The sequence below is a fragment of the Megalopta genalis genome, unplaced genomic scaffold (assembly GCF_051020955.1).
Source record: "Megalopta genalis isolate 19385.01 unplaced genomic scaffold, iyMegGena1_principal scaffold0119, whole genome shotgun sequence".
Taxonomy (NCBI): domain Eukaryota; kingdom Metazoa; phylum Arthropoda; class Insecta; order Hymenoptera; family Halictidae; genus Megalopta; species Megalopta genalis.
Genome location: NW_027476188.1, coordinates 407960 through 546639, shown reverse-complemented (window position 1 = coordinate 546639; position 138680 = coordinate 407960). Strand labels below are relative to the sequence as shown.

General features: G+C 35.4%; 5 protein-coding genes across 5 annotated transcripts; 2 read left to right on the top strand and 3 right to left on the bottom strand.

Moving 5' to 3' along the window:
- Nucleotides 1-27873: 27873 nt before the first annotated feature.
- LOC143262363 (uncharacterized) lies at nucleotides 27874-35010 on the top strand. Its single transcript, XM_076528193.1, has 3 exons — nucleotides 27874-27989; nucleotides 28921-29327; nucleotides 35000-35010. Exons 1-3 carry the CDS (start codon nucleotides 27982-27984, stop codon nucleotides 35008-35010), a joined length of 426 nt encoding a protein of 141 aa, XP_076384308.1. The 5' UTR covers nucleotides 27874-27981.
- A 4162-nt stretch (nucleotides 35011-39172) lies between these two features.
- Nucleotides 39173-53853, top strand: LOC143262362 (uncharacterized). Its single transcript, XM_076528192.1, has 3 exons — nucleotides 39173-39268; nucleotides 40376-41068; nucleotides 53790-53853. The coding sequence occupies exons 1-3, from the start codon at nucleotides 39261-39263 to the stop codon at nucleotides 53851-53853; spliced, it is 765 nt and encodes a 254-aa protein (XP_076384307.1). The 5' UTR covers nucleotides 39173-39260.
- A 118-nt stretch (nucleotides 53854-53971) lies between these two features.
- Nucleotides 53972-70060, bottom strand: LOC143262361 (uncharacterized). The gene is made up of 3 exons (XM_076528191.1): nucleotides 69965-70060; nucleotides 68165-68857; nucleotides 53972-54107 (listed from the first exon to the last, which is right to left on the bottom strand). Exons 1-3 carry the CDS (start codon nucleotides 69970-69972, stop codon nucleotides 53972-53974), a joined length of 837 nt encoding a protein of 278 aa, XP_076384306.1. The 5' UTR covers nucleotides 69973-70060.
- A 4162-nt stretch (nucleotides 70061-74222) lies between these two features.
- Nucleotides 74223-81094, bottom strand: LOC143262360 (uncharacterized). Its single transcript, XM_076528190.1, has 3 exons — nucleotides 80979-81094; nucleotides 79641-80047; nucleotides 74223-74233 (listed from the first exon to the last, which is right to left on the bottom strand). Exons 1-3 carry the CDS (start codon nucleotides 80984-80986, stop codon nucleotides 74223-74225), a joined length of 426 nt encoding a protein of 141 aa, XP_076384305.1. The 5' UTR covers nucleotides 80987-81094.
- A 13192-nt stretch (nucleotides 81095-94286) lies between these two features.
- LOC143262358 (uncharacterized) lies at nucleotides 94287-96123 on the bottom strand. The gene is made up of 2 exons (XM_076528188.1): nucleotides 95797-96123; nucleotides 94287-94984 (listed from the first exon to the last, which is right to left on the bottom strand). Exons 1-2 carry the CDS (start codon nucleotides 96106-96108, stop codon nucleotides 94430-94432), a joined length of 867 nt encoding a protein of 288 aa, XP_076384303.1. The 5' UTR covers nucleotides 96109-96123; the 3' UTR covers nucleotides 94287-94429.
- Nucleotides 96124-138680: the final 42557 nt, after the last annotated feature.

Here is a 138680-nt window from a genome sequence, read left to right as displayed (position 1 = left end):
CAACGTAATATTGGTTTAAGCAACAGCGTGAGGCAACGTAAAACAATGTAAGACAAGGTAAAACAACGTAACATAGCGTAAAGTAATGTAAAACAATATAAAACAACGTAAAAACAATGTACAACAACGTAGAACAACGTAATACGGTTTTGAACAACAACGTGAGACAGTGTAAAACAACGTACAGCAAGGTAAAACAACGTGAACCAACGTCAAAACAAAGCAAAACAACGTAAAAGAACGTAAATCATCTATGCGAAACAAAGTAAAACAACGTAACACGTAAAGTAATGTAAAACAGTATAAAACAATGTAAAAACAATGTACAGCAACGTAATACTGTTTTAAACCACAACGCGAAACAAAGCAAACTACGTAAAGCATCGTCAAACATTTTAAATCGTCAATGCAAAACAAAGTAAATCAACGTAACACAACGTAAAGCAATGTAAAACAATATAAAATAACGTAAAAACAATGTATAGAAACGTAAAACAACCTAATACTCTTTTAAACAACTACGTGAGACAACGGGAAACAACGTAAATCAAGGTAAAACAACACAAAACAACGTAAAAACAAAGTAATGCAACGTACAACAACGTAATGCGAAACATACGATTAAGAAACAACCCACGTGATCAAACGATCTAGTTTCAAAGCTATGCGAATTAGAATATTTATCTACAAATTTACGCAGAACACGTGATTTAGCTACAAATCAATGCGAAATATATGATGTAGCTTCAAATGCATACCAGACAAACGAATTTAACTTCAAATTGATGCGAAACACGTGATTTAGATTCAAATTCATGCAAAACACATGATTTAGCTTCAAATTCATGCGAAACCTGAAGATTTATCTTCAAATCTATGGAAAGAAACGATTAAGCTACAAATCCATGCGAAATAAACGATTTATCTACAAATCCATACGGACCAAACGATTAGCTTCAAATGCATGCGAAATAGAAGATTTATCTTCAAATTCATCCGAATAAACGATTTAGCTTCAAATGCATACAATATAAATGATATAGGTTCAAATCCATGCGAAACAAACGATCTAGGGTCAAATCTATGCGACATAGATATCTTCGCTTCAAACTCAGGCGACATACACGATTTAGCTTCAAATCTATGCAAAATAGAAAATTTTGCTTCAAATCTATGCGAAATAAAAGATTTCTCTTCAAATTGATGCGACACAAACGATTTAGTTTCAAATTCATGCGGAACATACGATTTAGCTACAAATCCATGCGAAATAGAAGATTTAGCTTCCAATCCATGCGAATCAAAAGATTAAGATTCAATTCCACGCAAAACACACGATATAGTTTCAAATTCATGCGAAACATACGATTTAGCTTCAAATCCATGCGAAACACATGATATAGCTTAAAATCCATGCGAAATACATGATGTAGCTTCAAATGCATACCAAACAAACGGTTTAACTTCAAATTGATACGAAACACGTGATTTAGATTCACATTTAAGCGAAACACATGATTTCTCTTCAAATTCATGCAAAACACATGATTTAGCTCAAAATCCATGCCAAATGGAAGGTTTAGATTCAAATCCATGCGAAATAGACGATTTAGCTGCAAATCCAAGCGAAACAAACGATCTACCTTCAAATCTTTGCGAAATAGATGACTTGGCTTCAAATTCATGCGACACAAACGATTTAGTTTCAAATTCATGCGGAACACATGATTAGCTTCAAACCCATGAGAAATAGAAGATTTATCTTCAAATTCATGAGAAATAAACGATTTAGCTTCAAATGCATACGCGATACAAACGATATAGGTTCAAATCCATGCGAAACAAACGATTTATCCATGCGAAATAGAATATTTAGTTTCAAATCTATGCGACACAAATGATTAAGCTACAAATCCATGCGAAACAAACGATCTAGCTTCAAATCTACGAGAAATAGAAGTTTGGCGGCGGTTCAAAGTGTCGTTGTCGTGGAAAGGAGAGGGGACACGTTTCGTCCGGGGCCCGCTAGAGGACTCATCAGTAAGGCTATCCTAGCGGGCCCTTGCCTTAGACGTAGGGGTAGGACGAAGTCTCTGTGTATATATAGGAATCGAGGCTGATCGGCTACTAGCGGGAAGAGGAGCCCTCTACTGGCGGGTCTGGAGGTAGCCGCCACAGAAGACTTGGCTTCAAATTCATGCGAAACAAACGATTTAAATTCAAATTCATTTGGAACACATGATTTAGCTTAAAATCCATGCGAAGTACATGATGTAGCTTCAAATGCATACCAAACAAACGATTTAACTTCAAATTGATACGAAACACGTGATTTAGATTCAAATTTAAACGAAACACATGTATGTCAAAACGACCCCGGTTGCAATTAACTCTTTGAAGGCTGCATTTATATACTTTTGAAAGACGGCTGACGAATTACATAACCCAAACGGAACCTTTAAAAATTCATAATGACCGGTGGGAGTTACGGGGGCGGTATATTTTCTGCTATTCTCATTAATGGGAACATGAAAAAATCCATTTCTGAGATCCAACGAACTAAATACTTTCGCGCCTTCTAATAAATCCAATTGATCCTCTATCAAAGGTAGGGGATATCTATCATTTACCATTTTTTTTTTATTAAGCTGTGTGTAGTCAACACAAATTCTAGTTGTGCCATCCTTCTTCTTTACTAGTACAATTGGACTTGCGTAATCTGAACAAGACTCTCGAATTATTTCATCTTTCAACCATGACGTTATTTGTTTATCAACTTCAGATTTATCGCGGTCTCTCGTACACTGGGATCTCGTCTTGCAGTATCAAGCTCATTTTAATCCCTACTTCTTTCGTTTTAGATGGTTTATCATTTGCAACACAATCTTCTATAACATTTCTGTGTTCAGGAACCGCAACGTGTGATAAATCTACATTGTCAACTATAGCCTCGACATTGACATTAAAAATTTCCGGCAAATCTATTTATTTAATAGAAATTTCTTCTCCTTTCATACTTAGTTCTACGGAATGTAAAAATTCTGTACTGATTATTAAACTATGGGACGACAAGTATTGGGTAGAACGTGTATATTTATTGGATATGTTATCTGATTTATTGCAATAGTTGTTGAAAATTCCCCTAATGTGTGGTTGTTCTCTGCTCCGACACCACGAAATTGCAAAATCTTATTATTCAATCAAGGAGCACCAATTTTAACATAATAATCCGCTCGCATCAAATTCAGATCGCTTCCAGAATCTATTAACGCTGTCAACTTACAATTTTCGACTTGCACCTCTTTAACTCGCTTCTTTCTCGACGCTTCAGACACACTACTCACAACCCTTGCTGGCCCATTCGCACCGTTACAGCTTGACGCAACATGCCCATAGCCTTGACACTTAAAACACTTGGGTCCTCTTTCTTTCGTCGGGCAGTTTGCAGCCGTATGGTATCGGTTTCCACACAAAAAATATCGCCTTAATTCTTGCCGTGCCACTTGCTGTGATTCACCTTGTGACGAGGTTCCATGGACGGTCGTCTTCTTCTTCTCCTCAGGTCGCCTGTTTTTCGTTCTTGATTTTTCCTTCATGTCTTCGTAAATTTTGAATGTTTCTTTCAACTCACGTATATTTCTAGCACCGTACAATATCGGTTTGTTTGTCTCGAAATCCTGAACTCCGTCAATAATATACTTAATAACTGTTGAGACTTCCACGTCTGCTTGCTTCGCAATCTCCAACATTTGATAAATGTATTCTTGATACGACTCGTTCGATCTTTTAATTTTACGTGACAACTCTTTATGTATCTTGTACGTATCTGCAGTTTTACCAAATTCGGACTCCAATGCTCGCTTCATCTCGACCCATTTGCGACAACATTTTTCACAGTCGACGGACAATCTCGCCGTTGCACGCAATAACCGCTTCGCATAAATAACTTTTTGTACTTCACTCCATTCACATAGCTCCGCCATGTCTTCAAACTCTTCGAGCCAACAACGAATGTTTGCTTTATCGTCTCCGCTAAATGTACGCATGGACTCCTCAACATCCCTGAATGTTAACGCCTGCATCCGACGCACGCATCGTCTCACATCGCTTCCTTCTTCTTCATCTTCACTGCCATCAATATCATCTTCTTCTTCGGCATGTTCGATTTGCAACATTATGGCTGCTTTAAGCCGATCTTGTAGTTGCTTTTTATTTCCCGACGTCCTCAGCTTGCGGCTCTTCAATTCTTCCTTTAAACCGGTTAACTTCATTGTTAGAATTTCCTCTAATTTGTCAGCAGATAGGCTTGCTTGTGATACTTCGACAACGGTATCGTTTCCTTCAGACATCTTGAAAGGTTTTTCAATGCACAACACAACAACTAAAGTTCAACTCTCAACTCCTACAGTCACAATATCATTGTTATCATTCAACGCTACCTTTTCCTCAAATCCCGGCTGAGCCCTCAAAATTATGTAGAAATTGTCTAATATTTAAACAATATAGAATCTGTATCGATTAGGAAAGGACAAAACGTGGTGAAGACAGAAAATATCGCGTACCGTACCTTCAACTAGGATTACAACTACTTCACTAAATTTTACAACTTGCAACACTCCTCACTCGACGACTCTCGTACACTCTCTGTCCACTCCAAACACGCTCCTCCGACACAATGCCTGCCTTTTCTAAAAACGTGCCAATCGCATCCGCCGGCACTCCGTCGCCAAGGGATTTTTTTCATCTGACCCGGCCTTCGCCAAAGTTTCTCTTCTATTGCCTACCATAATTACAAAGACTTAAAACTACGGTCCCCTAAGCCTAACACTCCTCCTCGTCCTAAACGCACCCACTAAATTACGATACTACAATAGTATAGAATTGTATAAAATAGTACAGAATTCGTTAAAAATCATTAAAATATCTTACAGTATATATCATCATTTACCCGCCGGAGCGGGAGGCGGTCGAGTGCTTCGAGCTCCAGGCCCGGGGATTAGCGCTCGCCAGATGGCATGCGGAGCTTTGCTCCCATGCCGGCGAGCGCGTCCCTGGGGCTCTCCTGCCACACTTCACCTCGTTGCGGGAGAGGCGGTTTGGCAGGCTCTCCTACCGTGCAACGCAGGTGTTCACCGGGCATGGCTGCTTCGGTGTTTACCTGTGTCGCATCGGTCGGGAAGCGACGAAGGGGTGCCACCACTGTGGCGCGGAGGAGGACTCGGCGCAGCATACACTGGAGGTATGCCCCGCCTTTTCAGTGCTGCGCCGAGTCCTAAGAAGGGAAGTTGGTCGCGACCTCGCTCTCTCCAGCTTAGTTGGGGCCATGCTGGAGAGCCCGACAAAATGGGCGGCAGCCATAGCCTTCTGCGAACAGGTAATGTTGCAGAAGGAGGCTGCCGAGCGGGGTCGCCGAGCAGCTGAGAATAGGCGGGCGGCGGGTGTACCAGATCTCTGGTTCAATTGCCCGCCGCCCGCCAACCGAGGATGTCCTTTTAGAAGTGGGGGCGACGAAAAGTCGTCGCCCCCGACGGCCGCCGGTGCGGCCGTCATGACGAGGCGGTGTGGAGTGCGGTCCCCCGCTCCGCCGAATCAAGATGATTCATGGGGGGAGGATTAATCTCCCCCCGGGATGCGGCCAGCCACCGCTCCATCCTGGTGGCCGGCCAGGCGAGGGGGAGCCGCGGTCGTGTTCTTGATAGTTCCCGTGGCTCCCCCGCTAATCGCCAGCGCCCTAGGCCGCCGTGGGGGTTTTAGCGGGTCGAACCCCGCACTACCCCCGCCCCGCCCTTCGGGCGGGACGGGGGTGTCTGACCAGCAGATTTCCCCCACGATAAATAAAAAAAAAAAAAAAGTATATATCATCATTTTCTTCATTTATTTTGACAATTATTCAAAACTATTTTCTACATTTATTTTGTAAATTGTGCAAAATTATTTTCTCCATTTTTTTCGACAATTGTAGAAAACTATTTTCGTCATTTATTTTAGAAATTATGTACAGAAATGTTCCCCATCTATTTGGGAACTTATTTACAGGTATATTCGAAAACAAGTTTCGAATGCTTTAAAAACTTAATTGCCTGATGAAAATTTGTTTTATGAAATTTTATACTTGATTGAAACCGGAGAAAGATTGGACACGTTTGTTTCATTGGAAGATTGATAGCGTCGACAGCACGGGAAAAGCGCAAGCATCAAGCTGTAACGGTTGCATAATTACCGTTACGTCGAATAATTATTTTAATGAGCTGAAGTGTAGCAAATTAGTTTCAAACACGTTTCGAGCGCACCGGCGCCTCTGTTACTACCCTCCTCCGTCCGTGTGTCCGCAATAACGAAATTTTCTCGAGGCTTTTAAATGCTGTGTACTTGCTGCAGAATAAAAGCAGTAATTAATTACCATCCACTGGAATGCCGCGTGCTCTCTGTGATTTAATTCGAGTCTCAAAAACGAAGAAAATTATTTCGATAAAAATTATTTCGATAAAATTGAAAGAATTCCTTTAGAAACAGCACTTAACAGACGACATCTTTTTTTTAATGTATTAGAAATCTCGGTTTTCAAACTTATTTAGTAATAGGATTTTAAAAAAATATAATAACTATCGAAGACAGAAATAATTGTTAAATATGCACCTAGAAAAATTCATCCAAATAATCTTCTAATACGTCCAGAAACTATTTCTGATTCTTCTGCAATTAAATAAAATGGAATTTGACTGAATTCGATTGATATACTGGTAATTAATGTTGAACAAATAGGTGAAGCTACTTTAAATATAAATTTCATCGATTTTCGATAATTTAAGAATTTTAGAAATAAATTTTTCTACTGATGTTATTAAATTAATAATAATTTTAATCAAAATTCTAAGTATGTAAATATGGAAAAATTGATCACAACATTTAAATGCAATATTAACATTATTATCGATATAAATAAGTAATAACCAAAACTAAGAAATTATTTATTTGATAATTTAATTAGATATATAGAATGTTGCAGATTAACAATATTAGAAACAATATTAACAGTATTATAAACATGAATAAATACAAATTCAAGCTACGAGATCTTTTATTACTGAGGACAATATTAACACTATTGCAGATATGGACAAATATCGATTGAAAATAGAAACTTCTGTGGCGGCTACCTCCAGACCCGCCAGCAGAGGGCTCTTCTTCCCGCTAGTAACCAAGCCGCCTCGATCCCTATATATACAGAGACTTCGTCCTACCCCCACGTGTAAGGCAAGGGCACGCTAGGATAGCCTTACTGATGAGTCCTCTAGCGGGCCCCGGACGAAACGTCTCCCCTCTCCTTTTCTCGACCAAACACACACAACGACCGTCGCCAAACTTCTTTATTAAATAATTTAATCATATCGCTAAAATGTCGCAAGTTAATAAATATTATAAATAATATCACATTATTATACATATTTTTAGCACACGTACTGCCGAATCAGCTACGACATTGTTACAAATATAAATAAGTAAAAATGAAAACTAGACAATTCTTTATTAAACAATTAAATCAAGTGTCTACAACGTTGCAAATTAATTTGCTATTCAGCTGACGAGCTAAATGAACCAATTCGTAGGAAACGCGTCAGAAGATCGTTCCTGGATCAACGATTCCAAGAAAATTAAGTTTCAAACGAAAATGTCCGATGGATGCCGCGATCGAGCGCGGGAAATTCAAAAGCTGCCGGCGATGAGAATCGAATTCAAACCACTGGCAGAGAGCAGTTTACATATTTAATGGCGTGTGATTAAAGAAACCGCGCACAGTGAAAATAAATGCGTAAAGCTTCCGGAAACTCGACGGTTCCCGTGGGATGGCGGCTGATTAGGCGAACAGCGTTGCTTGGCACTGCGTCGGAACTCTCGTACAACGTAATGGCGGTTAATATCTCTATCGATTGGAATTGAAAACGGCGAAATTCCTGATATCCGAGATCGCCGACGAGCATTTGTATAAATTCGTTATTAAAATGAAAATACTCCGGGCCGCCGTTTCGGTTTTACGTTCTCGCTCCGCCATGACCGGGAAGGTTCAAAGGATGATATTTCAGCTGCGCGAGAAATGAACTCGCGAGCTGCGGTCTCCGTTGCATTTTTTCGACCAACTGCAAAATTTTTTTTTGAAATTTTTGACGGCAAAAGTTATGTATATACACAAAAAATTGTGTAACAATATGATTATATACAAATTATGTTTCGTTGTTAAAATATTTTATATTTTTTAAAAAGTCCGAAAAGGGGATTGCGACAGGTTGCATGAATACAAAGAAAGAAAAACATTTTTTTTTATTGTGTAAAAAACAAAAGACCGAGTAAGTAATACATAGTTACTATAAGCTCTACATTACATATTTATGTATGGTATTTAATTATAATATAAAATCCGAACCAAAAATGTCATGCTTCAAATATGATAATTTTGTCATGTTCAACTTATTATTATACGATTATAATATTGTTGCGAAGTACACAATTTCTCTCGCGTCGCGGCATTTTATTTACAATAAAGGATATTAACTATAACACAATTCGATACAATAACAATTCAGGTCTTTTAGAAGTAGGATGTTGAGTTGTCCTTTCAGAATCCTTGTCGTAGACAGCTAGCGGTGCCATGGCGAACAACGCTGTCATTGTTTTTCCTCTTCTATATAAGCACGTTCGTTAATAGAACGATCTTCCATTTAATGGGCAAAAATGTCGGATTACGGAAGCAGGTGAAGTCGTATTTTTAAGTTAAAAAGCAAACCGGTCGCCGAAGCGCGCACAAAGTTTTTGTAATCTCGTTGTTCTTCCAGCGAGAGCGAGGGGGGGGGGGAGACTTAACGCCGTGCTTTCTTTCGATCTTGATCCTGATTTATCTGAACTTTGACGCTCCCATTTGTCCTTCTTTACGCCGCCAACACGCGGTTCCGGCTTCTTAAGCCGGTGGTCGCATTTCCGGCGTTGTCGTCCACGGTTACCATGTCGTGCGATCGATCTTCATTCAGCTGCAGTTGGTCAGGGGCTTCGGTAATTAATTCGCTGAATCTGGTCGCTACTTGCTTCCATTTCAGCAGGTCAGCTGGCTGCAATGGTAGACGATCGATCAATCCCCGGGAAAATCTATGTAATTTAGACCACGATTTGTTCTCCTTCGATTCGAGGAATCAGTCTTGCGAGCCCGTTAAATCGTGAGCGTTTCTACAACCCGACAAAGTATAATCCTCCCGGTCTCGAATATTAATTAACAAGAGCCCGGACTGATCGAATTCGGCAGCGATAAATAAAAATAGAATCTGCCCGACCTACATCCGTTCATTAACTTGCCCCGGAGAGCAACGCTCTGGGCCAGATGACATCAGCGAAAGAAATAGATCTGTTTCGAACAGTTTTGGTATGAAATCCCGAGATTTCCATTCGGATTTCACCGTTGGGCAATTTTTGTCTTTGGCTCTTTAACGACAAGAGGAAATTCAGTAGGAAATTCGTTAGGAATTTTACTAGAAAAAATAACTTGGTTGTATTTTACGTACAAATATCTAACAATTTTAATATGTTTTAGAATCTTCGGTATTAAGTACACCAGAAAATTGACTAGGAATATCACTAGAAAAAATTATTTGTTATGTTCAGATTTATGTATTTTATGTATAATTTTCCATCGATGTTTCCGTATTTTTTAAATTTTCGATATAAAGTTCTGTAGAAAAATCATGAGAAACTAACTAGGAGATATACTAAGAAATTTACTACATATGATTACTAGGTCTATTAAGCTTTATGTATTTTATGTATAAATTTCCATCAATGTTTAATCAGTTGAAAATCTTTGACGGATGATTTTTCTAGAAACTTCACTGGGAAAGTCACTAGAAAACTCGCTAGTAAATTCGCTAAGAAAAATTACATTTTTATACAGATTTTTATGTGTAATTTTTATATTTAAATGTCCATTAATGTCGATAAATTTTAAAATCGTAATAATACTGACGCGATAAATGTTTTTATATAATAGTAATATCTTGAATATTAGTAATTGTATGCAAGAGAACATTTGTGTATGTTTTATGCAAATTTCAGCTGAATGCTTACACATGTTATTAGACCAACTGGACTAATTCACTAACTGGACAATTCACTAAAAGGTACCGATCGAAAAGATATAGCGATGTTTTTGGAACCTCGTGTAGCACCTAGTCTGGAGTGATTAATGGATTCAGGTTGGTTACCTCGCTAGCGGACGACGAAAATAAGAAATTCCATTAACACTTAACCTGAATCGACCAAGCAGGGCTCCTGGGTTAAAAGAACAGATTCTTATAAAAAAGAGGATCCAGTAAAAGGGTTTCTTACTGGCTTAATTTAAAATGGCCTCTAGAAAGTCATACTGATAATAATAGAAGAATCTTCTGCAGTACCAAGACTGGAGTGATTAATGATGTTATACATAACCTAAACTCATTCACTAGAAATTTAGAAATAACAAAGACATTATTTATAGAAGAAGGCTATATACAAACTAAGATTTGTACATCTCACTAGAAGGAAAAGGTCACTAGAATGTGAGTAGAATAATCCTAATTCTAACCTAAACTCATTCAATAAAAATTTAGAAATAACGAAGAAATTATTTATAGAAGAGAGTTATATACTAAAGAACTAGATACAAATTAAGGTTTGTATATCTTACTAGAAGATAAAGGCCATTAGAAACTTAGCAGAAAGTCATATCATAGTAAATATTTGGAACCCTACAGGCATGCCAAAATTAAACTATTGAAGCCCTAGGAGAAGCAGTGTAAAATTAAAGAATAACACAATCTGAAAATTTAGCTCAACCCCATCTGGGGGTAAGATAATTTCGAAGCAACGTGTAACCTCCGTGGCCGTATTTCTGGGATTCTACGTCATCTGCTAGTTAAGTGAGTCAAAACTCAAATATTAAAGCCGTAGGGGGCTATTATAATGTGCTAGAATTAGGAAATAGCCCGAACAGAGTCGGTGGTACCGCGATCCAAATATTAAATCCTTAGTGGGACTATTGTATCGCAGAATTAGAGGATTCCGCAAGTGCAGAATTTACATGAAAAGGAAGATGATATAAAGCAATCTTTAACCTTTATGGTTATATTTCTGGGATTCTACCTCGTTCGCTGGTCAGGTACCATACCCCAAATGTTAAGCCCTTGGGGAGACCATTATATCATAGAAGTAGAGTATTCCACAAATGCAGAATTTATACTAAAAGGAAGATAATTTAAAGCAACCTTTAACCTTTACGGTTATATTTCTGGGATTCTAGATCGTTTGTGCTAGAGAGGGCTATTAAACCTGAAATATTAAATTCCCAGGGACGATATTATATCATAGAATTATTTATAGCTCAAATCGGGAGAAAATGATTTAAAGCAATCTAATCTGGATTCATAAATATAGGGAACAAAACTCTAATGTGGTAATGCAGTATCAATGGTACCAATATACGCACTGCCAAATTCTAGGATGTTAAAACCTAGAGTAATAAAATTTAGGATGACAAAGTCTATGCCCCTTAAAGCTAGTTTACCGACGCATTGAAACTAAGATCTAGGGGTGTTAAAGCTTAAGCTAGTATTCTAGAGTATTCTTTGGAAGTATATGTTTTCCTGGGGATTCACAAAAGAGAGACCCAAAATGTGGGATGTCACCTCATCTAAGGCCCCTAAATCTGGGATGCTACCATCTAGGGTCCCTATAACTGGAATGTCACTATCCAGGATCCCTAAAAATGAGATGTCACCGTCTAGGATGCTTAAAAACTGGGATGATATCGTCTAGGGTCTTTAAAACTGAGCTACCACCATCTACGGCCCCTAAATCTATGTTACTATGATGCAATGTTCAACAATCTATGTTACTATAATCTAGTGTTCCAAAATCTATGTTGCTATGATCTACTGTTCCATAATCTATGTTACTATGATCTAGTGCTCCAAAATCTATGTTGCTATAATCTAGTGTTCTGTAATCCATGTTACTATGATCTAGTATTCCAAAATCTATGTTACTATGATCCAGTGTTCCAAAATATATGTAACTATAGTCTAGTGTTCTGTAATCCATGTTACTATGATCAAGTATTCCAAAATCTATGTTAGTATGATTCAGTGTTCCAAAATCTATGTTACTATAATCAAGTGTTCCAAAAATGTTGCTATGATCTAGTGTTCCGTAATCTATGTTATTATGATCTAGTGTTCCAAAATCTATGTTGCTATGATCTAGTGTTCCGAAATCTATGTTACCATGATCTAGTGCTCCTAAATCTATGTTATTATGATCTAGTATTCTGTAATCCATGTTACTATGATCCAGTGTTCCAAAATCTATGTTACCATGATTTAGGCTCCCTAAATCAACGTTACTGTGGTCTAGTGTCCCAGAATCTATCACACCGTGATCTGCAACATCAAAACCTGCGATTGTGAAGTCTGAGGTACCAAAATCCATCATTCTTAAACAACGTGGCGCGAAAACGATCTATTCGCGCACAGGATTAGTCCAGGATTGAAGAGTGAGACAGTCGGGGGGAATTTCGGGTTGTGTCAAAGGCAGATATTCGGATAGGGGAACGTTTAAGCTTCGCGGTCATAGAACAGGAATGGGTGAGGTTAAGTCCCGGGGCTTACCGTTAAAGTGAAAAAGACAGAGCAGCGCTATCGGAAGCAGCGAACCGCGTAGTTCCGATCTCTCGGTCGGGGATGTCTTGGTAAATCAAGAAGCTTGCCCAGCAGCTCTCCGTGACGGCCGCCGACGTCCTGCCGTATTAAGCCCAGGGCGTCCCTCACAATCACATCGGCGGTCACCCCCGGATTGTCAGCTGGTCGATGCGAAATTACCATTTAATCACCGCTCTTACGATTCTTGGCCCCCCGCCGGTAGTTATAGTCGTGCGGGGACGGATGGCGTCGGATTTATGGTAACCATTGGCCTGCGCTGCGTGCGCTACTTTCCTAGTTGATCGTGCTAAATGCTATTGAGGTTAGGTTAGTGGAACTTATCCGTTGTCGATGGTGATGATGTTCCGAGCTAATAAGGGGAACTTTGACTTTGGAACGACTCGATATACAATTGCGACCGTTAGTGCAACATGGCGGATGGTTGGGTTATGGTGCCAATGTCTAGTTATTTTTTGGTGATTTAACTAGTAGCGTTAGTTTTTGATTGTTCTGTTTAGAACGTTTTTGTAAATGCCTGTAGAAAATTGTATTTATGCAATTGTTTCGATGTAACATTGTTCTTTGAAATTGTTATTGCTATAGAATTGTTTGAAAAGCTGTTAAAGAACGCTTTGGAGGTTAGGTGTGTGACACTTGTCCGTTCTTGATGATTTTGTAAGTCAATAAGGGAAATTTGACTTTGGAACTATTCGATATTCAGTTTTCTGACGACTGCTGACTCAATTGGGACCGTTTGTGCAACATGGCGGACAGTTAGGTTATGGTGCCAATGTCTAGTTATTTTTTGGAGATTTAATTAGTAGTGTTTCAATATGGAATTATTTTTTAACTTTGTTGTTGCTGTAGGATTATTTAAACAATGGTTAAAGTGGAGAACTTTCTACATGAAAATAAGAAATGCTGAAATATTATTGCTTAAAGCGATTTTTCAAATAAAATTGTTTTGTAGGCAGAAATGAAATGTAAAATCTGAAAAACTTGGTTTTTGTTCGATTTAAAGGGTGCAATTTTTTCTGAGCAGATATAATGTAGGAGAATTTGCAAAAAAACAATCGAAAGGAAGGTACACCATGCGTCGAATTGGAAATTATTGGGTCTCAGCGTTCATTGATTCGAGTTTATAAATGACAAAAACGAGGAAATGCTACTTTATTTATGGAAGTCGATATTTATATTGCAGATAGGGACAGGCAGCGTAAAACGATTAATTAGCTGCGACGGAAATTGATGACTTACGTTAACAAATAACGGTACAAATGTGCGAAAGTTTCTGTGAACGACTGCTGTTCGTTTACTTTCCTCGACCAGTGCTATCAACAAATTAAAAAACCAAATTCCCAATCCTGTCCAGTTCGAGGACTGGATGCTTTCGTGATGAATATGGAGTGCCAGAAATAAGTAAATTGACAAATTAGTAAATTAAGAAGTTGAATAAACAAAATCAGGATTGATGAAATAAATAAATTAGGAAGTCAAAGATATGTGAAATAAGGGAGATAGGACATGACAGAATAAACGAAATAAGAGATGGCAAAATAAATAAATAAATGAAGAGAAACAAGAAATTGGTGGAAACCAGAATGAACAATTGAAGAAACACATAAATTAACAAATTACAAGCATTGAATAAACAAAGTCTGGAATGAGGATACAAAACAATTCAGAAATTGATGAAATGATGAATTAAATAAATTAAGAAATAATGGCAAAAAAAATTAAATGATTCACAAACTGACGAAAACAAAAATTAACCTATTAAGAAATGAAAAACTGGAGAAACGACGTGATAAATGAAGCAACGAAGAAACAAACAAATTAAGGAATACGGAAATTAACTGAAATTACTATAATACTTTCTGAAGCAACATTGAGAATGGCGTTTGAAAAATGTCGCAAAATCGATCTCGGGTGCGTGAATTTGATTCAAAAGTACCAATGCAGCGTCGGACCCTATTTTAATTACTCTTCGTTAGCATGGAGCTTGCAAGGATTTTTTCCAAAAGCGGTGCGCATCAAAGAACACGTCGAAGTACGAAAATGAAATTTTACAAACTGTCTGACACAGCGTGACCCCTTTTAATTATCGGGCACCGTTTCGAATCAACGATTGAGCAACATGGCGGAATTATTGCTTAACTCAGCGTTCGTCGTTTACTTGTTCATTTCATCAGCGTGCGCGTGCAATCGAAAAGAATGCGTTGTTATCCTCGCGAACGACCGAATTAAAAACACGTTAACACTTTTCCGGCAACCTCGCGTTGTTCCGCGTTCCCGTCAACTTTGATTCGCCATTCAGTTAAATGCGCAGACTTGCAGCAATGAATTTCTTTAGTCGTTGCGAATTCATTCGATTCAAATCTTGTTAAACAAAATATAAAAACGAAGATTTGTATATGTCTTTATATATTTATATTATATATTTTATATTTTATACTTTTTTATATTATAAATTTTATATTTTATACTTTTTTATATTATATATTTTATATTTTATACTTTTTTATATTATATATTTTATATTTTATACGTTTTTATATTATACATTTCATATTTTATACTTTTTTATATTATACGCTTTGATAATAAACGCAGGCCATTTTCTATCGAATCGAATTTCTATCAAAAGGTGAAAAATTCATTTCGACAAAGTGAAATGTTGCAGAAGAAAATTAGGGGAGGGGTGCATATATTATTTAAATTATGCATATTGACTGTGTGTGTATTGACTGTATTTTATTATACTTTATAATAATATTATCGATAAGAATTCTCGAAACATTTTTCTCAAAAATATATGTACATATACGATTTAACAAATGCAATAAAATTAATATTTTTCCTTAAACATGTATTTGCAACCAGTGCAAGTGAAATAATGTGTACGCGTGTACATACAGGGTGCTCCATATAAAAGAAACCTTAAACTTATCTCCTTCATTCTATTTTTTTACCATAATAGTATGACCATTAAAGCATCTTTAGTTATATTGTTTTTCATTAGCATGAAGCGTATATTGGATAAAATTTAATGTTCCAGAAATATTTCTTACATGGCAGCTAGGAAGGTTAATAGAATGGTCTGTTTTAGGTGCGACAATAATAATATTATTCTTGTGAATAATGAACTACATTCTTCTGAGAAATATATGTGAAATTATTAAGAATAATATTGTTAGTATTAGCAATATTGGAATATAGGAATAAAGAAATAGAAACAAATACTAAAAATTGCTAATTAGAAAATGAAATTGAAAGTAACAAATAGGACAAAAAATACCGTAATTAGCATAATATTATGAAAAATAACTTATACGTGCCATTAAAATTAATAATATTAGAAAATGAAAATACCAAATGGAAACTAGACATAAATATTGCCTATTAAAAAATAAAAATGAACGTAGCAAGTGATAAACAAAAATATAAATTGCTACCTAGAAAATAGAAATGAAAAATATCAAATGATAATTAAAACAAAAGATTGTCAATTTGAAAGTAAAAATAAAAGTATGAAGCAGTAAATAAAATAAGAACAAAATAAAAAGTGACTAATTAGAAAATAAAAATGAAAGTAATAACTAGAAGCTGAAATGAAAAATTGCTGAACAGAGTATAAAAATCGAAACTAATAGTAAATACCAAATTGAAAAATTACCAAATGAAAAAATAAAAATTGGAATAACAAATACAACATAATATACAAAACTGTCTACCAGAAAATAGAAATGAAAGTTCTGAGTAAAAACTGAAATTAAAAATTGCCAAATAGATTATAGAAATTAAAACTCCGAGTGGAAGCTTACATAAAAAATTGCCAAACAGATAGCAGAAATTGAAATGCCAAATATTATAGAAAATGAAAGTAAAAATTGTCAATTAGAAAATATAAAAATGAAAGTACTGATTTGGAAACTGAAATTAAAAATTGTCAAATAGAATACAGACATTAAAACATCTAGTGGAATCTAACATGAAAAATTGCCAAATAGATACTACAAATTAAAATATCAAATAAGAAATAAAAGTAAAAATTGCCAATTAAAAAATAAAAATGGAAGTACTGGTGCGTGTGTGTGTAGAAACGGAAATTAAATATTGCCAAATAAAATATAAAAATGGAAACTGATAAATTACAGTAACACGAACTGAAATGAAAAAATGCCGAATGGAAAATAGAAATAAAAACTTTCGTTAGTATTTGCACAAAGTAGAGAACTGATTCTGAGAATTGTCAACTAAAAAATATAAATGAGAGCACCAAAGGTGAACAGAGAATATGACTCAAGATATGAAACGAAATAACAATTGCCAATTAGGGAGGAAAATTGAAAGTAGAGAAGGTAGGAAATAAAAATGGTGGACTTAGCATAAAATAATAATCTGTCTGTTCTGACCCACAACTTTTTTGCTATTTCATTAACATTGGATAGCGAAATCTAAACTTGTATTTTAAAAAATTGGAGTTTGAATAGTTTTCTAATTGTGGTTTAAGATGGAGACCTAACTTCCGGTTACTTTAGAATTTACCAAATCTAGCTTAAACCCTAGAAAACGCCATTTATATTTTCTAGTCGGATCTTCCTTCGGATACTTAATTTTGAAAATAAATTACAAAAGGACTGTGGAAAATGCCTCCCTCTCTTTAAGAATTATTTAAACATGTTTAAATGTTCGTAATATTGTAAAACAGTGTATCGTCGTAATCAGGAGAATCTGTAGAATTATTCTACGCAAATATCATGCGTGTGGCATTCACGGTTAAAGAAAAATGAAAAATTTTCAATTAAGAAGCTAAAAGAAGTTGTAGTCGACAGTTTGACGTTTCGTTTTAAAATGAATTTTTATAATCTAAAACAAATTTTAGATTATAATGATTTCTAAATTTGTGGTAAAATCGTAAAAATCGTTACGTACGCTCCTTGAGGAAGATTATGGTCTCCCTGACCGACTGCAGCGATTTCTTCGATATTATATCGTCGTCTGCGTCCTGTCTGCCAAGAAACATATCAGAAACTGAATTTCACAAAATTACAAAATTTTTTGATTTTTGATAGCCAAACATTACAATGACCTTTGAAAAAATATGTGTAAATATGCACAAAATAGCGATGATCTTCAATACTTGGAAGAAAATGATCTCGAAAGAAAAGAAGAACATCAATCGTAATATTCTTAGCTCTGAACTAAAGAAAGTTGGCACATATTTTTGATATCAGCAAAAATACGAAAATATTTTATTATACAGGGTAAAATAATATAAACTAACTAAAATAACGAAATATTTAATTTCTCACTGATTTTAACCAAATAAATCGTACAACAATAAACCTAAATACATTTGACGATTTCTTTGAGTTTTATTAATTAGTCTATTTGGACATAAATACAAGTGATATTTGTTAGAATTTTATAAAATAACAAGAAATCCAGTAAAATCGAATGTAGTACTTCAGAACAGTCAATAATTTCATTCAACCGATCACAATAAATTTCATCGGGGAGCACATAATTATAAAATTCCAATGAAACTAATACAATAAATTTCATTAAAGTCCGCGTGTCCGCGATCAAATGAGGAACCCGGCGGAAGCTGAGAACCGGGTAGATCCGTGGCCATAAATAACGCAAAATAATATTCAGCCGGGTTAATTAAAAATAATATTTCATTGTGGACGCGGTGCACGGCGCGGATCTCCATTATCCTCCGCCATTTTTAAAAACACGATAGGACCGACCGACTCGTTTCCATTCCGAATTCCGTCAGGTAGTTTATTAAAAAGAAAAAATGAAACGCATAAAACAACGGAAAGAAATCAAAGCGTTCGGGCTAAGAAAAAACAATCAAGAGCGTGTTCGTGTCACGTTCGCTTTAACTGATTCATGCTAGCGATAATTAAACGCAAGCTCGGCCGCGTCGGCCGACTTGTTAGTCCCGAGATAATTATTGTTCGGCAGGCAATTATAATTCTTACTTTACTGTGTTGCCGGGCGTGTGATCGCCGATCTTAATGATCCTAATTGCACCGATAACCTTTCGCAGCGCGTTGATTTTGTAATTAAATCCGCGCAGATCGACGAGCTAGTCGCGAGCCATTTTTATCCGCTGATAAAACCGGAATACATTTATGAAATGTTACAGAATTATTTCTTCATTTATGAGGTTCTTGAGAATTAATTTATGAGAATTCGTGGATCGTATCGAGAAAAAATTTTAATAAAATAAATGATAGTACGTAATATGTAGTAAGAAGATTATGTTAGCAAACAAACTAATTTATTCAATAGATTTTAAACAATTTTAGATCAGTCTTCCATTTTAAACAATTTTAAATTAGCCTTTGATCACAAACAATATTAAATCAGTTTTCCATTTTAAGGAATTTTAAATTAGCCTTTGATCATAAACAATTTTAAGTCAGTCTGCGATTTTAGACAATTTTAAATCAGTCTTCAATTTTAAACGATTTTACACATTTTGTAGTCAAACCGTTAACCGTGGCGCAGGTAATAAGACTGGGGAAAAAGTGGGTAATTGGGTAATTGGTGTTGTGCAGAAGGTAAGGGGAATACGTGACGGTGAGAGAATTTTGGCGACCAGATGTAGGCAGCGTTGAAGGAAATTTTACAGGCAGGAAATAACGGCTTTTCGGTATAATTAGATACTATTATTACGGTCGCTTATTTGTTTGTGGAAAGACGCTTGCAGTACAGATAGAGTCGTTTGGTAATTTTCGGAATCTATTGTATGGTAGGGACGGTGTTGGATCGAGCGGTCGAGCCACGTATGCTTTATTAATTAATAGATAGCTTCTATAATACTTTTAACGCGGAACAATTGCAGTTTCTAAGTTGATGGTTTTTTCGAGCCGTCTTCTTTCCGGCAATAAAGTCATTTCTGCATTTTCGAGTAATGCACGCCTCATCGGCAGCATTTTTTATAATAGGGTCATTAGCACGCACCGCTTCGGTCGCCCGTCCAGGGTTTCTTGCTACCTGCGGCACTGCGTGCTACGTCACTTTTACATCCCCTTTCATCGCGTCACTGGTCAATCAATTTCTATTCTTCGTTTCTTGTGTCATTGTGTCATTGAACAAAAAGTCTTAGTGGACATGGGGCGAAGAAAGATAGAATTACAATTGGCTTATGTGCAAATGCGTTAGGCACACATAGGATTATGCCTATTGTAATTTATAAATATAAAAACCTAAGAGCTTTGAAACATGTACTTTCATTACCTGTAATTTTTAAATCGCAGTCAAATGCACGGATGAGTAGAACGTTATTTTCAGATTGATTTGAAAACCATTTCGAACCATCAGTAAAACAATATCAGGAGGAAAACAAATATCGGAGAAAGTAAAATGATGTTAAATGATTGCGAAGCCTACAAAATTTCGCTACAAGAAGAGGAACATTTTAAAATTATATATTTACCACCTAATACAGCATTTGTTCTGGAACCAATGGATCAAGGGATCATAGGAAAAACAAAAAGAATTTTCCGGCACAAGCTTTTGCAAATTGTTTTAACATATGATCAAGGAATAAATGAATTTTATGACGATTACACATTAAAAACCTGTATTGACATTTTATCGGATTCGTGGTTCAAAGTTACAACAAAGAACATAAAAAATGCATGGAATAAACTGCTACATAATAGTAATCCTGCTGGCCCTCCAATTCAATCACACATGGGAGAGTTTGAACCTGATTGGCCAGAGATAATGAGTGCAATTACAGGAGAGCAATGCACCCTGATACATGCCACACAATTTTTATTAGACTGTGAGGAGGAAGAAAGAAGGAACGAAAACGAAAATACAGAACTGCAAAATGAACCAAACAACCACAATAAATTACATGCGGCCCTTAAGTTATTGACATCTTACAGTAAACATCATACGTATTCATATACAATGGTAAAAATTTGCAGCCAATTTGAATATGAATTATTTACAAATTAATGTTTTTTTTTACATTATTTGTTATGAGAAAATAGAGGAAAAACACCACCTTGTTATAACGACGTATTTTATTTATTACGTAATTTGCTAAAATAAAATGAATTACAGATTAAGTATCAAGTAAATAAATGTTGTTCAGTCTCATTGCAAGGCTGGAAATCTATTTCGGTTTCTTTCCGTATCCAGGAAGAAGATCCGAAAGAACGAAATTATTTTATTGTGAAAAGGTGAAAGTTTTAGTATTTAAGGTGTACCCGGTGACTATGCGACGCATTCCGATTGCCATAGCCAGGGTGGTACCAGCGATCGCGAACTCTCTGACCACCCTTCGTACCTGCGAAAACTGTGACAGCAGCGCACTAATTTGCATCTGATCGATTGTACCAAACCATCGGAAAATAGCATTTAAGGCTACAAATTTGAATTTTTTGGGAGAATCAAATAAACATCATTGCCTAAACTTTTCACCATCGCACACCACGTGCATCTTGGCAGCGCATTACGCACAACGTCTATCGTCTTTGATTCTATTGGCAACACAAATATCTGTCCAAACTATATCACGTTTGGTCTCATTTGAATCAGAAATCCATCAGCAATATGTTAAAAAAAAATCAGTATTAAAATGTTAAAATTAAAAAAAATCTATGTCATTGTATTATGAGTTGTCTTCCGGGAATTCGAGTCAAAGGAGCCGGGGCGCGTGCCGCAGCACACGTGTTCACCGACTCGCATAGCGAGAAAATCGATAAATTACAGGGTCGCGCAATATCTCGGTGTCAGAAGTGGCATACTTAAGTCGCGCCAGGAAGAGAGACACTACTATACATGTATATACGGTCTAAGGACGTAACGCCCACGCGACACAATCTCTCAATAAGAGCGCGGTCCCTAGATCGAGACGTTCGATCTCAATCCATAAAACCGCGGTGCCACCAGTCTGGCTCATAATGCGTCACGGCTGTCTGGCCTCGGAAAGCGACGGAGAGGCTCTTCGGAATCGAGCAGATAGCACCGTAGGACCGCTGTCAGCCGGCAAAGACCGAGCACCCGGCGATCTATCATCCGCGATCCTCTCCCGGGAACGATTGTTAAAGAGTTTCGAATGGCGGCCGGCCATTTGCGATCGATGGCCCATCCACGCGCGAGCGCGATATCGGTTTTTCCACCTAGAATTAGTATCTGGCTACGTTCAACCCCCCGTTTGACTCGGCAGCCGTTCCTCCCCGCCCCTCTCCATAAGAGACGAGAAGAATCCCGGGGGTTATAGGAAGAGGATTCTCGAGGTTCGAATCTCCTGATGATCGGTCAGCTTAGCTTTTTACGGGGGCCGTATGAAAAATCTATCAGGGTTAAAGCGTCGCTGAATCATTGATCGCTTATGCACACCGGCGCGGCTTTATCGGATGGATTCTCCTGTGAGGAACCGTTTCCGAGCGGCGCGCTGCTTTGAAAAATTCAGCCGCGTACCGGGCACTAATAGAGGACTTTTTGCAAGTTGACGAGCCATCCGAACCGGGCGCGCCCGTTAATTATTTTATGACGCGTCGTCCACGGGATTCGCGGCGATGCTGGGGGAGGACTTAGGCTGTCTTCCCACTTGGAACCGTTTTATAACCAATTTCAATCGACCGATTTCAATGAAATTTTCAGCGTGTACAGGGTGTTCCACGTAACCGTTGCCACGATTTTTTCCAGCATCTCCGGCGGTCTAACAAATAAACGTTTCGAACAAATGTTACTCGGTTTTTAGCCGGCTACGGATTGCGATATAAAAAGCTTCAGAAAGAAATAATTTACGTGAAGAAATCAAGGTCACTTTCATTTTTTTTTAAGTTGCACAAGACGAATTCGATGACCTGTTATACCACGACCTTCGGATGACCTTGACGTAACACAGTTTTCAATGACAACATATCACTTCGTTGATCGCATTTTTTGTGCGTCAAGGTTGTCCGTAGGACATGATGTAACATATCGTTGGATTCGTCTTGGCACAAGCTACAATGATATGAAGTAAAAGATATAAGATGCAATTTAAGAAAATGAAGGTGACCTTAATTTTTTGGAATAAAACACTTATTTCTGAAACTTTTTATACCGCATTATTCCGACTATTTTTTATTCAAATTAACATTAGATTTACGGAACCCGTTAAAATGGCGTGTCACCAATTTTTTAATTTACGATTACGGCAAATGTTACAATAACACTTGTTGAGAATCAGAATAAACGTCTTATTGTTACTTTTATAAACTCATTTAAAACAGCTGTTTTTTGTCTAAAAATCTAGTATTAAATAAATATTCCAAAATGTATAATCTTATCTACAAACATCAATTCATCGAACAGTAGTATAAATATTCAACAATAACATTTTTAATCGTCGTAAAATCGATGATAATATTATACCCTCTGAAAAGCGTTCCGTAATAGGTACAGTAAATTCTCCTTAATTGATGCTCAGCTTAGAAACAAAAATGGACAATTTGGGAAGAAGAGATACAATTATTCGAGCTTTGCGGCTCGTTTTTATAGTTAACGATCGTCACCAGCTATAAAAGCGAGCCGCAAGGACACGAAAGCATTCTTTTTGGAAGAAAATTGCTGCTATATTTTTAGACATAATCATTTCAAATTTATATTTATTTATATGTAAAATAAAATTTGTATTCTAAAGATTTCTATGGAATTTTCAATGAAATAATCATCAATTATTAATGAATTGAAAATGAAATAAAAATTGAGACCATCTTCAACGAAAAATTTTAATTCTGACCAACGATGCCCTAAAATATTGGTAGCGGTACGGTAAATTTTGTTGGCGCCTCGGAGTCGCCATTCGAGTGCAAAGGGTTAGTTTTTATAATCAATCGTACGTCAGCGGTGTCTGGCATTCTTCGAGCGTCATTTAAAAATGTTTATTGCTCCATGATATAGTAAAAAAATATACGGTTACGATCGCGAGAGTCTACAGAATCGTTCTACGAAAAATTCGTGCCTCTAGCGTCACAAGTTACACCGGGAAAAATTCTCAAACGCGATAATTTGTCTGCTGAAAAAGAAACTCATCTCCCAGCAATTCGAGTTTCAAACTGAAATCTTCGAAGAACCGACAACGAGATCGAGAAAAGATCGTCTCGCGACGTGTAAATGAAATCGGAATCTACGAGATAAAATTCATCGTCGGTTATCATCACGGCCGGAAGCGTGACCGCGGCCTAATAAGTGTCCTCGAGCGGGTGGTTTCGCTCACCTCTTGGAGCTCTGCGCGCCCATCGCGGCGATCACGGCCGATTGGCGGGAAATTCGAACGGGGTTCCAGCGCGTCCGCGGTGCGGCAACAGCAATCAACCGAATAATTTAAGGGTCCATCGAGATAACGGTAGGTTACGACGCGGGTCGCGTCTGTATTTCCGGCATCGATGCGAACCTATTCGCTTAACGACGAGATTTCCCACGATGCGCAGCACGCACGCGTGCACAAATCGAGAGGACCGTTCGATACAGTCTTTTGTCCCACTGTCGCTGTTAAAATAACGTGATTCCGCGAAAGACACCGGGACAGGAGCGTAATAGAAACACTGATACCGAACCGGCCGCGGCCGGCCGATCGTCACCGATTTTACGATTTCCCGCTAGCTCCCATGGACCCCCGTGGACCCCCATGAAACCAATATGGCCGCCGGGAAATAATGGGACAGTAGGGCAGCTCTCTCGCGATACCCTGTGCGCATTTTATGCGAAATCAACTTTAAATTCATCGCGCCCCGCCAGCCGAGAATCATTCTCCCCGACGTGAAACAATTCGCTCGATTCCATTCGAAACGAGATTAGTTTTTTGGTTGATGCGCGCACCGGGACGAACATGAATTCTTCTGGAAATTTGGCGGTACGTCATGCGGCCAGAATATGCCGTGAAATATGATCGCCACGTATCTTTCTTTTAGAAAATTTTAACGTTTTCGTAGAATTTTTAGTCCGTTCTTCGATTTCCCAGGTTTTATTCGTCGATTGTTGTTTATGTATTTAATGTTGTTTTTATGTTGTATGGTTTTTAGTACGGTTTTTTGATGCAGCAATGGCTCGACGAGCATCACGGGTGATCAATTTTATAATTGCATGAAGTGATTGTTTAAACAATTTTTTATCTGGAGCGAGCGTATTTTTACGTTTGCAAGAAAATATTAATATTTCTTGTCCACGACAACATTGAGCTTAATACTAATTTTTAAGCAATTTTTAAGAATTTTTTGGAAAAAAACACGAGACTCTGACCTTTTTTTATAGAAAAATTTTTCGAGTTGGAGTAACTTACTAAAAATTGTTCCGGGTATTCAATTTTATAATCATTAATATCTGATGTTTGTTTAAACTGTTTAATTCTAGGAAAATACGTAGCAAAATATATTTAATGATAATAACAACCTTGAGGAAAACACTAATTTTTTAAAGATTTTCGAAACAACATGAGAAGTTGACGATTTTTTAAATTAGCAACTAAAGCATTCGAATAATTTTCTTTAATTAAATGATTTAATTTTCAATAATAATAATAATTATATAACTATAAACAATTTTCGTTAATTTAATTCAATAATTTTGTTAAATACAATTTAATTTTGTCCAATAAGTGTTAATAAATTATTTAAAAAATGGCATTTTAGAAATCGTTTTCGGTAAAATTATTATATTATTATATTTCATTTTATTATAAATTCCATTTTATTATTATAATTAACTTAACGTCCGACTTTGTTTCACGGGCCTGTCAAAGGGGAAATTTAGAAAATTTTTAAGATTTTGTGAAATATGTTCGAAGTCGCTAGAAGCTACAACGTAGTCACATTTAAACAAAATCCGAAACAGTACTCCGAACGGTGTCCGTTTTCGCGTGAGTAGACCCGAATTTATGGTTGCGTCTGATCGTTACATCGAAAATATCTGCGGATGCCAAGGATTAACCGTAGCAGGTAATAAATCAGAAAAGCGTTTTGTCTCGTAGGAAGCAGAAAGAAATGAGGGACTCGACGAAAACTCGCCACCGACTCTACTTTTGGCAAACGACTGCGGGCGATATATAATACTGTAAAATACTAAAATGTATAAGGGAGAATAACGTTTTCACGAAAATACTGCTTCCCACGGATAGATCGATATTGTCTACAATTCATCATCGGGAGGACAAGCGCAATACAAATTGAATCATTCGGAAATCTTAATCGTTTCTCAATGGTTAATTTTGAAAATAGTGTTTTTTTTATTTTGAAAAATTTAATTTATTATTTATATAACATTAATAATTATAATTATACATTTATTATTTAGATAATGATAAGTTATGTACATGTTAAAAATTTCACTGAAATCGGTTGACCTTCGTACGAGCTGTAAATAATTAATGATCGCAAAAATCGCAGTTTTGTTCCGACCTTTTACACTTTTGATCAATAAGTATGAGAAATTTGCAATTTTTACAATCTTTTAACGCTTGTAACTTACCATTGCGTTAAACGATTTCAATGAAATTTTCAGCATGCGTATAACTTACCGAGATCTACAAGACGCATTTTTTACATTTTCGTTAGATTTCATAATATAAACATCCTTTTTTATTATTAAATAATTAACTTTCATATTTCAAAAGAAGTATTCGAAATTTATAGATTTTGTCATTATTAATAAATATAATTAACTAATGATATATATTGAAATTATTAATAAATATTTTATTAAACATTCATTAATTAAATATCTCGAAGTTCGAAAAATCGGCAAAATTAGCCCAAAAGTGATCAAAAATAGATTCCTCAGATAAGAAAGTTAAACAACGAGAGTTTTTTACTTCGTTTTGTCATTCCAAGTATGTAATAGCAAAATTGTAACATTATCTATTATACAGGTCCCTCTATGATCTAAAAAAAAATTCAAATCGTCTACTCTAATTTTAAAAAAGTTAAAATAGCACCTTGAAAAGTGTTCGAATATCAGTGGGAGTCACTGTATACATATAGCTGATGGCCGGCCTCGGCGACCAAGGGTTGTATTCGCGAGGCATTTTCATGCCCGGCATCTTTTTCGCCGGCATTGTTCGTCCTTGACGAATACGAGGTTCTCTGTTCTTCAGCAAGGGCGAAATGAACAGTCCTCTGAAGCATTGGCGGATTAATGCGTACTGGTGCCCGAGGCGCGATACAAAATTGAGATCCCCAATACGCTATGACACGCTATGACAAATAGAGCGATTATTAAAAAAAGTTTTATTTGAAAATAAAAACTTTATTTATGGCATTGAGAAATTAATTTCAATAACAGCTTTTCGGGACTTTTGCTAGTGCACAGTCGAATGCATGTGTAGATTTCAGCTAGCGACTTGCGTTCATTTGTCGCATATGCATTGCATTTATATCATTTTACCACATGAAATAATATCACGTCGTTCGTTTCAACAGACAGCTGTTATATTATGTACAAAAAAAACAAAATACTACTAATTTATCAATAAGTAATTTAATCAAAATAATACATGTTTGCTGGCTTTAAATGGACTTACATCATTTTCATAATTAGTCAATTGTAATAATCATTTAATTTCAGTTATGAAATTTTAAATATCATTTGAAATATATTTTCTATTAATCCATATAATTTTGTTTATTAATAATAACAATAAATAAAATAGGAGTCTCGTTTCTTATTTTGAACGTCAAACATATTTATACATTGTTAAACTTAAAATAAGATATTGTTTTATTTATTTACCGTAAATAACCAGACCCTGTTTAGTCCCGGTAGGTTCTGCTTTCCCTTGCAAATCATAATTTTCATCAAGGCTCGGTGCGAGCCTGTTTACAATGGTTCCTTCATTGACTCAATTGCACTGGCTCGGCCTAATCCGCCGCTTCTCTTTTTTTTTTTAATTTAACCGAACGAGCCAATCCTTGCAAAATCCGTATGACACGACCGGTCATCGCAGGTACATGTGCTTACCTGATAGCCGGCAGCGGTGGCTAATGGTTTTCCACGGGAGACGTTTTCATACCTGGCGCATCTTTTCCGGTAGTATCCTTTTGTCATTGTTCGTCCTTGCTGATTAGGACGTTCTGTCCTTTAGCAAGGACAGTATAAATAGCCTGCCGATGTCAACGGAAACACTCATTCTGTGATCAGTGCAGCAACAATCAGCAATCAGCAAACAGCAGTGATCAGTGCGAAGACTTCGGCGAATTTTCTCAGTTAATTTTCCCAGTGAAGCATAGTGACAATTTCTTAGTGAACTAAAATGGCATGGTACGTACATTTTTGCTATATTTTTCCGCGAACATTCTTCAGTCACTTGTTTTGACTAATGTTTTCCGTGTGTCGGGTATAAGAAAGAACAATTTATTTTTACGAATTTACATATTTATAAATAAAATATATTTTTCATCGAGACACGAATCAACCTCTAGTTTGGCCGGATACGGAGAATTCTCCCTAATTGATGCTCGGATAGTGCACGAAGATGGACAAGTCGGGAAGAGGAGATACGATTATTCAAATTTTTGTAAATTGAAATCTTGAAAATTAGAACATTTAAATACTTGATAATTTAAAAAATGTACATTTAGAAATCGGAGAACTTAAAAATCGCGAATTTGTAAATCAAAGAATTTAGAGATTGAAATCTTAAAAATTAGATCATATAGAAATCAGCTAACTTCGAAATTGTAAATTTATAAATCAGAGAATTTAAAAACCGTCAATTTGAAAATCGGACGATTCAGAAATTGGAATCTTAAAAATCAGAAAGTACAGAAACCAGATAATTTCGAAATTATGAATTTAGAAGTATGCGCATTGAAACATCGTGCCATTCGAAACGGTTGGATCGAGAAATTGCAAGTTTCTCGGAACGGAAAAGTGTGTTTAATCCTGGCGTATAAATATTTCCAATTTATTCGCTTATAAAAACGAGTCGTCTACAAAGTTGTCGATTCACCGATAACTATAAAAACGAGCAGCGAGGCTCGAGTAATCGTGTCTCCTCTTCCCAGATTGTCCATTTCTGTGCGTAATCCGAGCGTCAGTTAGGGAGACATTACTGTATCTCCAAACGTTTCTGCAAACTTGATTCGATTAAAGCTTCCGTCGTTTAATATACCGTTTAATATTACTATACCACACGCCATCAGAAGCTGCAAGATACGTGCATACTAATTAATTGTTTCTTTTCGTTCAGTTCCAGAACTACAACTGAATCCTGCATTCAGTGGGGCTCCATAAATGGTGGAGAAATCGAGTTCGAGTCTCTGACGGAGAATACTTTGGAGGGAGCATTAGAAGTAATAAGGAAAAGCTTTTTCCCCAACGAGAGCATCTGCAAAGGCATAAATCTGTTATCGGATCCTTGTAGCGTCAAAGCGCTCGAGGAGGTGTGTTTGGCAGTTACTAGAGACGGTGTCAGCCTTGTCGCAATCGAAGTCAAGACTCAGAAAGTTGTTGGTGTCGTTCTCAATAAAATTAAGAAAATAAAAAGAGATGAAATTGACCCGCGGTGGTTGTGGGGGCAACCACCGTACGATCGACTTCCCCCGATCATCAGGCATCCTCCTGAAATGACTTGGCTTGAGAGCTTCAGAGAAGATTGTGAACATCACACGGCCAATGCCTACCTAGATTTGATGATTGCTATAAACGACCAGATAAATTTATTCGAATATTATGATGTTGATTGTATTATGGAGTGTATGTTCCTGGCTACGCTGCCGGAGATGCAGCAGCAAAATATTGGCGAGAGCTTAGTGTGCTTGTCCGTGGATGTTGCCAATGCGCTGGGTAGTGGAGAAGATGTGAAAGTACCATTAGCCGATACTGGAGGTGATAGTATAATCCGTCATTACCTGGGCGTACCGAAGTTAGTGACTGCCGTCATGACTTGCAATTACGCGCAGATCATCGCGAGGAGGTGCCGCTTTAAGGTCTTTAAAAGGATCAATTACAGGAACTTTGGCTGGGATAACGTACCGTTCCGCGAGAGAATCGGGGATGAGCATCGTGACTTCACTGTAGTAGTCAAGAAAATAAAGAACTTGTACGATTCTTAAACAAGATATCGCGATATCAAGAAAATTATATTTTATTTAGTATTTACGTGTGTTTAGCACGATTACGATAATATAATTTTGACCGAAGTTGTGAATTATTATCCTCGAAATTATCTTTGGAATTATTAATTTTGAACTTATCATCTTCGAAATTGTTATCTTCGACATTGTGATCATCTTCGACATTATTATCTTCGAAATTATTATCTTCGAAGTGATCCTAGAAATAATTATCTTTGAAATTGTTATCCTAGAAATTATTATCTTTGAAATTGTTATTCTATAAAGTGTTATCTCCGAAATTGTTATCTTTGGAAATATAGATCTCGAAATTATTATCCTTGAAATTATTATCCTTGAAATTATTATCCTTGAAATTATTATCCTTCAAATTATTATCTTTAGAATTATCATCGAAATGATTAAAATAACACCAATTGACCAAAATATATTCGCTATGCATTGCTATTGGAATCTCGTCGATTTATCAATCGACTTATCAATGAAAAGTGTAGAAATAAAACAATGAAATTTATACTTTTCTGCCTGGTTACTCGTCGTTTAAGCCACTTCATGAAGGAACGGAGATCAGGCACTCGCGCATTTGCATCAACATTTGCATTGTTGCGGCGCAACGCCGACGTAAAATAAATAAAGCAAATCGCCGAGAATTCCGGAATTCATAAAGTTCGCACGGAATCGCAATTATTCTTTTCTGATTATTATTCATGGTCGTGATGAATAAGTCGCGTCCGTTCCTTCGGAACCAACATCTTTTTCTGTGAAATATCAGCGGAACGATGCCGCCGTAGAAACAAATTGGAAATATTTATACGCCGGGATTAAACACATTCTTCCTTTCCGAGAAACTTGCAGTTTCTCGATCCAGCCGTTTTGAAAGGTACGATGTTTCAATGCGCATACTTCTAAATTCACAATTTCGAAATTATCTGGTTTCTGTAGTTTCCGATTTTTAAGATTTCAATTTCTGAATTGTCCGATTTATAAATTCACGATTTTTAAGTCTTCTGATATCTAAATTAACAACTTTGAAATAATTTGGTTTCTAAATTTCCTGATTTTTAAGATTTCAATTTATAAATTCTTCGATTTTTATGTTATTTGATTTTTAAGATTGCAATTTATAAATTCTTTGATTTTTAAATTCACGATTTTTATGTCATTTGATTTTTAAATTTAGAATTTTGAAGTCATCTGATTCCTAAATGTTTTAATTTTTGAGATTCCGATTTCTAAATTCTTCGATTTTCGAATTTGTAATTTTTAATTTTTCAGATTATGGTACCTAAATGTTTCGATTTTTGAAATGCGATATCTTGATTGTTATTTCGGAACAGTTTGTATTCCAATCGGCGATCTATGGATTATTGTAGAGTGGTTTAAACGACGCCGTTATTAACACTGTCTGGAGGTTTGTCGTTTTCACGTTCGAACTAGCCAGCGGTTAATCGAACCTTGGTAATGTCCCGCGTACACGCGGAATTAGAAACGTATAATTCCAATCCAATTCGCCTGCCACGTTGAATTTCATTTACACCGGCGCGACGGCGGTTTTGGTGCGTCCGATTTGATTAGCAGTAACAATTCGGTTGACTGCAGTTTGTTTAGACGATTTAGATTCAATGGATTCAATCCGCGAAGCCGCTCCAAAGGGAAACCGAACGGTTCGCACGATTAGCACTTTTCTTTTCGTTATTAGCTATTGTTATTATCTTGTGTTATTATCCACAGCTTGGTTGTGTTAAATACAAATTGTCTACGTCGATCGCGACATACAAATACAATACTCTATAATATGACCGAATTTGGCTTCCGATGATTCCACCATTTTGCATTTGAATAATGATGTTTCGTCATAAATTTATAAAATTCTATTGCCATTATTAACAATTGATCTTACTTTTCGTAGATTATTATTAAAAGAACAGGATTTGGAACGACTTTATCGCCTAATAAATGCTCTGTGACGAAAGCTAACCCAAAATCGACAATTACTGTTTAGCAACGTACGCTTTCAAAATATGCAAATATCATAATTATACAAAGTTCTCGCTATTAATAATTGTGGCTTGTTAACAATTGTTGTTGTGATAAAATTGTTCGTAATTCATTGTAAATATATTGTCAACAATTGTTGCTGTAATAAAATTGTTCATAATTCATTGTAAATATAATGTTAATAATTTGTATCATTTGTCGTAGACAAATGTATACAAATTCTTGAGCAATTAATAAATTCTCAGTCTGCTTCATTGATAACAAATTTTGCAGTATGTTTTCGATTTCTTTAAAAATAAATATTGACGCAACGATAAAGAAATGTTCAGAATTTTATGAATATAATACGATGATAAATAAAAAGGGAAGTTTGTAAATACGGATATGTAGTTACAATAGAGGAATAATCAAAGTGGTGCACACATCCGATTGACTGCTGCGTTCTCACTGTAATTTCCGATCCGCGTCGCGATCTAATGGATTAACAGAAGCTTGCGGTCTCGTGTTAAAACGGATATTAACAGACTGCAACTAAAATAATCAATTAAACCCCTTTAACAGAATTGCATGCAGACGTGAATCCTATTAGCGGCTTTGCTCAGCCTCTAATACATTCGTTATGTAACAGAGTTGCAATCATTGTAGAGAGGATAGCGAATTACATGTTTTTGAAAATCCATTGCTTGAATTTTGAATAATTTCCGTACACAGAAAATGGCATCAAATGGTATAAAATAGCATAAAATTGCCTAAAATTGCATAAAATGGGATAAAGTAGCATAAAATGGTGTAAAATGGCAGAAAATGGCAAGGAAAGCTAGTAGATCACTGTTTTTGGTCCCAATGGAAAGAGGAGACTTCATTCTATCAGATCATAGTCATTTCAATCGCTATGAAAAGTTTAAATTATGAGAGAAATGTGAATTTGAAAATAACCAAAAAATTACCATCTCTACTTAGAATGGGGGGTCTTAAAGATACAAAGGCACTAATACTGAATAATCCAAACGGCGCGAAAGCTAAGATTTCACCCTTTGAAATGTATCTAAGGACACCATTTTATAGTTTTTTTTGTTAACAAAGTTACGATATTTTGAATTTCAGGATTTCATTCGGAAGAGAATCCAAGGTGCTATACGATGGCAAACAAAAATCATAGATCAATATTTTCGGGCTCATTCGAAAGGGGAGACTTCGTTCGTTAAAATAATTGTGAACTAAACAATTTTTTGAACCACTCAGACGTATGCGAATATGAGAAATCGTCAAGACGGAAACATTTGTATTTACAGTGCAGGGTATTAACGAAATAAAATTTATTAAACAGAAGAATTAAGATGCTACGAAACTGGAAACTTGGACTTTTAAAATGAGTCGAAGAACACCACCCTAAAAAATGTTCGCCTAGAATTCCACGACCTCAGAAATCACACTAACCTTGGACACTTTTTTTCAAAACTGCCATGAATTGGCAACAAAATATCGCAGATCAATGTTCTTGGACTCGTTGGAAAGGGAATACTTCGTTCCACAGAATCACGGTGATTTCGTACGCCGGAGAAACGTTTCGAACATATTAGAAGCACGTGAATTTGAAAAACGACCAACAATGTTCCATTTTCGCTTATCGCTCGAGTTCCATCGAACCATTTTTCGTTTCGTGCGATTTATGGTGTAGTGCCGGCAGTGCACAGAGCCAAAAATATACGCGCCGAATCGGAAATGTGATTATCATGTTCGCGCGACCCCCAGCCGCCGAAATTCAATTGGTCCAGCAAGTTTCGGTTGATCCAGCAAATCAGAACTTGGTGAAATATCGTTGGCGCACTTGTAACAATGACACGGAGTCACTAGAGCTTCAGATGATAGCGATTAGGGCAAATTTCGCAGGAGTTAGACGATTACGCTAGTTCTGGCTTGTCGTCGACGGATAATAAAACGGATAATAAGAGCACGCGTCGCGACGGATAATTTACGATTTTTCGATGATTTTTAGCGCTGGTTGACAAGAATCGCCGGTACGAATGTCGGACAATTTTATTTCATAATTTTAATTGCTCCTGGACAAAATATTCTCCTTTTTATTTTCTGCACTGTGAAACTGCCCCTTTAACAACGACATCCTGATGTTATTCTATTTTCTTGTATATTCATCAAATTTATCAGATATTAAAATAATGTGTATAATAAAACGTGAACTCTTTATCCCCTTTTCCTATTTTCTTTTAGAGCGGAACAGCCCTTTTTTAATTGCGATATGTAGATGTTACCTTATTTTTTTACATGTTTAAAAAAAATGATATTAAATTATATGTTATTAAGGAATTTTCAATAAAAGCAAAATGTCGAAGAATTTTCAGAGTTGTTCAATACTGTTGATAATCAAATTTCATCAATTTATTTTGTCAATTGATTATACAAAAACTTGAAATATACAAGCGAATATTTACGCTAATTTTACGCAGAAAATTCTCGACATATGTAAATAACAATCTCAATCGCCTCTCACTTCTCATTCATCATCCGATCATTGAATACATTGATCACGCATCATTCGTTTCCGCATTTATACTAATTATACAATTTTAATAAAAATAATCCCGAAAATATTAAATAAATAATTAAAAATTATTTCAATTATTTTTTTCATTCTTAACACACTCAATACATAGCTTTCTTATTATTAAATAAATGAATTTCCTTATATATCAGGTATGGAATTGTTATGTGTACAGTAAATTCTCCCTAATTGATGCTCAGCTTAGAAACAAAAATGGATAATTTGGGAAGAGAAGATACGATTAATCGAGCCTTGCAACTGGTTTTTATAGTTGCTGACAATCGGTATCTATAAAAAGGAGCTGCAAGGCTCGAATAACCGTATCTCCTTTTTCCAAATTGCCCATTTTTCTTTAGAAGCCGAAAGAAAATTGGGAAGAATTTAATATACAATGTACTATGAATGTATATGGAAACGTGGAAATATCTAAAAAATATGGGTGATACGAACAATGTTTTAAAACGAATATTATAAGATATCGATGATCAGATTCGATGCTTTGTACATGCTATTCAACAAAACTATTTGTTTATACTATTCGTTATTTCTCGATATAATCATCGATTTTTCAAGTTCCATCGTATAGATATTAATCAGTGAGGTATGTAAACACTTTTACAATACAATTCGAAAAGTCGTCGACTAGAACAACCGTGCCTGGGTTAAAGATTCGTTCTCGATGATCGCAAAGGATCGCATCTTAATGTCGATATTTACATCGATTTTTAAGTGAAAAAGAAAGAACTTTTATCATTAAATATATATATATAATAATATAATGCGTGCCATAAACTCGAGGACCGGTCGTAAAAGTATCAAAGTCGAGATCCTGGGTCTGGCCCCTTGAAAGTCCTTATAATTTTACAACCGGTCCTAAGAACCGACCGTTCATGTCACGTATTTGGGTATGCTAGAATTTCTGATTTTAATTTCTGCTTGCCCCCTCCCCCATCGGACAATGTTCTGCCCATCATCAGCACGGCATTCTAGTCTATTGATTACGGGTGAATAATGGTGGGGGAGATTAACCAAGAAATTCTTATTTGTATTCTCTTCGATCGTGAATGGACGTAACGGTACCTTAAGGGGTGAACGTTTCCTCTGCCCAATCCGCTGGAAGGTCCGCGGACTGTACGCATTCTTGTAAATGAACAAGAAAACAATGTACGCAACAATCTACGTTTTCTTGGCTAATGACCGTGCCCGGCCGCTCGGTCTCCCGTGCAATTTACCGTACGGTGCAGTAAATCCACCCTAATTGACGCTCAGATTGTGCACGAATTCTGTTTACACAGCTATACATATATCGATTTACCAGTGAAATTCATGATGTTCGAAATAAAAATCGAGCCGTCGAAAAACTTTCGGTGTTGTTAATTATAATTGTTCAATATTGTTGATAATCATATTTTATCGATTTATAATAGTAAATACTATAAATTATAACAATAGTAAATTCTAGCCGGACTACATAGCTTATGTGTTAATTTTATAGTAATTAATACGAATGTTAATTTCAGCAATGCTAATGCGAAAATTGACAGCAATTTCAATTTCGATGATATTAAATAATATGTTATTAAGGAATTTTCAATAAAAACAAAATGTCGAAGAAATTTCAGAATTGTTGTATACTGTTGATAATCAAATTTCATAAATTTATATTGTCAATGGTTATACAAAAGATTAAAATATACACGCGAATATTTACGCTAATTTCACGCTCAAAATTCTATATATGTAAATAACAATTTCAATCGCCTCTCACTTCTCATTCATCATCCGATCATCGAATACATTGATTTTCACTGCTCACGCATCATTCGATTCCGCAGTTATACCAATTATACAATTTTAATAATAATAACCCCGAAAATATTAAATAAATAATTAAAAATTATTTCAATTATTTTTTTCATTCTTGATACATTAAATACATAGCTTTCTTATTATTAAATAAATGAATTTCCTTATATATCAAGTATGGAATTGTTATGTGTACAGTAAATTCTCCCTAATTGATGCTCAGCCTTAGAAACAAAAATGGACAATTTGGGAAGAGGAGATACAATTATTCGAGCTTTGCGGTTCGTTTTTATAGTTAACGATTGCCACCAACTATAAAAACGAGCCGCGAGGCAACGAAAGCATTCTTTTTGAAAGAAAATTGCTGCTATATTTTTAGACATAATCATTTCAAATTTATATTTATTTATATGTAAAATAAAATTTGTATTCTAAAGATTTCTATGGAATTTCCAATGAAATAATCATCAATTATTAATTAATTGATAATGAAACAAAAATTGAGACAATCTTCAACGAAAAATTTTAATTCTGACCAACGATGCCCTAAAATATTGGTAGCGAAATATATTTCTTGAAATGAGGGACTCGACGAAAACTCGCCTGCGACTAGACTTTTGGTGAACAGATGCGGACGATATATAATACTGTAAAATACTAAAATGTATAAGGGAGAGTAACGTTTTCACAAAAATACTGCTTCGCACGGATAGATCGATATTGTCTACAATTCATCATCGGGAGGACAAGCGCAATACAAATTGAATCATTCGGAAATCTTAATCGTTTCTCATTGGTTTATTTTGAAAATGGTGTTTTTTTTATTTTAAAAGATTTAATTTATTATTTGTATAATATTAATAATTATAATTATACATTTATTATTTAGATAACGATAAGTTATGTACATGCTAAAAATTTCACTGAAATCGGTTGACCTTCGTACGAGCTGTAAATAATTAATGATCGCAAAAATCGCACTTTTTATCAAGAAGTGTGAGAAATTTGCAATTTTTACAATCTTTTAACGTTTGTAACTTACCATTGCGTTAAACGATTTCAATGAAATTTTCAGCATGCGTATAACTTACCGAGATCAACAAGACGCATTTTTTACATTTTCGTTAGATTTCATAATATAAACATCCTTTTTTATTTTTAAATAATTAACCTTCATATTTCAAAAGAAGTATTCGAAATTTATAGATTTTATCATTATTAATAAATATAATTAACTAATGATATATATTGAAATTATTTATAAATATTTTATTAAACATTCATTAGTTAAATATCTCGAAGTTCGAAAAATCGGCAAAATCGGCAAAATTAGCCTAAAAGTGATCAAAAATAGCTTCCTCAGATAAGAAAGTTAAACAACGAGAGACTTTTACTTTCTTTTGTCATTCCAAGCATGTAATAGCAAAATTGAAACATTGTCTATTATACAGGTCCCTCTATGATCTAAAAAAAAATTCAAATCGTCTACTCTAATTTTAAAAAAGTTAAAATTGCGCCTTGAGAAGTGTTCGAATGTCAGTGGGACTCACTGTATACATATAGCTGATGGCCGGTCTCGGCGACCAAGGGTTGTATTCGCGAGGCATTTTCACGCCCGGCATCTTTTTCGCCGGCATTGTTCGTCCTTGACGAATACGAGTTCTCTGTTCTTCAGCAAGGGCGAAATAAAGAGCCCTCCCAAGCATTGGCGGATTAATGCGTACTGGTGCCCGAGGCGCGATACAAAATTGAAATCCCAAATACGCTATGACACGCTATGACAAATAGAGCGATTATTAAAAAAAGTTTTATTTGAAAATAAAAACTTTATTTATGGCATTGAGAAATTAATTTCAATAACAGCTTTTCTGGACTTTTGCTAGTGCACAGTTGAATGCATGTGTAGATTTCAGCTAGCGACTTGCGTTCATTTGTCGCATATGCATTGCATTTATATCATTTTACTACATGAAATAATATCACGTTGTTCGTTTCAACAGACAGCTGTTATATTATGTATAAAAAAATAAAATACTACTAATTTATCAATATGTAATTTAACCAAAGTAATACATGTTTGCTGGCTTTAAATGGACTTACATCATTTTCATAATTAATCAATTGTAATAATCATTTAATTTCAATTATGAAATTTTAAATATCATTCGAAATATATTTTCTATTAATCCATATAATTTTGTTTATTAATAATTACAATAAATAAAATAGGAGTCTCGTTTCTTATTTTGAACGTTAAATATATTTATATATTGTTAAACTTAAAATAAGATATTGTTATTATTTATTTACTCTCTTTATGTGGCGGTGTTTTGAAATAGTCATGATGCACAGGCGTTACATAATGTAATAACTGTTTCATATCCTTATATTTTTCGTATGTAACAGATCTCTCGGCATCGCTATACAAAGATGACATTTGAAAACATTAATTCCACTTGGATATCTCCCGCATCACTATACCTGCAGGAAAATTCTTCATACCATCGAATGCCCCCTTTCATGCTAAACAACTTTTGTAGGAACATGTTTTCGATAACTTCACCCTGTAAATATATCCAATAACAAAGGTACTGTAAATAACCAGGCCCTAATTAGTCCCCGTAGGTTCTGCTTTCCCTTGCAAATCATAATTTTCATCAAGGCTCGGTGCGAGCCTGTTTACGATGGTTCCTTCAATTGACTCATTTCCACTAGCTCGGCCTAATCCGCCGCTTTTCTTTTTCTTTTAATTTAACCGAACGAACCGATCCTTGTAAAATCCGTATGACACGACCGGTCATCGCAGGTACACGTGCTTACCTGATAGCCGGCCGCGGTGGCTAATGGTTTTCCACGGGAGACGTTTTCATACCTGGCGCATTTTTTTTCGGGTAGTATCCTTTTGTCATTGTTCGTCTTTGCTGATTAGGACGTTCTGTCCTTTAGCAAGGACAGTATAAATACCCTGCCGATGTCAACGGAAACACTCATTCTGTGATCAGTGCAGCAGTGATCAGTGCGAAGACCTCGGCGAATTTTCTCAGTTAATTTTCCCAGTGAAGTATAGTGAGAATTTCTTAGTGAACTAAAATGGAATGGTACGTACATTTTTGCTATATTCTTCCGCGAACATTCTTCAGTCACTTGTTTTGACTAATGTTTTCCGTGTGTCGGGTATAAGAAAGACAATTTATTTTTACGAATTTAAATATTTATAAATAAAATATATTTTTCATCGAGATATGAGTCAACCTCTATTTTGGCCGGATACGGAGAATTCTCCCTAATTGACGCTCGGATAGTGCACGAAGATGGACAAGTCGGGAAGAGGAGATACGATTATTCAAATTTGTAAATTGAAATCTTGAAAATTAGAAAATTTAAATACTAGATAATTTAAAAAATGTACATTTATATATATAGAAATCGGAGAACTTAAAAATCGTGAATTTGTAAATCAAAGAATTTAGAAATTAAAATGATAAGATTTAGAAAATTTGGGAAGCAGATGATTTAAAAATTTGTAAATTTAAGAGTCGGAAATCTTAAAAAGCGTAAATGCAGAAATCAAACAATTCAGAAATCGAAACGGTAAGAACTAGAACATTTAGAAACCAGTTGATAACAATTAAAATTTCAGAAAACTGAAAAATCGTGAATTTATAAATCAAAGAATTTAGAAATTGAAATCTTAAAAATTTGATCATATAGAAATCAGCTGACTTCGAAATTGTAAATTTATAAATCAGAGAATTTAAAAACCGTCAATTTGATTTGAATTGGAATTGGAATCTTAAAAATCAGAAACTACAGAAACCAGATAATTTCGAAATTATGAATTTAGAAGTATGCGCATTGAAACATCGTGCCATTCGAAACGGATGGATCGAGAAATTGCAAGTTTTTCGGAACGGAAAAATGTGTTTAATCCTGGCGTATAGATATTTCCAATCTATTCGCTTATAAAAACGAGTCGTCTACAAAGTTGTCGATTCACCGATAACTATAAAAACGAGCCGCGAGGCTCGAGTAATCGTGTCTCCTCTTCCCAGATTGTCCATTTCTGTGCGTAATCCGAGCGTCAGTTAGGGAGACATTACTGTATCTCCAAACGTTTCTGGAAACTTGATTCGATTAAAGCTTCCGTCGTTTAATATACCGTTTAATATTACGTGCATACTAATTAATTGTTTCTTTTCGTTCAGTTCCAGAACTAATACTGAATCCTGCATTGAGTGGGGCTCCATAGAAGGTGGAGAAATCGAGTTCGAGTCTCTGACGGAGGATACTTTGGAGGGAGCATTACAAGTAATAAGGAAAAGCTTTTTCCCCAACGAGAGCATCTGCAAAGCCGTAAATCTGATATCGGCGCCTTGTAGCGTCAGAGCGCTCGAGGAGCTCTGTGTGGAAATTGCTAAAGACGGTGTCAGCATTGTTGCAGTCGACGTCAAGACTGGGGAAGTTGTTGGTGTTGTTCTCAATAAAATTAAGATATTGAGAGATCATCCGATGCCGAGAGATCCTGTAACTAACCCGCGACGTCCGTGTGGGCGCCCACCGTTTCGTCGACATCGCCCGGTCCTCTGGCGACCTTGCCAAAAGAGTTGGCTTGAAAGATTCAAGGATAATTGCGTACATCACCGGGCCAGGGGCTACGTAGATTTTCTGATTGCTATACACAGCAAGATAAATTTATTCAAATATTATAATATTGATTGTATTATGGAGTTGATGTTCCTGGCTACGCTGCCGGAGATGCAGCAGCGAAAAATTGGCGAGGGCTTAGTGTCCGTGTCCGTGGAGGTTGCCAATGCGCTGAATAATGGACAGCAAGTGAAAGTACCGATATCTGACACTGGAATTAATAGCGTGATCCATAATTTTCTGAGCATACCGAAGTTAGTGACTGCAATCATGACTTCCAATTACGCGCAGATCATCGCGAGGAGGTGCCGCTTAAAGGTCTTGGAAAGGATTAATTACAGGGGCTTTCGTTATAGTGACGTATCGTTCCGCAAGAGAATAGGGAAGGAGCATCGTGACTTCACTGTTGTAGCCAAGAAAATAAAGAACTAATCGACGGTTCAGAAGATATCGCAATGTCAAGAAAATTATATTTTATTTAGTATTTGCTTGTATTTAACAGGATTTCTATAATTTCGACCGAAATTGTCAATTATTATCTTCGAAATTATCATCTTTGAAATTATTAATTCTGAAATTATCATTTTCGAAATTGTTATCTTCAAAATTGTTATCTTCGACATTGATATCTTCGAAATCATTATCTTCGAAATTACTATCTTCGAAATTATTACCTTCGAAATTATCCCAGAAATTATTCTAGAAATTATTATTTTTGAAATTGTTATCCTAGAAATTACTATCTTTGTAATTGTTATTCTAGAAAGTGTTGTCTCCGAAATTGTTGTCTTTGGAAATATAATTCTCGAAATTATTATCTTTGAAATTATTATCCTTGAAATTATTGTCATTAAAATTATCATCGAAATGATTGAAATAACACCAATTGGCTAAAATATATTCGCTATGCAATCTCGTCGATGTAACACTTATCAATGAAAAGTGTAGAAACAAAACAATGAAATTTATACTTTTCTGCCAGGTTTCTCGTCGTTTCAGCCACTTCATGAAGGAACGGAGATCAGGCACTCGCGATCGGGCACTAATACTAAATAATCCAAACGGCGCGAAAGCGAAGATTTCACCCTTTGAAATGTATCTAAGAACACCATTCTACAGTTTTTTTTGTTAACAAAGTTACGGTATTTTGAATTTCAGAATTTCATTCGGAAGAGAATCCAAGGTGCTATACGATGGCAAACAAAAATCATAGATCAATACTTTCGGGCTCATTCGAAAGGGGAGACTTCGTTCGTTAAAATAATTGTGATTGCGTTTGCCAAACAATTTTTTGAACCACTCAGATCTATGCGAATATGAGAAATCGACAGGACGGAACCATTTTTATTTACAGTGCAGGGTATTAACGAAATAAAATTTATAAAACAGGAGAATTAAGATGCTACGAAACTGGGAAATTGGACTTCTAAAATGAGTAGAAAAACACCACCCTACGATATTTTTTAACGAAGTTATGGTATTCTGAATTTCGAAAAATGTTCGCCTAGAATTCCACGACCTCAGAAATCACATTAATCTTGTATACTTTTTTTCAAAACTGCTATAAATTTGCAACAAAGTATCGCAGATCAACGTTCTTGGATTCGTTGGAAAGGGAATACTTCGTTCCACAGAATCACGGTGATTTCATACGCCGGAGAAACATTTCGAACTTATCAGAAGCACGCGAATTTGAAAAATGACCAACAAAGTTTCATTTTCGCTTATCGCTCGAGTTCCATCGAACCATTTTTCGTTTCGTGCGATTTATGGTGTAGTGCCGGCCGTGCGTAGAGCCAAAAATATTCGCGCTGAGTCGGAAATGTGATTATCATGTTCGCGCGACCTTTACGAAGGCGGCTGGCCACCCCCGGCCGCCGAAATTCAATTGGTCCAGCAAGTTTCGGTTGATCCAGCGAATCAGAATTTGGTGAAATATCGTTGGCGCACTTGTAACAATGACACGGAGTCACTACAGCTTCAGATGATCGCGATTAGGGCAAATTTCGCAGGAGTTAAACGATTACGCTGATTCTGGCTCGTGAGCACGCGTCGCGACGGATAATTTACGATTTTTCGATGATTTTTATGTCGAAATTATGAATGTCGGACAATTTTATTTCATAATTTTAATTGCTCCTGAACAAAAAATTTTCATCCCCTTTTTATTTTCTGCACGGTGAAACTGCCCCTTTAACAACGACATCCTGATGTTATCCCATTTTCTTGTATATTTTGCAAATTTATCAGGTATTAAAATAATGCGTATAATAAAATTTGAACTTTTTATCCCCTTTACCTATTTTATTTTAGAGCGGAACAGCCCCTTTTTAATTGCGATATGTAGATGTTACCCTATTTTTGTATATGTTATCAAAATTCTCATGACATTAAAAAGCTGTTTATAACATAAATTAAATTTTTCATGCCTTCCTTACTTTCTTCAGGGTGAAACTACCGCCTTAATAACGATATCTAGATATTACCTATCTCCATGTTTATTTCTAAAATTTTACCGTATATTAATAAAATATTTGCAGTGAAAATTAAATGTTTCATCCCTTTTTATTTTTCGTAGTACGAAACTACCCCCTGAATGAATGTGGTATCTTGTAGATGTTTCCCTCTCTGCATAATTATTTCTACAATTTTATTGGATATTAAGAAATTACTTCCAGCGAAAATTAGATTTTGCACCCCTTTTTATTTTCTTTGAGATAGAACTTCCATATTTTTAAAATTGCACCAGATATTAAAAAAATTTAAGATAAAAATTTAAAGATATTAAAAAATTGAATTTCTTTCCTTCGTTTATATTTTTAAGGGTAAAACTATCCCCTCCTTGCTCGAATGATATATATTCGATATGTACTAAATGTTCAAAAATATGTTACAATAAAAATTGAATATGTTGTCATTTAAAACAATGCAGTCATATAATGTAACAAATATAAATTTTCTGTCTCGTGTAGAATTTATTAACGACAGAGTATGCTAATCAACATGACAATGAAAGAAATCGTATTTCAAGGGGTTAATTACGTCGGAGAATCTGTAAAATTTTTTCTCCGAGGAATTTATAAATAGCCCGAGGCTATACGAATATTAAAAACTTTATAATGAAGGGATCGGAATAGTTGAATTTTGTGGAAGGGTAATTATTCCTCAGACGAAGTTTGGTTGTTGACAGGAACAGCGATTCTTCGAACGAAATTTAAAATAAAAATTGAAATATCATAAGAATTTTATATTGTTCAACATTGTTGATAATCATATTTTATCAATTTATAATGGTAAATAATATAAATTATAACAATAGTAAGTTCTAGCCAGACCACATAGCTTATGTTAATTTTATAGCAATTACAATTTGAACGACACCAGTTAATGTTAGATTAATACGAATTTTAATTTCAGCAATGCTAATGCGAAAATTTACAGCAATTTGAATTTCGATGATATTAAATGATATGTTATTAAGGAATTTCAATAAAAGCAAAATGTCGAAGAATTTTCAGAGTTGTTGTATACTGTTGATAATCAAATTTCATCAATTTATATTGTCAATTGATTGTACAAAAAATTAAAATATACACGCGAATATTTACGCTAATTTCACGCACTATATTCTCGACATATGTAAATAACAATCTCAATCGCCTCTCACTTCTCAATCATCAGCCGATCATTGAATACATTGATTTTCACTTCTCTCGCATCATTCGATTCCGCAGTTATATCAATTATACAATTTTAATAAAAATAATCCCGAAAATATTATATAACTAATTAAAAATTGTTTCAATTATTGTTTTCATTCGTGATACACTAAATACGTAGCTTTCTCGTTATTAAATAAATGAATTTCCTTGTATATCAATTATGGAATTTATATACATCCATATTTCGGTTTCGTGAAATACTAAATAGAATTGATTCTCATATTATACAATAATTGAATTTTCGAACGTGATAATTATGGCATGGAACTCTTCGGAATTATAGCTGTGTTTGATTATTGAAGCACATTAGCGAGCCGAGAGATGACCAAGCAATATTAATTATGATTTCGAAAGTTTTCTTTTCGAAAGAAAATTACTGCTATATTTTTAGACACAATTTTTTTAACTTTATATTTATGTATATATGTACAAGAAAACTTTAATTCTGAAGATTTCTACTTAATTACCAATGAAATAATTATCAATTATGAATGATTTGAAAATTAAATAAACATTGAGACAATCTTTAACAAAAATGTACGTGTACATATCCATTTATTAGTAATGATTTTATTCTCCACGATCTTCATGAAACTTCTTTGAAAATAGGTTTTAATAATTATTTCATATAAGTTCGTAACTAAAATAAATATTATAATTAAAATAAATATATTTATTTATGGAAAATGTTTTCTGTTCTTGATTTTCACGTAACTTCAACCAATGTAATATTTAATTATCATTACACATAAATTCAATTTATATGAATGTTGAAATAATCGTAAGAATAATACGCGGTTGTATTTGTTTATAGAAGGTGATTTTCTCTCGTTAATTTTCATCGAACTGCAGAGGAAATAATAATAATTATTATTATTATTATGAACAAATTTCATTAAAATGGTTCCCAATTATTAAAAGGAGAATACGTTCGATAATGAATTTCTCCTGACGAATTGCACAGAGATTATTACAACAACAAATGTATATTTTATATAGACATGTAAAATCAGTGGCCTAATCGAAGCTTATCAAACATTCACGAAACCAGTACGAAATAATCCTTGCGCTGATAGCTGGCTCATTATCAATCCATCAAATCCATAATCCCCTATGCAACAAATACGACGTGAACTCGAAAGTCGATCATTCTCTTTCTCGTCGATCAATACCGTTGAGAGTTTCGCAAAATTTTCCGCGAAAATCTCGCATCAAACATAATTCCGCTATTCGAGTTTAGTTAAATGTGAATTCGAGCCGAATGATTTCGCACGATCCATCAAATGATAAATGTCGTCGACTGTAGAAATACTATACATTAAAAAATCACAGCAGAAGCTCAATGATTGTAAGAATCGTTGTAATACATGGAAGAATTCCGATACATGCAAAATACAATTAAGAAGAAAATGATAGAAATATTAGAAACTTGACGAAATACAATAATCAAATATAAAGATAGTAAAATGTAGAAACTATATAAATTCAGTAATCAAATGTAGATATATTCAAATATGGATACTATTTATTATATATTACTATATATATTATATTTATTATATTATTATATTATAATATAGATTATTAATATACAACAAATATAAAATTTACTGAATTTTTGAATTCATGTAGCTTCTACATTTTAGTATTTTTATATTTGGCTATATGTATAAACAATATAAATAGAGTATACATAATAAATAAAGAAATATTAAAAATATAAAAACTGCACGAATGTAATAATCAAATATAGAAATACTAAAGCCATAGAAACCACTAAAATGCAACTGGCGAATATAGAAACACTAAAATATAGAAACTACGTAAATGGAATAGTCAAATACACAAGAACTAAAAATTTAAAAATTATGAAAGATGCAAAATAGGGGAAAACTATAAAAAAAGACCGGTGTAAGTTGTGATTACGAAAAATATAGAGTCTACAGAAAATGCAATAGTCAAATATACAAGTACTAGAAATTTAAAAATTGTAAGATATGTAAACTGGGGGAAAACTATAAAAAATACCCGCTGTAAATCGTGGTAGTACTAATATAAATAACAAATAAAATTAATAACTAATTACCAATGATCAAATATAGAAATACCAAAAATTTTAGAAAGTGTAGAAGATATAAAATAGGCGGGGAATATAACAAACAATATTATAAATGATAAAATTATCGTTATCATCATTTTACACTTTTAAGCATTACACGAAGCAAAATTGTGTAACTTAACAAAAAAAAAATTATTGTGTGTGTATTATACTATTTTCTATATTTAATATACATATAATTGGGTTGATGGTTTTAATCAATCATCTTCTCCTAATAGCATGTAATTACAGTTGCATTACAATATTCATCATACTCCAATCACAATCACAAATGGCGAGTTCTAATTACATTACAGCCAATATCGTATAATATTATATGTACATAGTCACCTTGTCACCGTCCACTCACCACAAACCACATCCAGTCTCTCACGAAATCAATATTAGCTTATAAGAAATTTATATTTCGACAACAGGAAACAATAATACCTCTCATCATATTAGTTTATGTCAATTTAACAGCAATTTGAATTTTAACGACACTAATTAATGTTAGGATAATATGAATTTTAAGTTCGAGAATATAATATTTTAATATATATAATAACATATATAATAATAATTTAATAATATTTTTTGTACAGAACTTCAACTCTCATGCTATTAAATAATATTTTTTGTTCAGGTATTAAAGCTCCAATAATATTGAACGGAATTATAATGACATCGATACGAATTTTATATTAAATTTATGGGATATATGATGCTCAATGTTATATTTTCATATGATATTGTTTAAAATTGTCTCATATTGTTCTTTTTAACTAAACCATTCTTATTAGGTTAATGCATAATTTAATACGGTAATAATGTATTAAATGCTGCAGCAATAAAAAAATATAAAAAATGTAAATTTGATAATATTATTAATTATATATATTTTATATATAAATATATATATATAATTAATAAAATATTATTAAATTAACATTTTTTATATTTTATAATATATAATTATAATTATGTATATATATATTATACTGTATATTATACTAAATTATTATATCGTGTATTATATAGTATAATTAAATACATTTATACTGTATATCATACTAAAAACTGTACATTATATATAATATAATTACATTAAATACTATTTCTAGTATTTTACATAATTGCCAAAAGCTGAGTAATTAAATTATGTTACGTTCGCTATCAGCATAGTTATATTTATTGTATTTATTGCATTAAATACATTGTATCATCTTACGCGACATGATGAAAATGCCGCCAAAGTGAAGGCATCAATTCTCTAAATATCATGCTATGTGCTATAATTTTAAATAATTATATTCAGAACATTAATATGACGTTCTTTATGCTGCGGGCGAACGTGTTAAGCAATGATCCAAACGCCACGGGTTGAAATGACCTCGACGGTCCATAAACCAAAAATAATATTCTTCGTAATTGATCGCATTTTTTAATTCGAATCTTAACCGTTAGAAGCGATACGCAATTTCAATGCGTTCCTTTTAACGCTGCCAAAAACCTGTTCCCAGTCACGTCCCACCAAAATTGATATTCCCCGCCGTCGCCACAAATTTCCAATAAACTCGCCGCACCAACAGCGCCGCCGAAACCGAAGAAGGAAAACTCGATCGACACTCGCGTGTTTCCCGGTAACGAATCGTCGCTTTCGCCACTCCAACCACGAGTGCAAACACTACGTGGCTGCATCACCGACACCTTTAGGTGCTGGATCGGGGTGGGGTGGGGGGTCGTCGTTGGTGTTCGCTAAAGGTTGCCTCTGTGTTGTAAATAAACGGCGCGACCCGATCGTACTGAAGATAGAAGCCAATCATCCAGCAGGATTTCTGGTTTCCTTTAGTTCCGTCCCCCTCCACCGCTTTCTTCCGTACCTTATGGAGCATAGCAGTACTATCCCCCCCCCAAAAAAAAAATTTGCCGGAGAACGATATTCGGAGTACGTATAGACTAACGGTCGTAAGACGTTGCCCGCGACCATCGAAACCGTCTTCCGACGGTTAATCCGATACATGGAGTTGCGAAATTTCAGCGACACGGTTGTTTTTATGTTTCTGGTCTCCTGACTTCTGCGAACGGCGGATTACGATCGCCGGATATCCATCTCGGTGGACGTAGAATAAAGCAGACCCGATTTTCTGAAGCTTCGCAGATTATGGTATTCGGAAATAAAAGAATTTCGTAGCTTGCTTTCAAGAGCCTTTTAGAGTGTAACGTACGGAGAATCTTCCCACGAATTTTTTATATTCCCTCCTGAAGGCATACGCCAGGCTGGCGCCAGCCAGCCGGGGATTCATTTGTATATCGCGAGTCGAGTACCTCCGAGAGAGTACGACGACGAACATTTCTGGAGTCGGACCACATAGGATCATCCCCACTACCATTTTTCCACAGAAAAACTGACTATATAAAGGGCCCAAACGCGACCGGGAATTGGGCTAGTTTCGAGTCATTCGTCGACGCGGAAACATTAGTAACATCGAGTTTCAATTCTTCTTCCGCGAAAACTTACTTACAGTTGTAAAACCCAACGCGTAATAATTTAGTTTTTACCAGTTTTCTTTGGTTTCAAGTTTAATCATTTCCACCTCCTGTTTCAAACCAGTAGTTGGTATAACCCACCAAGATATATCTTAACCGCTCGAGGTATATCTTTATTTCTTTTCTAACCCTAATATCAATTTCTCCAAACACCTTATCCTAATTTTAAAGGTAGCTACCCGTGTCGAAATAAACATCGGCTGGTCTACGCACCTCATCCAAAAATTCCAATTACATGCAACCTCCGGCCACCCAAACTGCCTGGCCCTCGGCTCGTAACAAGAGCATGATAAGACGAGTAGTATTGTGGTCATTTAATCCTGAGATAGTAGCGTCTGAAAGCAGAGGAACTTAAATATTTTTGATAAATTATTTTCGTTTAATTTTAAATAGAATCGTACGTGTTTTGATGAAGGGCGAAGAAACGAATCCAACAAGTATAATGATTGAATACTTTCGATTGTTTAACCTCGATATGTTTGCGTTTGAAAGTTGATTACTTAATGTTTCGGACACGATATTGTTACAAGAATTATATCTCTTTTTTAATGTTTATGATAATATTGTTACGGCGACTTGTCCAAATCAAGTGGCTGTAATGTGAAACAGCCCTGTTGTGAACACCTCCTTAAAGAATAATAGAAGAGAGGGGTTGCCACGGAGGTGTGTTATCAACGGACAATCGAAGAGTCGGGATCGGACCGTCGAGCGGTCCAAAGATCTCAAACATAATTGAATTGAGTTGTATTATAGTTTATGTACTTTATTGTAAATAAAATGCCGCGACGCGAAAGAAATGCAGTAATTCGCAACAATATTATTGAATCAATTGTTTTCTCATATAATAAAGCACTCCTTAAAGTAAGTAGAAACATAAATTTTGTTTATTTATTGCACATGTCCTTTTGTATAATAAGCGATAAACAAGATAGTGACGAAATTTAACGTCACAAAAATAATCGGACAGTCCGTAGGTATAGGTGAACTAGTTTTTATCGATGGTATTATGGATAAAATGAAATATTTGGACATTTTTTAAAGAAAATTTAATTACAAGTGTTATAAATATGGGTGTACGTACAGTTTTAAGTTTTATTAGGACAGTGATCCTAAACACAAGGTCAGAATTGTACAGGAATATTTGTTAAACAATTGTCCAAAAGTACTGCATCCTTCTCCTCAATCGCCTGATTTAAATCCAATTAAAAATTTATGGGATCAACTGGACCACAAAATTCGTACAATACTTACAAAGACAACAACAAAGATAAAACAACGTTTGTTAGACGAATGGAAACGAATTTCGTCGGATTATTTAAATAAAGTCATCTGTAACATGCCCAAGCGATTACATGAAGTAATAAAACAAAAGGGTCAACCGACAAAATATTAATATTATGATAACGTGATTAAAAAGATTTTCATTTTATATAAAATTAATGTAATTCATTCACTGTCCGAATATTTTTGTGACGTTAAATTTCCTCACAATCTTGTTCATCGCTTATTATACAAAAGAACATGTGCAATAAATAAACAAAATTTATGTTTCTACTTACTTTGTATGAGAAAACAATTGATTCAATAATACTATCATAAACAATAAAAAGGAGCAATTGTTCTTGTATCAATATCGTGTCCGAATATTAATGCGAGTCACTGTATATATTCATTATACTCGTTGCATTTGTCTTTCGATGCTCTACAAGAATATCGGTAACAATATACAGAGTGTTGTATAAAAGTGTGCTGGAAACAGGAGTAGTCCTCAGGAGTAGTATCTTTTTTTCAGATACAAATATCAAGCGGATTACGAAAAAAAAACGAAAAAATGGACGTCGGATCTGTTGTACATACGAAAACCACACAATGGAGCGATAGAAAAAGACATATCCCTAGTTAACAATACATATGTAACAATAATTTAAACAATATTTATAATTGATTATGTTTTTCTTATTACATTGTCTATAATCATATTGTTCATAACTGATAATATTCTTTATTACTACTTTAGACAATATATTTGTACTACGTGACCTATAATATTATTTAAAAAAAATTGGTTAAGTAAACATTTTTATCACAATTAAATACAAAAATTACTTAACACGAAGATCGTCGTATGAAATTTTATATTCCAATCATATAATTGTAGTCAAAAATCGTAGGCAAATATTGTAGCTAAAATAGAAAAATATTGACATCCACAAAAAATAAGTACTTGGTCAATGAAAATATATAAAGTAAAATGTACAACTAAAATGTTTAGATTAAATGTTCAAACAAACTGTTCGATAAACATGCTTAAAATAAAATGTTCAACTAAAATGTGTAAAATAAAGTATTCACAACCAATATGTTTAAAATGAAGTGTTCAAAATAAAATGTTCAACTAAAATTAACATCTACGAAAAATAAGTTCGAAACAATGCTTGTGTACCTCGATAGCGTCTGGTGTCGCATTTCGTATCGACAGCGCATTCAAATTCAGGAAACCTCGAAAACATGAAAACACCGATTTTCATAAAAGTCGCACGAAGTTGTGGATTGTGGCCAACTCTTTGAGCGAAAAGTGCGACGTGTGGCGTCGGGTGTCATCTGTCGAAGGAACGTGCAAACGTCGGAATACAAAAATTCTCCCCTCCACACTCTCGCCGATCCCATCGCACACTCTAACCGCCATTTCTGGCGCGGCTCCTATCGGGTCCCTTATTTCGTCGACGAAAAAATGGGGAGGTGGGTGAACTGGAAGAATGCAGTCTCAAGCCTCCGCGACCTAACCCAGTGAAATGAATTGGAGGATCGTGCCCCGACCGTGAAAATCGACGCCAGAAAAATATTTTCCTGGCCTTCGTGCTCCGGGCAACGAACGATGCCGATCTTTTGCGTAAGCCGCTTCCAGATATCTCGCAGAGTCGCTGAGATCGCTCGGTCCCCGAAAAATTCCGTTGGAAAAGTCGTTCGCCCATCGATAGCAAAGATTTCTCGCAGACGGAAGTGGTCACGATTTTTTTTCTTGCGGATTTTAGGGTCGAAGGTTTAGGTTAGGTGGACGGGTTTTTATGGAGCTTGGTGGATGGCGTATGAAATGGAGGGTTCGGGGTGTAGTGAAAAAAAAAGATTGCAAATTGAATTGATATTTTATATTGCTAGTAATAATAAAATTTTTTATTTCATTAAAAAATCATTCAAATAATTCGACAAATTATTTATTTATTATTGCAAATGATAAAAAAAATATTTATTATGCAAATAAAATGTTATTTTTCATTTGGGTTTTAGAGAGGGACGAAAAGATTTAGAATACTATTTGCGCTGATATACATATGTATACTTAGTGAATAAATTTAGGATAATGTAAATTAAAGGGTTGGAACTTGAGTTCCAATATATCAATTACTAAAGAATTGAATTTGTATTACAAAGTTTCAATTATTTAAATCTCAAAATTTTAATTTTTTTAATTTTAATTTAAATATTAAGTTACACTTCTGCTTATGTCTACATGCTCCTATGTATTCAATAAATAGATTTTGGCTAGATTTTCTTTCTAATGTAAATTAAGGGTTGTTGACCAAGGTGATAATTACTGAAGGGGTGAATTCGGAGTGCATAGTTAATATTTAAAATAATTTCGAAATATTGATGAGTATTGATTTATTTTTGTCAATAGATTTAAGCTAGAACTCCATTTCCTTATAAATTTAAAGGTCCAGGGTTAATGACTGACGTGTATTAGTTACTGCTGAAGTAAATTTGGGGTGTAAGGTGAGTATTTTAAATTACTGTGAAATATTCACGAATGCTGATTTCAGTCAATAAAGGTCCGGCTTCCCTTTTCGATGTGAATGGAATGGTCGAGGGTTAATGACCGATTGATCGTGGGCAAAGTGAACATTTACAATCATTCCGGAATATTTCTGCATGCCGACGTATTTTTATAAAATCGACTTAGACCAGGTTTGCTAATACATTTCTATTAAATACGTTAAATAAATTTAAGTTAGCTTTCCTTTATTTTCTGAATCAGGGCGCCGAGGCTTGATGATAAAGATATCAACTATTGAAAGGGTGATTTTGAGGTGCAAAATTGACAGTTAAGATTATTCTAAGACACTCCCTGCGCTCTGATAATATTTTCTTGTCTACACGTATTCTGTAAGCAAGGGTTCGAGGTTCCCCTCTTGTACACAAGTTACCCAAAGGGGTGAGTTTGGGGTGCAAAGTTGGCAGTTTGTATTATTTTGGAAAGTTTGTTGATACTAATATTATTTATGTCATGTAAATTTCGGCTGGGTTCTCCTCTTTTTAATGTAAATCAGCTGGTTGCGGGGCGGTGTTGTACATCTAATTTACAGTAGGGACGAATTTTGGGGTGGAAAATTCACATAATTTTCGGAAGCTCGCAGATACTTACATATCTTTATTATGTAAGTTCATGTTGTACTTCCCTTTTAATATAAATCGGGGGATTGAGGGTTGAAGCTTCAAATGTTGATTGCCGAAAGGGTGAATTAGGGGTAGAAAGACTACGGTCTAAACTATTCCAAGATATTTCTTCGTTCTTAGAAAAATTAATTGACTAAATGTGTCGTAAATTAGCTTCCCAATATGCGTGCAAGGGTTGAGTGCGGTATGTTTAAGGCATCAGTTACTAGAAGGGTGAATTTAGGGTGCGAGGGTTTACGTAGTTTCCGAGGAGGTCGTAGACTCTATTTTTATGCGGGTACGTTTATGTGGTAGCCAGTAATTTTCATGACGTTGTAATGACCAGAACTATAATTCTAGGCAATCATAGGTCTGTTGAAGCTGGTGATACTTCTGATTCTAACCGCATTCCTGTTCTCTCTCGCTGCCGTAACACGGTTGATGGAGCTGACTGTCATCGTAATGTATCCGGTGCCCATTTTCGTGCTCAGACTATTTTCGAGAGTAGTCGTGAGTACATGTATAAAGGCAAATCTTACTTTCTGAAACATTCGCTCTTCCCATAAATCATCTTAATATTATGCTAATTTCTTAACATAACATTGGCTATTAACTTTTTAGTTTATCTAACAAGTAACTTACGTGGTCAGCATTAGTAAAATTAAGAAATTATTAATCACTGTCTCGAAACCATTTTTATGCAAAATAATCGAATATTCTTGGTAGTTGATTGTGATAATTTTTCAGCATTTTGCTAGTGGTTTTTCGGTTGATTTAGTAACTTCTGCGGTCGTCGTTAAAAAATTTAATATAAATTATATTATTCATAATCACTAAACCATTTTTATGCAAACTTCTGGTCAAAATATTTTAAAAGTTGATGGACAATTTTGTCGTGCCTCGCTAGTGACTTTTCAGTTTACCTAGTAACTTCTGTGATCGACGTTAATAAAGTAAATAATAAAATGAATTGCACACTACGAACGTGGTCCAAAAGTATCAATAACGTCGGGGTAATTATACATACTCGATCAGCAACAAGCGGTCCGAAAGCGTTCGTTGCTCGCTTTTTATTTAAACATTCGCGCTGGTGTCGACCCCGTGTATTTTCTCGCGGCATAAGCGCCCAGGAAAATGGAAAACTGTCATCGTGACTGAGGGAAGTCTGGTGAAATATTAGGTTATTACGCGATTTGGTAATCCCATATCGTCCCAGAATCCGTCGCGCGAGTAATTCGGTGAAATTAGATCAGCCATTATGCCGATCCGCAAAATTCCATCTTAAGAGAGATATTTCGGGCATTCGAAGGGATCATTAAACTCTCTAATTGTAAGTCGGCTTCATCAAAAACATCACTGACTTCTAATTTTTCTGAAATTTTAATTTCTATAATATTTTCAGACGCGTTTATAAATTCATTTCAAAAGGACATTCTATTTAAGCGTTTCAAATAAAATGTTTCACTAAAATGTTTAACTAAAATGATCATCTAAAATAATCACACACACACACACACACACACACACACAACTAAAATGTTTACAATTAAATGTTTGAAATGAATCATTCGTCTAAAATGTTTGAAATGTCTTTCTACCCCTAATTCACCCTTTCGGCAATCAACATTTGAAGCTTCAACCCTCAATCCCCCGATTTATATTAAAAGGGAAGTACAACATGAACTTACATAATAAAGATATGTAAGTATCTGCGAGCTTCCGAAAATTATGTGAATTTTCCACCCCAAAATTCGTCCCTACTGTAAATTAGATGTACAACACCGCCCCGCAACCAGCTGATTTACATTAAAAAGAGGAGAACCCAGCCGAAATTTACATGACATAAATAATATTAGTATCAACAAACTTTCCAAAATAATACAAACTGCCAACTTTGCACCCCAAACTCACCCCTTTGGGTAACTTGTGTACAAGAGGGGAACCTCGAACCCTTGCTTACAGAATACGTGTAGACAAGAAAATATTATCAGAGCGCAGGGAGTGTCTTAGAATAATCTTAACTGTCAATTTTGCACCTCAAAATCACCCTTTCAATAGTTGATATCTTTATCATCAAGCCTCGGCGCCCTGATTCAGAAAATAAAGGAAAGCTAACTTAAATTTATTTAACGTATTTAATAGAAATGTATTAGCAAACCTGGTCTAAGTCGATTTTATAAAAATACGTCGGCATGCAGAAATATTCCGGAATGATTGTAAATGTTCACTTTGCCCACGATCAATCGGTCATTAACCCTCGACCATTCCATTCACATCGAAAAGGGAAGCCGGACCTTTATTGACTGAAATCAGCATTCGTGAATATTTCACAGTAATTTAAAATACTCACCTTACACCCCAAATTTACTTCAGCAGTAACTAATACACGTCAGTCATTAACCCTGGACCTTTAAATTTATAAGGAAATGGAGTTCTAGCTTAAATCTATTGACAAAAATAAATCAATACTTATCAATATTTCGAAATTATTTTAAATATTAACTATGCACTCCGAATTCACCCCTTCAGTAATTATCACCTTGGTCAACAACCCTTAATTTACATTAGAAAGAAAATCTAGCCAAAATCTATTTATTGAATACATAGGAGCATGTAGACATAAGCAGAAGTGTAACTTAATATTTAAATTAAAATTAAAAAAATTAAAATTTTGAGATTTAAATAATTGAAACTTTGTAATACAAATTCAATTCTTTAGTAATTGATATATTGGAACTCAAGTTCCAACCCTTTAATTTACATTATCCTAAATTTATTCACTAAGTATACATATGTATATCAGCGCAAATAGTATTCTAAATCTTTTCGTCCCTCTCTAAAACCCAAATGAAAAATAACATTTTATTTGCATAATAAATATTTTTTTTATCATTTGCAATAATAAATAAATAATTTGTCGAATTATTTGAATGATTTTTTAATGAAATAAAAAATTTTATTATTACTAGCAATATAAAATATCAATTCAATTTGCAATCTTTTTTTTTCACTACACCCCGAACCCTCCATTTCATACGCCATCCACCAAGCTCCATAAAAACCCGTCCACCTAACCTAAACCTTCGACCCTAAAATCCGCAAGAAAAAAAATCGTGACCACTTCCGTCTGCGAGAAATCTTTGCTATCGATGGGCGAACGACTTTTCCAACGGAATTTTTCGGGGACCGAGCGATCTCAGCGACTCTGCGAGATATCTGGAAGCGGCTTACGCAAAAGATCGGCATCGTTCGTTGCCCGGAGCACGAAGGCCAGGAAAATATTTTTCTGGCGTCGATTTTCACGGTCGGGGCACGATCCTCCAATTCATTTCACTGGGTTAGGTCGCGGAGGCTTGAGACTGCATTCTTCCAGTTCACCCACCTCCCCATTTTTTCGTCGACGAAATAAGGGACCCGATAGGAGCCGCGCCAGAAATGGCGGTTAGAGTGTGCGATGGGATCGGCGAGAGTGTGGAGGGGAGAATTTTTGTATTCCGACGTTTGCACGTTCCTTCGACAGATGACACCCGACGCCACACGTCGCACTTTTCGCTCAAAGAGTTGGCCACAATCCACAACTTCGTGCGACTTTTATGAAAATCGGTGTTTTCATGTTTTCGAGGTTTCCTGAATTTGAATGCGCTGTCGATACGAAATGCGACACCAGACGCTATCGACGTACACAAGCATTGTTTCGAACTTATTTTTCGTAGATGTTAATTTTAGTTGAACATTTTATTTTGAACACTTCATTTTAAACATATTGGTTGTGAATACTTTATTTTACACATTTTAGTTGAACATTTTATTTTAAGCATGTTTATCGAACAGTTTGTTTGAACATTTAATCTAAACATTTTAGTTGTACATTTTACTTTATATATTTTCATTGACCAAGTACTTATTTTTTGTGGATGTCAATATTTTTCTATTTTAGCTACAATATTTGCCTACGATTTTTGACTACAATTATATGATTGGAATATAAAATTTCATACGACGATCTTCGTGTTAAGTAATTTTTGTATTTAATTGTGATAAAAATGTTTACTTAACCAATTTTTTTTAAATAATATTATAGGTCACGTAGTACAAATATATTGTCTAAAGTAGTAATAAAGAATATTATCAGTTATGAACAATATGATTATAGACAATGTAATAAGAAAAACATAATCAATTATAAATATTGTTTAAATTATTGTTACATATGTATTGTTAACTAGGGATATGTCTTTTTCTATCGCTCCATTGTGTGGTTTTCGTATGTACAACAGATCCGACGTCCATTTTTTCGTTTTTTTTTCGTAATCCGCTTGATATTTGTATCTGAAAAAAAGATACTACTCCTGAGGACTACTCCTGTTTCCAGCACACTTTTATACAACACTCTGTATATTGTTACCGATATTCTTGTAGAGCATCGAAAGACAAATGCAACGAGTATAATGAATATATACAGTGACTCGCATTAATATTCGGACACGATATTGATACAAGAACAATTGCTCCTTTTTATTGTTTATGATAGTATTATTGAATCAATTGTTTTCTCATACAAAGTAAGTAGAAACATAAATTTTGTTTATTTATTGCACATGTTCTTTTGTATAATAAGCGATGAACAAGATTGTGAGGAAATTTAACGTCACAAAAATATTCGGACAGTGAATGAATTACATTAATTTTATATAAAATGAAAATCTTTTTAATCACGTTATCATAATATTAATATTTTGTCGGTTGACCCTTTTGTTTTATTACTTCATGTAATCGCTTGGGCATGTTACAGATGACTTTATTTAAATAATCCGACGAAATTCGTTTCCATTCGTCTAACAAACGTTGTTTTATCTTTGTTGTTGTCTTTGTAAGTATTGTACGAATTTTGTGGTCCAGTTGATCCCATAAATTTTTAATTGGATTTAAATCAGGCGATTGAGGAGAAGGATGCAGTACTTTTGGACAATTGTTTAACAAATATTCCTGTACAATTCTGACCTTGTGTTTAGGATCACTGTCCTAATAAAACTTAAAACTGTACGTACACCCATATTTATAACACTTGTAATTAAATTTTCTTTAAAAAATGTCCAAATATTTCATTTTATCCATAATACCATCGATAAAAACTAGTTCACCTATACCTACGGACTGTCCGATTATTTTTGTGACGTTAAATTTCGTCACTATCTTGTTTATCGCTTATTATACAAAAGGACATGTGCAATAAATAAACAAAATTTATGTTTCTACTTACTTTAAGGAGTGCTTTATTATATGAGAAAACAATTGATTCAATAATATTGTTGCGAATTACTGCATTTCTTTCGCGTCGCGGCATTTTATTTACAATAAAGTACATAAACTATAATACAACTCAATTCAATTATGTTTGAGATCTTTGGACCGCTCGACGGTCCGATCCCGACTCTTCGATTGTCCGTTGATAACACACCTCCGTGGCAACCCCTCTCTTCTATTATTCTTTAAGGAGGTGTTCACAACAGGGCTGTTTCACATTACAGCCACTTGATTTGGACAAGTCGCCGTAACAATATTATCATAAACATTAAAAAAGAGATATAATTCTTGTAACAATATCGTGTCCGAAACATTAAGTAATCAACTTTCAAACGCAAACATATCGAGGTTAAACAATCGAAAGTATTCAATCATTATACTTGTTGGATTCGTTTCTTCGCCCTTCATCAAAACACGTACGATTCTATTTAAAATTAAACGAAAATAATTTATCAAAAATATTTAAGTTCCTCTGCTTTCAGACGCTACTATCTCAGGATTAAATGACCACAATACTACTCGTCTTATCATGCTCTTGTTACGAGCCGAGGGCCAGGCAGTTTGGGTGGCCGGAGGTTGCATGTAATTGGAATTTTTGGATGAGGTGCGTAGACCAGCCGATGTTTATTTCGACACGGGTAGCTACCTTTAAAATTAGGATAAGGTGTTTGGAGAAATTGATATTAGGGTTAGAAAAGAAATAAAGATATACCTCGAGCGGTTAAGATATATCTTGGTGGGTTATACCAACTACTGGTTTGAAACAGGAGGTGGAAATGATTAAACTTGAAACCAAAGAAAACTGGTAAAAACTAAATTATTACGCGTTGGGTTTTACAACTGTAAGTAAGTTTTCGCGGAAGAAGAATTGAAACTCGATGTTACTAATGTTTCCGCGTCGACGAATGACTCGAAACTAGCCCAATTCCCGGTCGCGTTTGGGCCCTTTATATAGTCAGTTTTTCTGTGGAAAAATGGTAGTGGGGATGATCCTATGTGGTCCGACTCCAGAAATGTTCGTCGTCGTACTCTCTCGGAGGTACTCGACTCGCGATATACAAATGAATCCCCGGCTGGCTGGCGCCAGCCTGGCGTATGCCTTCAGGAGGGAATATAAAAAATTCGTGGGAAGATTCTCCGTACGTTACACTCTAAAAGGCTCTTGAAAGCAAGCTACGAAATTCTTTTATTTCCGAATACCATAATCTGCGAAGCTTCAGAAAATCGGGTCTGCTTTATTCTACGTCCACCGAGATGGATATCCGGCGATCGTAATCCGCCGTTCGCAGAAGTCAGGAGACCAGAAACATAAAAACAACCGTGTCGCTGAAATTTCGCAACTCCATGTATCGGATTAACCGTCGGAAGACGGTTTCGATGGTCGCGGGCAACGTCTTACGACCGTTAGTCTATACGTACTCCGAATATCGTTTTCCGGCAAATTTTTTTTTGGGGGGGGGGATAGTACTGCTATGCTCCATAAGGTACGGAAGAAAGCGGTGGAGGGGGACGGAACTAAAGGAAACCAGAAATCCTGCTGGATGATTGGCTTCTATCTTCAGTACGATCGGGTCGCGCCGTTTATTTACAACACAGAGGCAACCTTTAGCGAACACCAACGACGACCCCCCACCCCACCCCGATCCAGCACCTAAAGGTGTCGGTGATGCAGCCACGTAGTGTTTGCACTCGTGGTTGGAGTGGCGAAAGCGACGATTCGTTACCGGGAAACACGCGAGTGTCGATCGAGTTTTCCTTCTTCGGTTTCGGCGGCGCTGTTGGTGCGGCGAGTTTATTGGAAATTTGTGGCGACGGCGGGGAATATCAATTTTGGTGGGACGTGACTGGGAACAGGTTTTTGGCAGCGTTAAAAGGAACGCATTGAAATTGCGTATCGCTTCTAACGGTTAAGATTCGAATTAAAAAATGCGATCAATTACGAAGAATATTATTTTTGGTTTATGGACCGTCGAGGTCATTTCAACCCGTGGCGTTTGGATCATTGCTTAACACGTTCGCCCGCAGCATAAAGAACGTCATATTAATGTTCTGAATATAATTATTTAAAATTATAGCACATAGCATGATATTTAGAGAATTGATGCCTTCACTTTGGCGGCATTTTCATCATGTCGCGTAAGATGATACAATGTATTTAATGCAATAAATACAATAAATATAACTATGCTGATAGCGAACGTAACATAATTTAATTACTCAGCTTTTGGCAATTATGTAAAATACTAGAAATAGTATTTAATGTATTACATTATATTATATATAATGTACAGTTTTTAGTATGATATACAGTATAAATGTATTTAATTATACTATATAATACACGATATAATAATTTAGTATAATATACAGTATAATATATATATATATTTATATACCATATATATATTATACTGTATATTATACTAAATTATTATATTGTATATTATATAGTATAATTATATATATATATATACATAATTATAATTATATATTATAAAATATAAAAAATGTTAATTTAATAATATTTTATTAATTATATATATATATTTATATATAAAATATATATAATTAATAATATTATCAAATTTACATTTTTTATATTTTTTTATTGCTGCAGCATTTAATACATTATTACCGTATTAAATTATGCATTAACCTAATAAGAATGGTTTAGTACGATTACATTGTGTATAATGTTATTGATCCTGGAATTCCTAATAAATTAAACATTATTTAAAATCATGGAAATTTGAGTTCCTCGTTGTATTATTCAAATATTTTAATGATGCAACAATCTAGTTATCGTTATTTATGCGATAGTAATTATTGATATCTAAATTCCTCATAAATGTGATATCAATAAATAATCATTGTACGTCATATAACAAACATTGTTAAAAAGAACAATATGAGACAATTTTAAACAATATCATATGAAAATATAACATTGAGCATCATATATCCCATAAATTTAATATAAAATTCGTATCGATGTCATTATAATTCCGTTCAATATTATTGGAGCTTTAATACCTGAACAAAAAATATTATTTAATAGCATGAGAGTTGAAGTTCTGTACAAAAAATATTATTAAATTATTATTATATATGTTATTATATATATTAAAATATTATATTCTCGAACTTAAAATTCATATTATCCTAACATTAATTAGTGTCGTTAAAATTCAAATTGCTGTTAAATTGACATAAACTAATATGATGAGAGGTATTATTGTTTCCTGTTGTCGAAATATAAATTTCTTATAAGCTAATATTGATTTCGTGAGAGACTGGATGTGGTTTGTGGTGAGTGGACGGTGACAAGGTGACTATGTACATATAATATTATACGATATTGGCTGTAATGTAATTAGAACTCGCCATTTGTGATTGTGATTGGAGTATGATGAATATTGTAATGCAACTGTAATTACATGCTATTAGGAGAAGATGATTGATTAAAACCATCAACCCAATTATATGTATATTAAATATAGAAAATAGTATAATACACACACAATAATTTTTTTTTTGTTAAGTTACACAATTTTGCTTCGTGTAATGCTTAAAAGTGTAAAATGATGATAACGATAATTTTATCATTTATAATATTGTTTGTTATATTCCCCGCCTATTTTATATCTTCTACACTTTCTAAAATTTTTGGTATTTCTATATTTGATCATTGGTAATTAGTTATTAATTTTATTTGTTATTTATATTAGTACTACCACGATTTACAGCGGGTATTTTTTATAGTTTTCCCCCAGTTTACATATCTTACAATTTTTAAATTTCTAGTACTTGTATATTTGACTATTGCATTTTCTGTAGACTCTATATTTTTCGTAATCACAACTTACACCGGTCTTTTTTTATAGTTTTCCCCTATTTTGCATCTTTCATAATTTTTAAATTTTTAGTTCTTGTGTATTTGACTATTCCATTTACGTAGTTTCTATATTTTAGTGTTTCTATATTCGCCAGTTGCATTTTAGTGGTTTCTATGGCTTTAGTATTTCTATATTTGATTATTACATTCGTGCAGTTTTTATATTTTTAATATTTCTTTATTTATTATGTATACTCTATTTATATTGTTTATACATATAGCCAAATATAAAAATACTAAAATGTAGAAGCTACATGAATTCAAAAATTCAGTAAATTTTATATTTGTTGTATATTAATAATCTATATTATAATATAATAATATAATAAATATAATATATATAGTAATATATAATAAATAGTATCCATATTTGAATATATCTACATTTGATTACTGAATTTATATAGTTTCTACATTTTACTATCTTTATACTTGATTATTGTATTTCGTCAAGTTTCTAATATTTCTATCATTTTCTTCTTAATTGTATTTTGCATGTATCGGAATTCTTCCATGTATTACAACGATTCTTACAATCATTGAGCTTCTGCTGTGATTTTTTAATGTATAGTATTTCTACAGTCGACGACATTTATCATTTGATGGATCGTGCGAAATCATTCGGCTCGAATTCACATTTAACTAAACTCGAATAGCGGAATTATGTTTGATGCGAGATTTTCGCGGAAAATTTTGCGAAACTCTCAACGGTATTGATCGACGAGAAAGAGAATGATCGACTTTCGAGTTCACGTCGTATTTGTTGCATAGGGGATTATGGATTTGATGGATTGATAATGAGCCAGCTATCAGCGCAAGGATTATTTCGTACTGGTTTCGTGAATGTTTGATAAGCTTCGATTAGGCCACTGATTTTACATGTCTATATAAAATATACATTTGTTGTTGTAATAATCTCTGTGCAATTCGTCAGGAGAAATTCATTATCGAACGTATTCTCCTTTTAATAATTGGGAACCATTTTAATGAAATTTGTTCATAATAATTATTATTATTATTATTATTTCCTCTGCAGTTCGATGAAAATTAACGAGAGAAAATCACCTTCTATAAACAAATACAACCGCGTATTATTCTTACGATTATTTCAACATTCATTTAAATTGAATTTATGTGTAATGATAATTAAATATTACATTGGTTGAAGTTACGTGAAAATCAAGAACAGAAAACATTTTCCATAAATAAATATATTTATTTTAATTATAATATTTATTTTAGTTACGAACTTATATGAAATAATTATTAAAACCTATTTTCAAAGAAGTTTCATGAAGATCGTGGAGAATAAAATCATTAGTAATAAATGGATATGTACACGTACATTTTTGTTAAAGATTGTCTCAATGTTTATTTAATTTTCAAATCATTCATAATTGATAATTATTTCATTGGTAATTCAGTAGAAATCTTCAGAATTAAAGTTTTCTTGTACATATATACATAAATATAAAGTTAAAAAAATTGTGTCTAAAAATATAGCAGTAATTTTCTTTCGAAAAGAAAACTTTCGAAATTATAATTAATATTGCTTGGTCATCTCTCGGCTCGCTAATGTGCTTCAATAATCAAACACAGCTATAATTCCCAAGAGTTCCATGCCATAATTATCACGTTCGAAAATTCAATTATTGTATAATATGAGAATCAATTCTATTTAGTATTTCACGAAACCGAAATATGGATGTATATAAATTCCATAATTGATATACAAGGAAATTCATTTATTTAATAACGAGAAAGCTACGTATTTAGTGTATCACGAATGAAAACAATAATTGAAACAATTTTTAATTAGTTATATAATATTTTCGGGATTATTTTTATTAAAATTGTATAATTGATATAACTGCGGAATCGAATGATGCGAGAGAAGTGAAAATCAATGTATTCAATGATCGGCTGATGATTGAGAAGTGAGAGGCGATTGAGATTGTTATTTACATATGTCGAGAATATAGTGCGTGAAATTAGCGTAAATATTCGCGTGTATATTTTAATTTTTTGTACAATCAATTGACAATATAAATTGATGAAATTTGATTATCAACAGTATACAACAACTCTGAAAATTCTTCGACATTTTGCTTTTATTGAAATTCCTTAATAACATATCATTTAATATCATCGAAATTCAAATTGCTGTAAATTTTCGCATTAGCATTGCTGAAATTAAAATTCGTATTAATCTAACATTAACTGGTGTCGTTCAAATTGTAATTGCTATAAAATTAACATAAGCTATGTGGTCTGGCTAGAACTTACTATTGTTATAATTTATATTATTTACCATTATAAATTGATAAAATATGATTATCAACAATGTTGAACAATATAAAATTCTTATGATATTTCAATTTTTATTTTAAATTTCGTTCGAAGAATCGCTGTTCCTGTCAACAACCAAACTTCGTCTGAGGAATAATTACCCTTCCACAAAATTCAACTATTCCGATCCCTTCATTATAAAGTTTTTAATATTCGTATAGCCTCGGGCTATTTATAAATTCCTCGGAGAAAAAATTTTACAGATTCTCCGACGTAATTAACCCCTTGAAATACGATTTCTTTCATTGTCATGTTGATTAGCATACTCTGTCGTTAATAAATTCTACACGAGACAGAAAATTTATATTTGTTACATTATATGACTGCATTGTTTTAAATGACAACATATTCAATTTTTATTGTAACATATTTTTGAATATTTAGTACATATCGAATATATATCATTCGAGCAAGGAGGGGATAGTTTTACCCTTAAAAATATAAACGAAGGAAAGAAATTCAATTTTTTAATATCTTTAAATTTTTATCTTAAATTTTTTTAATATCTGGTGCAATTTTAAAAATATGGAAGTTCTATCTCAAAGAAAATAAAAAGGGGTGCAAAATCTAATTTTCGCTGGAAGTAATTTCTTAATATCCAATAAAATTGTAGAAATAATTATGCAGAGAGGGAAACATCTACAAGATACCACATTCATTCAGGGGGTAGTTTCGTACTACGAAAAATAAAAAGGGATGAAACATTTAATTTTCACTGCAAATATTTTATTAATATACGGTAAAATTTTAGAAATAAACATGGAGATAGGTAATATCTAGACATCGTTATTAAGGCGGTAGTTTCACCCTGAAGAAAGTAAGGAAGGCATGAAAAATTTAATTTATGTTATAAACAGCTTTTTAATGTCATGAGAATTTTGATAACATATACAAAAATAGGGTAACATCTACATATCGCAATTAAAAAGGGGCTGTTCCGCTCTAAAAAAAAATAGGTAAAGGGGATAAAAAGTTCAAATTTTATTATACGCATTATTTTAATACCTGATAAATTTGCAAAATATACAAGAAAATGGGATAACATCAGGATGTCGTTGTTAAAGGGGCAGTTTCACCGTGCAGAAAATAAAAAGGGGATGAAAATTTTTTGTTCAGGAGCAATTAAAATTATGAAATAAAATTGTCCGACATTCATAATTTCGACATAAAAATCATCGAAAAATCGTAAATTATCCGTCGCGACGCGTGCTCACGAGCCAGAATCAGCGTAATCGTTTAACTCCTGCGAAATTTGCCCTAATCGCGATCATCTGAAGCTGTAGTGACTCCGTGTCATTGTTACAAGTGCGCCAACGATATTTCACCAAATTCTGATTCGCTGGATCAACCGAAACTTGCTGGACCAATTGAATTTCGGCGGCCGGGGGTGGCCAGCCGCCTTCGTAAAGGTCGCGCGAACATGATAATCACATTTCCGACTCAGCGCGAATATTTTTGGCTCTACGCACGGCCGGCACTACACCATAAATCGCACGAAACGAAAAATGGTTCGATGGAACTCGAGCGATAAGCGAAAATGAAACTTTGTTGGTCATTTTTCAAATTCGCGTGCTTCTGATAAGTTCGAAACGTTTCTCCGGCGTATGAAATCACCGTGATTCTGTGGAACGAAGTATTCCCTTTCCAACGAATCCAAGAACGTTGATCTGCGATACTTTGTTGCAAATTTATAGCAGTTTTGAAAAAAAGTATACAAGATTAATGTGATTTCTGAGGTCGTGGAATTCTAGGCGAACATTTTTCGAAATTCAGAATACCATAACTTCGTTAAAAAATATCGTAGGGTGGTGTTTTTCTACTCATTTTAGAAGTCCAATTTCCCAGTTTCGTAGCATCTTAATTCTCCTGTTTTATAAATTTTATTTCGTTAATACCCTGCACTGTAAATAAAAATGGTTCCGTCCTGTCGATTTCTCATATTCGCATAGATCTGAGTGGTTCAAAAAATTGTTTGGCAAACGCAATCACAATTATTTTAACGAACGAAGTCTCCCCTTTCGAATGAGCCCGAAAGTATTGATCTATGATTTTTGTTTGCCATCGTATAGCACCTTGGATTCTCTTCCGAATGAAATTCTGAAATTCAAAATACCGTAACTTTGTTAACAAAAAAAACTGTAGAATGGTGTTCTTAGATACATTTCAAAGGGTGAAATCTTCGCTTTCGCGCCGTTTGGATTATTTAGTATTAGTGCCCGATCGCGAGTGCCTGATCTCCGTTCCTTCATGAAGTGGCTGAAACGACGAGAAACGTGGCAGAAAAGTATAAATTTCATTGTTTTGTTTCTACACTTTTCATTGATAAGTGTTACATCGACGAGATTGCATAGCGAATATATTTTAGCCAATTGGTGTTATTTCAATCATTTCGATGATAATTTTAATGACAATAATTTCAAGGATAATAATTTCAAAGATAATAATTTCGAGAATTATATTTCCAAAGACAACAATTTCGGAGACAACACTTTCTAGAATAACAATTACAAAGATAGTAATTTCTAGGATAACAATTTCAAAAATAATAATTTCTAGAATAATTTCTGGGATAATTTCGAAGGTAATAATTTCGAAGATAGTAATTTCGAAGATAATGATTTCGAAGATATCAATGTCGAAGATAACAATTTTGAAGATAACAATTTCGAAAATGATAATTTCAGAATTAATAATTTCAAAGATGATAATTTCGAAGATAATAATTGACAATTTCGGTCGAAATTATAGAAATCCTGTTAAATACAAGCAAATACTAAATAAAATATAATTTTCTTGACATTGCGATATCTTCTGAACCGTCGATTAGTTCTTTATTTTCTTGGCTACAACAGTGAAGTCACGATGCTCCTTCCCTATTCTCTTGCGGAACGATACGTCACTATAACGAAAGCCCCTGTAATTAATCCTTTCCAAGACCTTTAAGCGGCACCTCCTCGCGATGATCTGCGCGTAATTGGAAGTCATGATTGCAGTCACTAACTTCGGTATGCTCAGAAAATTATGGATCACGCTATTAATTCCAGTGTCAGATATCGGTACTTTCACTTGCTGTCCATTATTCAGCGCATTGGCAACCTCCACGGACACGGACACTAAGCCCTCGCCAATTTTTCGCTGCTGCATCTCCGGCAGCGTAGCCAGGAACATCAACTCCATAATACAATCAATATTATAATATTTGAATAAATTTATCTTGCTGTGTATAGCAATCAGAAAATCTACGTAGCCCCTGGCCCGGTGATGTACGCAATTATCCTTGAATCTTTCAAGCCAACTCTTTTGGCAAGGTCGCCAGAGGACCGGGCGATGTCGACGAAACGGTGGGCGCCCACACGGACGTCGCGGGTTAGTTACAGGATCTCTCGGCATCGGATGATCTCTCAATATCTTAATTTTATTGAGAACAACACCAACAACTTCCCCAGTCTTGACGTCGACTGCAACAATGCTGACACCGTCTTTAGCAATTTCCACACAGAGCTCCTCGAGCGCTCTGACGCTACAAGGCGCCGATATCAGATTTACGGCTTTGCAGATGCTCTCGTTGGGGAAAAAGCTTTTCCTTATTACTTGTAATGCTCCCTCCAAAGTATCCTCCGTCAGAGACTCGAACTCGATTTCTCCACCTTCTATGGAGCCCCACTCAATGCAGGATTCAGTATTAGTTCTGGAACTGAACGAAAAGAAACAATTAATTAGTATGCACGTAATATTAAACGGTATATTAAACGACGGAAGCTTTAATCGAATCAAGTTTCCAGAAACGTTTGGAGATACAGTAATGTCTTCCTAACTGACGCTCGGATTACGCACAGAAATGGACAATCTGGGAAGAGGAGACACGATTACTCGAGCCTCGCGGCTCGTTTTTATAGTTATCGGTGAATCGACAACTTTGTAGACGACTCGTTTTTATAAGCGAATAGATTGGAAATATCTATACGCCAGGATTAAACACATTTTTCCGTTCCGAAAAACTTGCAATTTCTCGATCCATCCGTTTCGAATGGCACGATGTTTCAATGCGCATACTTCTAAATTCATAATTTCGAAATTATCTGGTTTCTGTAGTTTCTGATTTTTAAGATTCCAATTCCAATTCAAATCAAATTGACGGTTTTTAAATTCTCTGATTTATAAATTTACAATTTCGAAGTCAGCTGATTTCTATATGATCAAATTTTTAAGATTTCAATTTCTAAATTCTTTGATTTATAAATTCACGATTTTTCAGTTTTCTGAAATTTTAATTGTTATCAACTGGTTTCTAAATGTTCTAGTTCTTACCGTTTCAATTTCTGAATTGTTTGATTTCTGCATTTACGCTTTTTAAGATTTCCGACTCTTAAATTTACAAATTTTTAAATCATCTGCTTCCCAAATTTTCTAAATCTTATCATTTTAATTTCTAAATTCTTTGATTTACAAATTCACGATTTTTAAGTTCTCCGATTTCTATATATATAAATGTACATTTTTTAAATTATCTAGTATTTAAATTTTCTAATTTTCAAGATTTCAATTTACAAATTTGAATAATCGTATCTCCTCTTCCCAACTTGTCCATCTTCGTGCACTATCCGAGCGTCAATTAGGGAGAATTCTCCGTATCCGGCCAAAATAGAGGTTGACTCATATCTCGATGAAAAATATATTTTATTTATAAATATTTAAATTCGTAAAAATAAATTGTCTTTCTTATACCCGACACACGGAAAACATTAGTCAAAACAAGTGACTGAAGAATGTTCGCGGAAGAATATAGCAAAAATGTACGTACCATTCCATTTTAGTTCACTAAGAAATTCTCACTATACTTCACTGGGAAAATTAACTGAGAAAATTCGCCGAGGTCTTCGCACTGATCACTGCTGCACTGATCACAGAATGAGTGTTTCCGTTGACATCGGCAGGGTATTTATACTGTCCTTGCTAAAGGACAGAACGTCCTAATCAGCAAAGACGAACAATGACAAAAGGATACTACCCGAAAAAAAATGCGCCAGGTATGAAAACGTCTCCCGTGGAAAACCATTAGCCACCGCGGCCGGCTATCAGGTAAGCACGTGTACCTGCGATGACCGGTCGTGTCATACGGATTTTACAAGGATCGGTTCGTTCGGTTAAATTAAAAGAAAAAGAAAAGCGGCGGATTAGGCCGAGCTAGTGGAAATGAGTCAATTGAAGGAACCATCGTAAACAGGCTCGCACCGAGCCTTGATGAAAATTATGATTTGCAAGGGAAAGCAGAACCTACGGGGACTAATTAGGGCCTGGTTATTTACAGTACCTTTGTTATTGGATATATTTACAGGGTGAAGTTATCGAAAACATGTTCCTACAAAAGTTGTTTAGCATGAAAGGGGGCATTCGATGGTATGAAGAATTTTCCTGCAGGTATAGTGATGCGGGAGATATCCAAGTGGAATTAATGTTTTCAAATGTCATCTTTGTATAGCGATGCCGAGAGATCTGTTACATACGAAAAATATAAGGATATGAAACAGTTATTACATTATGTAACGCCTGTGCATCATGACTATTTCAAAACACCGCCACATAAAGAGAGTAAATAAATAATAACAATATCTTATTTTAAGTTTAACAATATATAAATATATTTAACGTTCAAAATAAGAAACGAGACTCCTATTTTATTTATTGTAATTATTAATAAACAAAATTATATGGATTAATAGAAAATATATTTCGAATGATATTTAAAATTTCATAATTGAAATTAAATGATTATTACAATTGATTAATTATGAAAATGATGTAAGTCCATTTAAAGCCAGCAAACATGTATTACTTTGGTTAAATTACATATTGATAAATTAGTAGTATTTTATTTTTTTATACATAATATAACAGCTGTCTGTTGAAACGAACAACGTGATATTATTTCATGTAGTAAAATGATATAAATGCAATGCATATGCGACAAATGAACGCAAGTCGCTAGCTGAAATCTACACATGCATTCAACTGTGCACTAGCAAAAGTCCAGAAAAGCTGTTATTGAAATTAATTTCTCAATGCCATAAATAAAGTTTTTATTTTCAAATAAAACTTTTTTTAATAATCGCTCTATTTGTCATAGCGTGTCATAGCGTATTAGGGATTTCAATTTTGTATCGCGCCTCGGGCACCAGTACGCATTAATCCGCCAATGCTTGGGAGGGCTCTTTATTTCGCCCTTGCTGAAGAACAGAGAACTCGTATTCGTCAAGGACGAACAATGCCGGCGAAAAAGATGCCGGGCGTGAAAATGCCTCGCGAATACAACCCTTGGTCGCCGAGACCGGCCATCAGCTATATGTATACAGTGAGTCCCACTGACATTCGAACACTTCTCAAGGCGCAATTTTAACTTTTTTAAAATTAGAGTAGACGATTTGAATTTTTTTTTAGATCATAGAGGGACCTGTATAATAGACAATGTTTCAATTTTGCTATTACATGCTTGGAATGACAAAAGAAAGTAAAAGTCTCTCGTTGTTTAACTTTCTTATCTGAGGAAGCTATTTTTGATCACTTTTAGGCTAATTTTGCCGATTTTGCCGATTTTTCGAACTTCGAGATATTTAACTAATGAATGTTTAATAAAATATTTATAAATAATTTCAATATATATCATTAGTTAATTATATTTATTAATAATGATAAAATCTATAAATTTCGAATACTTCTTTTGAAATATGAAGGTTAATTATTTAAAAATAAAAAAGGATGTTTATATTATGAAATCTAACGAAAATGTAAAAAATGCGTCTTGTTGATCTCGGTAAGTTATACGCATGCTGAAAATTTCATTGAAATCGTTTAACGCAATGGTAAGTTACAAACGTTAAAAGATTGTAAAAATTGCAAATTTCTCACACTTCTTGATAAAAAGTGCGATTTTTGCGATCATTAATTATTTACAGCTCGTACGAAGGTCAACCGATTTCAGTGAAATTTTTAGCATGTACATAACTTATCGTTATCTAAATAATAAATGTATAATTATAATTATTAATATTATACAAATAATAAATTAAATCTTTTAAAATAAAAAAAACACCATTTTCAAAATAAACCAATGAGAAACGATTAAGATTTCCGAATGATTCAATTTGTATTGCGCTTGTCCTCCCGATGATGAATTGTAGACAATATCGATCTATCCGTGCGAAGCAGTATTTTTGTGAAAACGTTACTCTCCCTTATACATTTTAGTATTTTACAGTATTATATATCGTCCGCATCTGTTCACCAAAAGTCTAGTCGCAGGCGAGTTTTCGTCGAGTCCCTCATTTCAAGAAATATATTTCGCTACCAATATTTTAGGGCATCGTTGGTCAGAATTAAAATTTTTCGTTGAAGATTGTCTCAATTTTTGTTTCATTATCAATTAATTAATAATTGATGATTATTTCATTGGAAATTCCATAGAAATCTTTAGAATACAAATTTTATTTTACATATAAATAAATATAAATTTGAAATGATTATGTCTAAAAATATAGCAGCAATTTTCTTTCAAAAAGAATGCTTTCGTTGCCTCGCGGCTCGTTTTTATAGTTGGTGGCAATCGTTAACTATAAAAACGAACCGCAAAGCTCGAATAATTGTATCTCCTCTTCCCAAATTGTCCATTTTTGTTTCTAAGGCTGAGCATCAATTAGGGAGAATTTACTGTACACATAACAATTCCATACTTGATATATAAGGAAATTCATTTATTTAATAATAAGAAAGCTATGTATTTAATGTATCAAGAATGAAAAAAATAATTGAAATAATTTTTAATTATTTATTTAATATTTTCGGGGTTATTATTATTAAAATTGTATAATTGGTATAACTGCGGAATCGAATGATGCGTGAGCAGTGAAAATCAATGTATTCGATGATCGGATGATGAATGAGAAGTGAGAGGCGATTGAAATTGTTATTTACATATAGAGAATTTTGAGCGTGAAATTAGCGTAAATATTCGCGTGTATATTTTAATCTTTTGTATAACCATTGACAATATAAATTTATGAAATTTGATTATCAACAGTATACAACAATTCTGAAATTTCTTCGACATTTTGTTTTTATTGAAAATTCCTTAATAACATATTATTTAATATCATCGAAATTGAAATTGCTGTCAATTTTCGCATTAGCATTGCTGAAATTAACATTCGTATTAATTACTATAAAATTAACACATAAGCTATGTAGTCCGGCTAGAATTTACTATTGTTATAATTTATAGTATTTACTATTATAAATCGATAAAATATGATTATCAACAATATTGAACAATTATAATTAACAACACCGAAAGTTTTTCGACGGCTCGATTTTTATTTCGAACATCATGAATTTCACTGGTAAATCGATATATGTATAGCTGTGTAAACAGAATTCGTGCACAATCTGAGCGTCAATTAGGGTGGATTTACTGCACCGTACGGTAAATTGCACGGGAGACCGAGCGGCCGGGCACGGTCATTAGCCAAGAAAACGTAGATTGTTGCGTACATTGTTTTCTTGTTCATTTACAAGAATGCGTACAGTCCGCGGACCTTCCAGCGGATTGGGCAGAGGAAACGTTCACCCCTTAAGGTACCGTTACGTCCATTCACGATCGAAGAGAATACAAATAAGAATTTCTTGGTTAATCTCCCCCACCATTATTCACCCGTAATCAATAGACTAGAATGCCGTGCTGATGATGGGCAGAACATTGTCCGATGGGGGAGGGGGCAAGCAGAAATTAAAATCAGAAATTCTAGCATACCCAAATACGTGACATGAACGGTCGGTTCTTAGGACCGGTTGTAAAATTATAAGGACTTTCAAGGGGCCAGACCCAGGATCTCGACTTTGATACTTTTACGACCGGTCCTCGAGTTTATGGCACGCATTATATTATTATATATATATATTTAATGATAAAAGTTCTTTCTTTTTCACTTAAAAATCGATGTAAATATCGACATTAAGATGCGATCCTTTGCGATCATCGAGAACGAATCTTTAACCCAGGCACGGTTGTTCTAGTCGACGACTTTTCGAATTGTATTGTAAAAGTGTTTACATACCTCACTGATTAATATCTATACGATGGAACTTGAAAAATCGATGATTATATCGAGAAATAACGAATAGTATAAACAAATAGTTTTGTTGAATAGCATGTACAAAGCATCGAATCTGATCATCGATATCTTATAATATTCGTTTTAAAACATTGTTCGTATCACCCATATTTTTTAGATATTTCCACGTTTCCATATACATTCATAGTACATTGTATATTAAATTCTTCCCAATTTTCTTTCGGCTTCTAAAGAAAAATGGGCAATTTGGAAAAAGGAGATACGGTTATTCGAGCCTTGCAGCTCCTTTTTATAGATACCGATTGTCAGCAACTATAAAAACCAGTTGCAAGGCTCGATTAATCGTATCTTCTCTTCCCAAATTATCCATTTTTGTTTCTAAGCTGAGCATCAATTAGGGAGAATTTACTGTACACATAACAATTCCATACCTGATATATAAGGAAATTCATTTATTTAATAATAAGAAAGCTATGTATTGAGTGTGTTAAGAATGAAAAAAATAATTGAAATAATTTTTAATTATTTATTTAATATTTTCGGGATTATTTTTATTAAAATTGTATAATTAGTATAAATGCGGAAACGAATGATGCGTGATCAATGTATTCAATGATCGGATGATGAATGAGAAGTGAGAGGCGATTGAGATTGTTATTTACATATGTCGAGAATTTTCTGCGTAAAATTAGCGTAAATATTCGCTTGTATATTTCAAGTTTTTGTATAATCAATTGACAAAATAAATTGATGAAATTTGATTATCAACAGTATTGAACAACTCTGAAAATTCTTCGACATTTTGCTTTTATTGAAAATTCCTTAATAACATATAATTTAATATTATTTTTTTTAAAACATATAAAAAAATAAGGTAACATCTACATATCGCAATTAAAAAAGGGCTGTTCCGCTCTAAAAGAAAATAGGAAAAGGGGATAAAGAGTTCACGTTTTATTATACACATTATTTTAATATCTGATAAATTTGATGAATATACAAGAAAATAGAATAACATCAGGAGGTCGTTGTTAAAGGGGCAGTTTCACAGTGCAGAAAATAAAAAGGAGAATATTTTGTCCAGGAGCAATTAAAATTATGAAATAAAATTGTCCGACATTCGTCGGCACCGACACCGCGAACATGATAATCACATTTCCGATTCGGCGCGTATATTTTTGGCTCTGTGCACTGCCGGCACTACACCATAAATCGCACGAAACGAAAAATGGTTCGATGGAACTCGAGCGATAAGCGAAAATGGAACATTGTTGGTCGTTTTTCAAATTCACGTGCTTCTAATATGTTCGAAACGTTTCTCCGGCGTACGAAATCACCGTGATTCTGTGGAACGAAGTATTCCCTTTCCAACGAGTCCAAGAACATTGATCTGCGATATTTTGTTGCCAATTCATGGCAGTTTTGAAAAAAAGTGTCCAAGGTTAGTGTGATTTCTGAGGTCGTGGAATTCTAGGCGAACATTTTTTAGGGTGGTGTTCTTCGACTCATTTTAAAAGTCCAAGTTTCCAGTTTCGTAGCATCTTAATTCTTCTGTTTAATAAATTTTATTTCGTTAATACCCTGCACTGTAAATACAAATGTTTCCGTCTTGACGATTTCTCATATTCGCATACGTCTGAGTGGTTCAAAAAATTGTTTAGTTCACAATTATTTTAACGAACGAAGTCTCCCCTTTCGAATGAGCCCGAAAATATTGATCTATGATTTTTGTTTGCCATCGTATAGCACCTTGGATTCTCTTCCGAATGAAATCCTGAAATTCAAAATATCGTAACTTTGTTAACAAAAAAAACTATAAAATGGTGTCCTTAGATACATTTCAAAGGGTGAAATCTTAGCTTTCGCGCCGTTTGGATTATTCAGTATTAGTGCCTTTGTATCTTTAAGACCCCCCATTCTAAGTAGAGATGGTAATTTTTTGGTTATTTTCAAATTCACATTTCTCTCATAATTTAAACTTTTCATAGCGATTGAAATGACTATGATCTGATAGAATGAAGTCTCCTCTTTCCATTGGGACCAAAAACAGTGATCTACTAGCTTTCCTTGCCATTTTCTGCCATTTTACACCATTTTATGCTACTTTATCCCATTTTATGCAATTTTAGGCAATTTTATGCTATTTTATACCATTTGATGCCATTTTCTGTGTACGGAAATTATTCAAAATTCAAGCAATGGATTTTCAAAAACATGTAATTCGCTATCCTCTCTACAATGATTGCAACTCTGTTACATAACGAATGTATTAGAGGCTGAGCAAAGCCGCTAATAGGATTCACGTCTGCATGCAATTCTGTTAAAGGGGTTTAATTGATTATTTTAGTTGCAGTCTGTTAATATCCGTTTTAACACGAGACCGCAAGCTTCTGTTAATCCATTAGATCGCGACGCGGATCGGAAATTACAGTGAGAACGCAGCAGTCAATCGGATGTGTGCACCACTTTGATTATTCCTCTATTGTAACTACATATCCGTATTTACAAACTTCCCTTTTTATTTATCATCGTATTATATTCATAAAATTCTGAACATTTCTTTATCGTTGCGTCAATATTTATTTTTAAAGAAATCGAAAACATACTGCAAAATTTGTTATCAATGAAGCAGACTGAGAATTTATTAATTGCTCAAGAATTTGTATACATTTGTCTACGACAAATGATACAAATTATTAACATTATATTTACAATGAATTATGAACAATTTTATTACAGCAACAATTGTTGACAATATATTTACAATGAATTACGAACAATTTTATCACAACAACAATTGTTAACAAGCCACAATTATTAATAGCGAGAACTTTGTATAATTATGATATTTGCATATTTTGAAAGCGTACGTTGCTAAACAGTAATTGTCGATTTTGGGTTAGCTTTCGTCACAGAGCATTTATTAGGCGATAAAGTCGTTCCAAATCCTGTTCTTTTAATAATAATCTACGAAAAGTAAGATCAATTGTTAATAATGGCAATAGAATTTTATAAATTTATGACGAAACATCATTATTCAAATGCAAAATGGTGGAATCATCGGAAGCCAAATTCGGTCATATTATAGAGTATTGTATTTGTATGTCGCGATCGACGTAGACAATTTGTATTTAACACAACCAAGCTGTGGATAATAACACAAGATAATAACAATAGCTAATAACGAAAAGAAAAGTGCTAATCGTGCGAACCGTTCGGTTTCCCTTTGGAGCGGCTTCGCGGATTGAATCCATTGAATCTAAATCGTCTAAACAAACTGCAGTCAACCGAATTGTTACTGCTAATCAAATCGGACGCACCAAAACCGCCGTCGCGCCGGTGTAAATGAAATTCAACGTGGCAGGCGAATTGGATTGGAATTATACGTTTCTAATTCCGCGTGTACGCGGGACATTACCAAGGTTCGATTAACCGCTGGCTAGTTCGAACGTGAAAACGACAAACCTCCAGACAGTGTTAATAACGGCGTCGTTTAAACCACTCTACAATAATCCATAGATCGCCGATTGGAATACAAACTGTTCCGAAATAACAATCAAGATATCGCATTTCAAAAATCGAAACATTTAGGTACCATAATCTGAAAAATTAAAAATTACAAATTCGAAAATCGAAGAATTTAGAAATCGGAATCTCAAAAATTAAAACATTTAGGAATCAGATGACTTCAAAATTCTAAATTTAAAAATCAAATGACATAAAAATCGTGAATTTAAAAATCAAAGAATTTATAAATTGCAATCTTAAAAATCAAATAACATAAAAATCGAAGAATTTATAAATTGAAATCTTAAAAATCAGGAAATTTAGAAACCAAATTATTTCAAAGTTGTTAATTTAGATATCAGAAGACTTAAAAATCGTGAATTTATAAATCGGACAATTCAGAAATTGAAATCTTAAAAATCGGAAACTACAGAAACCAGATAATTTCGAAATTGTGAATTTAGAAGTATGCGCATTGAAACATCGTACCTTTCAAAACGGCTGGATCGAGAAACTGCAAGTTTCTCGGAAAGGAAGAATGTGTTTAATCCCGGCGTATAAATATTTCCAATTTGTTTCTACGGCGGCATCGTTCCGCTGATATTTCACAGAAAAAGATGTTGGTTCCGAAGGAACGGACGCGACTTATTCATCACGACCATGAATAATAATCAGAAAAGAATAACTGCGATTCCGTGCGAACTTTATGAATTCCGGAATTCTCGGCGATTTGCTTTATTTATTTTACGTCGGCGTTGCGCCGCAACAATGCAAATGTTGATGCAAATGCGCGAGTGCCTGATCTCCGTTCCTTCATGAAGTGGCTTAAACGACGAGTAACCAGGCAGAAAAGTATAAATTTCATTGTTTTATTTCTACACTTTTCATTGATAAGTCGATTGATAAATCGACGAGATTCCAATAGCAATGCATAGCGAATATATTTTGGTCAATTGGTGTTATTTTAATCATTTCGATGATAATTCTAAAGATAATAATTTGAAGGATAATAATTTCAAGGATAATAATTTCAAGGATAATAATTTCAAGGATAATAATTTCGAGATCTATATTTCCAAAGATAACAATTTCGGAGATAACACTTTATAGAATAACAATTTCAAAGATAATAATTTCTAGGATAACAATTTCAAAGATAATTATTTCTAGGATCACTTCGAAGATAATAATTTCGAAGATAATAATGTCGAAGATGATCACAATGTCGAAGATAACAATTTCGAAGATGATAAGTTCAAAATTAATAATTCCAAAGATAATTTCGAGGATAATAATTCACAACTTCGGTCAAAATTATATTATCGTAATCGTGCTAAACACACGTAAATACTAAATAAAATATAATTTTCTTGATATCGCGATATCTTGTTTAAGAATCGTACAAGTTCTTTATTTTCTTGACTACTACAGTGAAGTCACGATGCTCATCCCCGATTCTCTCGCGGAACGGTACGTTATCCCAGCCAAAGTTCCTGTAATTGATCCTTTTAAAGACCTTAAAGCGGCACCTCCTCGCGATGATCTGCGCGTAATTGCAAGTCATGACGGCAGTCACTAACTTCGGTACGCCCAGGTAATGACGGATTATACTATCACCTCCAGTATCGGCTAATGGTACTTTCACATCTTCTCCACTACCCAGCGCATTGGCAACATCCACGGACAAGCACACTAAGCTCTCGCCAATATTTTGCTGCTGCATCTCCGGCAGCGTAGCCAGGAACATACACTCCATAATACAATCAACATCATAATATTCGAATAAATTTATCTGGTCGTTTATAGCAATCATCAAATCTAGGTAGGCATTGGCCGTGTGATGTTCACAATCTTCTCTGAAGCTCTCAAGCCAAGTCATTTCAGGAGGATGCCTGATGATCGGGGGAAGTCGATCGTACGGTGGTTGCCCCCACAACCACCGCGGGTCAATTTCATCTCTTTTTATTTTCTTAATTTTATTGAGAACGACACCAACAACTTTCTGAGTCTTGACTTCGATTGCGACAAGGCTGACACCGTCTCTAGTAACTGCCAAACACACCTCCTCGAGCGCTTTGACGCTACAAGGATCCGATAACAGATTTATGCCTTTGCAGATGCTCTCGTTGGGGAAAAAGCTTTTCCTTATTACTTCTAATGCTCCCTCCAAAGTATTCTCCGTCAGAGACTCGAACTCGATTTCTCCACCATTTATGGAGCCCCACTGAATGCAGGATTCAGTTGTAGTTCTGGAACTGAACGAAAAGAAACAATTAATTAGTATGCACGTATCTTGCAGCTTCTGATGGCGTGTGGTATAGTAATATTAAACGGTATATTAAACGACGGAAGCTTTAATCGAATCAATTTTGCAGAAACGTTTGGAGATACAGTAATGTCTCCCTAACTGACGCTCGGATTACGCACAGAAATGGACAATCTGGGAAGAGGAGACACGATTACTCGAGCCTCGCTGCTCGTTTTTATAGTTATCGGTGAATCGACAACTTTGTAGACGACTCGTTTTTATAAGCGAATAAATTGGAAATATTTATACGCCAGGATTAAACACACTTTTCCGTTCCGAGAAACTTGCAATTTCTCGATCCAACCGTTTCGAATGGCACGATGTTTCAATGCGCATACTTCTAAATTCATAATTTCGAAATTATCTGGTTTCTGTACTTTCTGATTTTTAAGATTCCAATTTCTGAATCGTCCGATTTTCAAATTGACGGTTTTTAAATTCTCTGATTTATAAATTTACAATTTCGAAGTTAGCTGATTTCTATATGATCTAATTTTTAAGATTTCAATCTCTAAATTCTTTGATTTACAAATTCGCGATTTTTAAGTTCTCCGATTTCTAAATGTACATTTTTTAAATTATCAAGTATTTAAATGTTCTAATTTTCAAGATTTCAATTTACAAAAATTTGAATAATCGTATCTCCTCTTCCCGACTTGTCCATCTTCGTGCACTATCCGAGCATCAATTAGGGAGAATTCTCCGTATCCGGCCAAACTAGAGGTTGATTCGTGTCTCGATGAAAAATATATTTTATTTATAAATATGTAAATTCGTAAAAATAAATTGTTCTTTCTTATACCCGACACACGGAAAACATTAGTCAAAACAAGTGACTGAAGAATGTTCGCGGAAAAATATAGCAAAAATGTACGTACCATGCCATTTTAGTTCACTAAGAAATTGTCACTATGCTTCACTGGGAAAATTAACTGAGAAAATTCGCCGAAGTCTTCGCACTGATCACTGCTGTTTGCTGATTGCTGATTGTTGCTGCACTGATCACAGAATGAGTGTTTCCGTTGACATCGGCAGGCTATTTATACTGTCCTTGCTAAAGGACAGAACGTCCTAATCAGCAAGGACGAACAATGACAAAAGGATACTACCGGAAAAGATGCGCCAGGTATGAAAACGTCTCCCGTGGAAAACCATTAGCCACCGCTGCCGGCTATCAGGTAAGCACATGTACCTGCGATGACCGGTCGTGTCATACGGATTTTGCAAGGATTGGCTCGTTCGGTTAAATTAAAAAAAAAAAGAGAAGCGGCGGATTAGGCCGAGCCAGTGCAAATGAGTCAATGAAGGAACCATTGTAAACAGGCTCGCACCGAGCCTTGATGAAAATTATGATTTGCAAGGGAAAGCAGAACCTACCGGGACTAAACAGGGTCTGGTTATTTACGGTAAATAAATAAAACAATATCTTATTTTAAGTTTAACAATGTATAAATATGTTTGACGTTCAAAATAAGAAACGAGACTCCTATTTTATTTATTGTTATTATTAATAAACAAAATTATATGGATTAATAGAAAATATATTTCAAATGATATTTAAAATTTCATAACTGAAATTAAATGATTATTACAATTGACTAATTATGAAAATGATGTAAGTCCATTTAAAGCCAGCAAACATGTATTATTTTGATTAAATTACATATTGATAAATTAGTAGTATTTTGTTTTTTTTGTACATAATATAACAGCTGTCTGTTGAAACGAACGACGTGATATTATTTCATGTGGTAAAATGATATAAATGCAATGCATATGCGACAAATGAACGCAAGTCGCTAGCTGAAATCTACACATGCATTCGACTGTGCACTAGCAAAAGTCCCGAAAAGCTGTTATTGAAATTAATTTCTCAATGCCATAAATAAAGTTTTTATTTTCAAATAAAACTTTTTTTAATAATCGCTCTATTTGTCATAGCGTGTCATAGCGTATTGGGGATCTCAATTTTGTATCGCGCCTCGGGCACCAGTACGCATTAATCCGCCAATGCTTCAGAGGACTGTTCATTTCGCCCTTGCTGAAGAACAGAGAACCTCGTATTCGTCAAGGACGAACAATGCCGGCGAAAAAGATGCCGGGCATGAAAATGCCTCGCGAATACAACCCTTGGTCGCCGAGGCCGGCCATCAGCTATATGTATACAGTGACTCCCACTGATATTCGAACACTTTTCAAGGTGCTATTTTAACTTTTTTAAAATTAGAGTAGACGATTTGAATTTTTTTTTAGATCATAGAGGGACCTGTATAATAGATAATGTTACAATTTTGCTATTACATACTTGGAATGACAAAACGAAGTAAAAAACTCTCGTTGTTTAACTTTCTTATCTGAGGAATCTATTTTTGATCACTTTTGGGCTAATTTTGCCGATTTTTCGAACTTCGAGATATTTAATTAATGAATGTTTAATAAAATATTTATTAATAATTTCAATATATATCATTAGTTAATTATATTTATTAATAATGACAAAATCTATAAATTTCGAATACTTCTTTTGAAATATGAAAGTTAATTATTTAATAATAAAAAAGGATGTTTATATTATGAAATCTAACGAAAATGTAAAAAATGCGTCTTGTAGATCTCGGTAAGTTATACGCATGCTGAAAATTTCATTGAAATCGTTTAACGCAATGGTAAGTTACAAGCGTTAAAAGATTGTAAAAATTGCAAATTTCTCATACTTATTGATCAAAAGTGTAAAAGGTCGGAACAAAACTGCGATTTTTGCGATCATTAATTATTTACAGCTCGTACGAAGGTCAACCGATTTCAGTGAAATTTTTAACATGTACATAACTTATCATTATCTAAATAATAAATGTATAATTATAATTATTAATGTTATATAAATAATAAATTAAATTTTTCAAAATAAAAAAAACACTATTTTCAAAATTAACCATTGAGAAACGATTAAGATTTCCGAATGATTCAATTTGTATTGCGCTTGTCCTCCCGATGATGAATTGTAGACAATATCGATCTATCCGTGGGAAGCAGTATTTTCGTGAAAACGTTATTCTCCCTTATACATTTTAGTATTTTACAGTATTATATATCGCCCGCAGTCGTTTGCCAAAAGTAGAGTCGGTGGCGAGTTTTCGTCGAGTCCCTCATTTCTTTCTGCTTCCTACGAGACAAAACGCTTTTCTGATTTATTACCTGCTACGGTTAATCCTTGGCATCCGCAGATATTTTCGATGTAACGATCAGACGCAACCATAAATTCGGGTCTACTCACGCGAAAACGGACACCGTTCGGAGTACTGTTTCGGATTTTGTTTAAATGTGACTACGTTGTAGCTTCTAGCGACTTCGAACATATTTCACAAAATCTTAAAAATTTTCTAAATTTCCCCTTTGACAGGCCCGTGAAACAAAGTCGGACGTTAAGTTAATTATAATAATAAAATGGAATTTATAATAAAATGAAATATAATAATATAATAATTTTACCGAAAACGATTTCTAAAATGCCATTTTTTAAATAATTTATTAACACTTATTGGACAAAATTAAATTGTATTTAACAAAATTATTGAATTAAATTAACGAAAATTGTTTATAGTTATATAATTATTATTATTATTGAAAATTAAATCATTTAATTAAAGAAAATTATTCGAATGCTTTAGTTGCTAATTTAAAAAATCGTCAACTTCTCATGTTGTTTCGAAAATCTTTAAAAAATTAGTGTTTTCCTCAAGGTTGTTATTATCATTAAATATATTTTGCTACGTATTTTCCTAGAATTAAACAGTTTAAACAAACATCAGATATTAATGATTATAAAATTGAATACCCGGAACAATTTTTAGTAAGTTACTCCAACTCGAAAAATTTTTCTATAAAAAAAGGTCAGAGTCTCGTGTTTTTTTCCAAAAAATTCTTAAAAATTGCTTAAAAATTAGTATTAAGCTCAATGTTGTCGTGGACAAGAAATATTAATATTTTCTTGCAAACGTAAAAATACGCTCGCTCCAGATAAAAAATTGTTTAAACAATCACTTCATGCAATTATAAAATTGATCACCCGTGATGCTCGTCGAGCCATTGCTGCATCAAAAAACCGTACTAAAAACCATACAACATAAAAACAACATTAAATACATAAACAACAATCGACGAATAAAACCTGGGAAATCGAAGAACGGACTAAAAATTCTACGAAAACGTTAAAATTTTCTAAAAGAAAGATACGTGGCGATCATATTTCACGGCATATTCTGGCCGCATGACGTACCGCCAAATTTCCAGAAGAATTCATGTTCGTCCCGGTGCGCGCATCAACCAAAAAACTAATCTCGTTTCGAATGGAATCGAGCGAATTGTTTCACGTCGGGGAGAATGATTCTCGGCTGGCGGGGCGCGATGAATTTAAAGTTGATTTCGCATAAAATGCGCACAGGGTATCGCGAGAGAGCTGCCCTACTGTCCCATTATTTCCCGGCGGCCATATTGGTTTCATGGGGGTCCACGGGGGTCCATGGGAGCTAGCGGGAAATCGTAAAATCGGTGACGATCGGCCGGCCGCGGCCGGTTCGGTATCAGTGTTTCTATTACGCTCCTGTCCCGGTGTCTTTCGCGGAATCACGTTATTTTAACAGCGACAGTGGGACAAAAGACTGTATCGAACGGTCCTCTCGATTTGTGCACGCGTGCGTGCTGCGCATCGTGGGAAATCTCGTCGTTAAGCGAATAGGTTCGCATCGATGCCGGAAATACAGACGCGACCCGCGTCGTAACCTACCGTTATCTCGATGGACCCTTAAATTATTCGGTTGATTGCTGTTGCCGCACCGCGGACGCGCTGGAACCCCGTTCGAATTTCCCGCCAATCGGCCGTGATCGCCGCGATGGGCGCGCAGAGCTCCAAGAGGTGAGCGAAACCACCCGCTCGAGGACACTTATTAGGCCGCGGTCACGCTTCCGGCCGTGATGATAACCGACGATGAATTTTATCTCGTAGATTCCGATTTCATTTACACGTCGCGAGACGATCTTTTCTCGATCTCGTTGTCGGTTCTTCGAAGATTTCAGTTTGAAACTCGAATTGCTGGGAGATGAGTTTCTTTTTCAGCAGACAAATTATCGCGTTTGAGAATTTTTCCCGGTGTAACTTGTGACGCTAGAGGCACGAATTTTTCGTAGAACGATTCTGTAGACTCTCGCGATCGTAACCGTATATTTTTTTACTATATCATGGAGCAATAAACATTTTTAAATGACGCTCGAAGAATGCCAGACACCGCTGACGTACGATTGATTATAAAAACTAACCCTTTGCACTCGAATGGCGACTCCGAGGCGCCAACAAAATTTACCGTACCGCTACCAATATTTTAGGGCATCGTTGGTCAGAATTAAAATTTTTCGTTGAAGATGGTCTCAATTTTTATTTCATTTTCAATTCATTAATAATTGATGATTATTTCATTGAAAATTCCATAGAAATCTTTAGAATACAAAGTTTATTTTACATATAAATAAATATAAATTTGAAATGATTATGTCTAAAAATATAGCAGCAATTTTCTTCCAAAAAGAATGCTTTCGTGTCCTTGCGGCTCGCTTTTATAGCTGGTGACGATCGTTAACTATAAAAACGAGCCGCAAAGCTCGAATAATTGTATCTCTTCTTCCCAAATTGTCCATTTTTGTTTCTAAGCTGAGCATCAATTAAGGAGAATTTACTGTACCTATTACGGAACGCTTTTCAGAGGGTATAATATTATCATCGATTTTACGACGATTAAAAATGTTATTGTTGAATATTTATACTACTGTTCGATGAATTGATGTTTGTAGATAAGATTATACATTTTGGAATATTTATTTAATACTAGATTTTTAGACAAAAAACAGCTGTTTTAAATGAGTTTATAAAAGTAACAATAAGACGTTTATTCTGATTCTCAACAAGTGTTATTGTAACATTTGCCGTAATCGTAAATTAAAAAATTGGTGACACGCCATTTTAACGGGTTCCGTAAATCTAATGTTAATTTGAATAAAAAATAGTCGGAATAATGCGGTATAAAAAGTTTCAGAAATAAGTGTTTTATTCCAAAAAATTAAGGTCACCTTCATTTTCTTAAATTGCATCTTATATCTTTTACTTCATATCATTGTAGCTTGTGCCAAGACGAATCCAACGATATGTTACATCATGTCCTACGGACAACCTTGACGCACAAAAAATGCGATCAACGAAGTGATATGTTGTCATTGAAAACTGTGTTATGTCAAGGTCATCCGAAGGTCGTGGTATAACAGGTCATCGAATTCGTCTTGTGCAACTTAAAAAAAATGAAAGTGACCTTGATTTCTTTACGTAAAATATTTCTTTCCGAAGCTTTTTATATCGCAATCCGTAGCCGGCTAAAAACCGAGTAACATTTGTTCGAAACGTTTATTTGTTAGACCGCCGGAGATGCTGGAAAAAATCGTGGCAAAGGTTACGTGGAACACCCTGTACACGCTGAAAATTTCATTGAAATCGGTCGATTGAAATTGGCTATAAAACGGTTCCAAGTGGGAAGACAGCCTAAGTCCTCCCCCAGCATCGCCGCGAATCCCGTGGACGTCGCGTCATAAAATAATTAACGGGCGCACCCGGTTCGGATGGCTCGTCAACTTGCAAAAAGTCCTCTATTAGTGCCCGGTACGCGGCTGAATTTTTCAAATCGGCGCGCCGCTCGGAAACGGTTCCTCACAGGAGAATCCATCCGATAAAGCCGCGCCGGTGTGCATAAGCGATCAATGATTCAGCGACGCTTTAACCCTGATAGATTTTTCATACGGCCCCCGTAAAAAGCTAAGCTGACCGACCATCAGGAGATTAGAACCTCGAGAATCCTCTTCCTATAACCCCCGGGATTCTTCTCGTCTCTTATGGAGAGGGGGGGAGGAACGGCTGCCGAGTCAAACGGGGGGTTGAACGTAGCCAGATACTAATTCTAGGTGGAAAAACCGATATCGCGCTCGCGCGTGGATGGGCCATCGATCGCAAATGGCCGGCCGTCATTCGAAACTCTTTAACAATCGTTCCCGGGAGAGGATCGCGGATGATAGATCGCCGGGTGCTCGGTCTTTGCCGGCTGACAGCGGTCCTACGGTGCTATCTGCTCGATTCCGAAGAGCCTCTCCGTCGCTTTCCGAGGCCAGACAGCCGTGACGCGTTATGAGCCAGACTGGTGACACCGCGGTTTTATGGATTGAGATCGAACATCTCGATCTAGGGACCGCGCTCTTATTGAGAGATTGTGTCGCGTGGGCGTTACGTCCTTAGACCGTATATACATGTATAGTAGTGTCTCTCTTCCTGGCGCGACTTAAGTATGCCACTTCTGACACCGAGATATTGCGCGACCCTGTAATTTATCGATTTTCTCGCTATGCGAGTCGGTGAACACGTGTGCTGCGGCACGCGCCCCGGCTCCTTTGACTCGAATTCCCGGAAGACAGCTCATAATACAATGACATAGATTTTTTTTAATTTTAACATTTTAATACTGATTTTTTTTTAACATATTGCTGATGGATTTCTGATTCAAATGAGACCAAACGTGATATAGTTTGGACAGATATTTCTGTTGCCAATAGAATCAAAGACGATAGACGTTGCGCGTAATGCGCTGCCAAGATGCACGTGGTGTGCGATGGTGAAAAGTTTAGGCAATGATGTTTATTTGATTCTCCCAAAAAATTCAAATTTGTCGCTTTAAATGCTATTTTCCGATGGTTTGGTACAATCGATCAGATGCAAATTGGTGCGCTGCTGTCACAGTTTTCGCAGGTACGAAGGGTGGTCAGAGAGTTCGCGATCGCTGGTACCACCCTGGCTATGGCAATCGGGATGCGTCGCGTAGTCACCGGGTACACCTAAAATACTAAAACTTTCACCTTTTCACAATAAAATAATTTCGTTCTTTCGGATCTTCTTCCTGAATACGGAAGGAAACCGAAACAGATTTCCAGCCTTGCAATGAGACTGAACAACATTTATTTACTTGATACTTAATCTGTAATTCATTTTATTTTAGTAAATTACGTAATAAATAAAATACGTCGTTATAACAAGGTGGTGTTTTTCCTCTATTTTCTAATAACAAATAATGTAAAAAAAAAACATTAATTTGTAAATAATTCATATTCAAATTGGCTGCAAATTTTTACCATTGTATATGAATACGTATGTACTTACTTATTTAATTTATCCTTGCTCAAAAGATATAATTTTAATGCCTCCATAAGGTGTTGTATGTAAGGTGGTTCTCTTTTACTGTAAGATGTCAATAACTTAAGGGCCGCATGTAATTTATTGTGGTTGTTTGGTTCATTTTGCAGTTCTGTTTTTTCGTTTTCGTTCCTTCTTTCTTCCTCCTCACAGTCTAATAAAAATTGTGTGGCATGTATCAGGGTGCATTGCTCTCCTGTAATTGCACTCATTATCTCTGGCCAATCAGGTTCAAACTCTCCCATGTGTGATTGAATTGAAGGGCCAGCAGGATTATTATTATGTAGCAGTTTATTCCATGCATTTTTTATGTTCTTTGTTGTAACTTTGAACCACGAATCCGATAAAATGTCAATACAGGTTTTTAATGTGTAATCGTCATAAAATTCATTTATTCCTTGATCATATGTTAAAACAAGTCGCAAAAGCTTGTGCCGGAAAATTCTTTTTATTTTTCCTATGATCCCTTGATCCATTGGTTCCAGGACAAATGCTGTATTAGATGGTAAATATATAATTTTAAAATCTTCCTCTTCTTGTAGCGAAATTTTGTAGGCTTCGCAATCATTTAACATCATTTTACTTTCTCCGATATTTGTTTTTCCTCCTGATATTGTTTTACTGATGGTTTGAAATGGTTTTCAAATCAATCTGAAAATAACGTTCTACCCATCCGTGCATTTGACTGCGATTTAAAAATTACAGGTAATGAAAGTACATGTTTCAAAGCTCTTAGCTTTTTATATTTATAAATTACAATAGGCATAATGCTATGTGTGCCTAACGCATTTGCACATACGCCAATTGTAATTCTATCTTTCTTCGCCCCATGTCCACTAAGACTTTTTGTTGAATGACACAATGACACAAGAAACGAAGAATAGAAATTGATTGATCAGTGACGCGATGAAAGGGGATGTAAAAGTGACGTAGCACGCAGTGCCGCAGGTAGCAAGAAAGCCTGGACGGGCGACCGAAGCGGTGCGTGCTAATGACCCTATTATAAAAAATGCTGCCGATGAGGCGTGCATTACTCGAAAATGCAGAAATGACTTTATTGCCGGAAAGAAGACGGCTCGAAAAAATCATCAACTTAGAAACTACAATTGTTCCGCGTTAAAAGTATTACAGAAGCTATCTATATTAATAAAGCATACGCGACTCGACCGATCGACCCAACACCGTCGGGACATAAGCATACAATAGATTCCGAAAATTACCAATAGTAAAATTAACAATAGTATCTAATTATCCGAAAAGCCGTTATTTCCTGCCTGTAAGGTAATGAAAGTACATGTTTCAAAGCTCTTAGGTTTTTATATTTATAAATTACAATAGGCATAATCTTATGTGTGCCTAACGCATTTGCACATAAGCCAATTGTAATTCTATCTTTTTTCGCCTCATGTCCATTAAGACTTGTTGTTCCGCGTTAAAAGTATATAGAAGCTATCGATAGTAATAAAGCATACGCGGCTCGAACGCTCGACCCAACACCGTCCCTACCATACAATAGATTCCGAAAATTATCAAACGACTCCATCTGTACTGCAAGCGTCTTTCCACAAACAAATAAGCGACCGTAATAATAGTATCTAATTATACCGAAAAGCCGTTATTTCCTGCCTGTAATATTTCCTTCAACGCTGCCTACATCTGGTCGCCAAAATTCTCTCACCGTCACGTATTCCCCTTACCTTCTGCACAACACCAATTACCCAATTACCCACTTTTTCCCCAGTCTTATTACCTGCGCCACGGTCAACCTTCGAGACGCGCGGATTCTTCGTGAGATTCACTCGCAGGTACGATTCATACCTGCAAGTGACTGTTACTTCGGGGCGGTCACCTTTTTGTTTTTCCTATGATCCCTTGATCCATTGGTTCCAGATCAGATACTGTATTAGGTGATAAATATATAAATATATAATATAAATATATCAAAACGACTGCCTCTCTTTCTAGATCCGGAAAACTTGAAAAAACATTGAATCCGAGTGTCTCATTGAAAACTTCACGCCCCTAACGAATCTTCTTAAAAAACAAAACAGACAACGAACGGATAAATACTAACCAGACATCAACGCGTAAAAAATTTGGTTAAGACTCCGTCGATGGTCTCACCATCAACTCAATTCATTCTAAGCCAAGTACAGTTAGTCACCCTAGCGTTAAAAATTGTTATGTTATGTTAAAATATAGTGTTATTGATATCAGCCAATGTTAAAACCATTCTTTATCAACTTACCATCCGTATCACTCGAAAGAGTCATAGGAAATCGCGCAGACTCGGTGTCATACACGATTTAATCGGAGAGTTACGACCTCCGTAGATCTAACAGTTCACTGTTCGACCTCGCCGGGAACGTTCTTCTCTAGCCAGTATTCTTGTTGGAAGTGCTTTCCATACAAGTCCACCTTCGTCCATATTGTAAACATTTTCCAAACTTATATTTTCTTCCTCTACCATCTTTTCAAAATCGATTATAATAGCATTTGATGCATCCTGATCAACACTAGCTTTCTCCCTGTCTATGTTTGATAAGCGTATGCCATGTTGTCTCTTAATCTTGTTAACCACCCATGACTCGCTTTAAATCCCGAATATGACGGAAAATTTTCTCTTAATTCCGCCACCTTGTCTAATATAAGAGCATCGGTTATACGGTCTCCTAGTATCCCTCTTTGTACGAACCATGATAATAATTTTTTATTTAGTATATCGTAATAATGTAGCTTTACTATTTTTCTTCGCTGAAGTTCGCGTTTATTTTTGTTTCCAAGCGCATTCATTTTTGTAGCATCATGTGAATGCGTTGAATTGTTCTAATGCCAATGCCATAATTTTTTCCAATATTTTTAATTGACAGACCTGTTTCTCGAAGATCTTTCGAAGCGTAAAAGCGTTGCTGCACGTTTAATGACGTATATTTTTATGTCGATGCCATAATATTAATAGTAAAGCTATGTGTATGTAATTTAGAGTGTAAAACGATTTTAAAAAACGATATTAATTGTCACAATTTATATATCACTAATTACACTGTCCGACAAGATTGTGACACTCCCTGAACAAGAATCCGAAAACCGAATTGCTCCATCACCCTCAGTTTTTTAAATAAACGAACTTTTGTAAGAACCCAAAATTTTCGACGAAAATGAGGTATTGCATGAAAAGTAAAAACGTTAGAAAGTTCTAATTAGTGTTAAAAGATAGAGGAGAGTTTCCCGAATATAATGGCATGCAATTTATTAATTGTTTTTGGTCCTAAATAACAATAAATTAATGTGAAAATTTAAAAAAGTGTCGACGTGAGCAGTTTCTGCGCAATATTTTTGTATTTTTACGAAAAGTTTTTTGTTCGGCACGAAAACTCTACCCAGGATCGGATTCTGTAGACACTTCTGAAGAAGAAACGGCCCGGTAAAAGCGTCGGAACGATATACATTTCGAGTAGATCGAGAAAATGTTCGACGGCAACATGTACACGACGTTTTGCCGCCATGAGCTTCGCTGCTCGCTTCTCTCTGTCTGACAGGGCCGAAACTACGCGTAATCGACACCGATGGAGAGATCCAATGGGGCATCCACTTTTCGTAAATAATATTTGAATTTTGTTTAGTACTTCAATGTTCTGTTTTTTTTTACATATTTCTGTGGATAATAATCACCAAACTGTGTTATATTTCACACAAAAAATCACACCAGAGTATTTGGAGTTGGTAACTCCTCTATCTTTCAACACCAATTAGAACTTTCTAACGTTTTTACTTTTCTCTTGCAATACCTCATTTTTGTCGAAAATTTTGGGTTTTTACAAAAGTTCGTTTATTTAAAAAACTGAGGGTGATGGAGTAATTCGGTTTACGGATTCTTGTTCAGGGAGTGAAGCTCTACAAGAATTTCATAGTGGCTATAGGAACCCAAAAATCGTGTCGGACAGTGTAAAAGTATGCCAAGTCTGCCCAAAGTATGCCAAATTTATAAAATTATATGCTTATCCATCGCTCGAAATTAATTTATATAAAAGTCACAAAATATATAGGAGCCTACTACCTTTTTTAGCTTAATTTTGCGAAATTGTTTAAATATTTCGTAATAGCGATACCTTCCATTTAATAAATTATTTAAACAACGATGAGAATAGAAACTGAAAAGAATTAATGGCCGGGAAGTGTGTTAAAATCGTATCAAATGTTCGAGTCATTATTAAAAGTACGGCTGTTCGTTGTTTAATCAATGACGTAATTGTAGCAAGTATGAACGTAATGAGATAAATTAAACGGCGTGTAATTATTTCACGTGAAAAGCCGCCGAACCGAAAAGCGTAATTTAAAATAAATAGAGGGACCGAAGATTTAAATATTGGTGAGGAAACTTCCGATGGGGAATTAAATTAGCTCGTAGGAAATTTATTACAGGGAGTTGTTGGCTAATTAGCCGGCTGTACAACGTGATTGTATCATCAAATTTTTCATTTTATTTGATCTCGCAGAGCGTACAGAAGCATTACATCGGAATCTACTTTTAGAGTCCTACAGATCGATCGTCATCGCGTTCGCTGTAGAGTCTTCAGAAAATCCAACGTGTATTGCTCATCTGCGATACAGAGAATGTGCCGAAATTAAATTTCGCAGTTTCACCAGGCTCGCTGAAATAAATCTACACATTGTTGGAATTATTATTCTCGCATCGGATAACGAATTTTTGCAATGTTAATTTAATTCCCTCTTTTAATGTCCCCGTCTATTTAATATCCTTAATAATTATTATTTAATAATCCCAGAAACTTCAATAAAAATCACTCAGGATTAATGAAATAAAGTTTTGAATTATTTTGTTTCACATGAATTGCTAAAAGTCCACATTTTGAATCCCCTAGGCGCTGTTGCCAGCACATAAACCAATGATTCCCTAGCCTTAAACTGCCACGGATTCGTGAAAGGTCGTTTAATATTTTTTGATTTTGCCCGAGCCCCATGAATCATGCGTTTAATTAAACATCTTATAGAAGAAGAGAAGAAATTTTAATTTTGTAGTGTAAGAAATACGTCGTGCTGCAAAAGTATCCAAACGTAACCTCACATTTACTAGATTCAGAGCTAAAAAATCAACTTTTCGTTTGAATAAAGATTAAAATAGATATTTACTGTATAGATGGACTTATAAAAATAACATTTTCACTAGACCACCACTCTGTCCCCAAACATTCTATTTATAAATCAAATCTATAGCTTGCCACACACTGAATATCCAGAGACAAGCCAGCAATTTATGAAACACAAAATTTCCTGGACTGAAAAACTGAAAAATCTCAAGCTGAAAAACCATTAATTTACTTAAGCTTCTGTCACGAAGGAATCCCAATATTATAATGTCTGAAACTGTTAAACATAACCTCACATTTTTTACACCTGAAGCTAAAAAGGAAATCAACTTTTCATTTGAATATGGGTCCAAACAATTCTGCTCTACATAGTAAAAAATCCCCTAGAATTTAATATCGTAAGTAACCTGCACTGTTATGAATTTATAATCCAATAATTCTCTAGTTTGCCACTTTGCGAATCCCTGTGGATAGCCACCAATTCATAAAACAAGAATTCCCCAAACTGCTAGACTCAGAATTGAAAATTTTTCCTTCTCAACCCTACGAACTATCAATTTACTCAAGCATCTAACTTGAAGGAATCTCGATGCAGAGTGCCGGAAACTGACAAACATAACCACACATTTCCTGAACTTGGATCTAAAAAAGTCAACCCGTCCATTTGAATTAAGTTCCAAATAATTCTGTTCTGCATTGATGCAATTATAAAACAGAATTTCCCCCAGAATTCAACATTGTGAATCTCGTAAAACCAGGTTAACAAATAAACAAAAACTTCCCTAACCTGTTTTACTGTGAATCCCCGAAAGATAGCCACCGATTCATGAAACCGAAATTCCCTAGATTCATAAAATTGCCTGAATTCATATTTCAATAGCACCCCCGCGTTGGTTAACACTCCGAAGTCCCTAAATAATGCTCATTTAACACATTTCCTCACCTACCTCTAAGCTTTTGGGTCCTTGAGGAAACGAAAGTCAGTCATCATCTTGCCAAGGTGCATGGGATGAGTATGAGCCCTCATGTGCATGTGATGCATGTGATCAACAGGTCCTACGGCGGCAGCCCTTATCGCCTGTTGATTGCAGTTGCAGGTCATCCCTTCGCTTTGATGAGTGCAATGAGGCACCTTGACGATAGTTGGCTCAGGAACGACCACCATGGGCTTGGAGGGCACGACAACCAGTTTATCCTTGCAAACTGGGGGCACTGGGACCAGCTTAATGGTCTCGATCACCTGAGTCTGCGGTTCCACGATCCTCTCGGGCTGGGGCTGGGGCTTTACAGTGACCACTTCGGGGACTGGAGTCGGTGCTGGGACCTCGACTCTCCTTTCTACGATCTGCACCTTCGACTCCTGAGGGCAAGGTTGAGATGGCTGGATGATCTGCAGAGTCTGCACCGAAGGGACCACCTGCTGGTGCATCATCTGCTGGGGAACCACCTGTTGGGGCACCACCTGCTGGGGAACCACGAACGACTGCTGGGGCACCACGTATGCCTGAGGATGGAAAACTATTTCATAACACACACAAGCTCCGTCGGTACGAATTTTTAAGAACTATCAATTAGCGTTGAAGTTTGGAGATCGGTACTACGCCAACAGAATTCACAGTGGCGATGAAATCAACGATATGGCGGAATAGCAGAGTTGGACATTATACAAGTAGAATTTCATTTGAACAATTCGAATAAATTTTATGAATATTTTTTCGTACAGTTTGAAAATAAATTTTACGGATAAAATTTTATTCGACTAATCTTTCGAATAAATTATTCAAATATAACTTTATTCAAATAACGAATTCAAATAATGATTTGAATAAAGTTTTATTCAAATAATGATTCGCGAATAAAGTTTCTTTCAAATAATGATTCGAGTAAAGTTTTATTCGAATTATGTTACATTCAAATAATGATTCGAATAAATTCTCGAATAACGTTTCGAAGACATCCTTTGAATCAATTTTTCGAATAAATTCTTCGAATCACCGAGAAATTAAGTGTTACTGTAACCATAAGCGATAAAAAAAACTTCGAACGCATAAGTTCTCCCTTTAAATTATACAAATAATTACAAAGACTTATGACACAAAATGGAGAATTACGTGTACATTTTCATCGATCGAAATTAACAATCGATGAATTATTTACTAAATGAGAGCTCTTACGAAAAACGAACAACTTTTGTCGAAAACTTTAAATCTCTCACGATTCTCAAGAAATAACACAAAATCAAGATACATGCAGATCATAGTGAATTTATGCGTCGAGAGAAGCATGGTAAATTAGAAAGCACGACGCAATTGCTACCTGAGGAGCCTGGAAGACTCCCAGAGACTGCACAGGCTGCGGGGCCTGCTGGAAGCTGTAACTCTGCATCTTTGGCGCCACCTGCGATTGTTGCACCACGCTCAGGCCCTGCATTTTCATCTGCGACCCATCCTGAGACACCTGCTGTCCATTTTGAGCACCTGGACGGATCTCCACGCAGAAGGACGCCTGCTTCTTCAGCCTGTCCTTCTCAGCACCCGCATCCTCCAAATGGAAATCCTTGGGACTGATCGCCGAGGATTCGGCCATCTTGGTCTCCAGTTTGCCAGCTGGCATTGCTTGCACTGCCATCGCAGCTACCAACAAACCGCACAGACATGCTGTTAACGAATTCATCGATGTAGAATCGGTTGAACAATCGTAGCGAACTGAATGCTTGGACGATTTGGCTGGCTTTTAAACCGATTTTTCGGTGTGACGACACCGCTCACGCACTTTTTTCCGGAACGCAATAGTGCTGAGCGTGCCGAATTCCGACGTAGAGCAGCACGGGCGGGGACTGGCTTCGGAAAATGAGGATGAGGGCGAGCATAAGAATAAGAATGAATCTGAGAATGAGACTGAAAATGGGACTGAGAATGGGGCTGAAAATGAGGCTGAGAATGGGATTGAGAATAGGTCTGAGAATGGGTCTGAGAATGGGTCTGAAACCGAGAATGGGACTCAGATTAAGACTGAGTGTAAGACTGTGAATGGGAGTGAGTCTGAGAATGGGGCTAAGAATGAGACTGAGACTTAGACTGAGACTTAGACTGAGGCTGAGAATGAAATTGTATGTACAATAGTCGGAACGATGGTATTTCGAGAGAGCCGCTGTTTCTGTAGTAAATAGGAGAAAGTTGAACAAGGTAATTTTACATTGTGTGTCAAGCTCAAACGTCGGGGAGTGTGATCTTTTTTCCAAGGAGTACGTCCCTGCACTTGCAAAGTACACTTTTCTGTCGAATGAACGCTGCGGTTTTATTTACTTATTGTTAGCTTGCTTCTTTACGACGGCCTGAGGAGGGTTTGTTCAGAAAGTTGAACATGTTAATGTTTACGGTGATATTTTGGAAATGTCAACGCTAGTTATACAGGGTGTTCTATTTAAGACAAGCCTCTTAAATTATCTTGTCAAGGAGTTATTATAATTTTTATCGAGTTTTCATATAATTGTAATTACTAAACTGCGGATCTTTATGCAAAATATCAATTTTCCAACACGGTTGTAAGAAATATCTACATTGTGTAAAAATAAATTGTTTCTTGGAATAGTTTTGATAAGTCGAAAACAGTGTGACACATTTTTGCCATAAATGCATAAAAGTCTGCAGTCTGATAATTACAGTATATTCAGTATATTCGACACGGTATATTCGAATTACAGTATATTCGAATGTATTGGATACTTGTATTTATTGTAAATCATAATTAAATTACAATTTTTGTTCTGAAGATAATGGTAGTAAATTATAAGAGATACAATTAAATGTGCTATTAAAAGTTGCAACACCAAATGAAGGAAAAGAATTAAGATCATTCAAATACAGTTCCTACACAATTTTTATTGAAATCGTGCCCAAAGTAACTTGAAAATTACAGTAATAATAACATTGAGGTTACCGCAAATTTTTAATAAATATCGATAATTGAAATCAAAGTTCTGATTGAAATTAATTGATTGAAATATCAATGATATTAAATCACAATTAACTTACAATGAAAGTTGCTGTTAAAAGTTATAATATTAAAGAAGCCAAAAAGAAAAGTCATAGTCTTTTATATGATTTTCATTGTAAGTGTGCCCAAGTTAGTAAGATTGAATATTACAATCGTACTTATATATAAAGTGAAATAATATCGAATTTTCAATTAACATTTATAATCACAATTGAGTTACAATTCCAAAAATAAGAAACAAGTATAATAAATCAGATACTGACAAAATTTATCAACGAATCCATTGTCAAAAATTTACCAATAAAGGCCGGTATAAACAATGTTTAAAAAAACATCCGTCCAATGAAAGCTTCCACAATTTCCACAAAGTCTTCGTTCAAAATACGTCCGAATTCATGAAAGAAACCAATTTAAATAATAAAAATAATAATAATTGCTTATAACGTTGCTAATAATATTTTCTCAACAATTAAATACGGAATCACGGGAATTGGCACGGAATCGCGGTAAAGGTCGCCCGCGTCGCGTTTCAAGGCCCGTATTTAACAAACAACGTTGCAAATAACGATTGCAAAGCCATATTTCGGCAGGCGGTGGTTTCTGCTGGCACAAGTTATTTGCAGCTTCATCGTATTTCGACATCGCGGCGAGCCGAATTTAGGGCACTTTTGACCGTTCTTGCCGGCAACACACTTTCATTATCGTCAGCATATTATGGTTGCGTTCCCTTTATCCCGGCGCGGCGCGGCGCCGTTCGCGCTTGTTTTCATACACCGACAATACGTAACGCACAATACATTACGGTAGACGCCGGCGATTTAATAATGCCGGCAGAGGAGGTGGCATTCATGGAGTTCTTTCGCAAGTGCAAAATATTCATGGAATATTGACCACAGAGCCGCTTCTGCTCCAATTTCAATTAAAGCGTTCCGCACGTCGAGCACGTTTCACCGCCAACAACCCAATAAACTAATTATTAATTGCTGGACCAAATCGTAAACGAGCGCTTTTTCTCCAAGAACGTTGATTCTCGTTCGATTTTTAAAGAGATCGCAGTCGCTCGGTGTCCGGGTGCTTCGTACACCCCCCTACAAAAGTATCAGAAGGCTTGCAGAAAATTCGATAGGAAATTGCCTGAATTATTTTAACTTATTCTTAAATTTACTTCTTCTTTATTTCTTCTTTATTTTCCATGTTTGTTTATTTTTAATATTATAATTTATGCTAAATAAATATAGTTCCAATACTTTTGGACGAGGATGTACATTATTTTGTAACGCTCAATGTGCTCTAGAAGAATGCACTGTAACGTGCACTGTAGGGTAAGGGTCCCAATTACCGACACATTAAGCATGATTTTTTGTTCATCTGTTGCATATATATATATATATATATATATATATATATATATATATATATATATATATATACTTGTAGAAAGCATAAATTTGATGTGAAATTAATGAAGAATAAAAATAATGCAGATGTCCCAATTACCGACACTTGAAAAAGCTACTTGTACCAATTATTTTGACCCAAACACCGATAAGATATTCATTTTCGAAATTATTTATACAAAAATTAACTGTTAATTCTAACGTATCCAACTTAAGTGAAACTATTAAATTATATTAATTGCATCATTAACACTTTGACTACGTCACCTGTATGCGAGTGACAAAATTATTTAAAATCTAATTTCTATGCTCATTCATAAAAGTTTCTTAATTCTATTAAGATTTGCAATAGATAAGAATGTTGAAATAGTAATCGATGTCATATTACTTTGCTTTGCAAGTTTAATTTAATTGATTAATCAATTAAATGATTAATCAAATATATGAAATTTTGAAATGTTTTAGTATTAATAATAAAATTGTTAATATATGAATAATATTAATATTAATAATATTATTAATGAATAACTTTTAAATGATCTAAAAGTATCCCATTCTCGCTGTTTATTTAGGAAAAATTATACGAACGTACGAATATTCTTTTATATAGAAGTGTTTTTCTAAAAATCGGAACAACCAAAACAGAAATTGATCTTCGGTCATTTTTCGAAACGAGAGTAATAAGATCATGGACTTAAAACTTTGTGGACAGATTAGCTGAAGCCGGAATAGTCTGTAAAATTCTTTCCACGCCAGAGGAATGGTTCTGTCGGAAATTATACTGCTTCTTGCAACGCGCTCTCGAAAGATTGCATGGCGGCCATAAAATCAACCTGCTTTGTTCTCCGAACGAGAGGAGAAACAAAAAGATTGTTAATCTGCTGGAGTGTAGCGGTTCCCCGGCGTGGAATATATGAAAAATTCTAAAACAGTACGGTAAAAGAAATGGATAAAGCTGGAAAGGGAAATTTGATTTTTATCAAGAAATGGAGCCGTTGTTTTGTTACTCGAAGTTCTAAGTTTGCGGATGTCAATTCAGTGTTCCGCTCAAATGTTTGTATGCAAAATGGCTGATTGCATTTCGAGGCGAGCAAGTATTTGATTTATTAAAATAGAAATACTTTCAAGAATCGTTTACGCGAATGTCAATTTTATTTTTGGAATGTTTGTTGCGTTAATATATCTTGTCGAAAAATTTAAGTCAAATTTGAATAGTTACGCATAAAATCAATTTTAAAGTATAACAATTAAGACAGCATTTAATTAAAGCATATGTAATGATGCGTATATAGAACAAATAAATAAAGCATAAACAATTATGTTTATACAAAATGAATTTGAAATAAGGCGTCACTAAAATTACATGTAGATATGTATATTTTCGAGAAGACATTAATAATTATGTACATATAGAGTAAATTAGAAATAAAATATGAATAATTGTATAAAATATATCGTATAAAATATACCCTGAATAAAATATAAATAATTACGTATGTGTATATAGAATAAATCGTATAAAAGATATAAATAATTGTGTACATGTAAAAAGAGTTCTAAATGAACTATAAATAATTATGTATATAAACTATAAATATTGAATAAACTCAAAATAAAACTAGATTATTATACACAAAATAAATGAATTGAATGCAACAAATTTAAATTTTGTAATTTTTAATCTAATATTACTGCACATTAAATCTCGTTGAAATACTCATGTTAGATTTCGATGGTAATATATGAGAAAATTTGCGCGATTAAAATCAATGCAGTCTGCAGCAACAACAGTTAGTATGATATGCATGCCAATGTATTCACGCAGAGCGAAGAGAATCTCAATCCACAGGAAATAAAAACCAAACTCACTTTTGTATTCGAAAAAAGCATTCGATTATCGGCTCTAGCTGAATCATTTATATCCGATAACGAAACGAAAATATGACAACGCAGGAGCGAAGGATTAATATTTTTCCAGAACTTCTGGATAACCCTAATCTCACGGAAAGCTTGCAAATTTTGTATCAAACTTCTCATCATTCATTTTATAAAAGTTATTTAAACATTTTATAAGAATTATAGAAACATTTTCTAAGAATTATAACTACATTTTGTAAGAATTACAACTACATTTTGTAAGAATTATAACTACATTTTATTAATCGAGGAAACATTTTCTAAAAATGATAGAAACATGATAAGAGGTATGGAAGTGAGAGACACAGGTTAATTACTTAACACAACGTGGTTTAATAAACATTAGTACAAAACGTGGCTAGCGTGCACATGGGTCCCACAGACTGTGACCATAAGAAACAAGCAGAGTGGTACGCGGTGGACGCGCCGGTGACGCGTCGGCGACGACCTCGGGGCGGCCAGGATGAGGCACTAAGGGATACGAAGATATCCCTAACAAAACATTTAATAAAGATTATAAAAACATCTTACCAAAATTATAAACGCATTTCACAAAAATCATAAAAAATTTTATATACAAAATTATATATTTGATAATCGTCGTATTTATAGAATATCATTCGTAAACAATTCTATTATAACATTATAATATAATTATTTAGTCTAATCGTATTATAATAACATTACAATTATAAAACATATCTAATTAGATATGTCTAATTATAAAATTCGACAGATTTACTTATTATTCATTTAGTTACTCATTTATTATTAGTGCTGGTTCCTAAATTCAAGAAAACATATAAATTAACAAAGGATTAACAGCGTTTTTATTTTATTTTTATAATGAAAAATCTTTTCGATGATAAAGGAAATTCTCCAATTTTAATTTTTGTAATATGATGTACGAGGACGAGAATTTCCATGAATATTGTAATTATGTAATGTATTATTAAGTGTTTTATTCAGTCACGTGGGAACAGAAATGAGAGATTAATGAAATTAAACGGTTAACATTAAAAGAATGGTATCAATGGAATACTGTTCGAGTCATTGCAATTGGAAATTAGATCGTGAGCAGGTATTTATGCAATATTATATAACAGGCCTGTTTTAGGAAATATTTTAAGACATTCGTCCAGATAAAATATTTAACGAAACATTGATTAGGAAATTAAATATGCTACAATTTTTTTAACGACATTAAATTTAAAAAATTAACTGTTATTGGCAGCCTTTATTATACGAACTGGTGTCACAGTCTAAATCAAGCTTTATACGACATACTATTGTGTTCAATAGTACAGATGTAGTATAATTATATACTATATCTGTATTATTGAATACAAAACAGTGTAATAAAAAAATTTAAGTAACTGTAAAAACACTCGAAACTTCAATGCGAAAGTATGGATTGAAATAAAATTATTATTATTATTGTTATTATTATTAATACTGAATATAATCTTATTTATTACACAAATCAATAAACACTGATTACTATATCTGAAAAATACAATAACGATGCTGCTGAACACTACAGGGTACCCCAAAATCTGCTGTATAAGTAATACTAATTATACTGCTTGTATAACTAATACTAAGTAATTGTTCCATTATGCAAACGTCCACGTTGTTATAATTAATTCGCATAACCGAAGTTCTACTGTACAAAATAATTATCCAAATAAAATAGACTTTTAAACAATGTCGTACGCCATTATGGTTGTCGGTTTTGCCGCGTCGACGTTACAATTATTAGAACAAGAAATTGATCAAAAACACCAATTAAACATTTTTCAACGTCGACGTTCAGCGTTCGGACGCGGAAAAAAAATTGATTCTTGGATCTGGAGAAGCGAGGACGGTGTTCGTTTGATCAACAAACTGTTGAGAGATTTCAATACACCGTAGATCGAGCCACAGCTGACCGGGCAGAAGTTGGTTTCGTCGGTCGTTTCCGTTCACCTTAAGCTGTTCTGCGATTCCGCGCAGGGATTATTTCTTTCATCCGCAACGTACGGATACTTTCTCCACCCTCTGTGTGTCTGTAAAACTAAGTCTCAATCTCGGGTTCTTCCTTTCATCGGAAACCATGAACTTTTCTTATCTCCGCCGGGTTTTGATTGGAACTACGCCGTCGAAACGGAGAGAACAGCTGCGACGTAGCACGTGTCAGATCGTTTCTATTAAGGGGACTTATCCAGTTGTCTATCCAAAAGGAACAGCTACATTTTCGCCGTTCATATTGTTGGGAAAACGATCTCGCATTTACTCGTGTGAGTCTTTTTTATTTTTCAACAGATTTTTAATATTTATGATTTTTACAGAACAAATCGCATTGTTCTCAATCATGTCAATTTTTTCGTTGTTTTTAATTTCAGAGTAGTTTAATTTGTTGCGTAAACCGTAGCGAGACACAGCTCATTTTTTAACATCGATATTGTTGTCTTGTCTTTATTTGTGTGAGTTTTCCTATTATTAAGCGGATTTTTAATATTCACGATTTTTTTAAATTAAATCGCATTGTTCCTAATCATGTCTAGTTTTCTTGCCGTTCTTTACTTCGAAGTAGATTAATTTATTGCATAAACCGTAGCGAGACAGAGCTCATATTTTAACTTCGACATTGCTGGAACAATTATTTTGTCTTTACAAAATGCGAGTTTTTTTATTTTGAGTGGATTTTTAATATTTATGATATTTGAAAAACAAATCGCATTGTTCTTAATCGTGTCAACCTTTTTCGTTGTTTTTCACTTCGTTGATTAATAGTTGCAAGAATTATTTTGTTTTAACTTGTACCAAATTTAAACTTTTACGGTGTTTTTTAATGTTTCTGGTTTTTCATTTTGACGTAGACTAGTTTGTTGCATAAATTATAGTGGAACACAGTCCTTGTTTTAACGTCAACATTGTTGCAAGAGTCATTTCCTGTTTCAATAAGTTTTTTGTAGTTTCTTTAATTTTGTAGATATTTTTAAACATTGCAACTTCTACATTATTGGAATAAATTATTTTGTTCTCAATTGTGTCAATTTTGTAACAGTTTGTTGCATAAATCATAACAGGGCACAACTATTTTTTCAAGTCCCGCATTATTAGAAAAATTATTTTGATTTTATTTACATTAAATTTTGTGTCACTTTCAATCGCTCTAATTGTAATATTATTAATTGGACTTGTCTAATGTTTCAATAATCAGTAATCTCTAAAAGCATATAAAATTAATTCGTATACGATAACAGTTATTGTAAATGAATCTGTATTCTATTTGCATAATAACAATAATATTTAATCAAATTTAACGACTATTACAGTATTCATAACTGACGATAAAAATACATGGAAACAGTAATTACTATTCTATTTAAAGTAGATAAGAATTCATTATTCTGTTGTAATTCTTTTAAATTCAAATTTTAATATATCAGGATTACCAGCTATACATTATTAACCTTTAAATATGATGTTAGTAAAAATAGTTATCATTGTTTGTAGGGTGCACGTCGAGTATACCCAATACTAAAACTCCGCGATTACAAAATCTCTCGGGTTGTAAGGCCAATTACGCTGAGCGACGGAATTAATTAGTATCGCTGTTCGTCTAATTAAAGATGAACAGCTGTTTTATTTTAACTGACACTTACTGAGCGAACAAGACACAAGACACCAATGGCCGATGACTAATGACACAATGACTCATAATTCATGACCAATGACAAAGAGAAGAATCGGTTTCGAGCTTTTATACCGTTTCGTGGACAGAAGACTAGAAATTGATTGACCAGTGACGCGATGAAAGGGGATGTAAAAGTGACGTAGCACGCAGTGCCGCAGGTAGCAAGAAACACTGGACGGGCGACCGAAGCGGTGCGTGCTAACGACCCTGTTATAAAAAATGCTGCCGATGAGGCGTGCTTTACTCGAAAATGCAGAAATGACTTTATTGCCGGAAAGAAGACGGCTCGAAAAAATCATAAACTTAGAAACTGCAATTGTTCCGCGTTAAAAGTATTATAGAAGCTATCTATATTAATAAAGCATACGCGGCTCGACCGCTTGACCCAATACCGTCGGGGCATAAGCATACAAAAGATTCCGAAAATTACCAAACGACACCATCTGTACTGCAAGCGTCTTTCCACACACAAATAAGCGACCGTAACGATAGTATCTAATTATACCGAAAAGCCGTTATTTCCTGCCTGTAATATTTCCTTCAACGCTGCCTACATCTGGTCGCCAAAATTCTCTCACCGTCACGTATTCCCGTTACCTTCTCCACAACTCCGATTACCCAAGGCAATATCTTTTTCCCCAGTCTTATTACCTACGACGATCAACCTTCGAGACAGGCGGATTCTTTGCGAGATTCACTCGCACGTACGATTCATACCTGCAAGTGACTATTAGTTCGGGGTGGTCACTTTTTCCCTTGTTCACAATTTTTTAACCGATCATTCTAGATCCGGATAACTTGAAAAAACATTGAATCCGAGTGTCTCATTAAAAACTTCACACCGCTAACGATTCTTCTTAAAAAACAAAACAGACAACGAACGGACAGATAATAACCAGACATCAACGCGTAAAGACTTCGGTCAAGATTACATCGATAGTCTCACCATCAACTCAATTCATTCTAAGCCAAGTACAGTTAGTCACCCTAGCGTTAAAAATTGTTATGTTATGTTAAAACATAGTGTTATTGATATCAGTCAGTGTTAAAACCATTCTTTATCAATCTACTATCCGTATCACTCGAAAGAGTCATAGGGAATCGCGCAGACTCGGTGTCATACACGATTGAATCGGAGACTTACGACCTCCGTAGATCTAACAGTTCACTGTTCGATCTTATCGGGAAAACGTGAATAAACAGCACTAAAGAAGGTTATGGCTCTACGAAATTGAAAGCCTAATGAGTGACCTTTTGTCGATTGCACGTCGTTCGATTCCCCATTAATAAAATGATTTTTTAGGGATTTCTGCTAGAAATAATCGTTTCTATTATTAAGGTCTTTGTACAATACAATAAAAACTGGTCATGCTGATTAACTATTTAATCATTAACAATTTAACAATTTAACAATCAACTGATTAACAATTTATAACAAATTAATTAAGAACTATAATTCTCTTAAATTCGAAGCTAAATGCACAAGAATTGTCATCGATACGTTTTTAGCCTCCAAATTTCATATTACAAAAAGCAGCCATCATTATTTCACCGGTGAAAAATAATTCTCATTATTGAAAGTGACAATTGCCAAACTAATGAATCTAATCCCGACTACTAAGAATTGAAATTGCCAATCTGTTAAATATAATCCCCATTATTGAAAGTGACAATTGCCAAAGTATTAAAAATAATTCCCAATATTGAAAGTGATAATTGCCAATCTAGTCAAAATAATCCCCACTATTGAAAACAGTAATTGCCAATCTATTAAATGTAACCTTCACTATTGAAAATAACAGTTGCCAATCTATTAAAAATAATTCCCAGTATTGAAAGTATAAATTGCCAATCTATTAAAAATAATTCCCAATATTGAAAGCGACAATTTCCAATCTAGTCAAAATAATTCCCAATATTGAAAGAGACAATTTCTAATCTAGTCAAAATAATTCCTAATGTTGAAAGTAACAGTTGCCAATCCTTTAAAAATAATTCCCAACATTGAAAGTAACTAGTAAAGTAACTAACTTACATAATAAAAATAATATCCACTATAAAACACAATTGCCAATCCACTAAAAATAATATCCACTATTTTAAAGTAACAATTACTAAAAGTAATCCCCATTATTCCCATTAAAAGCAAAAACCACCAACTCTGTGAAAATAATTCACTAGACTCTTTCTATTGTAGTCTTCGGACTGTCGAGTAACAGGCATGATATCGATCTCCAGAGTTTGTGTGGTCATTTCCTCCGGCAGATCATAATCGATATGACTTAGGAATATCCCGTCGTTCGCGTTCATTGGAACATTTTTTTCATCCACGGTATCCTTCTTCTCCTTAGCCTCGTCATCAATTTGTCAGCCAACCTCATGTTCCTAAACTGATCGCCTTGGCCGAACCTGTTAGCCATCTTGAAGTCCTTGGGCTGAGCATCTTGATGCTGCCGGAACCTACCAGCCATCTTAGAGTCCCTAAGTTGATTCCCTTGGACATGTACAAGCTCGTGAGTCATTCTAGGGTCCTGAAGTTGATTATGGTTTTGCGCCATCCTCGACTCCCTGGACTGGTTCCCTGGCAATACGCTAAGTCTCTGCGCCATTCTGCTGTCCCGAGTTTGATCTTTCTGAGGTTTACCGACTCTGAGGTCCCTAGACTGATCTTCCAGCAACTCGACAAGTCCCTGGCTCAACACAGCCCCAAGATGTTGACTTTTCTGGGGTTCGCTTGGTCTATCGGTAATCCTGGATTCCTTGGATCGATCAACTCGGTTCTATTCAACTGTACTGCTGGTCTCCTAAGATCGAAAACGTCTGTCCTCGAATCAAACTGTTTTCTGGGATAGTCCGAGTGGTAAAGAGGAACAGGATCCTCCTCACTGGAGTCGTCGTCGTATTTGTCAGCTCGGAGGACCATCGATGTTCCCGTATTAAAGTCCTCGAAAATTGATTTCGATGGATCAGATAGATCATAGTTGAGGAATCCACGATTCACCGATGTGAAATTAGGCTCTGCCGGATCGAAGAGGTCGAGCTTCCTCAATTGAGCCTTGGAGCCTAGGTCAAGGGGTTGAAATGGTCCACTGGAGCCTGAGCGAAGGGGTTGAAATGGTCCATTGTTGCCTGGGTCAAGGGGTTGAAACGGTCCATTGAGGCCTGGGTCAAGGGGTTGAAACATTCCATTGGAGCCTGGGCGAAGGGGTTGAAACGGTCCATTGGAACCTGGACCAAGGGGTTGAAATTGTCCATTGGAGCCTGGGCCAAAGAATTGAAACGGTCCATTGGAGCCTGAGCCAAGGGGTTGAAATGGTCCTTTGAAGCCTGAGCCAAGGAGTTGAAATAGTCCTTTGGAGCCTAGGCTAAGGGATTGAAATAGTCCTTTGGAGCCTGGGACAAGAGGTTGAAATGATGCACTGGAATCTGGGCCAAGGAGTTGAAACGGTGCGTTGGAGCCAGGGCCAAGGGATTGAAATAGTCCTTTGGAGCCTGGGCCTAGGAGTTGAAATTGTTGCATTGGAGCAGGGCTAAGGAGTTGAAATATTCCTTTGGAGCCTGGGCTAAGGAGTTGAAATAGTCCTTTGGAGCCTGGGCCAAGGGGTTGAAATGGTGCACTGGAATCTGGATCAAGGAGTTGAAACGGTGCATTGGAGCCAGGGCCAAGGGGTTGAAATGGTGCATTGTAGCCTGGGCCAAGGGGTTGAAATGGTGCACTGGAATCTGGGCCAAGTAGTTGAAACGGTGCGTTGGAGCCAGGGCCAAAGGGTTGAAATGGTGCATAGGAGCCTGGGCCAAGGAGTTGAAATAGTCTTTTGGAGTCTGGGTCAAGGGGTTGAAACGGCGCTACAGGTGGTTTCGACATTTTTATATTGCTAAAAGGGGAGGCTGGAGCAGGAGCCAGGTCAGGATAGATGTCCCAGGACTGGAGAGCGCGGGATACCTCGCGTCCGCCGGCGCCTCAGGCCCTGCCGATTTCTGCGCCACCTCTGCCTCGAGCGGCTCCGTAATATGGATTATAGGAATTGACTGATAAGGGGTTGGTGCGGTATTTGGGTTGCTGGGACCGTCCTTTGCCGCTGTACCATAGTGTAGATTCTGCATCATCGTGACGTGCAACCCTTGAGAATGGCAACGAGACCCTGAAACGAAATCAAAAAGTTCCTAGATTTCAAAACGGAACGAGGTGCCTAGATCTCGATCGATGTGTAATGAAAAACAGTAAACCTGAAACGGGATATAACGAAAATCCCTAGATTGCAAGCAAGAATCATCGAAATCATTGCATCTCAAATATAGATATTATAATAATCCCTATACCTTAAATTGAACATCATCAAAGTGTCTAGATCTCTCATACAGAAAATAATGTAAATTCCTAGATCGCAGACAAGATTTCCCATATTCAAAGGGAACATCATGAAAGTCCCTAGATTACAGCTATAATTATGCTTTTTAAACGGTATATAAAAAAGTCTCTAGTATGCAAACGAAATATCATCAAAGTCTCTAAATCTAAAGAAAATTAGCGTAAAAATCTATGTATCATCCAACGGAATATCTTTAAAGTCCCTAGATCACAAATGGAGCAAAATCAAAGTCCTCAAACAGAAAATAACAAAAATTTCTAGACCGAAAACAAGGCATCATCAAAGTCCCTACATGTCAAATAGAACATTGTAATCATATCATGGAAGCCCCTAAATTACAAATGAAGAAGAATCAAAGTCTCTAGTCCTCATACAGAAAATAATAGAAATCACTCGATCACAAACAATGCATCATCAAAGTTCCTATATGTTTAATAGAATATCATAAAAATTCCTATATATCAAATAGAACATCACCGAAGTCCCTAGATCAGAAATGGACTCTTTTACTCCGTGAATTGTTCACTTTCACACCTTTATCCCTTAACTAGAACAATATGATTTTCACAAAAAAGACTACAAATCCTAAATAAAGCACCATTAATATTTTATTCTTAATTGATGTACAAAATAAAAAAAAATGGATGATTAAATTTTGACTACAAAATGTGTAAAATCGTTTAAAATTGAAGACTGATTTAAAATTGTCTAAAATCGCAGACTGACTTAAAATTGTTTATGATCAAAGGCTAATTTAAAATTCCTTAAAATGGAAAACTGATTTAATATTGTTTGTGATCAAAGGCTAATTTAAAATTGTTTAAAATGGAAGACTGATCTAAAATTGTTTAAAATCTATTGAATAAATTAGTTTGTTTGCTAACATAATCTTCTTACTACATATTACGTACTATCATTTATTTTATTAAAATTTTTGCTCGATACGATCCACGAATTCTCATAAATTAATTCTCAAGAACCTCATAAATGAAGAAATAATTCTGTAACATTTCATAAATGTATTCCGGTTTTATCAGCGGATAAAAATGGCTCGCGACTAGCTCGTCGATCTGCGCGGATTTAATTACAAAATCAACACGCTGCGAAAGGTTATCGGTGCAATTAGGATCATTAAGATCGGCGATCACACGCCCGGCAACACAGTAAAGTAAGAATTATAATTGCCTGCCGAACAATAATTATCTCGGGACTAACAAGTCGGCCGACGCGGCCGAGCTTGCGTTTAATTATCGCTAGCATGAATCAGTTAAAGCGAACGTGACACGAACACGCTCTTGATTGTTTTTTCTTAGCCCGAACGCTTTGATTTCTTTCCGTTGTTTTATGCGTTTCATTTTTTCTTTTTAATAAACTACCTGACGGAATTCGGAATGGAAACGAGTCGGTCGGTCCTATCACGTTTTTAAAAATGGCGGAGGATAATGGAGATCCGCGCCGCGCACCGCGTCCACAATGAAATATTATTTTTAATTAACCCGGCTGAATATTATTTTGCGTTATTTATGGCCACGGATCTACCCGGTTCTCAGCTTCCGCCGGGTTCCTCATTTGATCGCGGACACGCGGACTTTAATGAAATTTATTGTATTAGTTTCATTGGAATTTTATAATTATGTGCTCCCCGATGAAATTTATTGTGATCGGTTGAATGAAATTATTGACTGTTCTGAAGTACTACATTCGATTTTACTGGATTTCTTGTTATTTTATAAAATTCTAACAAATATCACTTGTATTTATGTCCAAATAGACTAATTAATAAAACTCAAAGAAATCGTCAAATGTATTTAGGTTTATTGTTGTACGATTTATTTGGTTAAAATCAGTGAGAAATTAAATATTTCGTTATTTTAGTTAGTTTATTTTATTTTACCCTGTATAATAAAATATTTTCGTATTTTTGCTGATATCAAAAATATGTGCCAACTTTCTTTAGTTCAGAGCTAAGAATATTACGATTGATGTTCTTCTTTTCTTTCGAGATCATTTTCTTCCAAGTATTGAAGATCATCGCTATTTTGTGCATATTTACACATATTTTTTCAAAGGTCATTGTAATGTTTGGCTATCAAAAATCAAAAAATTTTGTAATTTTGTGAAATTCAGTTTCTGATATGTTTCTTGGCAGACAGGACGCAGACGACGATATAATATCGAAGAAATCGCTGCAGTCGGTCAGGGAGACCATAATCTTCCTCAAGGAGCGTACGTAACGATTTTTACGATTTTACCACAAATTTAGAAATCATTATAATCTAAAATTTGTTTTAGATTATAAAAATTCATTTTAAAACGAAACGTCAAACTGTCGACTACAACTTCTTTTAGCTTCTTAATTGAAAATTTTTCATTTTTCTTTAACCGTGAATGCCACACGCATGATATTTGCGTAGAATAATTCTACAGATTCTCCTGATTACGACGATACACTGTTTTACAATATTACGAACATTTAAACATGTTTAAATAATTCTTAAAGAGAGGGAGGCATTTTCCACAGTCCTTTTGTAATTTATTTTCAAAATTAAGTATCCGAAGGAAGATCCGACTAGAAAATATAAATGGCGTTTTCTAGGGTTTAAGCTAGATTTGGTAAATTCTAAAGTAACCGGAAGTTAGGTCTCCATCTTAAACCACAATTAGAAAACTATTCAAACTCCAATTTTTTAAAATACAAGTTTAGATTTCGCTATCCAATGTTAATGAAATAGCAAAAAAGTTGTGGGTCAGAACAGACAGATTATTATTTTATGCTAAGTCCACCATTTTTATTTCCTACCTTCTCTACTTTCAATTTTCCTCCCTAATTGGCAATTGTTATTTCGTTTCATATCTTGAGTCATATTCTCTGTTCACCTTTGGTGCTCTCATTTATATTTTTTAGTTGACAATTCTCAGAATCAGTTCTCTACTTTGTGCAAATACTAACGAAAGTTTTTATTTCTATTTTCCATTCGGCATTTTTTCATTTCAGTTCGTGTTACTGTAATTTATCAGTTTCCATTTTTATATTTTATTTGGCAATATTTAATTTCCGTTTCTACACACACACGCACCAGTACTTCCATTTTTATTTTTTAATTGGCAATTTTTACTTTTATTTCTTATTTGATATTTTAATTTGTAGTATCTATTTGGCAATTTTTCATGTTAGATTCCACTAGATGTTTTAATGTCTGTATTCTATTTGACAATTTTTAATTTCAGTTTCCAAATCAGTACTTTCATTTTTATATTTTCTAATTGACAATTTTTACTTTCATTTTCTATAATATTTGGCATTTCAATTTCTGCTATCTGTTTGGCAATTTTTTATGTAAGCTTCCACTCGGAGTTTTAATTTCTATAATCTATTTGGCAATTTTTAATTTCAGTTTTTACTCAGAACTTTCATTTCTATTTTCTGGTAGACAGTTTTGTATATTATGTTGTATTTGTTATTCCAATTTTTATTTTTTCATTTGGTAATTTTTCAATTTGGTATTTACTATTAGTTTCGATTTTTATACTCTGTTCAGCAATTTTTCATTTCAGCTTCTAGTTATTACTTTCATTTTTATTTTCTAATTAGTCACTTTTTATTTTGTTCTTATTTTATTTACTGCTTCATACTTTTATTTTTACTTTCAAATTGACAATCTTTTGTTTTAATTATCATTTGATATTTTTCATTTCTATTTTCTAGGTAGCAATTTATATTTTTGTTTATCACTTGCTACGTTCATTTTTATTTTTTAATAGGCAATATTTATGTCTAGTTTCCATTTGGTATTTTCATTTTCTAATATTATTAATTTTAATGGCACGTATAAGTTATTTTTCATAATATTATGCTAATTACGGTATTTTTTGTCCTATTTGTTACTTTCAATTTCATTTTCTAATTAGCAATTTTTAGTATTTGTTTCTATTTCTTTATTTCTATATTCCAATATTGCTAATACTAACAATATTATTCTTAATAATTTCACATATATTTCTCAGAAGAATGTAGTTCATTATTCACAAGAATAATATTATTATTGTCGCACCTAAAACAGACCATTCTATTAACCTTCCTAGCTGCCATGTAAGAAATATTTCTGGAACATTAAATTTTATCCAATATACGCTTCATGCTAATGAAAAACAATATAACTAAAGATGCTTTAATGGTCATACTATTATGGTAAAAAAATAGAATGAAGGAGATAAGTTTAAGGTTTCTTTTATATGGAGCACCCTGTATGTACACGCGTACACATTATTTCACTTGCACTGGTTGCAAATACATGTTTAAGGAAAAATATTAATTTTATTGCATTTGTTAAATCGTATATGTACATATATTTTTGAGAAAAATGTTTCGAGAATTCTTATCGATAATATTATTATAAAGTATAATAAAATACAGTCAATACACACACAGTCAATATGCATAATTTAAATAATATATGCACCCCTCCCCTAATTTTCTTCTGCAACATTTCACTTTGTCGAAATGAATTTTTCACCTTTTGATAGAAATTCGATTCGATAGAAAATGGCCTGCGTTTATTATCAAAGCGTATAATATAAAAAAGTATAAAATATGAAATGTATAATATAAAAACGTATAAAATATAAAATATATAATATAAAAAAGTATAAAATATAAAATATATAATATAAAAAAGTATAAAATATAAAATTTATAATATAAAAAAGTATAAAATATAAAATATATAATATAAATATATAAAGACATATACAAATCTTCGTTTTTATATTTTGTTTAACAAGATTTGAATCGAATGAATTCGCAACGACTAAAGAAATTCATTGCTGCAAGTCTGCGCATTTAACTGAATGGCGAATCAAAGTTGACGGGAACGCGGAACAACGCGAGGTTGCCGGAAAAGTGTTAACGTGTTTTTAATTCGGTCGTTCGCGAGGATAACAACGCATTCTTTTCGATTGCACGCGCACGCTGATGAAATGAACAAGTAAACGACGAACGCTGAGTTAAGCAATAATTCCGCCATGTTGCTCAATCGTTGATTCGAAACGGTGCCCGATAATTAAAAGGGGTCACGCTGTGTCAGACAGTTTGTAAAATTTCATTTTCGTACTTCGACGTGTTCTTTGATGCGCACCGCTTTTGGAAAAAATCCTTGCAAGCTCCATGCTAACGAAGAGTAATTAAAATAGGGTCCGACGCTGCATTGGTACTTTTGAATCAAATTCACGCACCCGAGATCGATTTTGCGACATTTTTCAAACGCCATTCTCAATGTTGCTTCAGAAAGTATTATAGTAATTTCAGTTAATTTCCGTATTCCTTAATTTGTTTGTTTCTTCGTTGCTTCATTTATCACGTCGTTTCTCCAGTTTTTCATTTCTTAATAGGTTAATTTTTGTTTTCGTCAGTTTGTGAATCATTTAATTTTTTTTGCCATTATTTCTTAATTTATTTAATTCATCATTTCATCAATTTCTGAATTGTTTTGTATCCTCATTCCAGACTTTGTTTATTCAATGCTTGTAATTTGTTAATTTATGTGTTTCTTCAATTGTTCATTCTGGTTTCCACCAATTTCTTGTTTCTCTTCATTTATTTATTTATTTTGCCATCTCTTATTTCGTTTATTCTGTCATGTCCTATCTCCCTTATTTCACATATCTTTGACTTCCTAATTTATTTATTTCATCAATCCTGATTTTGTTTATTCAACTTCTTAATTTACTAATTTGTCAATTTACTTATTTCTGGCACTCCATATTCATCACGAAAGCATCCAGTCCTCGAACTGGACAGGATTGGGAATTTGGTTTTTTAATTTGTTGATAGCACTGGTCGAGGAAAGTAAACGAACAGCAGTCGTTCACAGAAACTTTCGCACATTTGTACCGTTATTTGTTAACGTAAGTCATCAATTTCCGTCGCAGCTAATTAATCGTTTTACGCTGCCTGTCGCTATCTGCAATATAAATATCGACTTTCATAAATAAAGTAGCATTTCCTCGTTTTTGTCATTTATAAACTCGAATCAATGAACGCTGAGACCCAATAATTTCCAATTCGACGCATGGTGTACCTTCCTTTCGATTGTTTTTTTGCAAATTCTCCTACATTATATCTGCTCAGAAAAAATTGCACCCTTTAAATCGAACAAAAACCAAGTTTTTCAGATTTTACATTTCATTTCTGCCTACAAAACAATTTTATTTGAAAAATCGCTTTAAGCAATAATATTTCAGCATTTCTTATTTTCATGTAGAAAGTTCTCCACTTTAACCATTGTTTAAATAATCCTACAGCAACAACAAAGTTAAAAAATAATTCCATATTGAAACACTACTAATTAAATCTCCAAAAAATAACTAGACATTGGCACCATAACCTAACTGTCCGCCATGTTGCACAAACGGTCCCAATTGAGTCAGCAGTCGTCAGAAAACTGAATATCGAATAGTTCCAAAGTCAAATTTCCCTTATTGACTTACAAAATCATCAAGAACGGACAAGTGTCACACACCTAACCTCCAAAGCGTTCTTTAACAGCTTTTCAAACAATTCTATAGCAATAACAATTTCAAAGAACAATGTTACATCGAAACAATTGCATAAATACAATTTTCTACAGGCATTTACAAAAACGTTCTAAACAGAACAATCAAAAACTAACGCTACTAGTTAAATCACCAAAAAATAACTAGACATTGGCACCATAACCCAACCATCCGCCATGTTGCACTAACGGTCGCAATTGTATATCGAGTCGTTCCAAAGTCAAAGTTCCCCTTATTAGCTCGGAACATCATCACCATCGACAACGGATAAGTTCCACTAACCTAACCTCAATAGCATTTAGCACGATCAACTAGGAAAGTAGCGCACGCAGCGCAGGCCAATGGTTACCATAAATCCGACGCCATCCGTCCCCGCACGACTATAACTACCGGCGGGGGGCCAAGAATCGTAAGAGCGGTGATTAAATGGTAATTTCGCATCGACCAGCTGACAATCCGGGGGTGACCGCCGATGTGATTGTGAGGGACGCCCTGGGCTTAATACGGCAGGACGTCGGCGGCCGTCACGGAGAGCTGCTGGGCAAGCTTCTTGATTTACCAAGACATCCCCGACCGAGAGATCGGAACTACGCGGTTCGCTGCTTCCGATAGCGCTGCTCTGTCTTTTTCACTTTAACGGTAAGCCCCGGGACTTAACCTCACCCATTCCTGTTCTATGACCGCGAAGCTTAAACGTTCCCCTATCCGAATATCTGCCTTTGACACAACCCGAAATTCCCCCCGACTGTCTCACTCTTCAATCCTGGACTAATCCTGTGCGCGAATAGATCGTTTTCGCGCCACGTTGTTTAAGAATGATGGATTTTGGTACCTCAGACTTCACAATCGCAGGTTTTGATGTTGCAGATCACGGTGTGATAGATTCTGGGACACTAGACCACAGTAACGTTGATTTAGGGAGCCTAAATCATGGTAACATAGATTTTGGAACACTGGATCATAGTAACATGGATTACAGAATACTAGATCATAATAACATAGATTTAGGAGCACTAGATCATGGTAACATAGATTTCGGAACACTAGATCATAGCAACATAGATTTTGGAACACTAGATCATAATAACATAGATTACGGAACACTAGATCATAGCAACATTTTTGGAACACTTGATTATAGTAACATAGATTTTGGAACACTGAATCATACTAACATAGATTTTGGAATACTTGATCATAGTAACATGGATTACAGAACACTAGACTATAGTTACATATATTTTGGAACACTGGATCATAGTAACATAGATTTTGGAATACTAGATCATAGTAACATGGATTACAGAACACTAGATTATAGCAACATAGATTTTGGAGCACTAGATCATAGTAACATAGATTATGGAACAGTAGATCATAGCAACATAGATTTTGGAACACTAGATTATAGTAACATAGATTGTTGAACATTGCATCATAGTAACATAGATTTAGGGGCCGTAGATGGTGGTAGCTCAGTTTTAAAGACCCTAGACGATATCATCCCAGTTTTTAAGCATCCTAGACGGTGACATCTCATTTTTAGGGATCCTGGATAGTGACATTCCAGTTATAGGGACCCTAGATGGTAGCATCCCAGATTTAGGGGCCTTAGATGAGGTGACATCCCACATTTTGGGTCTCTCTTTTGTGAATCCCCAGGAAAACATATACTTCCAAAGAATACTCTAGAATACTAGCTTAAGCTTTAACACCCCTAGATCTTAGTTTCAATGCGTCGGTAAACTAGCTTTAAGGGGCATAGACTTTGTCATCCTAAATTTTATTACTCTAGGTTTTAACATCCTAGAATTTGGCAGTGCGTATATTGGTACCATTGATACTGCATTACCACATTAGAGTTTTGTTCCCTATATTTATGAATCCAGATTAGATTGCTTTAAATCATTTTCTCCCGATTTGAGCTGTAAATAATTCTATGATATAATATCGTCCCTGGGAATTTAATATTTCAGGTTTAATAGCCCTCTCTAGCACAAACGATCTAGAATCCCAGAAATATAACCGTAAAGGTTAAAGGTTGCTTTAAATTATCTTCCTTTTAGTATAAATTCTGCATTTGTGGAATACTCTACTTCTATGATATAATGGTCTCCCCAAGGCCTTAACATTTGGGGTATGGTACCTGACCAGCGAACGAGGTAGAATCCCAGAAATATAACCATAAAGGTTAAAGATTGCTTTATATCATCTTCCTTTTCATGTAAATTCTGCACTTGCGGAATCCTCTAATTCTGCGATACAATAGTCCCACTAAGGATTTAATATTTGGATCGCGGTACCACCGACTCTGTTCGGGCTATTTCCTAATTCTAGCACATTATAATAGCCCCCTACGGCTTTAATATTTGAGTTTTGACTCACTTAACTAGCAGATGACGTAGAATCCCAGAAATACGGCCACGGAGGTTACACGTTGCTTCGAAATTATCTTACCCCCAGATGGGGTTGAGCTAAATTTTCAGATTGTGTTATTCTTTAATTTTACACTGCTTCTCCTAGGGCTTCAATAGTTTAATTTTGGCATGCCTGTAGGGTTCCAAATATTTACTATGATATGACTTTCTGCTAAGTTTCTAATGGCCTTTATCTTCTAGTAAGATATACAAACTTTAATTTGTATCTAGTTCTTTAGTATATAACTCTCTTCTATAAATAATTTCTTCGTTATTTCTAAATTTTTATTGAATGAGTTTAGGTTAGAATTAGGATTATTCTACTCACATTCTAGTGACCTTTTCCTTCTAGTGAGATGTACAAATCTTAGTTTGTATATAGCCTTCTTCTATAAATAATGTCTTTGTTATTTCTAAATTTCTAGTGAATGAGTTTAGGTTATGTATAACATCATTAATCACTCCAGTCTTGGTACTGCAGAAGATTCTTCTATTATTATCAGTATGACTTTGTAGAGGCCATTTTAAATTAAGCCAGTAAGAAACCCTTTTACTGGATCCTCTTTTTTATAAGAATCTGTTCTTTTAACCCAGGAGCCCTGCTTGGTCGATTCAGGTTAAGTGTTAATGGAATTTCTTATTTTCGTCGTCCGCTAGCGAGGTAACCAACCTGAATCCATTAATCACTCCAGACTAGGTGCTACACGAGGTTCCAAAAACATCGCTATATCTTTTCGATCGGTACCTTTTAGTGAATTGTCCAGTTAGTGAATTAGTCCAGTTGGTCTAATAACATGTGTAAGCATTCAGCTGAAATTCGCATAAAACATACACAAATGTTCTCTTGCATACAATTACTAATATTCAAGATATTACTATTAAATAAAAACATTTATCGCGTCAGTATTATTACGATTTTAAAATATATCGACATTAATGGACATTTAAATATAAAAATTACATATAAAAATCTGTATAAAAATGTAATTTTTCTTAGCGAATTTACTAGCGAGTTTTCTAGTGACTTTCCCAGTGAAGTTTCTAGAAAAATCATTCGTCAAAGATTTTCAACTGATTAAGCATTGATGGAAATTTATACATAAAATACATAAATCTTAATAGACCTAGTAATCATATGTAGTAAATTTCTTAGTATATCTCCTAGTTAGTTTCTCATGATTTTTCTACAGAACTTTATATCGAAAATTTAAAAAATACGGAAACATCGATGGAAAATTATACATAAAATACATAAATCTGAACATAACAAATAATTTTTTCTAGTGATATTCCTAGTCAATTTTCTGGTGTACTTAATACCGAAGATTCTAAAACATATTAAAATTGTTAGATATTTGTACGTAAAATACAACCAAGTTATTTTTTCTAGCAAAATTCCTAACGAATTTCCTACTGAATTTTCTCTTGTCGTTAAAGAGCCAAAGACAAAAATTGCCCAACGGTGAAATCCGAATGGAAATCTCGGGATTTCATACCAAAACTGTACGAAACAGATCTATTTCTTTCGCTGATGTCATCTGGCCCAGAGCGTTGCTCTCCGGGGCAAGTTAATGAACGGATGTAGGTCGGGCAGATTCTATTTTCATTTATCGCTGCCGAATTCGATCAGTCCGGGCTCTTGTTAATTAATATTCGAGACCGGGAGGATTATACTTTGTCGGGTTGTAGAAACGCTCACGATTTAACGGGCTCGCAAGACTGATTCCTCGAATCGAAGGAGAACAAATCGTGGTCTAAATTACATAGATTTTCCCGGGGATTGATCGATCGTCTACCATTGCAGCCAGCTGACCTGCTGAAATGGAAGCAAGTAGCGACCGGATTCAGCGAATTAATTACCGAAGCCCCTGACCAACTGCAGCTGAATGAAGATCGATCGCACGACATGGTAACCGTGGACGACAACGCCGGAAACGCGACCACCGGCTTAAGAAGCCGGAACCGCGTGTTGGCGGCGTAAAGAAGGACAAATGGGAGCGTCAAAGTTCAGATAAATCAGGATCAAGATCGAAAGAAAACACGGCGTTAAGTCTCCCCCCCCCCCCTCGCTCTCGCTGGAAGAACAACGAGATTACAAAATCTTTGTGCGCGCTTCGGCGACCGGTTTGCTTTTTAACTTAAAAATACGACTTCACCTGCTTCCGTAATCCGACATTTTTGCCCATTAAATGGAAGATCGTTCTATTAACGAACGTGCTTCTATAGAAGAGCAAAAACAATGACAGCGTTGTTCGCCATGGCACCGCTCGCTGTCTACGACAAGGATTCTGAAAGGACAACTCAACATCCTACTTCTAAAAGATCTGAATTGTTATTGTATCGAATTGTGTTATAGTTAATATCCTTTATTGTAAATAAAATGCCGCGACGCGAGAGAAATTGTGTACTTTGCAACAATATTATAATCGTATAATAATAAGTTGAACATGACAAAATTATCATATTTGAAGCATGACATTTTTGGTTCGGATTTTATATTATAATTAAATACCATACATAAATATGTAATGTAGAGCTTATAGTAACTATGTATTACTTACTCGGTCTTTTATTTTTTACACAATAAAAAAAAATGTTTTTCTTTCTTTTTATTCATGCAACCTGTCGCAATCCCCATTCCGGACTTTTTAAAAAATATAAAATATTTTAACAACGAAACATAATTTGTATATAATCATATTGTTACACAATTTTTTGTGTATATACATAACTTTTGCCGTCAAAAATTTCAAAAAAAAATTTTGCAGTTGGTCGAAAAAATGCAACGGAGACCGCAGCTCTCGAGTTCATTTCTCGCGCAGCTGAAATATCATCCTTTGAACCTTCCCGGTCATGGCGGAGCGAGAACGTAAAACCGAAACGGCGGCCCGGAGTATTTTCATTTTAATAACGAATTTATACAAATGCTCGTCGGCGATCTCGGATATCAGAAATTTCGCCGTTTTCAATTCCAATCGATAGAGATATTAACCGCCATTACGTTGTACGAGAGTTCCGACGCAGTGCCGAGCAACGCTGTTCGCATAATCAGCCGCCATCCCACGGGAACCGTCGAGTTTCCGGAAGCTTTACGCATTTATTTTCACTGTGCGCGGTTTCTTTAATCACACGCCATTAAATATGTAAACTGCTCTCTGCCAGTGGTTTGAATTCGATTCTCATCGCCGGCAGCTTTTGAATTTCCCGCGCTCGATCGCGGCATCCATCGGACATTTTCGTTTGAAACTTAATTTTCTTGGAATCGTTGATCCGGGAACGATCTTCTGACGCGTTTCCTACGAATTGGTTCATTTAGCTCGTCAGCTGAATAGCAAATTAATTTGCAACGTTGTAGACACTTGATTTAATTGTTTAATAAAGAATTGTCTAGTTTTCATTTTTACTTATTTATATTTGTAACAATGTCGTAGCTGATTCGGCAGTACGTGTGCTAAAAATATGTATAATAATGTGATATTATTTATAATATTTATTAACTTGCGACATTTTAGCGATATGATTAAATTATTTAATAAAGAAGTTTGGCGACGGTCGTTGTGTGTGTTTGGTCGAGAAAAGGAGAGGGGAGGCGTTTCGTCCGGGGCCCGCTAGAGGACTCATCAGTAAGGCTATCCTAGCGTGCCCTTGCCTTAGACGTGGGGGTAGGACGAAGTCTCTGTATATATAGGGATCGAGGCGGCTTGGTTACTAGCGGGAAGAAGAGCCCTCTGCTGGCGGGTCTGGAGGTAGCCGCCACAGAAGTTTCTATTTTCAATCGATATTTGTCCATCTCTGCAATAGTGTTACTATTGTCCTCAGTAATAAAAGATCTCGTAGCTTGAATTGGTATTTATTCATGTTTATAATACTTTTTTTTTTTGTTTAACGTGGGGGAAATCTGCTGGTCAGACACCCCCGTCCCGCCCGAAGGGCGGGCGGGGGTAGTGCGGGGTTCGACCCGCTAAAACCCCCACGGCGGCCTAGGGCGCTGGCGAGTAGCGGGGGAGCCACGGGAACTCTCAAAGAACACAACCGCGGCTCCCCCTCGCCTGGCCGGCCACCAGGATGGAACGGCGGTGGCCGGCCGCGTCCCGGGGGGAGATTAATCCTCCCCCCATAAATCATCTTGATTCGGCGGTGCGGGGGACCGCACCCCACACCGCCTCGTCACGACGGCCGCACCGGCGGCCGTCGGGGGCGACGACAAGTTGTCGTCGCCCCCACTCCTGATAGGACATCCTCGGTTGGCGGGCGGCGGGTAATTAAACCAGCATGATCTGGTACACCCGCCGCCCGCCTATTATCAGCTGCTCGGGGGGGGGCTCTAGGCGTGGGCGCACACGCCGCACCCCCCGCTCGCGGCGACCCCGCTCGGCAGCCTCCTTCTGCAACATTACCTGTTCGCAGAAGGCTATGGCTGCCGCCCATTTTGTCGGGCTCTCCAGCATGGCCCCAACTAAGCTGGAGAGAGCGAGGTCGCGACCAACTTCCCTACTTAGGACTCGGCGCAGCACTGAAAAGGCGGGGCACACCTCCAGTGTATGCTGCGCCGAGTCCTCCTCCGCGCCACAGTGGTGGCACACCGTCGTCGCTTCCCGACCGATGCGACACAGGTAGACACCGAAGCAGCCATGCCCGGTGAATACCTGCACCGCACGGTAGGAGAGCCTGCCAAACCGCCTCTCCCGCCACGAGGTGAAGTGCGGCAGGAGAGCCCCGGGGACGCGCTCGGAGGCATGGGAGCAAAGCTCCGCATGCCATCTGGCGAGCGCTAATCCCCGGGCCTGGAGCTCGAAGCACTCGACCGCCTCCCGCTCCGGCGGGTAAATGATGATATATACTGTAAGATATTTTAATGATTTTTAACGAATTCTGTACTATTTTATACAATTCTATACTATTGTAGTATCGTAATTTAGTGGGTACGTTTAGGACGAGGAGGAGTGTTAGGCATAAGAGACCGTAGTTTTAAGTCTTTGTATTTATGGTAGGCAATAGAAGAGAAACTTTGGTGAAGGCCGGGTCAGATGAAAAAAATCCCTTGGCGACGGAGAGCCGGCGGATGCGATTGGCACGTTTTTAGAAAAGGCAGGCATTGTGTCGGAGGAGCGTGTTTGGAGTGGACAGAGAGTGTACGAGAGTCGTCGAGTGAGGAGTGTTGCAAGTTGTAAAATTAAGTGAAGTAGTTGTAATCCTAGTTGAAGGTACGGTACGCGATATTTTCTGTCTTCACCACGTTTAGTCCTTTCCTAATCGATACAGATTCTATATTGTTTAAATATTAGACAATTTCTACATAATTTTGAGGGCTCAGCCGGGATTTGAGGAAAAGGTAGCGTTGAATGATAACAATGATATTGTGACTGTAGGAGTTGAGAGTTGAACTTTAGTTGTTGTGATGTGCATTGAAAAGCCTTTTAAGATGTCTGAAGGAAACGATACCGTTGTCGAAGTATCACAAGCAAGCCTATCTGCTGACAAATTAGAGGAAATTCTAACAATGAAGTTAACCGGTTTAAAGGAAGAATTGAAGAGTAGCAAGCTGAGGACGTCGGGAAATAAAAAGCAACTACAAGATCGGCTTAAAGCAGCCATAATGTTGCAAATCGAACATGCCGAAGAGGAAGATGATATTGATGGCAGTGAAGACGAAGAAGAAGGAAGCGATGTGAGACGATGCGTGCGACGGATGCAGGCGTTAACATTCAGGGATGTTGAGGAGTCCATGCGTATATTTAGCGAAGAGTTTGCTAGAGCTATGTGAATGGAGTGAAGTACAAAATGTTGTTTATGCGAAGCGGTTATTGCGTGCATCGGCGAGATTGTTCGTCGACTGTGAAAAATGTTGTCGCAAATGGGTCGAGATGAAGCGAGCATTGGACTCCGAATTTGGTAAAACTGCAGATACGTACGAGATACATAAAGAGTTGTCACGTAATATTAAAAGATCGAACGAGTCGTATCAAGAATACATTTATCAAATGTTGGAGATTGCGAAGCAAGCAGACATGGAAGTCTCAACAGTTATTAAGTATATTATTGACGGAGTTCAGGATTTCGAAACAAACAAAACGATATTGTACGGTGCTAGAAATATACGTGAGTTGAAAGAAACATTCGAAATTTACGAAGACATGAAGGAAAAATCAAGAACGAAAAACAGGCGACCTGAGGAGAAGAAGAAGACGACCGTCCATGGAACATCGTCACAAGGTGAATCACAGCAAGTGGCACGGCAAGAATTACGGCGATGTTTTTTGTGTGGAAACCGATACCATACGGCTGCAAACTGCCCGACGAAAGAAAGAGGACACAAGTGTGTCTGAAGCGTCGAGAAAGAAGCGAGTTAAAGAGGTGCAAGTTGGAAATTGTAAGTTGACAGCGTTAATAGATTCTGGAAGCGAACTGAATTTGATGCGAGCGGATTATTATGTTAAAATTGGTGCTCCTAGATTGAATAATAAGATTTTGCAATATTGTGGTGTCGGAGCAGAGAGCAACCACACATTAGGGGAATTTTCAACAACTATTGCAATAGATCAGATAACATATCGAATAAATATACACGTTCTACCCAATACCTTATCGTCCCATAGTTTAATAATCGGTACAGAATTTTTAGATTCCGTAGAACTAAGTACGAAAGGAGGAGAAATTTTTATTAAAAAAATAGATTTGCCGGAAATATTTAATGTCAATGTCGAGGCTATAGTTGACAATGTAAATTTATCACACATTGCGGTTCCTGAACATAGAAAACTTATAGAAGATTGTGTTGCAAGTTATAAACCATCTAAAACGAAAGAAGTAGGGATTAAAATGAGCTTGATACTGCAAGACGAGATCCCAGTGTACGAGAGACCGCGAAGATTGTCTCCCGGGGATAAATCTGAAGTTGATAAACAAATAACGTCATGGTTGAAAGATGAAATAATTCGAGAGTCTTGTTCAGATTACGCAAGTCCAATTGTACTAGTAAAGAAGAAGGATGGCACAACTAGAATTTGTGTTGACTACACACAGCTTAATAAAAAAAAATGGTAAATGATAGATATCCCCTACCTTTGATAGAGGATCAATTGGATTTATTAGAAGGCGCGAAAGTATTTAGTTCGTTGGATCTCAGAAATGGATTTTTTCATGTACCCATTAATGAGAATAGCAGAAAATATACCGCCCCCGTAACTCCCACCGGTCATTATGAATTTTTAAAGGTTCCGTTTGGGTTATGTAATTCGTCAGCCGTCTTTCAAAAGTATATAAATGCAGCGTTCAAAGAGTTAATTGCAACCGGGGTCGTTTTGACATACATGTGTTTCGTTTAAATTTGAATCTAAATCACGTGTTTCGTATCAATTTGAAGTTAAATCGTTTGTTTGGTATGCATTTGAAGCTACATCATGTACTTCGCATGGATTTTAAGCTAAATCATGTGTTCCAAATGAATTTGAATTTAAATCGTTTGTTTCGCATGAATTTGAAGCCAAGTCTTCTGTGGCGGCTACCTCCAGACCCGCCAGTAGAGGGCTCCTCTTCCCGCTAGTAGCCGATCAGCCTCGATTCCTATATATACACAGAGACTTCGTCCTACCCCTACGTCTAAGGCAAGGGCCCGCTAGGATAGCCTTACTGATGAGTCCTCTAGCCTGCCCCGGACGAAACGTGTCCCCTCTCCTTTCCACGACAACGACACTTTGAACCGCCGCCAAACTTCTATTTCTCGTAGATTTGAAGCTAGATCGTTTGTTTCGCATGGATTTGTAGCTTAATCATTTGTGTCGCATAGATTTGAAACTAAATATTCTATTTCGCATGGATGTGAAGCTAAATCATGTATTTCGCATAGATTTGAAGATAAATCGTTTGTTTCGGATGGATTTGAACCTATATCGTTTGTATCGCGTATGCATTTGAAGCTAAATCGTTTATTTCTCATGAATTTGAAGATAAATCTTCTATTTCGCATGGGTTTGAAGCTAATCATGTATTCCGCATGAATTTGAAACTAAATCGTTTGTGTCGCATGAATTTGAAGCCAAGTCATCTATTTCGCAAAGATTTGAAGGTAGATCGTTTGTTTCGCTTGGATTTGCAGCTAAATCGTCTATTTCGCATGGATTTGAATCTAAACCTTCCATTTGGCATGGATTTTGAGCTAAATCATGTGTTTTGCATGAATTTGAAGAGAAATCATGTGTTTCGCTTAAATGTGAATCTAAATCACGTGTTTCGTATCAATTTGAAGTTAAACCGTTTGTTTGGTATGCATTTGAAGCTACATCATGTATTTCGCATGGATTTTAAGCTATATCATGTGTTTCGCATGGATTTGAAGCTAAATCGTATGTTTCGCATGAATTTGAAACTATATCGTGTGTTTTGCGTGGAATTGAATCTTAATCTTTTGATTCGCATGGATTGGAAGCTAAATCTTCTATTTCGCATGGATTTGTAGCTAAATCGTATGTTCCGCATGAATTTGAAACTAAATCGTTTGTGTCGCATCAATTTGAAGAGAAATCTTTTATTTCGCATAGATTTGAAGCAAAATTTTCTATTTTGCATAGATTTGAAGCTAAATCGTGTATGTCGCCTGAGTTTGAAGCGAAGATATCTATGTCGCATAGATTTGACCCTAGATCGTTTGTTTCGCATGGATTTGAACCTATATCATTTATATTGTATGCATTTGAAGCTAAATCGTTTATTCGGATGAATTTGAAGATAAATCTTCTATTTCGCATGCATTTGAAGCTAATCGTTTGGTCCGTATGGATTTGTAGATAAATCGTTTATTTCGCATGGATTTGTAGCTTAATCGTTTCTTTCCATAGATTTGAAGATAAATCTTCAGGTTTCGCATGAATTTGAAGCTAAATCATGTGTTTTGCATGAATTTGAATCTAAATCACGTGTTTCGCATCAATTTGAAGTTAAATTCGTTTGTCTCGTATGCATTTGAAGCTACATCATATATTTCGCATTGATTTGTAGCTAAATCACGTGTTCTGCGTAAATTTGTAGATAAATATTCTAATTCGCATAGATTTGAAACTAGATCGTTTGATCACGTGGGTTGTTTCTTAATCGTATGTTTCGCATTACGTTGTTGTACGTTACATTACTTTGTTTTTACGTTGTTTTGTGTTGTTTTACCTTGATTTACGTTGTTTCCCGTTGTCTCACGTAGTTGTTTAAAACCGTATTACGTTGTTCTACGTTGTTATACATTGTTGTTACGTTGTTTTATATTCTTTTACATTGCTCTACGTTGTTTTACTAAGTTTTTCTTTGTTTTGCATTGATAATTTATGTTGTTTTACGTTGTTTTATTTTGTTTTTACGACGTTTTTATGTTGTTTTAACTTGTTTTACGTAATAATCGAGGTTGTTTAATCAACAACGTGAGAAAGCGTAAATAAACGTAAAGGAAGGTAAAATAATGTACTACAACGTAAAAACAAAGTAAAACAACGTAAATCATTATAGCGAAACAAAGAAAAACAAGCAAAACAATGTAGAAAACGATAATCATTAACGCGAAACAAAGAAAAACAAGGTAAAACGACGTGAAAAACATAAATCATATATGCGAAACAAAGTAAAACAACGTCACACAACGTAAAGCTATGTAAAACAAAATAAAACAACGTAAAGCAATGATAGAACAACGTAATACTGTTTTAAACAACATCTTGAGACAACGTAAAACAACGTAAAGCAAGGTAAAACAACGTAAAACAACGTAAAACAACGTAGAAATAAAGTAAAGCAACGTTAGATAATGTAAAAATAATTAAACGTCGTAAAAGCATACTGTAGCAACGTAGACCTACGTAATACTGTTTTAAACAACAACGTGAGACAACGTAAAACAACGTAAAGAAAGGTAAAATAACGTAAAACAACGATAAAAAAAGTAAAACAACGTAAAATAATGTAAAAAAACGTAAAACAACGTAAAAACAATGTATAACAACGTAAAATAACGTAAAACATAGAACAACGTAAAAGCAATGTATAACAACGTAAAACACAACAATATGGTTTTAAAAACAACGCCAAACAAAGAAAACAACGTAAATCATCGTAAAACAACGTAAATCATGAATGCGAAACAAAGTAAAAGTACGAAACACAACATAAACCAATGTAAAACAGTATAAAAGAACGTAAAAACAATGTATAACAACGTAGAACAACGTAATACTGTTTTAAACAACAACGTGAGACAACGTAAAACAACGAAAAGCAAGGCAAAACAAAGTAAAACAACGTAAAAACAATGTCAATCAACGTAAAACAACGTTTGTTAACATAGCGAAACAAAGAGAGACATGGTAAAATACCGAGAAAAAACATAAACCATATATGCGAAACAAAGCAAAACAACGTAACACAACGTGAAGCTATGTAAAACAAAATAAAACAACGAAAAACAATGTATAACAACGTAAACCAAAGCTATACTCTTTTAAAAACAACGCCAAACAAAGAAAACAACGTAAATCATTGTAAAACAACGTAAATCATGAATGCGAAACAAAGTAAAAGAACGTAACACAACATAAACCAATGTAAAACAGTATAAGTCGACGTAAAAACAATGTATAACAACGTAGAACAACGTAATACTATTTAAAAAACAACGTGAGACAACTTAAAACAACGTATAGCAAGGTAAAGCAACGTAAACCAATATAAAATCAAAGTAAAATAATGTAAATCATCAATGCGAAACAAAAAAAACAACTTGACGCAACGTACAGCAACGTAAAACAATATAAAACAACCTAAAAACAAAGCATAAGAACGCAGAAGAACATAAAACTGTAATAAATAACAACGTGAGACAAGGCGAAATAACGTAAAGCAAAGTAAAACACGTAAAATAACGTAAATGATGAATGCGAAACGAAGTGAAACAACGTAAAGGTGGAGGTTGGTAAGGTGGATGGAGGTAACAGGTGGAGGTAGAGATAGAGATAGAGGCACATACGTAGCGGTAGAGGTAGAGGTACATGCGTAGAGGTAGCGTTTGAGGTACATGCATAGAGGTAGAGGTACATGCGTCGGTTTAGAGTTAGAGGTACATGCGTAGAAGTAGAGTTAGAGGTACAGGCGTAGAAGTAGAGGTAGTTGTACAGGTGTATAGGTAGAGGTATAGGCATAGAGGTAGTGGTAGAGGTAGAGGTACAGCCGTAGCGGTAGAGGTAGAGTAGAGATAGACGTAGAGGTAGAGGTAGAGCTAGAGGTAGAGGTAGAGGTAGACGTACAGACGTAGAGGTAGAGGTAGAGGTACCGGGCGCAAGGGTAGAGGTAGATGTATAGGTAGTGGTACAGGCGTAGAAGTAGAGGTACAGGTACATGCATAGAGGTAGAGGTACATGCGTAGCGGTAGAGTTAGTTGTACATGCGTAGAGGTAGAGGTAGAGGTACTTGCGTAGAGGTAGTGGTACGTGCGTCGGGTTAGAGTTAGGGGTACATGCGTCGGGGTAGAGTAAGAGGTACATGTGTAGAGGTAGTGGTAGAGTTACATGCGTAGAGGTAGAAGTAGAGGTACATGCACAGAGCTCGAGGTAGAGGTAGAGGTAGTGGTAGACGCACATACGTAGAGGTAGAGGTAGAGGTACCAGGCGCAAGGGTAGAGATAGAGATGGAGGTAGAGGTATAGGTGTAGAGGTAGAGGTACGTGCGTCGGGGTAGAGTTAGAGGTACATGCGTCGGTAGAGGTACATGCGTACAGGTAGAGATAGAGGTTCATGTACTCTACCACTACGCCTCTACCTCTACCTCTTTGCATGTACCTCTACCTCTAACTCTACGCCTGTATCACTACCTGTACCACTACGTATGTTCCTCTATCTCTACTTCTATGCGTGTACCTCTACCTACACCTCGACTTCAGCGCATGTACCTCTACCTCTACCTCTACGCATGTACCTCTACATCTACCTCTACGCTTGTATCTCTATCTTCTCCTCTACGCATGTACATCTACCCGTCCAAGTTGAACGTAAATGGCTTTTACAGAGCCCCGACGGCACAGACGACGACGACGGAAATGTTGCACGATACTATTTTCTCTGATGCAAAGTGTCTTTACCTTATGTTCTTCCTGCTGCACGTTTATTTCTTTGCTCTCTGCTTTTTAAAGAAATCTGTTGTTTTCTGCTCGTTTACTTTTGCCTGAGTGGTCCTTACCTTAGCGACACTGTGAGTGACACGTCCCTTAAAATTCTCCCTTGAATTTTGCTCCAGTTTTCAATGGGAAACGTTGTGTTGCCCGCGACTTCCGATTTGTTTAACCATGGTGTTTCCTCCGTGCCGCAGGAATGTTACCCCGGAACTTTGTAATATTGAATGTATGCTTTATCCCGCTTCATTTTCCCCACCAGGGATTTCGCCCGACTGCATACCTTCAATTCTCATGTACTCCGTCCAGGTTTCTGTTGTTAAAAGCAAATATAGCAGGAAAGTTAAGTGATACTTGAATTCGAGAGGGTTGAAACAACCCTCTGGAATGTGCGGCGTCTCGAAAATTATCTTCGAAACTAATTAGATTCTTATGTTTAGTTGTTTTTGTAGTTGTAATGTTTCCATTTTCAATTACACAACGCTATACTTACTGAGTATACTAATCCGACCAAAAATTATATGCAAGATTTTACGAAATCTCCGTATTCGACTCTACAGCTTCCAAGAGCGATTATCGTAGACACGAGAAAGCAAAATTTTTTGGTTTATCGTTCCGATTGTTGCGTCTGACTTCTGAAACACTAACAGATAGAGGCGGTCATTCCTACGATTTACGCGTTGCGGAGATTCCAAGAATAGCGAACGTCCGGACGGTGTCACTTTAATGCCAACGGTTTCGGAAGTCCATTATTCATTTACGCCATCCTTCGATTAATTATTATCCTGATAAACGTCACCCGGTGCGCAATCCGCCGATAAATCGTTATTCCGCAAACGGGCGCAACCGATGAAACGAGCAATTGATCTCGCCAACATCACGCGAGATAATTGACCCGACGACAATTTTTTTACCGGAGATCAACGATTATACTGGATCGAGCATATTGCTACTTTGTTTGATATGCAAACCGAGCCGTTATTCGCTTACAACTATCCGAACAATTCGATTATAAATGGTTAATACATGTGAGCTTAATTGAACGAAGCGCCATTAAATAAATAGAAAAAAATATTGGCGAAAGACGCCGTTAAATGCACGCAATAAATTATCACCATATCTTCATTTGCTATTAGTTCATTAGGATTTCGCGTATTTCTGTAAACCCTCTGTTCGCTCGAATTTTGTGCCCCATTATACAAGAACTGGAAACTCGAAACTAGGAAATATGAATCTCTAGATGCAAAATAATGACGAAACTACAATGTTATTTTCTCGTGTTTTTTAATAATACCGATTGCCTTTTACCATCGTATTATTAAAGCTGTTTAAAAAAGCAGCCTTAAAAATAACTCCGCGCAGAAAATTCGAAATAATTCCAAGGGAACTACGAAATTGAAAATTGTCTAAATTTTCCCAAAAATTTGCACCAACAACTATTTTCGTACATTTTTTCCACATCAGGAAATAACAGAGATAAATCGCAGAGCGCGAAAACAGAAATTTGTCAAGCGACAATGGGTATAAAATGTAATTTGTCATTTTCGTGCAAAGCTGCAAATGAAATCGTATAGAACGACTCGCAGGCCTAGTTAAAATCCGTATTCAATTGAGCAATATGAAGGGATTCTGGGAAAAATTCTATTCAGAATTTTCCACTTATTTCTCCACGTTGGTTCGCTACTGTTCTCGTATATATTGTTCATTATGGTATTTACCCGGCCCACATTCGCGGAACCGTTGTCAATACGTTTAATATATTTGTGCGAGCGGAGCTGTTATTGTTGAACCGGCTTTTAGCGCTAATAAAAATATTTTCTGCAACCGATACGTTGATAATTAATTTTGCAAATGCACGGTTTGTTTCATCGAATGTTTTTCCAGAGGTTTGCCAGAGATGAGCAGTACAAGGTGGCTCAAGCGTTTCATTTTATTGCAATATTTTAATTTTGCAATATTTTAATATTGCGTTTACTAATTCATCAATTTGTAATGTGAAATTCTTCTAAATTGTACAAGTTCAAGAATAATTTACTTTATTGTTCTTTGCCTGCTTTATATCATGGTGAACTATTAATAATAATTATATACACAAGTAACGTACTAACATATAAGTGTGGATCTGTGGCATCAACAATAATAAAAAAAGACACTCACCATCTTAGCTTGATCTCTGAAATCACGTTTTAACACTAAATCTATCAAACCCTGTTCATAGTAATAATAATCGGTTTCTCACTTTTCCTTTTAAAAACGTAGAAAATCTATTTTACTTTCGCAGAAAATAATTAACTACATTTTCTTTAGTAAGTTTAAATAAATGCAGTAATGTCATTTTTTTTAAATAACGCAGGTCAGTCACTTCGAGTGCTCTATTTAGTGTGAATAATTTCCGAACTAACATGGTTCTCGGTCATCGATCCCATAGACAGTATTCTCGCTTCGTTTTCACGAGACACCCTATATGAACAGTCGTCGTTTGTAAGACAGGATACACGTGACGTGCAGGCTCTAATGCAGCACTCGTAAAAAACATTGTAAAAGTGTGTCAAGTTGTAATGACTTTCCGGATCTGCAACCGCGGCGAGATATACCGTTTCGCAAGTGATCATCAACCGTTGCCAGGTTGACGTCGATTTTTAATGAAAAGCGTTAACGCGAATTCCGGGATCCCCGCTTTCGTCAAACACACAGACTTTTATTTGGTCACGTTTCGAGGACCGGAGCCGTCGAACTTTCGCTGACGGTTGCAGTTTCCGCGAAATTTCGGAACGTAAATCTGTTCCCGCGCGCACGCGATGGGGAGTTCCGAGACGAGATGGGAACTTCGCCGGCTGAACTTTGATGTACGAACTATGAACAGCCTAATTTCGGTGTCAGAATACACACTTTCAAATGCAAATCCCTTTCGATATACGTTTCCTCGGGTGAACATCTTGATTGTAAATTTTACGGTATCTTCGGCGAACTGAACGTGATCCCGCCACCGCCTCCAACAAAAACTGTTTGCCGGGACCAAGTAGCTGAGAAAGTCAGTCAAGAGATACGCTGTGTGTGGTTTTAGTGTAATTTAGAGCGTGCTGGGCTCGCTCGATTCGTGTTCTTGAAAACAAAAGGAACGACCCGGAATGAAAGAACGCTTCTGCGTGACGTCACTAGTTCATTTAGGTGTAGGTTAACGTACAACTTGTACAGTTACGAGCAGCAATAGTTAACTAACAAACTGACTAGAAAGTATAAACAATGATACATTGGAAACAAGGATCAATTGCAATCAAGGATCATTAATTAAATATTACACATACATGTGAAAGGAAGAACAGTAAAACAAAGGGAAATAGTATACCCTTCTTATATTAGTAAATTACAAACTTTGCTCTTATTTATCGAACGAATTAATTGATAAGTTAAATATCTTTTGTCAATTTTTCTCTTAAAAATTCTTTTTTGTACTTTAACACTTTGACAGCCGCGTCGTCTACATATGGGCGATCGAAAATGATTGAATTATCAGATTTGAAAATTGATTTTCACGCTAATCCGTCATAATTTCCTAATTTTATTAATACCCGCGAAACGTAATAATATTGGAAATGCGAGTCACGAGATACAAGTTTGCTTGGCAATTCGTAATTTAATGAAATGAAATACTTTAATTTCGTGAAATTTTAGTCAGTAATAAATGAGAAAAGGTGTTTAATGTCGAAAGAAACTGGCAGAAAGTCGGAGCCTAATACGACGTTTAATTAGTTATGGCGGAAATCGCGCGGAACCGTAAAATACGGGCTGCCACGTGCAGTCCGCACGTTTAGGATTAACCATGTCAAGTTCAAATTAACCGGGCGGAGCTTCTGATAAGGGGGATTTCATGAGATCCATTCTTTCCGGTGAATTATGTATCATATGATTACATATCGTTTTCATAATCGTCGACAACAGGCAGCTATAAAAATGATCCGCGAGGCTCGATTAAGCGTATCTCTTCCCAAATTGCCCATATTTTTTAGGTTAACTTAATTATTGACTGATCCTCGCAAGTGTACAGGACGTTGCAAAAGTGAAATGATCGAGGGAGAAACTGATGTACGAGCACCGGAATGGGTACCGCGTAAATCACGAATGAAAAGGGTCCAGCAGAATCTATTCGTACATGATCGAGTTCACATCGACTTCGCGCAGCAAGAAAGAATTACATCCATATGACAATAACACGAGGTTCAGTCAGCGCTGGAAAGTGCTCGAAACCCCTGAGGACTTGCCCGGAAAGTTTAAGCAGAACGGATAGATGTAGGAAGAGAACTGAAAAAGAGTCCGAAAGAGGAAAAGTAACTCATCCCAGGGACGAACAGATAGGTTACGTCCGCTAATAAGTGGAGTTCGCTCTGTTCCTGGTATAACTCGGAACATTTGAAAACTTTTAGAATCTCTTTATTTTCCATTTTTTTTTCGCCGTCGTAATCGTAATCGCAGTCGTCGCGCGAATACCAAATGAACACTAATTTCGACGGTGTTCTCAAATTTGGCTTGTCGGTTCGAATAATTGTGGAGTAAGATAGCATAAATGTACAATAGAACCAATATCTTTTATTCTACAATATATTGTCTAAATACATTTCACATGAAATATTTCCATGTAAGAGATGTCATTTGAATATAAATACACGCGTTTTAGGAAGAATTATTTGTTTGAACCATTTGCAATACTATATGCAGCACAGAATTTCACAGACGACGTTTAATATTAACGTTATGAAATTACAAGTATAAAAATGCCAACAACAAATATTTCGTTCGTTTGTTCAACAATTAATTGCATTATTTTAGCAAATGAAATGTTTGTAATTACCGGTGAAATTAGAGTAACAGTTTTTATAACCACCGCATTGTTCCATCGATTGATTTTTGCAGTGCACAAAAATTGATTGACTAAACGGCATCATGTAAATTCTAATAATATAATATTATATTATAATATAAGCTTTATATTATTATATAATATATATAAATTTAAATTTTATTATATAAATTATTATATTATATCGGATATTATAATATCCGAAGCTTATATAATAATATAAGCTTCAGATATTCAATGTGTTTCTGAATTGATTCCAGTTTCGAGGAATTCCTCGCAACAGCAAATAGAGCCGGAGCAAAATCTGTTTCCAGTACCACGGATATTGTTCGCAGGAGTAATAAGCCACTTCGGAGACAATATTGAAGTCCTAAAAGTCTTAAAAGACTGTGCGGAAACTTTTCCTGATTCTGTTCGTTTCCGAACAACAAGGACAAGGGAACCAGATAAAGCCCAAGCGGCAGGAAGCGCTAGAAGTGCGAAATAAAGTAGAACGAAAGGGCACCTCGGGGAAACACGTCGTACTACCAGCGAAACGTAATATTAATAAATTTTCGAACGCGATATTACAGTCTTGATTTCGTGCAATCCCTAAAGCTCACTTATTTGCGAGATTGTATTCGCGTGTCATTATATAAGAATATGAATTTATGAAAACGCAAATAAATCGAACAATTCGATTAACTCTACTTTTTACCAAAATACTGTGGCGGCTACTGTACCAAAGCACTGTGGCGGCTACCTCCAGACCCGCCAGCAGAGGGCTCCTCTTCCCGCTAGTAACCGATCCGCCTCGATCCCTATATATACAGAGACTTCGTCCTACTACCACGTGTAAGGCAAGGGCCCGCTAGGATAGCCTTACTGATGAATCCTCTAGCGGGCTCCGGACGAAACGCCTCCCCTCTCCTTTTCTCACCCAAGCACACACACTATGACCGCCGCCAAAGCACATTTAAAAATCTGAATTTTAATTTATGTTTTTACAGAAGCGTCAAAAATATCTTTCAAAGTTTTCGTTTCGCCTAATTTCTGAGAAAGGAGTCGAGAGAGGGGTCAAAATGAGATTTTAATTTAACAGTATTTCTACATAAGGGGTTAAAGACGACACTTCATCAAATTTTCGTTTAGCATTATTTCTACGGAATGGGTGAAACGACACTTTATACAACGTTAATTTAATAGTATCTTTACGAAAGGGGAGAAAAGACACCTCTCAAAATTTCCGTTTAACATTATTTCTACGAAATGGGTCAGAGGACACTTTTTAAAATTTCTATCCGAAACAATTTTCTAAGTTAAATCACTTTTCCTCAGCCGGCTTCTCAACTTTCCCTAGAACGATTAGAAAAGTGACGTGGTAAAAATAGGTATACACAGACCAAAGTACAGTGAAAGTATAATCGATGATGTTCAATCTTCGATTAACGGGAATTATCAATACCCTCTTTCCCGGCGCTGCGGAAGAGTGTTGAAACTTCAGATTCAATTTGAACTAACTACTCCGACATCAATTTGGAGAGCGGTTGGCGCGTTAAACGCGTGAAAAATTCAAGTTCGCTGGTGCAATTTCCAAGGAATATTATGTTACACGCTTGCCGGAATCTGAAGGCAAATGGTACATTACATCCTTCGGGTAAGGCACGCCACTTGGCCGTAAGCTTAATGGCTCAAACAATCGGGCGCAAAATTCTCAGGTTTGACTCGCGGTGTCGCGAAACTTCGACGTCAAATTTCCGACACATTCGTTCATAATTATCGCAGCTGCGACCGCGCTTTTCGTCGCCGAGGGACACGCAATCGCGCAACAGTTTGCGCGACAAAGAGGCGACTCCAACGCCGATGTCGCGTCAAATGCACGCCTAAAAAACTGAAATTTCGGTAGCCACAAGAAAAAGGATACATAGATCACCGAGTTGATCGATTCATCGGCGACGAACGATAACTGCTGATCTAGGAGGAACAGCCCCAAGGACTCGGAAAAGGGGCCGAGCGGAAGAAGAATTCCACTCGTAAAACGCGGGAGGGCTAAGGAGTATGGGTGCAAAAGCAATGATCACATATTATCCGTGGACATATATCTCCCGGTTTTAGGTGCCGCGCGATTTTTTCGTCCGATCTACGGCAATATTTCGGCGACCTCACGGGTCCCCGAGGGCCACTTGCGACTCGTCCGACTGCGAGGCCGAGGGGGGCCTCGCTAATTGAACGTGTAGGACACTGGAGCCAATTACTGTGAGCTAGCCAATTACTGCGTCTTTTGTATATTTTCAAGCATAAATAACATAATCGAAAAAGATATACCAAACATTTCTACTTAAATTCAAATTAATTTCTTCTAATACTATAAAATTTGTTTGAACTTTTTTATATCGATTTTGTGAATTTTTCAGCAAAACTCGAGAAAATAGTGAACGAATTGTGTTGGTGAAACGAATTAAAATTACCGGAGAACAAAACAGTGATTATTTGTTCAAATAACCTACATAACCTGAAAATTTTAATCATCTCTGAATCATCATCAAATCGTATTTTCGAGAAGAAGAAACGTAAACAGGAAATTTTGTTGATACAGTTATCTCTATTGAGAAACTCTGTACCTTTGAGTTCTTCAAAACTGTTCATTAAATTGCTGGATTTGTTTTTAGCAGTGGGAACGCCAGGAGTCCGCTAACGAGGCACAGTAATTGGCTCATCTGACCTACAACAGCATTAGAGAGGCTCCAATTACGTCTGTATATCGTTATGCAAATTTTCTAAGCTGCGACTCCGAAAGGCGAAACGCGTGCACCGGCACGCCGTCCGGATTTTAACCGTGCGTGGAAAGCTCGATTACTTCGTTCGAATAATAAGCATGTCTTTAATCGACCAGGATACGATACACGAAATCCCAATTGAGTTTGTTGGAAAGTTCGGTGCCGGGCTCGGCGTCGCCTCCCCCCCTCGCCGCGGAAATCCGATTCGCGCGTTTCGAATGGTTCGCGAAAAGTGGATACGCGTAAAGAGAAACAGATGCAAATTGGATTGCGCGACGCGAAATAAATGTCGCGGGTGCTGCGGCATGCATTCGGCGCCGCGGTATTTAATGCGGCTGAAATTTAGTATGCGACTCTGTCGCGTTGCATTTCTGTTGTAAATCGTCTGCGACCGCTGGAAATATTGTCGCGGAATCATTCGATGGATAAATGCTTGCACGTACGAGATGGAAATGCGATAACTACGCGAGTCGAGAACAGATTTCGATGGTATTTTCAGCCGTCCGTGTTACCGGGATCTACGACAAGTATTCTCTAAATTTTCATGAGCTTTTAACCTTATTCATTATTCCAATCTTTTTCATCATTTCAATCGATTGCTAGATTTGCCCAATATTTTAAAGTTTAATGACTTTAGTAAATTGGTTAGTTTTTAAAATATTATTCCGATTTACCAAGAATGTTTTTAACCATTTGCAGTGCAGTAAATGAGTCAGTCACGAGTTGAAACAAAATTCGATTCTTCCATTATCAGTATCTAGGAATTAAAGTAAATAAAGTCAGAAGAAAAAAAATTATCTCGTTTTATAGAGAAATGATTCGAAGGAAAGATACCAAGAAAAATATCAGTTTCATAGACATTTTCAGCTTATTAACCGTGAGACATCTGTTAATAATATTTTTTCATATTAAAAAAGAAACAGAGGTATTCCAGTGCTAGTTTTGTACTGTATGGAGTACTGTCTTTAGAAAAGTATGTCGAGAGTTTCACCCAACTTGATAACGAACATAATACCCACGCAATAAAAATACAAACGTTATACTTGTTATTCGTTTAGTACAGCCTGCTTAAAAAGACAAAGAAAGTAGTAATGTCTACTACATTATGTATACTTGCTATTA

What these genes read in the sequence shown, in the direction of transcription:
- LOC143262358 (XM_076528188.1), bottom strand. Translation starts at nt 96,108, where the DNA reads ATGGCAGTGCAAGCAATGCCAGCTGGCAAACTGGAGACCAAGATGGCC. An exon ending in GAGTCTTCCAGGCTCCTCAG is followed by an intron (nt 94,985 to 95,796) that starts GTAGCAATTGCG and finishes TTCCATCCTCAG; the next exon opens with GCATACGTGGTGCCCCAGCA.
- LOC143262361 (XM_076528191.1), bottom strand. An exon ending in AATTTTCTGAGCATACCGAA is followed by an intron (nt 54,108 to 68,164) that starts GTTAGTGACTGC and finishes TCTCGAAAATAG; the next exon opens with TCTGAGCACGAAAATGGGCA.
- LOC143262362 (XM_076528192.1), top strand. An exon ending in AATTTTCTGAGCATACCGAA is followed by an intron (nt 41,069 to 53,789) that starts GTTAGTGACTGC and finishes GTCGTAAATTAG; the next exon opens with CTTCCCAATATGCGTGCAAG.